Source organism: Artibeus jamaicensis, unplaced genomic scaffold (genome assembly GCF_021234435.1).
Source record: "Artibeus jamaicensis isolate MK-2021 breed Jamaican fruit bat unplaced genomic scaffold, CSHL_Jam_final contig_233, whole genome shotgun sequence".
In the NCBI taxonomy this organism is placed as follows: domain Eukaryota; kingdom Metazoa; phylum Chordata; class Mammalia; order Chiroptera; family Phyllostomidae; genus Artibeus; species Artibeus jamaicensis.
The window spans coordinates 26,907,524-27,051,702 of record NW_026521486.1 but is presented as its reverse complement, the minus strand read 5'-3'; the positions used below and the strand labels follow the sequence as shown (position 1 = coordinate 27,051,702).

At 39.2% G+C, this 144,179-nt stretch overlaps 7 protein-coding genes and 1 pseudogene across 12 annotated transcripts in view; 7 read left to right on the top strand and 1 right to left on the bottom strand.

Annotated features, from left to right (window-relative positions):
• The window catches only part of ARHGDIB (Rho GDP dissociation inhibitor beta), a 17,546-nt gene extending 10,165 nt beyond the window's left edge, over positions 1–7,381 (top strand). The window contains exons 4-6 of the mRNA XM_037136628.2: positions 1,391–1,467; positions 4,591–4,654; positions 6,683–7,381. Of these exons, the coding sequence (XP_036992523.2) occupies positions 1,391–1,467; positions 4,591–4,654; positions 6,683–6,882 (341 nt within the window). The 3' untranslated portion in view covers positions 6,883–7,381. The remainder of the gene's footprint in view (positions 1–1,390; positions 1,468–4,590; positions 4,655–6,682) is intronic.
• Positions 7,382–8,286: 905 nt separating this feature from the next.
• On the top strand, positions 8,287–26,619 carry ERP27 (endoplasmic reticulum protein 27). 2 transcript variants are annotated; one of them, XM_037136624.2, is made up of 7 exons: positions 8,287–8,504; positions 8,879–8,979; positions 10,578–10,715; positions 20,998–21,114; positions 24,074–24,199; positions 25,337–25,534; positions 25,954–26,619. In XM_037136624.2, the coding sequence occupies exons 1-7, from the start codon at positions 8,411–8,413 to the stop codon at positions 25,999–26,001; spliced, it is 822 nt and encodes a 273-aa protein (XP_036992519.2). In that variant the 5' UTR covers positions 8,287–8,410; the 3' UTR covers positions 26,002–26,619. The 2 variants fall into 2 exon arrangements, with proteins under 2 accessions (XP_036992519.2, XP_036992517.2); XM_037136622.2 differs by lacking the exons at positions 8,287–8,504; positions 8,879–8,979 and adding an exon at positions 9,836–10,183.
• Positions 26,620–57,017: 30,398 nt separating this feature from the next.
• Positions 57,018–57,739, top strand: LOC119042832 (40S ribosomal protein S2-like; annotated as a pseudogene).
• Positions 57,740–58,777: 1,038 nt separating this feature from the next.
• MGP (matrix Gla protein) lies at positions 58,778–62,118 on the top strand. The gene is made up of 4 exons (XM_037136555.2): positions 58,778–58,930; positions 60,308–60,340; positions 61,186–61,261; positions 61,738–62,118. Exons 1-4 carry the CDS (start codon positions 58,870–58,872, stop codon positions 61,877–61,879), a joined length of 312 nt encoding a protein of 103 aa, XP_036992450.1. The 5' UTR covers positions 58,778–58,869; the 3' UTR covers positions 61,880–62,118.
• Positions 62,119–64,741: 2,623 nt separating this feature from the next.
• ART4 (ADP-ribosyltransferase 4 (inactive) (Dombrock blood group)) lies at positions 64,742–103,217 on the top strand. 3 transcript variants are annotated; one of them, XM_053662095.1, is made up of 5 exons: positions 64,742–64,954; positions 68,550–68,723; positions 92,169–92,274; positions 94,076–94,781; positions 103,107–103,217. In XM_053662095.1, the coding sequence occupies exons 2-5, from the start codon at positions 68,620–68,622 to the stop codon at positions 103,196–103,198; spliced, it is 1,008 nt and encodes a 335-aa protein (XP_053518070.1). In that variant the 5' UTR covers positions 64,742–64,954; positions 68,550–68,619; the 3' UTR covers positions 103,199–103,217. The 3 variants fall into 3 exon arrangements, with proteins under 3 accessions (XP_053518070.1, XP_053518069.1, XP_053518071.1); XM_053662094.1 differs by lacking the exon at positions 68,550–68,723 and having other exon boundaries at positions 64,743–64,954; XM_053662096.1 differs by lacking the exons at positions 64,742–64,954; positions 68,550–68,723 and having other exon boundaries at positions 91,797–92,274.
• Positions 103,218–107,626: 4,409 nt separating this feature from the next.
• CUNH12orf60 (chromosome unknown C12orf60 homolog) lies at positions 107,627–108,372 on the bottom strand. The gene is given in 4 exon segments (XM_037136600.2): positions 107,627–107,787; positions 107,790–107,872; positions 107,874–108,099; positions 108,102–108,372. Coding segments are annotated over 4 exon segments (741 nt in total).
• A 3,698-nt stretch (positions 108,373–112,070) lies between these two features.
• On the top strand, positions 112,071–119,987 carry SMCO3 (single-pass membrane protein with coiled-coil domains 3). 2 transcript variants are annotated; one of them, XM_037136669.2, is made up of 3 exons: positions 112,071–112,215; positions 116,186–116,277; positions 119,269–119,987. In XM_037136669.2, exon 3 carries the CDS (start codon positions 119,285–119,287, stop codon positions 119,960–119,962), a length of 678 nt encoding a protein of 225 aa, XP_036992564.2. In that variant the 5' UTR covers positions 112,071–112,215; positions 116,186–116,277; positions 119,269–119,284; the 3' UTR covers positions 119,963–119,987. The 2 variants fall into 2 exon arrangements, with proteins under 2 accessions (XP_036992564.2, XP_036992563.2); XM_037136668.2 differs by lacking the exon at positions 116,186–116,277.
• Positions 119,988–122,254: 2,267 nt separating this feature from the next.
• On the top strand, positions 122,255–140,123 carry WBP11 (WW domain binding protein 11). Of its 2 annotated transcripts, none has more exons than XM_037136620.2 (12): positions 122,255–122,420; positions 123,898–124,024; positions 124,743–124,774; positions 125,927–126,020; positions 128,314–128,510; positions 129,381–129,514; positions 129,724–129,923; positions 130,440–130,631; positions 132,601–132,702; positions 133,110–133,400; positions 136,532–136,714; positions 138,160–140,123. In XM_037136620.2, the coding sequence occupies exons 2-12, from the start codon at positions 123,961–123,963 to the stop codon at positions 138,591–138,593; spliced, it is 1,923 nt and encodes a 640-aa protein (XP_036992515.1). In that variant the 5' UTR covers positions 122,255–122,420; positions 123,898–123,960; the 3' UTR covers positions 138,594–140,123. The 2 variants fall into 2 exon arrangements, with proteins under 2 accessions (XP_036992515.1, XP_053517856.1); XM_053661881.1 differs by lacking the exon at positions 122,255–122,420 and adding an exon at positions 122,641–122,659.
• Positions 140,124–144,179: the final 4,056 nt, after the last annotated feature.

Sequence of the window (144,179 nt, the reverse complement as noted above, 5' to 3'; positions counted from 1 at the left end):
CTGGGACTTAGGTTCTGAGGAGAAAAGAAGACACTGGGAAATGGGACCCAATGGAAGTAAGGGCCACAGAGCTAAGAGGTTGGGGGTAAAAGGCAGGCCTTTTGTGGAAAACACAAATTACCTGACTGAAAAAGTGAACCTTCAGACGAAGCACAGCATGACTAGAACAGCAGGCTTAGTTAGCAGCAAGGTAGTTCCCCTCTCACAAACGCATCCACTTTTACCTTATATGGCTTTTCTGTCAGAGGGAGGAAATCAGAGGCTGAGAAGGTGCTTCCTCTTCAACTGAAATCATTAGAACAGACACACAAATCCAACTGCCCCCACGGCCCAGCAACCCTCCAGGAGAGACCCACGCTCTCTCTCTCCCACCAGGACTCAGACCCTTCTTTTGGGAAACTGTGTAATATTACCACGTACAGATGTCATTTTGTAATGTAAGGTCCGAATTAGTGTGAAGGAAACTTGTACTTTTTTTGAAGGGCTTGATGTTATTGCAGAAAAAGCGTGGTCTCTGTCCCTTTTCCCAGCACCAGGACACCCAAATTTGGTTTTCTCTCACAAAGAAGCTACAGAGCTGAACTCCAGATATATATAGTATGCCGGTCCCAGCCCCGAGCATCAAGCCTCTGCACGCAGCTGGCACTCACTGCTGAGTGTCTGATTGTACGGGGTCACATCGGGGGAAGAACAGGGAATGACTGTCTCTCTAACCGGGCAACGGGAAAGGAGGGCGGGCCCCACTGTTATGGAGCCCAAAGCTTTTACAACTTAAGTGACATTTCTTAAGAAAAATGATATGAAACTGCAAATGCAAAATTAAGTACAAAAGTGAACATTTATTTAGAATGATAAAAAGGGAATCAAAACAAGTACATTGGTAAAAACTACAAAATGTCACAAATGCGACCAAATCTACAGAAACCAATAGCTGGTGCTCTTATGTAATATTTTCCCTATATTTCTTTATTTGAGGTATAGGGTGTATTCTTTAATTCTTTAGTCATCTTTTTGTTTGACCACATACATGTAATGCCGTTTTCAACGAATAGAAAGATAGTTCAGACTTTCCTCCAGGATGATTGATTAAAACTTGTTTTTATTGCTGACAATTAGGAAAGTCTTATTTTTTGTACATTAACTCGTTACTGGTAATGTTCTGTATATTCTTAGGGTTGTTGTCGAACTAAATCACATTTCCTCTCTATCTAGCTGTAAGATTTCAGGCACCTCAAGCCACCGGTTTTAAATGTTCTTAGAATGGAGGCCATGTGGGCCATGTCCCTCTGATGGGCCCAGCGAAAGGCTCTGGAGCTTAAACTTCATTCATCAACTTCTTACTGTATCTCTTTCTGAGGAGATTAAACTCTTTCAAAATTCACTTCTACAGGGGATCTTGAAGCCCTCAAAAAAGAAACTTTTGTTCTAAAGGAAGGTGTTGAATATAGAGTCAAAATTCACTTCAAAGTAAGTATCTTGCCCTATGTGTTTTATAAAATTTAAATTCTTCCTCTAATCAAAGAAAGAAAAAGAATCAGATTTCTTGCGTTACATTGTTGGCATACTTTTTTTTTCTTTTTTCCCCTGGAGCTGCACTGTCTTCTCCCCAACTCTGGGCTCCACCTGCTGAGTCACACCGTTGCCTTCTGCCTTTTCCCAACCAGGACCTCCCCCACTGGTCACTTAAGCCGGTGGGAATCATTCTCTGTGAACTAGTGATACTCCCACTGACGAGGCACATGCTGCTTTGGATGGCTCCACCTGTGCCATTGCTCCCTCTACAGCCTAAGCTGGTCCAGATCAGGAGGGAATATATATCCCTTCTTCCCAATAATTCACAAAGAACTTTGTAAATGGTAAATATTTAGTTAATACTTATTAAGAAATAGATGAATGGATGAATGATTAGGAAAAGAAAATAGAGTCGATAGAGCCTCAGCTCTAACTGCTCAATAATTATTATGTGAAGCCAAGGAGTGTGGTCTTTGGTAAATAACTGAAGATTACAATTTAGTTTGTGGAGCAGGTGAATAGGTAAGCACAAAGCTAAATAGGAGATAAATGGCTGTACAATGAATAGGCACACATCCCAGTGAGCAGCCAAAATCAAGGAGAAAAATAACCTTGAATTTGAAAACAAACAGATGAGAAATTCCTTGTTTGCTCCTACCTGCTTCTGTTTGCTGTGGTTGCACTCTTCCCACTCAATCATGTCCTCCAGGGCCTGGGCTCCTGAGAGGAAAGCCCCTCCCCCCTCTTATTTACACACCAGGCCCTTCTTTCCCTGGTGCAGAGTGGGATTGGGGGCCAGGAACAATCACTCTCCACCACATACAAATATGCCTCAAAATAATTTCACTCTGAAAATATTTGTCGATGCCTGCTCTATAACAGGCAGTGAGCTATGGTTCACGTCCTTGTTTCCAGTAGTACTATTTATTACTAACGCCCCTGAGAGTTCGGCAAAACATTATATCCAAACATGCCTAGCATAGGTCACACAGCGGTCAGTTTGTAATCATTAATATTATTGCCCTGATGTGTCACTTTAGTAAGCCAGATTTTATCAAATGGAATGTTTTTATCAAGTCAAATGAAACATGACAGGTAAATTTTATTGTGAATGAGATGAGAAAGAAAGGGTGTGGAGTCGGGGCTCCTGCTCCAGGTGAGGAGGCGGAGGAGGAGCGTGGTGGTGAGGGTCTTCCTCGGTCAGGGTGACACAGTAAGGTGATGGAGGAGGGGGGCCCGGAAAGGGGTTTCAAGTCTCATCCGCCTCAGAGGTTTGGCCTTGACTTTCACTGGAGAAACATCACTCACTCTCTAAGGGTAGCCCCAGTGAAGCTGAACCGCTCCGTGGCCGGTCCCAGCGCAAAGCTACCGTTAGAAGAAACAGCAGCTCAAAAGTCAAAGTAATTGAAAAGCAGTTTAACCCTACACTTGAAGAATATCCAAGAAAGTCTGCATGTCTAACACCAGCGGCGTGTCCTCAACCCCTCTTTCTTTGCCTCGCTTAGCTGCTCTCAGCGTTCTCTTTCTCCCTGAAACTTCACCACACTCTGACGGTCGGGCGTGAGACGGTCCTTTCTGCTTCTGCTTTTCTTATTTCTGTCTCCTAAGAAAACGGAGTGTCTCTGGCTTCCACGGGTCTTACTTCCATTCACATCGCCAAGGCTTCTTCCCCCTGGTGTAGGAGAGACAAAGGGAAAGGGCGCTCAGGCAGAGGAAGAGAATGCTAAGAATATTCAGACTTTTTTTATCCATCTCAAACATATTTATATTAAACGGACATTCTATGGAGTAGTCGAAAAACAGGAAACACTTTGTTTTAAAGTCCTTATCCCTACGGCACCATTATTCCTGTTGTTAGGTCTCATTCCCACCAGACCACACCTCCTACTAGGCCCAAAGGCCCACCTTAGAGACTTCTAGAAAGATCCATTTATTTTTCCCTATTTTTATGAAGCGCTTGTGGGAGTCAGAGTGATTAGAAAGTTTGGGGTTTGTTTTATCACAATGTCTTCAGTGTGTTTTTGTTTTGTCTGCTTTTGATGGGTTTATACTACCAAGTTTTCTGAGTGACAGAACCCCAGCCTGCAGCATTCACTGCAGTGCTACCTCATCACCAACCATGGAGCGCTGATGGGCTGCTTTAATTACTCTGTCCAAAATGAAAGGGGAGCCAGAATTATTGTGGAGGAGAAATTATTAGAAGAGGCTTAAATTCTTCATATTAGTGAACAATTAACCAAGTCTTCCAGCTAATGATGCAATGTCCACTTTAATCTGTTTGTATAAGCATGACCACCGTATAAAATTAACAGACAACCCAGTTCAGTCCTAGGTAAAATGACTAATGGAAAAACAAAGAGCTTGGACTGTCTCTATTTTCATTCTGCTTTAGTGCATTTTCTTTGAAAGGCTTGGGAAAGTATCATGACCTCAGACAACGTCTGCAAATGACAGACATCCAACATACTCGCCAAACACAAGTGGCTTTTACTCATTATTTACATATCGGAGGATGTTTTCCTGTGACCTATCTCCTCAACTCTCGACCTCCGATTATACCTACATTAGAGGCACAACCATCCTCTCGACCTGATTTTCCATTATGGCTTTTCTCCTTGTTGTTTGTCTTTCATTTACTGGGTGGGTCATTGCTCAGGCTGGGATTTTCAGATGTTTACATAACATTTCCCATCAGTGGCTTTGTAACCTGTCTGTCCTAAGACAAAAACAGTCTTCTGGCCAGTAGTGTCAGGCAGTGAGGGCTCAAGACCATTCTCTGGACCATTGAGGAAGGAGAAATGTAATGAAAAATACTGAGACAATGTTTTAATTAACCACACCTCCCCAAAATCACAGTATTCAATGATTAAAACCAGATTAGTGGCAGGGAGTCTTGTGAACACTTCTTTCCAATCTCTGCCCAACCACCACACTAAATGATAATAGTAACATTTATTCTAAACTGGATCTTGTCTTCTTATCCTCAGAGAAGACTCAGCTAGGTAGGGTCAGAATGAATCATGAGGAAAAATGAAAGACCTCTTTAATCTGAATCGTTCGTATCCTTCCCACCCCCAGGTGAACAGAGACATTGTGTCGGGCCTGAAATATGTCCAGCACACCTACCGGACTGGGGTGAAAGGTAAGGGACCTGCACCTCACACCGTCCCCCAATCTGCTTCTCACTAATACTTCCATTCTGGTTATTATCAAGTTTTTAGCATAGACTCATTTAAGAATCTGATTTTTTAAAAAGCTGTGGACACTCATCCTAGGTAAAGGCACACATATACTTCTGACCTAGAGGTTAATGGCAAGACCTACACTCAGGAGACTTAGTTTAGCCTGGGTCAGCCACTAACCTTAGGCATTCAGCTTCTGGAATTCAACTTTTTTACTCATTGAGGGGAAGAGCAACCAAGATAAGACTGAATAAAATAAAGTACACAAAAGTATTCCCAAAAGTAAAAAAGGAAAAGAAAAGCAGTTCACAGATGTGAACCCGAGAGTCAGAGAAATCGCAGACAGGGAAGACAGAAAGACCTATCCCCTGGCATGTGTGTTTATTGGGAATGAGAATCGGCAATGGGGATAGTGGGGGGCAGTGCTTAATTTCCTAAACAAAGAAAAAGAAAAAAACATCTTTCTGGAATTAAGAAAAGCTGCCTCATTGAAAAATAATATAACGTGACTTAATCGGCAGTCTTCCGGGCCTTGGGCACCTGTCCTCAGTTCTCTCCCATTGTGTGGGTGAGGAGAAATGAAAAGGGAAAAGCTGATGGGCGCACCCTGACCATTCCCCTTACCTTTGGTGCCCCCTCCCACAGAGGTGTGGAGCAGTAATGCCTCAGCTCCACCAAATCAAGAAACAAGGGACAGGGGAGAAATTGTCTAATACGTTTGCACAGCCCAGAGGACCACTCAGTTACTCGCATCCCACAGATGGTTGTTGACCTGAAAGAACTTAATTGGTCTTTCCAATACCTAGTCTCATGAAAAAAACAGTGCGGTTTCCTATTTTCCTTTGGACAGAGACTACGTTGCCTCACTTAGTGGAGAGGGTTATAATGTGTCTGTGGTTGTTCCTGCAGAATTATTCACAACACTTCACAGCTAACGACACATTGCCTGCTATCTACCTACCTGCCCGTATCTATACTTTATAATCCCCTACTTGTTCTTAATGTATATCCCAGTTATTCATCTATTAATAATTTTGGCTGGCTATTTTCACCATTTGTCCCAATTCTTACATTTAAAGCTAAATTATTGATTTTCCCCTTTAATCCAATTATTCTACCCATGAATTGTGTTCCCTTTGATCACCAACTGTAACCTTATCTCCCCCAATTGATGCCTTTATAGGGTGATAGTCTGTAGATGAAAGATCCTTAAAGTTCAATATGGAGGGAAAAAATGGAGGCCCCAAAATGTTATATGACCTAGGTAGCTGCAGAGTTGAGAAAAGAACTCAGGTCTCACCTGGCTTGAGGTTTTTTTGTTTGTTTGAGATATAATTGACATATAACATTGTATTCACTTTAGATATACAACATAATGATTTGATATGTATTGTAAAATGATTACCAAAATAAGTTTACTTAACATCTATCACCACACATAGTTACAATTTCTTTCTTGTGATGAGATCTTTTAAGATCTATTCTCTTAGCAACTTTCAAATATACAATATGATATTATTTACTATAGATACCAAGCTGTATATTACATCCCCAGGAGTTACATACCTTATAACTGGAATTTTATACCTTTTGAACACCTGGTATTTTTTATGGTATAATCTGCTACATCTCCACAAAGATGAAACATTTTTCACCCCACTGACTTAGGGCACTGAGTCCATAATTTTTCTGATATGCAGAATCAGCTGTGATGCTTTCCAAAAACACTGATTTGGTGGACTGACAGCAGGTTACTGAACCATGGCCTTTGGAAGCAGGTTAAAAGAAAGTATAGTACTAAAAGGCACTCAGATTTTTAAAAAACTAAAAAAGAAAAAGGTGGCCCCAGGAAATCTGATGCTTAGCCGAGCCTGGAAACTATCGCTCTTGGCCTTGATCACTATGAACTATGCTCCAGGTCTCCAGTCCACAGTGTTTGTTTTTTCTCTATCAGACTCTTACCCTGACGAACGTTTCTTTCTTCCCAGTGGATAAAGCCACATTTATGGTCGGCAGCTACGGGCCTCGGCCAGAAGAGTATGAGTTCCTGACTCCGATCGAGGAGGCTCCCAAAGGCATGCTGGCCCGAGGCACCTACCACAACAAGTCCTTCTTCACCGACGATGACAAGCACGACCACCTCACCTGGGAGTGGAACCTGTCCATTAAGAAGGAGTGGACAGAATGAGCACACTGCCCAACCCTGTCCCTGCCCCTGCCACCTGGAAGAACCCTCTCAGTTGTGTTCACCACCCTGGCCCTCCACCCTGATCATAGCTGGGCCCCTTCCCAACCCCCCTCACAGCCTCTTACTGATGCATCTTCTCCCACTCTCTCTCTCAGAGTCGCCCCTCGCACTGGACACTTAAAACCCAGGCTCTCATCCTGCCCATTTTTTCTGATCCCCCATCACGGCCAGATCTTCGAAGTTCTGTTCCTTAATAAGCAACCATTTAGTGTTGGCTCTCTTGTTCTCATTTGAGGAACTAGAGGCCAGGAAGTGGGCAAACAATCACTAGCCATCCTTTTGCCTGGGTTCCAGTGCTCATCCCACCCCTGGACTATGCTGTGGCTGCTGCTGGCTCAGTGACAGTCCCGAACCACATTCCTTGCCACTTGGGTTCTTCTTTCCTGGGAGACACTTAAACAGCACAAGAGAGTATGAATAAAACAATTGTATGACCTCACTGAGACCCTCATTTTCTTGCTTTCTCATTTGAACAAATATGGTAACTGGATGGTTCACAACTGTGACTTTCCTCCGAGTGGGTGGGGTAGTACAGGGGACATTTACACCACTGGGAACAGTCTGGTTCCCCTGCTCCTGCAACGGGCAATGAGCCTGCAGAGTATAAATGGAAGAAAATCTCAATTTGTTTCATTTATAGTATTATCATGCCGTGGTAGTTCCCAATCTTGAGACCTGTGCATCGTACCACCTATGGGAGCCTCTTGGAGATCCGCAGGGACCTGGGGGCCAAATCAGACATTGTTTCTCCTCTGCTTAAGATCTTTCAATGAATTCCCACCACCTACCAGATACAAGCGAAGCTCCTGTGTTTAGCTGATAGCCTGCCCTTCGATCCAGCCCCAGCATGCCTTCCTACCCATACTTACCATTGCCCTCCCTTTATAATACTCAGCTAATAATAATTCTCTCTCACGCTACATTTGCATCTCTGGCTCATTCCATGAAACTCCCTTTTCATCTTTGGTGCCTAGCAAAGTTATTTACTCAGGACTCTGTTCAGCCAAGCCCTATAGAAAAAAAAAACTTCACTGAACCCCATCACTGTCCTGAATGTCCTTACTCTGTACTCTCATAGCACCCTATGAGTCTCTAGTTTTTTTTTTCATTTTCCTTTTTATGTTTAAACAATCGGTTTATTTGTCCATTTTGCACATCAACAATCTAAGCTGGGAGAGGCTGGATCAGACCGAAGTCGTCTGTGTATGCCTACTGCTCAGGGCAAGGCCAGGCATGGAATTTTTTTTTCTTATTTTAATGAACTGACTTGACTTTCCTTGGGTTGGTTTGGCTCTGAGGCCCTGTCACTAAATTTGGCCTTTTATCTCGGAAGTTGAAGGTCCCCCTAGCGCCAGCTGCAAAGTTCCCAAAGCTCTGACAACACACAGTCCATCAACCACAGGGTGGGCTGCCCTGCACCCGTGTCCCGGAACACAGAGTCAGGGGTTGGATCAGGAGCAGAAGAGCAATGGAAGCGATGCTGCCCGGATGCGTGTTTCTATTATTTCTCTTCACGTGCAAGCTGTCCCCAGATGTTGTTGCAGAAATTCAAGAAGCCTCAGGTAAAACAAGCACACAAACAAACTTGGGTGACTGTGGGGTGAAAGTTGTTAAGAGAAGGGAAGGGAACAAGGTAACACTCCACATACTTGTCCTCCAGATCTTGGAGATTCCCCGGGACATGCTGGATAAGCACCTGTGCTGCCTGCCTAGTGGGGAGGGGAGAGGTCTGGCATTACCCTTCTGACAGCAGCCATACGGTGGGGTCACCCTCCATATGTTGGGAAAACAAATAAATAAATAAAGCCTTGGAAGAATAATAACTGCACCCCTAGAGCTCCTTGGCCTTCGAGGGAAGAGAAGCAGGATGGAGCTGCTTGCTCCCTACTCAGTGCCCTAATACCTTCTGCTTCCCTCTCACTGTCTCTCTGTGTAGATGATTCCCCTGCTCCCCAGGAACCTGTGCGGCTCACAGGTGTCCCAGAAGCCATGGAGTTCATTGCTGCTGCCGAAGTGGCTCTCATAGGCTTCTTCCAGGTTTGTCCATATGCCCTACTCATTATTCTCCCAAAGAACTGGAACTTGGCCTCAAAGGAGCCGTGACAGTCTCCATCTAGCCAGGATGACACTACATTAGAAACCAAGGGGCTCAGAGTTTGCTTTCAGCTTTTTCATTTGAGAACTCTCAGTTGTTTAGGCATTTCCTGTCTCTGAAGTATGTCTTTCTCAAAAGTTCTGAGGCTCCTGGCTGGGTCTCCTCATCTGTGGTTGCTTTGAAACTTAAGCCAGTATCTGATTGCTGGGTCAGCGGCCAGAGTAAGTCCAACTTCTGTCATCCAGACAGGTAGCCCTTCGGTCTTCTGTCTCTTGGTTCTGAAGTGTTAAAAAAGAATGATGGTTCATATATGGAAGGTATTAGCCTCCATCTTCCAGGTTGACTGTCTGGCTAATGAAAGCAGCCATAAAGGAGCGATCATTATTCTAGCACCTTTATCTTTCTCTGGAGGTTAACATCTGGTGATTCTCACAGCTGATCAAGCCCTTTCTCATTGCAGACCTTTTTGTCAGTTTCCATTCATTAATTCCAACTCATCATCACCCTGCCATTTTGTGTACACAGCTGGAAATAGCTGTGATGAGGTGTAAGTGGGGGAGGAAGAGAAGAGCGCACATTTTTCAGTGATGAGAGAGATCTGAGGTGTAGACCAAAACAGCCACCCTCAGAACGGCAGGGAGGGGCAAGGAGGTGGAAATGGAGCCATGTGCAATAACTTAAATCAGCCACCAGATGCCGACGTTTGATCTGTAAGCAATTCCATTTTTAAGAGCAGAATGAAAAATGGGAAGCTTAGATTAACAATTAGCCTCCGGTGACCTCCACGCGTATGTTCAGATAAGCAAGGTGCCGGGCCCCTCCGCTTGAGCTCAGAGGCAAGGCCAGCCTTCTTCCTTTCCATTTGCACATCTCCTTCAACCCAGAGAGGCATCAGAGCAGAATGTGTTCAGCCCTGATTGTTACCATTGCGCTGCTGTGGGCAATGGTCCTACGACACCAGGGAAAATTATGTCAGCTTGCGATATAATGAGGACTCATCACTCAAAAGTGGCTTCCCTGCCCCCTGCCGCTCCAGAGTTGGAACAAGTCACGAACAGGATCCTTCATGGGCAATGCCTCTCTGGCTTACACACAGTAGGAGGACTGTTCTTCCACATTTTGCACAACCTGTTGTTAACAAAACTAGTAAGTTTCCCTTTTAATTTCTTTTGGGGGGGGCCCTTTTGATAACACTTTCTTATTTTTGGCATTTCTTTTTGCCTACACAAATTGTTCCTAAAACATTTGCCTTCTTGGGTATGTCGTTGACAATGCCGCCCACAGTTGCAGGCCCTGTGATTTTGAGGCCCCTGTGGACTACAAACAAACTGCGAGTTCTATGGGAAGGCCAGAGAGGCGTCCCGGGCTTAGACACAGTTTTGTACTTGCCAATTAACCCACTCAGCCTGGAAATGACTCCCCTGGACACTAAACCAAGTCTCCGATTTTTAGTATGAGTGAGCACACTTCAATTCCCTATTCTGGTTCCATGTCACCTTTGAAATAGCCTTTGTGGGGTTTTCTTTCCCCTTGTTTTTAGGATTTAGAAATACCAACAGTGTCCATATTCCGTGATGCGGTACAAAAATTCCCAGACGTGGCATTTGGAATCAGCACCGACCCCCAGGTTCTGGCCCACTACAACCTCACAGGAAACACCATTTCCCTCTTTCGTCTGGTAAGTCGGGCAGGCAACTCGAGCCTTCTCCTAGTTTTTATTTACCTTATGTTGTAAACTCATAAACTTGTGAGACTAGGAAAGGTCTATGTCTTTACCACTAATGATGATGCCAGAGTTGGGAACAGTGACAATAAGAGTGATGGCTCAACTCAGGCTTCCCATACAGATGCTGTCATGAAATTGAGGGCAGTCTGGACTGAGAGTCGGGCAATGGGATTGGTTGCTGACCAGTCATGTGACTTAGGCAGGTCACTAACACTTCTTAGCTACAATTTTTTTCACCTATAAAGTAAAACGGTTTGCCCATATCATCTCTAAGATCCTTTTGAACTCTAAAATGAATATTTTCATCTCTTTGGGAGTTCACTAACATTTAAACATTATTAAACAACTGCTGTATGTCATATGCCATGTATTAATAATAAACCATGTTAAGCATATTCTCTTCTCTCCTAGATCTTAAAGTAAGTAGAGATCATAAACATAATATACAAGTATCTAGAATACAAAGACATCACAATGGATAAAGTGTTATATAGTTTCAAAGGGTAAAAGCAGTGTAGGTATTCTGACAAAAAATTTATTTAAAAAATAGCAACTGAACTTGGACTTAAAGGATAGAAAAAAAAATGGACAACGTGGAAGAGAATTTGTGGCTAAGGTAGAAAAAAATGTAACTTAGGAAAAAGTAACCAGGCCAATTTGACTGGATTTCATGGTTTTGGGGAAATGAACATAAGACAAAGAAGCTTGATTGGAATCACATTGTGAAGAAATTTGAATGGCAGCTTGATAGGTTTTCACTTCATTTGGTTGGCACAGGAAAGGCCCTAAATCCTTTAGATCAGGGGAGTGAGGTGAAAGAAATGTGTTATTGCAACACTATTTTGGCAGATGGGTAAGATGCATTGCCAAGTAAAAGGACAAGAGTGGAGAGAATTTTTGTCAGGCTAGCAAACCAGATCATGTGCTAAGGGTTACAGTAGAGAGGTTACAATAGAAAGTGAAGAAAAGACAGGTCTTGCAAGGATTAGATATCAAAATGATGGAAAGGAGGCAAAGCTTAAAGTTAGGGTGTCTAAGACTAGTGAGGGCCCATACAGAAACAGGGATGCTGTGGTGAGGAGTTAAGTCTGTATTATTGGTAGAGAATCTGGGTAAAGATGACCAGAGTCCACTGGGAAGGAGAAGCTGAGCCAAAGATAAAGTTTCAAGATTTCTGGTTTGAATGTCCTTCCCCTTCTGGCCTTCATCCTGTCAATCTGTTTCACTTCCTATCCAAACCTGTCTAAAATGTATTTCATATTCAGTATCTCCAGCTTTCTTTAAGCTCTAAGTGCACTGCTATCTAGTCTGTACCCTGCACTCCATCAAAACTGCCTTCCTCCAGGTCAGCACGTTTTGGGTCTCATTGCTCCGAACATCTCTGCCATGTTTGACAGGTTGGCCATGTTTTTTCTCTTCAGTCTCTCTTTCCTTGACTTCTAGGATCCTACTTCTCCTGGTCCTCCCCTCCTTTCTTAGTCCCCTTGAGACCTTCTGTTCCTCCATCTGCATTACTGCCTGCCCCAGTGCTCTTCCCATCCAGGTTACAGACTCCCAGCCTCACGAAGGCAGAGACTGTCTGGTTCACTGCTTCAACCACAGTGTCTGAAAAAGTGCCTGCTGGGTATCGGGTGCTCATTAAGTGTTCATTTAATTAATTAATTAGTTAGTTAGTTAATTAATTAATGTGTAACCCTCAGGTAACATGATTCTATCTCACGTTTGACTATGAAGTATTTGCTGAGGATTTGGAATGTTTTCACTCTGGCCTGGACCTCTACCATAATTCAAACGCTCGCTTGCTGATTGAAAACCCTCATAAGCTCTACAGTCTTAACACATTCTACACTGAGTTTATCATCAGCACCTGCTCAGTCATGTTTTTCCCTCTAAAATGCTTTTTTATTGAATGGCTATGTTCCGCCAGTCTCTCATTTTTTCTGACTGGACCTCCTAACTTACTGAACCTATGCGCTCTTTCCCTCTTTCTATTTCCTTCTATTAGACTCTTAGCACCAGCACAGACGATTCCATAACTTCTTAATTGGGCTCCCTTTACAACTTCACATGTAATTTTTAGATTGGTATCAAGATGATGAATTTAGATTGGAAATTTGATGATGGCACTCCCTTCTTAAAACTTTTTAACATTTCCCATTTCTTATAAGACCAAAATCAAGATGTTCAAACATGTAACCTATTATGGCCTGACCACCACCTGCTTCTCTATTCCCTTTTTCAGCACATTCCCGCCCTGGGATTTATCTCCTCCATTCCCAATGACACCCAGTACGATGGCACAATTCCACAGTTTCACACAGGCCATTCCTCCGCCTGCAACGCGCTGTCCCCGCGTCCCCCTTTCACTTAGCCTTACCCGGGTCATCCTCCTCACATTCCAGCGAGTCAGGCAGGCATCGTACCCTTCAAAAGTCTCCCTGGACTCTCCCAGTTGGCCTCACTACTCCTCCAGATCTGCGCATCTTCATCTTCATTTACCACTTTGTAGTGCAGGTCATGTACTTCTGCGCCGGTCCCACCTTATTCCCCGCTATTCAAGGGCAAAAACTGAGACATCCGCTTGTTGTACTCTAAAGGTCTACAATATGTCTCTAGTACCCAGAAGATGCTGGGGAAGTGTTTGGGGAACTAACTCACCTCTGAAGGCATGTCTGTGGGTGCACGTGTACCCTCAGCAGCCCTTCCCTCGCCTGGACAGCAGTGGTAGGTTTGGCTTTCATTATGGTGAGAAGGGATGAAATCGAGCTCCTCTGTGAAAAGCTTTGGTAAGAAAGATATGGAAGGTTAGGTAACGCCTTCCATGTTACTGTTGAACCATTGGTAGTGACACTTCAACACGAAGTTTCTAATCAGCTACAGCTCCATAGGTGCTTCATTCCCGGTTTGTTGTCTATACATCTTATGAAGGCCTGATTTTAGTCTTAGTGCTACCAAGACTTTCCTGGGGAAGAAAAACAAGTGCTGTTGCTTCCAATGTCCCTACAGAATTTTCAACCTCTAGTGGGTGTATTAGCTTTACTTGCAATTTATTCTTTATAAAGTCCTGGTGATGACTTCCCAGAGCCATTCGCTCTTCACATCTGTTTTTTGTTTACTGCTAGTGACAGACCTGCTCTGAATGAACCCTTGGGACCTCTGTGGACAGGATTATTTTGTGCCATACCCAAAATGAATGCACTGGTTCTTGTCCTACTCCATTAGCAGGTCCGGGAGAGATTCAACTTATGCCATGCCAGCTTTTAGATAAACAATTATTTCTCAGTTTATACTTTCCAAGTTGAATACATATTCTAACCGAATTGTTATTTAGGACTTTGGGATACCTCTTTTTTTTAAAGATAGTATCAACTAAAACTATTCTTTACATTGGGAAATGTGAACTTGTTGCAATTTTCTGGTACTTACCTTCCTCTTAAATTTGGTTTGTTGTTTGTTTGTTTGTTTCATGCCTGATTTATAATAGGCATTACACTAGGTGTTTTCATTGTTCTACCATCTAGTTTACACAGGAATTTGATGAAATAATTATTGTTAACCCTGCCTTATCAATAAGGAAACTCAAGTTCCATGAGGTTGATTGCGTTGTCCAAAGTCTCACAAGTATAATCCAACCGACATCTGACTCTTATCTTGTGTCGCTGATTCCAAAGCATACCTTGTCTATGATGCTACAGTGACTTTCTAAAGCACTTATTCCTGAGGAAAACCTTTGTTTTTACTCCTAGATTCTATCTGCTCTCGTGCCCGTCATTCTAAAGCCTACTGTTTAAAAGTACTTTCTCCTAAACCATTTCCCTATCCCCATTGTCTCTACTTAGCCAACCCTCGGGTTACTTCTCAAGATTTAATCTAGACATTACAAATTTTGTCAATAAAATTTCAGAATTTAAACATGTAGAGTTTTCAACTTTAAGGACATATCTAGAGATACAGTAAAATAATGATCCATGAAAACTTAATAAGACTATAAGGGTTAACATGACTGACCGGATGCTTGAAATACTGCAGCATAAATAGGAGACCAGCTAAAGCTGCATCTGTGGGATGCACCACTTTACAGAAATGGTGCAAGCAGGTTAGATAGTCATCATCAGGAAAAATGTGAGGAAAATGGGGCGATAGCAAGTTGTGTGTGATGGCCTGTCTGTTTTGGATGGCAGCTTGTCTCTCACGTGCATGACGGCAGGGAGACCCTTACAGCCACCCGCAGAACTCTTACTGCCCCCCCCCAACAGAGACACGGGCCTGGGCTGAATAAGCATGAGCCTGTCCTGAATGGAATTTCAGATGTTCCTTGAACATAACCCTGCTTTCGGTTTCCTCAATCATGTCTATTTTAAGAAACGAATTAGCCTAACTTTGATCCATTGGGATAGTAATGGAAATAGAGCAGAGTCACTCTGTCATTCCCTTCACAGTTATTTGGTGGGTACTTATTTTAAGAAATGCACCTTGCCAAATAATCAGAAGAGACCAGTACATGAAAATGAAGTGATAATCAATGCAAGAATAAGACATGTCAAATTATTAAATATTTTTCTAAAATACATATTTACCCAATGTAATGTAAGCTAAGCAGTTTATTAAAAATATTTTTAAAAGCCAGCAACATGAGGATATTTGCTTAACGAATGATTTCTCAGTGGCATGCAAGTACTTAACACTGTAACTGTGATGTAAACGAGGACGACTTTAATACCTTTTATGAAAAGCTGGGTTGTTAACTAAAAGAAATACATAGGAATTGAAAGGGATATTGCTAAAATACTACCATAATTAACAGAGAAAGAATGATTAAAGCTGTTGGTATAATATAAGTAGTGTCTAAAATATAAAATAATTCATTTCAGACACTCAGAGAACCTCAAAATTACACTTTCAAGTGGAAGTCCTCTGGCTTACTCTTTCTGCTTTTCATCTGATCCCTCTTTACTTGAAGAGAACAATACTATGCTATCTCCAGGAAAATTCTTTCCAAAAACTGGAAAAATACATAACATTTTCCCCCAAATCTTTGTTCTAGGGTCATATTTTCTTTCCCTTGCATTATGCAAATAATTTCCATTACAGAACAGAGATTTCCTGTTCAAATGCTGTTTCCAGAAACGCTCCACCTGAATCCTCCGAAGTGTATTCATTTAAGAAATAATGAAATAATCAGGCATGTTTCATGCAACGAAACATACAGGCTGGATAGACTTCAGGAGGGTGGTTTTTAACAAAGCTCCTGGCTTCCTAGAGAATGTTATCACGGAACATCTTCTACCTCCAGTGGGCTGCATTCCTTAAGCCCAGAAACACCTACAGTAACTGGTGTTTCCTGTTTTCCCTGTTCTGGGAAGAGTGAGGGACTGCCTGGAAAATAGAGCTGGAGGGCGGGGCTCCTGCCCAGAGCACAGCTGTGCAAGCTGAGGTGCAGGTACCCGCCTCCGAGTTTCCAGAAAAATAATCGGGAAGTGTTCAGACATATTAAGTATTTTAAAGACCCTAATTGTGATGATCATAATAGTGGTTTTGAAGGTAGAAATCAGCGAACACTTCAGTATGAAAGACACGCGCCAGCTGGCAAGCTAATCCTTACACAGCAAAAATCTGCGTGCTCATTTTGCTCCTCTCCTCACTCTCACCGACCTGGGGAGGGGAATGGTAGTGGGCTGGGCCAGGACTCCACCTGGAAAAACCTTTTCTCTTGCATTTATATTTCTGCTCAAGCTTTCTACCCAGAACTTCTGGAATTTTTAAACAATTAAATATACAAAGGGAGTTCACAGTTTAAAATATCCTATGGTTTTGATTAATTTTTTTCAAAATTCTTTTTTGAAATACAAACACTTTCTGTACCTCAGTACTTATTTGATAGATTTGAGTTGTGAAAACAGTCATCAAATAAAGTGGTAAAATTTGTATTTGAGTGAATATCAGCATGTCTGAGCCTCACATATAGAAAGCGCTCAACAAATAATTCATAAACAAATGAATGGATTATAAAAGAATGATTAGCTATGCCAAGAATTAATAAAACTAACCATAAAGAGTACACTGAGCTTCTGGAAGGTCCACACTGCTTCTCACTGACCTAGTGGGAGCCCACCTTGAACACCCTGAAAAATGGAGTCACTATAGTGGTGACAATAAAGAACAATCTTGGACTGGACTTCTATTGTTTAGTGACTTTGAGTCACCCTTGCCTGAATTCCATCATTCATAGACTAAAATGATACTTACCTTTGACTTTGCTGGGTAGACTGAAGGAGGTTTCTTGCAGTAAAGGATAGTTCAGATCCATGGCAAGATCTGATTGGGTAGAAACAATATAGTAGATGTAAGGGAAAGAGGTTAAAGAGAAGTAAAGGGTCAGTGGCCCAAGAATCTCAAAAGTGACCCAAACGATAATAATGATATTTTAGGAAACAGACTTATTCAGGACTAGCCCTGATAATTTTTATTCGTAGATATAGTTGCTATGGGTGATGGAAGCACTACCTTGTGTCTTTATGGGCACAAGTAGACTGGGAAAGATGAATGAGAAAAGCTGGGCACAGTGGCCATATGAAACCCTATCTTTTAATATATCTGAGTAAGGTGGAAAGGTAGTTCTAAAATGTGTATCTTGGATATTCAATCAGTTAACTAGACAATCCCTTCCACAAAAGGCAATTTTTTTAAAAGCTGGGCCCAAAATGAGGGCTTTCAAGAATTATTAAGAGGGGAAAATGGCTGGACTAAGATCTAGAAGATGGAAGGAACCCAAAAGGTAAACTCTGTGTATCAGTGTTACCGAACAAGAGGAGGTGGTCCGAGGGAGGGGCAATACAATATTTGGCCCACCTAGGGATGCCCAAAACTGCTATACAACAGGGGCCCCTCCCGAAAACCAAAATACTAAAATCTACTGGGCCCTTCTGTCCGCCGCCAATTGGAAACACATCTCTTAAAGCCAGAGATTTGTGAAAAGGAAACAAAATATTTATTTAATGCTATTCAGGCCTAATGCCACCACTAAAATATCAAAGTCCTTTAGGGTATACACCTACACCCACACAGCGCTCCCTTCTCCCACTGTCCCAATTCCGGGTACCGTAAATCAGGAAAAGAGCACACGTCCCTTTTTCAGGCCGCTGGCACCGTCAGCTGTGTCACTGTGCAGGCAGGATCTCCAGTTAATCCAAAGTACTGTGGTACCCTCTCATGGTCCACTGGCAAGAGTCCTTTGTACCCAGTTCCAGTCAAAGTCTCTGTTGCTTTTCAGGCCCCGCGGCCAGAGGGGGCACCCCAAAGCCGCGTGGGCCTCTTCTACCAAAGCTGCAGGAGTCCGCACTCCACCAAAACCATGTGGCTTTCTTCTTCACCTGGCTGCAGGGATCTCCATTCTGGCAAAGCTGCGTGGTTTTTCCCTTTCAACTGGGAAAGAGGGGGTCCGCACTCCGCCAAAACCACGTGGCTCCCTCTTTCACCTCACCAAGAGGGGGTCCTCACTCTGCTGAAACCGTGTGGCTCTCCCTCCATCTGGCCAAGCGGGGACCCTTCATGTCTCGGAGCCAGTCTTTTCCAAGCTCTCACACAGGCCTTCTCACTCAGGAGCGCAGCCCCTAGTTACATCCTCCTGAGTCCCAGTCTTTCTCACTCAGGAGTGCAGACTTTAGTTACATCCTCCTGAGTCCAAGCCTTTCTCACTCAGGAGAGCAGCCCTTAGTTACATTCTGAGTCTCTGCTAGTTCCTTCTCTCTCAGGAGCACAGCCCCTAGTTTCCATCCTGAGTCCCTGCTCAGTTCCTTCTCTCTGGCTCCCAACTTGGCCACTGCTATTTAACATATCTATGAAACCAGTTAAAGGTTATAGATATGTTAAATAACCATTCCTCCAGAGGTTAGCTCCAAAACTGTTGCTATGCAAAATAGCTCTCAATGGCCCTGGCTCCATTCTTTCTTCCCCCTGGGGGGGGGGGTGAGGACATCTTATATGTCTCTCCAATATTTCTATACACTTTGAATTCTGGACACCATTCCAAATCTTTTTTGGGGGGCCCCCCCTGGCTGCACCCTGTATCATCAGGAGTGCTTTTCATCCGGGAGGCTTTTGTGGGTTCTAGGAGAAGCAGCCAAAAAGCTAAGAGCTTTATTAGCATTTTTTGAATTAATAAATTTTTAATTAAAAAAATTTAATAAAGCATTTACTAGAAAACTTTAATAAAGAGCCAGAAAAGTAAATGTTGAAGTCTAGAGCCCAGAAGAGGAAGTACAAGGCAAATCTAGCAAAATACCCTTTGCTCTACTTTAGACCCCACAGAAAAATACTCTCAAAATAAGGATAAACCACAAGCTGCAGCATGGACTTAAATCATCTTAATTTCTGAAATTCGATTAGGTTTATCATATATGAATATAAAAATACATACATACATACACTTGTAGACATATTAATTATATATATAATCATATATATAATCTACTCTTAGCCATATCATATATAATAGCTGACCCTCAAAGAAAAAGAAAACAATCTTAAATCAGAAAAGAGAAATTACTCTCAAAGTAATCTCAAAGGAGTATTATTAAGATTCACAAATGACTTTTCAATAGAAAGAGTGGAATGCAGAATTTAAAGAATTGTATCTTGCAAAACTAAGAGATAATAACTATCAACTTAGAATTCTACCCCCAACAAAAATAACCTTCAAAAGTAAAGGTGAAACAAAAATATCTGACAAGCCCAACTGAGAGGATGTCACCCAGCAGAACTGATTCATGCTAAAGGAAATCCCAAAGGTTGTTCTAGGAGGAGTGAAAAAAATTCCAGAGAGAAGCTCAAAAATACAGCAAGAAATGAAAACAAACAAAATGTACGTGTAGGCATAAATGTAAATGTACGTTGACTCTGTAACAACAATAAGAATGTCTTGTGAGATTTAGAATTAAAACACACAGCAGTAATCATCTTTAAGTCTTAAGCGTAGGTGAGGGAATGGACTTGTGAGGAGGCAAACTGTATTAGAATGTTCTAATGTCTACAATGCCAAGAAGAAGTTAAAATGATCAATTCATGTTAGATTCTGATAAGTAAAGAATGCACGTTATATAATCCTAAAAAAATAATTAAAGCCTCTGTAATTTCTAAGTTCATAAAGGAAAAGAACAAATAATACAAAAGTATTCAATCAATTCAAAATAGGCTAGAAAAAAATTTAAAGGACTTCAGAACAGGCAGAGCCAATGGAAAATGAATATTTAATTAAGTATTACTAAGTACATTACAAAAATAACAGATTAAAAAACAGACTACCAGACTGGATTTAAAAATATAACAATGTGCTTTTCATAAGGGACACATTATTTTAAGACATAACCACACAGAGACACAAGTAAAATATGAAGATAAGAGGATAGAGATATATGGTGCAAACACGTCCAAAAGAAAGCTGGAATAAGTATATTAACACTAAGCAAAGCAGACTTTGAGGCAACAAGCATCCTTAGAGATAAAGAATGACACTTCTTAATGATAAACTTTCAGTCTGTCCAGAAGATTTAAGAATTCTAAACTTGCATTGATATCACCTGAGACAATAGAGCCAGAACAACTGACAGAACTCTAAGAAAAATGGTTCAATCTACAATCATACCAGAATATTTTAAGACTCCTCTCTTCATAGAATAAGCTGGTTTTAAAAGTCAATGAGAATGTAATAAAATTAACCATGTGACTGCATGTGCACATACGGAAGGAATGCTTCATTCAAAAACTGTGTAAACTATACGCAGTTTCAAGGACACAAATAACATATATAGAAGTTGACAAAAGATATAAAATGTAAAAATTAAGCTAGAAATTAATAACAAGAAAAGTTTAGAAAAGAAATAAGAACAGATATTTAAAAACACTTTGAACCGAATGATGAGGTAACCTACATGTAAAACTTATGGATGCATTTTCAACTTTCTAAGAGAGACACCGCTTTCTGAAGGCATTTCTGCTCTTCCTGAGATAACATTCGGGCCTGTGATGACACTTGCCACATCCTGTGGGTCATGTCTGTTCACTTCTCTGGGTCCCACAGGACAGTGTGTTCTTCAAGGGCAGGGAACATTTCCTATTTACCTTTCTGTGTTTGGAGTTCTAGTCAGTGCCTGACACAGGGTAGGTAGTTCAGAAACATTTGCCAATGAATGAATGAAGACAGAATGATGACAATTTCATTATTTTTTGTGCCTCTCAGGTGGATAACGGACAACTGAATTTAGAGAGTGAAGCCATTAAAAACATTGATGCCAACAAATTAAGCCGTTTCATTGAGATCAACAGTCTCCGCCTGGTGACAGAGTACAATCCTGTGGTAAACAACAGCCCCTGCCTCCAGCCCCTAAAGTCCCTGTGTCAGGGAGGATACTTGTCCTCATAGCAGAGATCTATGCCCCCAGGAGTTCTGATCCTTTGACCAATAGCAAGAGTATCTGCAGTTAATCCAACACCTTAGTTGTTTATGTTGTCATCCTTGCTGCAACCTTTAAGGTTGATGGACTTGCCCCTATTCAACAAAGAAACAGAATCAGAAAAGTTAAATGACCTATCACATGACTAATAAAAAAGAGCTGTAATGCAACGTTAAGGCGACTGATGCAAAAACTCCTGAGTTTTGCTGCCTGACAGTGATCCAGGAGGGCAGCCTGGTCCCAGCAACGCTCCAGACCACGCTTCTCAAACCACAGCACAATCGATGCTGAAGGCCCCTTGTTTCCCGAAAGCATCAGGAACCAATACTTCTTAAAAGTGCAGCAAAATACATCAATAGACAAAAAAATCTTTAAAAAATAAAGCCTACTGATCACATACTTGGATGTCGCAGTTACATAAAATTTCTACGAAAATTTTTAGGCACTTTTTCCCAGTGCTTCGTAATTAAAAATTCCAGGTCTGGCTCTACCCGCACATACCTAGACCCTCCAGGTGAGTCAGCTTTCTTTCCAGGTTTGTCTTCCTTTAGTGTTGCCTGCTGTATGCAGCCTGGATAAGCCATTGGTCTACTTGTCCTGATGATCTTCTGGCCTTCTGACACTCCATAGCTTATAGAGTTTAATAGCCCACCTTTTATTCTTCCTGGCAGAGATCATGGCGTGATGCGGTATTAATTTCTGGTGATCTACATCAGCTCAGAGCCACTATGCATTCTCTAAGAACAATATTTTATTTACATGCATGTCATGATTTTTAGAAATGACAACTCCCTTTCCTACCATATTCAAATTGAATCTTTGCATTGATTTTTTTTGAGGTAGAAGTAAATTATTATGCCCATTTTATAGAAACATTCAAGATCCAACTGACTCATTCAAGATCACACAATTAGTAGAAAAGGCTTGATTAAAGGCAGCACATTGAACTCATCATGCATTAGTTCGCACTGTCTATTTCCATGTGACAGGACAGGAAACGGAGTGCAGAAAAGCAAAGCAATTTCCTCAAAGTCATATGACTGGAAATGTGAGCTTCAGAGACAGCCCTTTCTGCACTTGTCCCTTCTTTTTTTCATGACTGGTCTCTCTGACTGAATCCTGTGGTTTTTCCATTGCCCTCCCAGCCTTCAATAGAAAACACCCCTTTTCCTGTTGACTAAATTCCTGTCCCCCCCCTCACACCATGTTTGTCTCCATGGAGTGGTGACTCCATTTCCACTTTTGCTAAGATTTCAAACACATGCATCCCGGGGGCATTGGCAGGAATCATTGAAAAGGCATTTTTTTCTCCTAGACCACCACCACTTCCATCACTGTGTCTATCAGGCATCCAGGAGTGCATGTGGAACCAGAAAGACTGATTTTATGGTCCCTGGGTTTATGGTCTCAGGGCCCTGGAGTTCTGAGGCTTAAGGCAGGGGCAAGAACTTGTCCAAGTTCTTATGTCCAGTCCATCTCTATCTTAGAGAACAATGACATTTTTTTAAAGTTTTATGTTAGTTGTGAAAGTAAGTCACCTCAAAAAGAATTAAATAAAAATTTCTTTAGAGAAGCAAGTTCAACTTTTATTGTGACTTCATTTCCCTAAAGTAATACCTTTCTCATTTGGAGACCTGCCCGCACTACAGAGCTATTTCTCAGGTGCCCAGGGGGCAGAGGTTTGCACCAGTAGCAACTGGGCAGAAACTCATAGGTGAGTATTTGGCCTGCTGTGCACTTTTAATGCACACACTCAATCCTTGGCTTCCAGACAAAGAATCAGGCTGTGTCTATTGGTATTAAACTAATCGCTTCTGATATGTCTAATCCCTTCCACTAAAACAAAGGTAACTTTTAACTTCTTAGCTTTGGCTTCTTGACTCTTCTGAAGAATCATCTCCCTGTCTACTTTAGGAGAGTAGATGCATGCTTTAAATTCAACTAGCAGAATCTAATCAAGCAAGAGACAATTATTTAACATCCAGCATCCTAAATTGAAAATCTAAAATCTAGTTTTAAACTACTGAGAAAAATTTGGGGGAAAGAACCCATTTTGGGTCCCCCTCTCCATTGGCCAAGAGAGTAAGAGGGTCTCTACAGAGCAATGTACACATCTTGATATGTGTACTGCATCCAATGGAGAGTACTTTGAAGGTGACCGAAGTTTGAACATGTAAGAATAAATACACAATTTTCTATAAATCAATTCCAGGTTTTTTGACTCCCCCCCCTTGTATTTGTTGTTTATTGCTACATAACAGGTTATTCCCAAATTTAGCAGCTTAAAACAGTAAAAATGGATTCCACACAGTTTCTGTGGGTCAGTAATTCAGAACTGGCTAGGTCAGCCAGGTGCTTCTGTTCTTGGCCTCTTGTGAGGTTACAGTCATTTGTCAGGGAGGCAATGTCATCTGCAGGTGTGACCGGGGCTGGAGAATCTGCTTCCAGCCTGGCTCAATCGCATGACTGGCAAGTAGTGCTGGCTGTTAATAGGAGGCCTAGTCCTTCACCATGTGAATCTTTCCAACTTTGGGACTAGTTTTCCCTGGAATGAGTGATGTGAGAGCAAGGCAGAAACCACAGTGCCTTTAACGACTGCACCTTGGACGTCGCACTCCATCATTTCCACCACATCTCACTGGTTACTCCACTGGTCCCTACTCAGTGTGGGGAAAAGAGATCAGCCCAGTGTGAAAACCAGAGGGTGAGCTTCACTGAAAGGATCTGAGAGGCTAGTTACCACCGTGTTACGGGTGAACAGCTCTCATTTTTGTTGCACTCTACCTAGTCACTGGGTTACCATTAATGGGCTTTTTTCTCCCTCTCTCTTTCACTCCGTTATAATCCATTTCAACTTGCCAGACTGTGATTGGCCTATTTAATAGCGTGATTCAGATTCATCTTCTTCTGATGATGAACAAGGCCTCTCCTGAGTATGAAGAAAGCATGCACAGCTACCAGAAGGCAGCTAAGCTCTTCCAAGGAAAGGTAAGTCTGGATTAGGAGACACCCTTTTGAAAACTCAGCACCAGCACAGTAGGAAAAGAAAAATGGGGCTAAGGGAGTGAGATAGATAAGGAAAACTAATATGGTTAAGAAATAAAGCGAGAACTGGGACATACTAAATCACATTACTCTGATTTAAAATTCAAGATATGTATTTTGTACTCTTCCAGGCCTGTGTACTTATGCCTTTCATTAGTGGTAAAGTCTGTTGCTCTTTCACTACATTGACAAGTGAAGACAAAACAGAGACTCAAAGATACTGAAAATAAAAATTACCTATTCGTTACAATGTTTTTCTTCTTACCCTAGTCTTTTAAAGTTTTAGACCTCAGGACTTATTTCTCATACCGAACACCTACCACATTCCTGGAGCCTAATGGACGTTCAGCACCTGGTGGCTAAGGGACAGTAAATACATAAACAATGTAGTTCCACTTGCTGTCACCAAACAGTAAAACTTCAACAACTTCAAGGTTACTGCATTGAACTAAATTACCTGTTTGATGATAACTACCTGATAATAAAATAAGCTAACTTTCTGATGGTTGTTTTCATAACACAATAAGTTGTCAGCGTTACTGAATTTAGATAATTCTCTAACCACAATATTATAAGATTTCTACTTTAGGTAGAAGGTTTGATCTAATAATATAGAATAGTTAACATTTGTCAAGCACTTACTGTATGCTAGAAATTGTACTAGAAATACTAAATGAATCCTCTCATTTAATCTCCAACAAAAGCCCATTTTGGCCATGAGAACACTTGAGTCTCAGAGAGGCTAAGTAATGTGCTCAGAGTCACACAGCTAAATAGTACCAGAGACAAAGTTTAAAATTTATTCTCTGCTTTTAACCAATAGGCTCTATTTACTTAATCACTAAAGGTAACCCCTAAAGTCTCTTTCAATCCCCTGTTCTTGAAATTAAATCAACACGATTGAAGGGATAACATACCTAAGCAATACAAAACAAACACACACTCATTCTGGTTCAACCGAGAGGTCATTTGTGCGGCACAAACCGTAAATCCAGTCTGAGTGAACTGCCACAATTACGAGATGCCTCCTTCCCCCCAGGACCTCAGACAGAGCTCTCTTTCCACCTTCCCCAACTGCAGATTCTTTTCATTCTGGTGGACAGTGGAATAAAGGAAAACGAGAAGGTGATATCATATTTTAAACTAAAGACGTCCGAACTGCCTGCTTTGGCGATTTACCGGAGTCCCGAGGAGGAGTGGGATACACGGCCCATGGCTGAAGTTTCAGTAGAGCTTGTGCAAAACTTTTGTGATGGATTCCTAAAAGGGAACTGGCCGGTGAGTGTGAGACTGCAGGGAAGGCAAGCGGAGTTTCTGCCTCTCTAGATCCCCGGTAGTTCCTTTTGAATAAAAATTCTTTGGCTCCACTGGATTTCATTAAGAGCAAAGGTATATGAGAACATGGTAGATGGAGCCTGGATGCTTGTGAGGATATAGTCCTCGGAATAGAACTACAAAAGCATGTTTGAAAAGGTCTTGTTTATTCAAAGGAGCTGAATTTGGGATCTCACCATACTGAGCACAATACCCATGGGAAACAAATCCAGTTCCATGTAAAGATTTCATGAGATAAAAATTGCAGGTAGATTTGGAACTTCCAGTGTTAACTAAACAGCTCAAACAACATTTTCTAATCTTATAGCTCAAAACACAAGAACAGACTCCAAATCTAAATAGCATGTCATGGTGTTTTTCAGAGAGAAGACAATGAATCAGAAGAAAAGACTCAAAAGGTGGAACTCTGAAATCTCTGGTACTTCTGCACGCCACCAAGTATCTACTTTATGCTGAAAACAGGGGCAACCCAAACCTCAGAGACACTAAGCAAGGAAATCATCTGACCCTGCACACACACACAGCTCCGTTTCGTTCCTTACAATCTCCTTTACTCTCCTTGTGCTTTCTTTTAATTTGCCTACACGCTCTCACTACCTATCCAACTTTCTCTTACACGTTCATACCACACAGACCCATACACTGCAGTACCACCATGATACCACTGGATGAAGGCTTTAAGAGAAGTATATGGTACCACTATGAAGAATAGACATGCCTCAAAGGAAATGTTCTGATTTATCATTTCGTATTGTATTTGGACACTGCAGGTGACTTACACATAACATAATTTCTTCTCTATTAGTGTTACTTAAGGGTTGAAACTCTAGTTTCTTCATAAGTACATATCCTGCTTCTGATTCTGGCCCAAAATCAAAAGGATGGTTTTAGACTCCTTTCTGGAATGGTCTTCTTGCCAGAAGTCAAATGATGTTCCTAAGGTTCTGAACTCAACAGAAACAGACCATGTAAAAACTCAATGCTTGTTTAGCATCCCTAACTCCACATGTACATCCACAACTGCACAATAAAAGGCAATAATGTTATAAGAAAAGACTGGCATCTCTCTGCAAACCTTTTGTAAATACCCAGCTGCCCAACTAAGTGGTAGGGACCTCACCATTTGGTGCCCACTGTCAGGCTACAAGCCACTAATTTGTTATTGTTCACTCCGTGGGTGGGATGGGAGGTGGGCAGAGACCATCCTCCGGGAGGATTCTTGTAAAGATAGCCAAATTGCTCAGACTCGAATCAGGTAACAGGTTAGGGAAGAGGTAGGAGGAGGGGAGCACTTTGGCGGTGGGGCCAGCTAGTGCTGACTCAGCCCAGATTATTGCAGGTGAGATGTGCCATCCAACCCTTCGTGGGAGGGAGGGTTTGGCCAAGTGTCTCTGGCTCATAGGCTGTTACTGTCAACACACAAATGCTACATTGTTCCCAGGAGGCCCTTGGCTCAGAAGAAAAGTACCTAAGTGCTCAAGAGCTGAAAAACCACAGCGTACACCTAAGGACTGGTCCAAGTGAGGAACAGAGTGTGAAAGACTTAGTTGTTCCCTTTAGCCTCTGAGCTGGGAGTCAGCAGCTGGCAAGTACACTGAAAGCAGCTGTGTACGGCCCACCTCTCTGCAACATGAGACGGGTGGATTCTGAGCAAACCGTCCAGTCTATCCACGGGGCTGCAGAAAACCACCCAAACAGTCTGCTGCTTGAGGCTGAAAAATACTCCAAGGACAGGCACATCCCAGAAGCCTCCCTTTGATCCTGTAAACCAGAGCTCTTGACATTTACAGTCAGGAAATCTTCCTGCTGTCCAGCTGAGGACCCCCAGCCACACAAGCTTGTTTCTTCTCACTCACACTCCGGGAAATTCTTACCAGCTGCCAGTCACCATCTCCAGGCAGTGACCTGGACACTTGGTCGGTTGCCCTCAAGCCCCCTTATCCAGGCTACTTTTCTCCATACTCACAACCCAGCACTTTAACCAACGTATTTATAATTTCCAAATTATTTGATTTACTTTATTATGTTTTTCTCTCCCCTCTTTCTCAACTTTTCCTCCTTTTTGCTTAAAACAGTGAAATTCCAAACTGTTGTACCAGTTTGGTAAATGCTAATGATTAAATTTCAATGATCTGCGTTTTGCTCAATATTGGGTTAATTTTTCCATTATTGTACTTGAAGGGTTCTCCCCAATAACTATGTCAACACTGACTACATGGGTTTTAACATGTTAACTGTGTATTTTGCTGCTTGGTGGCATTCAATAACAATTTTGTATGCTTACTTTTTATCTTTACAACACCGAATTTAAGTATTCCTTCTCAGTTCGTGTTTTACCAAAACCGCAAGGTATTTTGTTCCTGTCTCCTTCCCAGCCAGTCCTGTTCTTTGTAGCTCTGGAGCCTCATTAACAAAGAACGGAACTTCTTCAAAAAGAAGATTTGTGAAAGTTCCAATTCACTCATTAAAGATCAGGCTTAATATTATATGCTTGTCATGTATAGAATCTCTCTACCATTTGGTAGTATCTTCTTAAAACTCCACATTCATTTACCAAGGCTGTTTATTGTTGAAATATCTAGATATATCTCAGCTATGTTTTATTGTGGAATCATTTATTGGCCCTCGTTGAAAAGACTGCCATACTTTGTTTCCCAAGTATGAAGGAGATGGAGATGTTGTGCAAGAAAACTTTGTAAAAGATTTTGGAAGGCTTGGAAGGCCACGATAGGAGGAAGGAGCAGGGGCGGGGCACGAGTCAGAGGAGCGCCAGGAAAGCTTTTGCGTCTGAATCTCACCTCTTTGGTGATCTTGAGCAGATCGCTTTGTATCTTTGAATTCAGTCATTTCGAATAACACCGTAATTCATAGCTGGGTTTGTTGTTTTGTTTTTCGAGATCCCAGGGTAATAATACATATTAAATAAAGACCATCATTACGTTTTAAAAATTTAATACTAAACTGCTTTCTCTGAGTAGAAGTCATTTCTCCAAAGTGGAAAATTATGGAAAGGAGAGTCTTTCTTCAGGACCTTAACAGAATTAGCAGGGGAGACTTCACACTTGAGATTACAGAAGTATTTCAGGGAACTGTTTTAAAACATAAGTTTTATTATTATTATTATTATTATTATTATTATTATTATTATTATTCAGGTATGGTGAGGCCAACAGATCAGGAGACAATTGCCACTAAAAAGATTTGTTAGTTTGTTACAGGTCCCAAGAGGAGGGAAGCTGTTATGCCATGCAGGGGGACACATGAGGAAGCACCAGGGTTGGTCAGGAGGCAGGAGGAGCAAAGAGGAGACATGGAACTTTGTTGTGGTTTCCATAGAAAGAAGCAGGCAAGGCAGGGGAAGCAAGATTGGCTGGTTTGAATAATTTCAGCAGGTTCTGAGGCACAAGAGCTGTCCTGAGTTTTCTGGAACCTGACCCAGAGATGATTAGGACACATGGATGCTGGCCCAGGTGTGAGCCCTGTGAGAGTTTAGCAAAGGAGGTGGTTGGGATATGGGCTCCAGATTGGTGGGTTTGCATATGAAAGACACTCAAGCAGGTGAGTCGTTGACTCTCTGGGAATTAGCTAACTCTGGGAGGAGCAATCTCTCCAGCCTCATAAGGCCCCAATGTCAAAGCATCAGAAGGGCATAGTGAATAGAATATTCTAACAACAACCAGTCATAGGATTCCTCTCCCAACTCACTTAGTTTGGTTATGGTAGAAAGGAAGGTATGCTGTTTTTATCAGGCCTCTGTTAATATACATACACCTGGGGTAGGTGGAGGTAGGATAGGGAGCTACTCCTACCTCCCACTAGGAGGTAGTGTATTGAGAGAGCAGTTTATTTACTCACTCACTCATTTCAATATTTAGTAATCAGTTACATGTGTGCCAGGCCAAACTGCCTCGTAAGAGAGAAAAGCTGGCTTTGGGCGTGAACTGTAATACAACACGGAAGTTTCTGTTATAGTGACAATGGGCAGCATGGGAACCATCAGACTGATTCTGGGTCACGGAGAGAGAACAGCAGAACAGGGAAAGCTGGATAAAGAAGAAGGATGCTGGAGAGAGGGGCGGACAGGAAGCTGGTAGTGGGCTGAGGAGGCCTCAGACTTGGGGAAGAGAACCACAAAGGGAAACAGTCCACCACAGAACGCTAGAGGCTCGTCGTGAACAAACTTTGTTTCACAATCGAGTTTGGAACCAGCCCTATTTATTTCACCTTTCTGAAAGTGTGTGGAAGACGGTGGCCTAGTAAACATGGCTCACCCCCTCACACAGCCACATCGACACTGCAACTACACTACAGAACACCATTATTCAGAACCACCAGAAATCGATCTTAAAGAATGTGATTTTCTCAACAGAGAAAAATAAAATAGGAAGTAGAATGCATCAGGCTCACACTCGCAATGATGGTATTTTTACGTGGAGAAAGCTAGAGCATAGAAAAAAAGAGAAAGTTAAAAACTTCGTTTGAGTTTCAAACCTTTGAATAAAAGGTACTCTAGAAATCCAAGAAATGAATTAATTTTAAAAATCACATCTCTGTAAATATGAAGAAGCTTCACTCTCCTCCAAACCGTTTCTAAGAAAAGCTGGTGTGTCATTCTTTTCTTTCCATTCTGCAAGAAGAGGTCATGGTTTCTGCAGACTTAATGATGAAACACGGAGTCACACTAGCAGTGGAAGTAACAGAGAATGAAGTGTTGAAGGGCTAAGCTACTTGTACAGCTTAATCCCTATAGCTTGTTATGAAAAGTTGTGTGGAATCCAGACTTTAATTTTTTAATATCCAAAAAATGCGCTAAGCCATAATAGCAGGATTTAATTTCTACATTAGGCCCTGTGGTCTTAATATGGTAATGTGGTATTAGCTAAGTCTCAAGGAAGAAAAAAATAGATACGATTTGACATCATTCTAGTGGTGGTGAAGTAAGAGCTTTAAAATTGACAAACATGTTATGTGAGACATCGTGTGTCTCAGGAAGAGGACTCTGAGACCAAGTTTCCTTGCAGGAAGCTTCGTGGGGAGCACTCTCGGAACCTGTGGGGCGAGGAAGAAAGTAGCATGAAGCAGAAGGAAACGTTGGGCGGTGATGTAGTCACAACAAAAGTCAGATTTTCCCATGAGGATATTTGGTGCTGATGTGTCCTTGCACAGTTGTCCCAAACTGGAGCATGGCAGCCAGGGCTTTCTGTCTCCACACTGAACATCTGGTGCAGGCTGCACACAGCAAAGGTGTGTGATCCCCTCAGCAAAGGGCAACCTCCGGGGTGGAGGTTGGTGAGTGGGATTCAGCTAAGCGCTGTCATCTGTCCACACACCCAGCAGCAATGGTGTGTGTGGTCTGAATATGTTGGAGTGTCTCCAAAATTCACCTGTTAAATCCTAATGCTCATTATAATGGTATTAGGAGGTAGGGCCCCTGGGAGGGGATTAGGTCCTGAGAGTGGTGTCCTCATGACTCATGCATAGGATTAGTGCCGTTATAAAAGGACCCTCAGAGAGAGCCCTTCCCTTTCTACCACGTGAGAACACAATTAGAAGTCTGTAACCCAGAAGAGGCTTTGACCATGCTGGCCACCTGATCTCGAACTTCCAACCTACAAAACTGTGAGAAATAAATCTCTGTTGTGAATACGCCACTCAGTATGTGATATTTTTTATAGCAGCCCAAACATGTCTTCTTTCAGGCTACCATAATCACTGCATCAATTTTATGCAGAAGAATGAGGAAAGAATAAGTTCATTTTATCAAATGAAAACATGTAGCACCTTTATGGAATTGGGGTTAAAGGAGAAAATATGCCTATGTTAGCTTCACAGTAAGGTTTAGAGTAAGTTTCCATGGACAGTACCAGGCACTCATTCTCAGCCATTCACTCCTTCATTCCTTCATCAAGCATTTACTGAGTACCTCTACAATGAGATCGAGATGTATCAGGAAACAGAGCTGACCCTTCCCATCCTCAGTCATATGGTTCTCCAGTAAAGGAGAAATACGAAGTATGAAGTTCATCCAGACTTTGAGGAATGATAGGCAAACTTTGGAGTTCCCTGGGCAAAATATGAAATCAGCACCTGTACACCGAGGGCAAGAAGAGACTAAAAAAGAGAGACAGACGATTTCAGATTGGTAGGTAAGAGATTTACTAAGCAAGGAAACTTATATATGATAGTCTTTTTTTTTTAATTCTGAGAGTATGTTTATTAAAGCTGGAGACAGTGAAACAAGGAAGGGCTTAGGATAGAAGCAACAGAAATGAGCCAAGGAGGGGCTGCTGTCTGCTCACTGGAGACTCAGATAAAAGGGGACCTTGGAGACAGTTTCAGGATTTAGCCCAGGATGAGATGCCACTGCTCACTGTTCTGCTAGTTGCAAGTCTCTGGGGTATCTTAGAGTTTAGGAAATGCACACCTGTGGGGAAAGAAAAGGCAAAAGGGAAAGACATGGGTGTGCTCATGGAAGTGAGAGCATGCCCTGGGGACCTTCATTTTGAGTTTTTAAAGGCTGGGAGTTTCAGGGAGGTTCCTTGCCTTGGGTGGTCATAAGATGAGTAGATCTCTGCATCCGCCCACCACAATGTAAAAAGTTTATATAGAGGCCGTAACTAAGTTTAATCATGTATTCTTTCCAGATGGTCTCAACAAATACTTTACTCTCTCAAGGCTCTGTCCTTGAAACAGCTACTACTACAGGAAATTGTGGGCAGCAAGGACATCCTAAGGACAGGGAAGAGAGTGAGGAGGCTCTAATTGCCTGGGTCCAACTCACAGGTCATGTCCTCTCAATGAGCTCTTCCAACATTGTCTGAATTTCTAATGTACTTTGTAGATATTCAAGTACTTTAATGATGATGATGATGATGATGATGTGTAACCAATAAAGAAAAAGCAAAGACTTGAATAGTAATCTGTGAATGAGTAAAAACTGACGTTAGATTTAACTCTAAATTCTGATCATAATGCTTATTTATATCAACTAAATTTCATGGACCCCATCATATCTCTTGTCAAATGTCATTGCGTTTTATAGCCAGAGTGAACATTGCCTGCTATAGTTCTATTACTTTCCTGCCAATTCACAGTCTAGGTCTCTACTTCTTTCTCCATCTTCACCTCTTCTGAGGATGTCACCCCAGGTCACTACTCGGGGCAGAACTGAAGCAGGTTGAGCTATGGTATGAAGGCCAAGCATGAAGGGGTGTGGTCAGGGAAGGAAGTGGGAATTGACTATGTCCTAAATAGTGTATTAAAAGTTCTGGTCCTGACCTGCAACCTCTACCTTTCACCCCCAAAGGGCACTCTGCCACACTTGGGCAAACATGCCACAAAATAAAAATGGGAAAAGCCTATTTGTGATTTAACTCAGACCTGCAGCCTCCCTTGGACTGACTCATCCTGTGCACTCCACGTGCTCTTTTCCCTTCACACCACTAATGATATGCCAGGGTTGGAGAAGGGAAGGGGCTGAGTCAGTCAACAAGGGGACATGCTAGGTGTTCATATGCAGACATGTGGTTTGTGGGAAGGTATTTACATGATTGTGAAATGCAAGAATGGTACGTGCCAATAATGTGATGTTGACTTTCAAGGTGAGAGTTGAAGGACAGAGAATCATCGCTGTGCTGGGGCCAGCTGCTATTTGGAAAACAGTAGCCAGTGAGTTTAGAGCTGAATATAGTTATGGAATCCTGAGCAACTGCTAAAATACCAACTTACTAAGGACTACAGTTTTAGAACTGGCATCAGCTGATGACCCGCTAGCTCTTCTCCTACCTCCTCATTTTCCAATTTGCTAAATTATAGAATATTCAAGTTTATCAGAGTTTCCTCAAGGAGAAAGTCACGATTTTCCAATTTGTGTGATTCTAATTACCTCTTAGTATCTTAGCATAGCCATTTCCGAAAAGCTCAAGTCACAACACGCAATTTTCACATAGTTCTCAAAATGTCTAGTTTGAAGCACAATGTTTTCAAGTTCCAAGTACAGAGAGAAACTTTAACAATAAACTCAAAAGGACTTTGTTGCTAGATAACTGATGAATGACTGAGCAGAGCTGTGATAACCATTAAGTAGAACCTTAAAAGAGATGCCTCTGGAAGGGGACATATATTGGTTACAGTTCTTAGTCACCAAAAACAGGATAGAACCTAAAGCACAGCAAATGCTTTTCTGTTTTTAGGAATAATATTAACTTCTCCTGCACCACTACAAGTTCTTGACCATGTTTTTGTAAGAGATACACCCCTTGAATAAACAGACACTCAAAAATCCCTCAAGATAAAAGCTGAGTTTTCCTTCCCTGTGACGCGATGAAGCTTCTAGCATCTGTTCAAAGTGGTCACAGTTGTATAAAGGGAAGAACTCCAAGGAACTAGGAAATCTCCTAAAGAAAGTCGCTTCTCCAGGCAGCTCTCCCTTCCATGAGAGTTATTTCTCTGCTTAGCACATAAAAGACTGTCATACAGTTTCATTTATTTAAGAGAACTTATCTTTTGTGCTGTCATAGTAAAATGATTGTCCATTGGAAGAGTAAGGCACAGAGTACTGTTCATCACAAAAAAGTCATGACAAGATCTATCTCTTTAGACATGAAGAGTTAAATTTTAAAACAGTGGGACCCAGAAAAGAAATAACTCTTATAATTTCAAATGCCAAGCAGCACTTCAAACTTAACCCAGACAAATTAACTAGAAGCATCTTTTGTAAAAACAAAGATAGGAGCACGAGTACCTCCCAGTATTCATTCCTTGTACAACTTCTCTAATCCACGTGAATAGAAGGCAAAGGTAGGAGAGTATGGCCTGTTGTTTGGAAAACTGAAACAAGAGAGAGTATCGTCAGGTTCAGATCTGGTCTTTCCCATTACATTCATCATGTGACCTTGGGACCATCGCTGGGTCTCATTTTCCCTACGTGTGAAATGGAGTTCATTTTAGCTTTCTCCTCACAAATACATAGTAGGGATAAAATAAGAGGAGGAATAAAAAACATTCCAAAATGTAAAAATACACACTGACTTTGGCCTAGATTCAGAAACTCCCGTGCACTCCACAAACACGCACGCCCTTGGTCTAGAGGCTGAAGCACTGGAGAAGGCAGCCTGAAATGGCTGAGCGTGAACGGGGAGAACACTGGAGAGTCCTCAGACACAGACTCTGTCCATAAAAGAGTTGACTCTGCGAGTGTGTGCTCAGTGTATGTAAATTAAATTCTTCCCGCCTTATTTTTCCCAACCCAGAAGAGCCAACACTGAACCTCCCCTTGGGTGAGTGCCATGGGGTAACTTAGTGGTACTTTGTTTACTCCGACGCTGTGACTGGAAAAGGGGAACGTCTAACCTCTTCGGGTCTCCGTTCTCTCCACACAAAACAAGGTGATGGGGAAAATGACTGGAAGGGTTGTTTTCATCTGAAATTTTGAAAATTGTAGCAATAGGAAGGCAGAACTGATGAACTGACAAGTTCATGTCCTGGGCCCCAGGCCAGACATTTTGCCTTCCCATTGTCTCTTCATAATGAAAATAATTTTGGTTCAGTTAAGGCCAGTGCAGCCTGAATCTACCACTGGTTTGTAACTCGGCCATTAGACTCAACTCAAAAGCAGCTGATGCTATTTCTGTCTGACTTTTAATGCCAAAACTCAACCCCCAGTTTGTTTGGTTTTAATAAATTTATTCTGTTGTTGCGGACATTGTGTAAAATGGAAAAAAACAAGTCTAGACTGGTTTGAGTTCAGGAAGTTAGGGCAGGGTCTCTTTATTAAAAATAAACATCCTCCTCCTTGCTTCCTTTCCACTCTTTTCTCACAAATCCGCTCCCAAAAGCCCTTGGAATCCAAGGCTCCCGCATGCAATTATTGCCCCGGATCTGTGTTGACCACCTGACCCCTTTCTGAATAATAAAGCTGAGAATACAGGAAGTATTTTTAAGGCAGCGAATAGCAATACAAGCTGAATATGAGAAAAAATTAACTACCTGAACTCTTGAAGGTTCTTTTGTTTTTCTTCTATAAAAATTGGCACATTTATCTTGGGAATGAGACACATTTTTGTCTGAATCTTCGTTCCATGTTTTTTGGCACTCACCGCCCTTGTAGCTTAATTAAGGATGGTGGCCTGTATCGCTTCCTGTCCAGACAGGGTAATCAGATCTATGACTAACTCCAGGATTGTTCCTTTGTTGTGAGCCCTCTACCTTTCAGGGTTTTCCTTTCCTATTAGGCCTGCCTTTTCCTTTTCTCCTCAAGGGATTTTGTGAAGTGTTGTTAAAATATAGGGGTTTATGATTTATGAAATATGTCAGTGACCTGAAAAAGGAACCCCATCTATTTCCTGAGCAAACACGGGGAAGAGGCTGACAGAAGGCAATGGGACAAGGTGGTCAGGCACATGAGCACTGGGGCCAGACAGCCTGGGTCCACTGCTTGATCACTGCATTAACTCACACTGGTTGCCGCATTTCTCTGTGCCGCTGTTTCTACAGCGAAAATGGAAATAATAACAGAACTAATCTGCTAGGTTTATTGTGAAGATTAAATAACAAGGCACAGGTTAAGGACTTGGAACAACACTTTGCCCAGAGCAAACACCAATCACACAGTTGAGGAGCACCCCAAAGTGGGCAAGTTGTCACACATTTACAAGCTTTCTTCACTTTTCCTTTCCTCCCCACTTTAAAGTATTAGCTATTCATTCTACCTAGAATATCCACCCCCTGGTTGGAAGGCCCTCCTCAACCAGCAAGGGCCGTACTCCAGTGGGTCCCTCTGCAGCCTTCCTCAGGCCTCTGGGCTCTTCTAGCATGTGGCACAGGCCTCAAGTAATACAACATTAATCATATCTTATCATCACTATTAATTTATTTATACACACACACTCTTTAAGAGCATATAGCACACACTAAAGACTCAATACATAGTTTAAATATCTCTGGGATACATTAAAAAAAACTTGTTTTCAATAGTTTCTTTCCACCTGATGGTCTATGCTGATCTGAAATGGTATGAACACAGGACAGTGAGCAGTCAGAGAAGGCTCACTGGTCCTCCTGAGCCCCAGAGGTTTCTGAGCACAGCACGTAGCGCCTTAAGCCTCAGGGTCAGAGCTAAACAGTTCAAGCAACTCCACAGAGTTCTTCTTAGCTTAGAAAATCAGCTTGTTGGCCGCAGGAATGAACTTGGTGAAACCTATCAGTTTTCTCCTCTAAGAAACTGTAGGTCACAACCCAACACCACCTCCCCAGCCCACCCCTGCCCTTGCTGAAGTCACACAAATTAGCCGATGCTGATCAAATGAATGTTTTGGAATTTAGCTGGTTACCTAAAAAGTCTTTGGAAAATTGTAAGTACAGATCACACCTGACATTTATTGTGGGAAGATGACACCAGAGAGGCAGGAGAAAGGGTTGAAGTATGACATAAAAAACCTCATTCTAAAATAAATGAGTGTTTATGAATGAGGAAATGGACAAAGAATGGTGAAAGCAAAAGAGATGAAAACCAAAGACTAAAAAAACTGGAGCTTTTTTCATATAACATTAGAAGGCATAAAATGTGCTCTTCCCATTGGTTTCTGTGTAGACTGGCTTAGGAGATGGTCAAGAAGCCGAAGTAGGTGGAGGACATAAACCAAACATTCAGATTAATTGAATCAACAGATATTCCAAGGCAGCCTGGAACAGTGGAGAAAACTCAAATCTGAGTTCTCATCTCAACCTCAGAATCACTGGTTCAATCTTGGAAGAAGTTAACCTTTCTAAGTCCAAAATGGGGATAACATGCATACCTAGAAGAATTCTTGCGCAAATTAGAAATAATAAAATATAACTGACACTTAATGAACAATAGATACTATAATTATCAAGTATATAAAGCAATGTAAATAAAATATGAGCCTAACCTCAAGAATGTCTGTAAGTATAATTAAAATTTAAAATATGACTAAAACATCCTTAGTAATTATTTCCTGAAGATAGAAAACATTTTAAAGCAAAACAGGAGAAAATCTCTCCAAAAGTTCTCAGGAAAAGAAAGCAACATGCTATAAAAAGTTGCAAAATTTATCTCCTAAAACAAACATATTACAATGACTTGGCAGTTTTATTAAGTAATAGGTTTTCACCCAATTGTTCTCATACCAATTAAATATTATATCAGTGGTCATACAAGGCATAGGACTTGAGCTGCTCACAGCAAACAGAAAAGATTTAGACAGGTGAAGGGAGAGGAAAGAATTCCAAAAGAAAGGAGCAGCGATTCTGACCCTTTAAACACCCCACCCTCCCAGCCCACTGAAAGAAACTCCTTACACATTTGCTTTATCCAGAGCTACATTCTGGACCTTTGTTCATATTCTTGATCCTTGCTTCTCTGCACTATCTCAGAGATCCATTGCTGATCCCTTGACTTCTTGCCACATTTTCCCATCTACAACCTCAAACTCTACCCTAAAACCCAACATGTAACATTATTCTTCTGGTTTTATCCCTTGACCCTCTTTCTTTGATAATAATTTGAACTTGTTTCTTAAATAGTGTCTTTTCTGGTCCCTCCAGCTAATTATTCAGTCTGATCCTAGGAGGCTATTAGAGCTAAGGTTCATGCAGAATCCTTGGTCCCTAGAGAGGGAATGGAAAAAAGACATGGAAAATACAAGGTGGTTGTAAATGAATTCAACTGGGACAGGGTATTTGGGAAGGTGAGTGGTTAAAACACGGCAAAATCTTTTTCAAAATTACAGAGTTCTTTCCACATGGCCTGTCTCATAAAATACTTCCTGTTTGCCAAATTATATTAGCTAAGGCCCATGGCCCACCAAAGGTTAAGTGACAAACTCTGAGTGTGAGGTTATGCAAGGTCATGGAACTATGTAGCCAAAGTCAGCCTCTCCAGAATGGGAAGGGCTTTCTCTTGTCTTCTTAAGAGGAAGTCTAAAACTACCTTCGGTCACAGTCACGTTTCTTACAACAAACTCAATTATAAAAGTGATTTAGCAATATTCTTAGTGTGGCGTGTTCACACAACAAATATATATTGATCGCCTACTCTAAGCAAATTAACCCAATGAACTTAACATGGTTTAACCTCACTATATATAACTTCATTTTGTTGAGATGATGCAATATACTGTTTGCTTTTATTATTATTACTCATGAAGGAGTTAAAAAATAGAAAGCAAAATAAAATGACAGACACTCCTAAGGACTCATCCCCTTCATACAAAGCAGTTTAGTCTATGGAGAAGTACAGGTGGGAACCCATTTAGAGAAATGTGTCTTTGTATTTATTTTGAAAAATAAATGTGTTTTATTTGCATTGGCTGAAACCTCTCAGATTTTTATCGCCAGTTCCGATCAGACACTGATCAGACAACCCAACCACGGATTCTATATTTTTATCTAGATAATACAAAACATACTAACTCATTTTTACCTATTTTTATTTCTCCCTGCAAACTGTGAACTACTCTACATTAGTGCCAGTTGTGCAATGCAGAAGCAAAGGAGCCATTTTGGACACCACACCTTTACCTCTACGTTCATGGGTTCAGCATTACCTTCTAATATCCCTCCTCCTTTTTTTCTTTTCAAAGATCATCTTAGTTTAAGCTACCATCACCTAACACCAGGCTACCACAATGCCCAGCAACTGATCTTCTTGCATGAACTCTTGTCCCTTTCTAATCTAGTCTCCATACTGAATCCAGAGTCATTTTTTCAAAAATACATCAGATTATGTCTTTTCTCTTTCTTAAAGTTCTTCAATGGTTTTTAGTTAGCTTTAAGATTTTTTAAAAATTATATCTTTGGCATTTCCATATGGTCCTGCCTAACTCCCCAGCATTGCGTTGTATCTTTTCTCATTTTCTTGAGATATGATTGACTAATAATAATTGCATATATTTAGGTTGTACAACATGTATTCTAAAGTACACAATGTGGTGATTTAATACACTTTGTGTAGTGATTACCATAGTTAGGTTAATAACTCATTCATCACCTCACACAGCTACCTTTGCATGTATGTATGTGTGTAGTGTGAACATTTAAGATCTTGTGACTTAATACACAAAGCCTTATTCCACCTTACAACACATCATTACCTTTCATTCAGCCTGCAAGGCTCTTTCTTTTTCTGTTCTTACTTCCCTCTTTACACATTTAACTCTTATTTGTACCTCAAATTTCAGATCAAACTTTCTTCTTCCCAACCTCTAAACTAAGTCTAAATCCTCTGTCATGTACTTCCCTACCTGGAAGTATTTTTCTTTTGTGATATTTATAAAAATTTATAATCATGCATTTTCACACAACTGTGTGTTCCACAAAAGTAGAAATCTATCCATCTTGCTCATTAGCATAGCACAACATATTGATGAACTTGCGTTGGGGGTCCGTGGATGTAAGCTAATCCAAAGAAACATCCAAACAAGAGTGGACTACAGGTAATGTGGAATAGGTGCGGAGCCTCAAAGCCAGTCCTATAATCTTTTTGTTTCTTTTTAGCATTTACCACTCTTATATAAAATGATTTACTTCTTTTTATTAGTTTGTTGTTTATCTACAAGAATTCATCTTCATGAGATCAGTGTTTTTGCCTCCTTTGCTCAGTGCTGTGTTCTCAGTGCCTGGAATCATATTTGCATATATTAGGCACTTGATAAATAGATAGTTTGGAAGATGAATGTCACAAAATTTGTAAAAATTTTAATTAACCAATTCAAGAGAAACGACTTACACCAAAAATTGAATTTGTGCCCCAGGGAAGAAGAAAAGTATATCTATAATGAGAAATCAGTGTGAAAGTTGGGAGGCTGCTTAGTGTCTAAGAAGAATGAGTCTGACTGGAAGGTGGGGACCAGAACCTTGAAAGACAGTCATGAAAGAAAACACGAGGTGCAGGAAGTGTGTGTGAAGTGTTGGTTACACTATCACAGCTGAATGCATCTTTGTAAGCCTCACCCACCATCATCACCATCATCATCATTTTAACAAGTTGGGGTAAAACTAACAAGTAGCAGACAGTAGAAGAAAGTTGCTGATTAATCCTTTGTTATGTTCACCCTATTTAATCACTTCAGTGAAGAGTGAGCCTCTCATACCTGTGCCTCCATGTTTATACATGCTAAGCAGCCTAAGTTTAAAACCTCACTATGGTAGACCCGTGAACTAGAAACTTGCTCCCCAAGTTTATCAATAAATCCAATTTTTTTTAAAGAAACCCCCCCAAAATTTTAAATAATATTTAACTTTAAAAAATTTATGAAAAGTCAAAAAAGACAACATAATTTTCTTTAAAAAAGGGAAACTTGCCTTAATAAATAGGAAAATACCTAGATGTCTTGGGAAATTGGAATGTATGTTATTGACACTGGGGCAACATTAATGTCACAGAATACAGAACTGGAAACACATTCTCTTTTTTGGTAGTCCAAGGACATTGCATATTAGTGAGGAGAAGAGGCACCGTTACATACAAGGTGCTGAAACAAATAGCTAAACAACAAAACAAACAAGCAAGCAAAATAAAAACAATAACACTGAAATAGAGACCAGGGGGACAGCAACCAGAGGGGAGAGGGGAGGGAATTTCAGGGGAAAAAGGGGAAGAATTTACAGGAACTAGTACAAAGGACACCTGGACAACAACTAAGGCAGGTGGAAATGGGAGGGAGGTGGGGGGTAGGGGGGGGGGGTTGGGGATGGGAGTGAAAGACAGAATACTGTAGTTGAAAAATAATTAAATAAAAAAACAAATAGCTATCTATATGAAAAAAAATAAAATTAGTCTATACTTCCCATCATCTGAAAATATATCCAAATGGATTAAAGACCTAAATGTGAAAAATGAAAAATAAAGCTTTTAAAGAGATTATCTTTATGACATCTCAAAAACTGGAATTTTTATTGGGATTGCATTGAGTTTATAGATTAATTTCAGAGAAATTAATAGCTGTAAAATATAAAATCATCTTATCCACGGGCATGGAAGATATTTCCATCAATTCAGATTATCTTCTATCACTATTGTTGGAGTATTAGAGTTTTCTTCAGAGAGAGTATTCTGCATTAAACTAATTCAAAGACACAATAGTTTTTGTTGGTATTGTGAAATGTACTCTATTGTCATTATATTTTCCAGTCAGTTATTGCTGATGCAGAGAAATGGCATTGTTTGGTCAATTGACCTTGTATAGGCAAATTTGATAAATTCTTGCTGATTTTAATAGTTTGTTGATTGAAAGCTTATTTTTTATATTATTTAGATAATATTATCTCAAAAAGTGTTCCATTTCACTCATTACAGGTTTTCTCTCTTTTTATCCCCAGATAACATTGGCCAGCATTTCTGGTCTAATGATAACTAACACCTACCAAATGATACAGTGGTAACAACAACTATCTTTTTCTTATTCTTAGTTTTTAAGGAATTTCACCCTAATTTTCTCCATTAAGCAGAATGCTTACTGTAAGTTTTTGACATATAACCTTTACCAATTTAAGGAATATCCCATCCAACTCTAATTTAGTAAGATTTTATATATGTTATATCATATAGTTTATGGATGTATATATAATAAACAAATATAAAATAAATATTTTATAAATATATCTATTTGCATGCATATATTTTATATAAATATATGAAATCAATATAAAATCAAAAGATATACATCATCATAATGCAGATGCTTTTTCCCATCAATTAAGATAATTATATAATTTTTCTCTTTTGAGCTATTACTATGGTGAATAGCAATGACATATTTTCTGAGGATAAAATTATTTGCGTTCCTGTTATAAATCTACCTAATCAATATGTATAATTTTGAATATTTTTCAGATTATGTTAACTAATATCTATTTAGGATTTTAATATCCACAATTGTAATTTAAATAGGCCTGTAATTTTGTTTTCTTCAGTAGTTTTTTGGGGGGTTTTAAAATCAAGAACTCACTAGTTTCATAAAATGATCTAAAAATGTCTTAATTTGTTTTTAATTTTGTGGAACAACTTGTATAAAATAGAAACTATCTCTCAGAAGGTTTGTAGGACTGCACTGGAAGCCATCCAGGTAGGCTATAAGATTTTAGAGGGAGGCTATTGGCTGCCATTTTTGTTTCTTTTCCATTTGTTCATTTGCCCAAATTTTCTTTTTCTTCTGTGCCAGGTTTGGGTTTAATATATTTGTGCTTGTACTGATATCTCTTTCATTTATCTTTTAAATAATAAGTTACTATAAATGTCTTCTATATTACATTCTTTCTCTATTTTATTGATTTCTTACTGTATCCTAATTATTCCATTCTTGCTTTTTTTGAGTTGTTCTCTTCTTTTTACAAATTCTTGAGTTGTAAGCTTAGCTCGTTTGTTTTCAGCCTCTTCTGTTTTCTGACTAATGTACTCTCAGCACTAGTTTGATTGTCTCTCGCAAATTTTAATATGCAGTGCTTTCATTATTAGCACTCAGATCTAAGCATTCCTTTATTTCCTTTAGTCCTTTACTTCATTTTATCCTAGGGATTCTTTGGTCATATAGTTTTAAATTCCAAGTGTATGGCTTAGCTATCTTTTTGACATTAAATTCTAATTTCATTTCATTTCTTTTCTTCACTTTTTTTTTTTCTGGTCCACCAAAAGAAGCCTCTTATCTGTGCCAAACACCTTAACACAAAAGACATTTTTTCATTTGGAAAGCACAAATATGACTATCTTATCTATAACTAATGTACAGAAGTCTATGGAAAACAGAGCGTACGGCTATCTGAAACCTTCCCCTCTTTCCCTACATACAAATTTTTTACATGCCCTGAACATTTGCTGAATAGCAGAAAGGAAGAAAATTTTGTGGCATTTTCTTCTTTCCCAGAGGGTATGCTGTATCTGTCAGAATGAATTTCAGAACTTTCTTCCCATCTTCAAATGATGAAGACACGAACTTTCTCATGAGGTCAGTAGCCAGAGCTGGAGGGTTTGTGGGGATTCATGTTTTGAAGCCAGTCATTCTTGGAAAGGAAAAGAACTCAGATACCCTCATAGATACTGACTATTCTCTGCACTGTGGACACTCAAGGAAAGCAGTGGTTAAATACTTAATATTTTGGTGCCAGAAATAAAACAAATGGTCAATGGTACAAAAGGGAAAATGTTCCAGGAACAACTGGAGGTCAACTTTGTTTGACCTTTGCTAGTCTGGCAACCTTAACTTGGATTCCTTAGCCCCCACACTTTGTCTTCGCAGTGTGCTTTGTACCTGGACTCTTCCCATCTGGGGCCGGGCACAGTTCAGCTGGCTGGGAATTTTCCTGTGTATGCTAAAAGATAAGCACAAAAACAGACTCACTGCTCCTCTTGCCAGCGGCGTCTTTTTGTTGCACAAAAAGAAAGCAACAGAGGCTGCCACGGGTAGAACAGGCAAGGCTGAATTGTAGAAATGACTTCCATATGGTGCAAGATTAGAATCAATTACTCAGACACATGGCAGTTAAAGAGCCCTAAGGCATTTCGAGTGTCCTATGAGAGAATATCAAGAAAGAAAAGAGATACTGAAAAACTTCAGTGATTCTGTAAATAAATTTAAATAAGCCACATGGCATATAGCCTATTATAGGGGTGTCAGACTCATTTTCACGGGGGGCCACATCCCCCTGGCAGTTGCCTTCAAAGAGCCGAATGTAATTTCAGGGCTGCATAAACATAACTACCCCTTAACTGTTTAGTGAGAGCTTGGTGCTGCCGCCAGGTAGAGACAAGGTGCCGGGCTGGATAAAACAAGGTGGGGCCGGATTTGGCCCTCAGGCCTTGTGTTTGCCACCTGTGGCCTATTATATACACTATCTGGGGTTTAAATGATGCTGTAAGAAAAAAATCCCCACTGACAGCATGCACCAGAATTGAAAAAAACTAAAATACATGCATAAAAAGAGGCAATTTTTATTACTCTTCAAAGAAAACTAGAAATAAAAGATAGGTAAACAGCTGAAAAAATCTAGAATAAAATTTTTATATAATATGAATACAAAATATAGCCTCAAGTATTATGTTGCTATAGAGAATATAATTTATTTTGATAAGGTTCTGGTGGGCAAATAGAGGCTCAACCTTGTCAACTGACTTGTCCAAAAGGAAAACCCAGACTTGCAAGTCTTGGGTTTTACTGGACTTGGAATAGTCCTCTGTATATATATTAGGTTATACATATTTAAACAGTGAAGATTGTGTTCAACTCATATCTGTATTCTAATGTAACACATGGTACATTGCCTGGCAAATAGTAAGCACTTAATAATTATTTGGCAAATGCAATTTATAAAAACAAGTTATCATTAGTGACAGGGCAATTTTCAAGCACAATAATGATAATTCATTCTCTTGCTCATTTATTTTACAAACACTTATATACTGCCTACTCTATTCCAGATACTGTATTAGTTAAATTCATATTGATATTAAATAAACTGCTGTCTGTAGATGGATAAAAAGATATATAAATAGCCCTGGTTGGTGTAGCTCAGTGGATTGAGCACGGGCCTGTGAACCACACGATCGCCGTTTGACTCCCAGTCAGGGCACATGCCCGGGTCCTGGCAGGGGACTCACAAGAGGCAACCATACATTGATATTCTCTCCCTCTCTTCCCCTCTAAAGATAAATAAATAAAATCTTTAAAATATATTTTTAAAAAGAAATCTAATAATGCATAGTTTTTAAGTAACATAAGATAAAAGTTACAGAAAGGTTTAAAACAAAAGAATGAAAATATTACTTCAAGCAAGTTCAAACCAAAGGAAAGCTGGAACATCAATCTTAATGTCCGGCAAAATAGAAGTCAAGGGGAAATGTCAAAAGGGACAATGGAGTGTCTTTTATCCTGAGAAGAAAACCACCAATAGATCAGGAACACATGCCCGTCATCAACCATCATGGAGGGCACACTTAACACTTCCATACATGTGCAACCCCACCTTGCAACCTGGGAATTCATCAAGCAATAAGTTGTAGGGGACCAGTTTGTCTTGGCCTGGCAAATGTGACTCAGCTCTGTATGGAAAACCTACAGATGCAAAGTGGTGGGCAGGAGCCAGATCTTTGAACCAAGTTTTCCTGTGGGAATCAGGCCTAGAAAATGCATCCAGACTGTTATGGCTAAAACTTGCTAAAACTCCCTCACCCTGGTCTAAAACAACAAACGTGTATTATCTATCTTCAAGGTAATTTCCAAAGCCTATATGCGTTCTCCCAAGGACAGAGCTAATGAGCTCTTCGTCATTCCCCTTTGCATGTTATTTTTATTTCCTTGATTGTACCTAGAATGTAGACAAATAATATTCTATGTGATAGATAATAGATCTTTCTATGATGTAAGAACCCAGGAAAACAATAAAAGCCTGTCTAGGCAAGGGTCGGGGCACTCCCCTCTTGAGGGAGTGGCCAAAGCACCATAAACACTCTCCCCTTGAGAGAGTGGTCCTGCCTGTTCCCTTTTTCCACACAGGGTTGTTGTCGCCTGTGCATTGATTCTCGTCGTAAACCACAACGGGTGGACTCTGCTGGACTGGGTCTGCAACAATAAGTAAATTCTAAAACTGGTTATTTTAACATACTTTTCCTTGAAACTCAGAAACTGCTTACCAAAGAATATTCATTTTGCTACTATATTTCCAAGATACTCTATATTACACCAGAAAGGAAGCTTTAATAATTCCAAAGTATGAGTGTAATATAGGCTACATTTTTATCATAATGACACAGTTTAATTAATAAATATTAATTATTCACTTCAAATTTAATGGAACATTAATTAATTAATTCTGCCCTTTGGCAGTCTTTCAGATGCTCTTGTTTTCTTTGCCTTGAACTTATTATATACATAATCTGCAAACATTTGTGCTGTACGTAGAGTTAGTTTCTCTATAAGACCTCTGTGGCATACATGGGCCCACTCTGATGGATCGATGTATAAAAATCTAGAAGTAAAAACAAGTACACAAGGTGAGAATTTATGTCCCAAATACACTAAGAGAACATTTCTCGTTTTATTCTTCCAGAGGAATTCTTCCTATTCAAGAGATTTTCCTTGGAGAGAGAATATACTTCTTCATATATTTACACTACAATATAATTTTACAGTATTATTATCTGGAAACTTTGGGGGAATATTGCTATTTCACTAAGAGGATAATTAGCTAATTTAATAGTTGGATTGCTACATAAGCCAAAAATAGAAAAAAATACGAGTGAAATAGCATTTTTCCCTTTTTGAATCTACTGATGATTTCTAACTCCACAAGAAATTAAATTTATACTTCACTGAAAGGTCAGAGATATTTTAAGTGTGCTATGAGCCTGCTGGAGTGAGTTGTTAAGGGCAACTTCATTGAGGTCTGCGGTTTTCCAACATTGCACTAGGTTTGCAGATAAAATAATGAGTATGGAACCGGGGCTACAACAATGAATAGAGTGCAAGCCCTGACTTCCCTTGAGGAGCTTCAAGTTCAGTGTAAGACCCAGTCAAGTAAACAATTTCTGTATTCTGCAAGGAAATTAGATAAGATCTACGAAAGGATATTCTAGGGTTATAAAGACAACACTCTAGAGACAGTTAACTCAGTATGTGAATTCAGTGAGAGAATTCTTTCTTCCGGTACTTATCTCTAAGTCTTCTTAGAGATAAAAGTTTCCTGGATAATACAGTAAATCACAGTCTGGTAGATAAATGTATCTGGAATGAAGGAAGAGGAGGAAACCAGTGATTGTACCACTGATAACTGGGAAGAGGGTATGTGGCAAGATGGAGAACAGAAATGCCTGTAATGCAAAAAGAAAGAAGGTACATGCTAGCAAAGAATTAAAACGGAGTGCCATGGAAATGTTTAAACGAAGAAGAAATAACCCAGTTGGGAAGCTTACTGATGTAATGCATTATGAAGTAGGTAGTATTTGAGATAAACCTTCAGATGCCAAGGTTGCTACAGACAGAGGAAAGCAGGAAAAGAGCATATGCAATAAAATGAGCAAAGGTAATGGCAAACAGTTGCTCAGTTTGGCTTAATATTGGTTACCTGCTGGAAAATAGTGAAAACAAAGTATGGGAACGACAGCTGAGAACATAGGGACAGGAACTAACATTTAATAATCAACTAGAATCTCACAGACACTGCGTATTTTGCAAAGATTACTTCATTAAATCTTTATAACAATGTATGTAACAATTGCCATCCCTCACATTCTACAGTGAGAAAATGACTTATCAAAGGTCAGATCATTACAACAATAATAATAGTAATAATAATAATAGCTACTTTCATGGAATATTTACCCTACGCCAACACTGAGCCAGCTAGATGCCTACACGCATTATTTCATTTAATCCTCACTACAACTCTCCAAGCTACTTTCCATTATTACCCCTATGTTTTCAACTTAAAAAATAAGAATTAGAAAAACGGCAGAGATCATTAAATGACAGAGATGAATCCATGTTCAGTCCTGCTGACTCCAAAGTCCAAGCTCTTTTCCACTACCTGTGATGGCACCAGAGATCTGGGGTTGCAAATATGAAGGATGTTGGCTTACTTCAAACACTATTTGCATAGCTGTTGCATGTTTTTAAGACGCCTGTGGTCCAGAGGCTAACACCAAAGCCCTCACAGTCTGGTTGGAAGAGCAAAACAAACCAGCGTCCATGTTATTGTTACCAACTCCACACGCCAGCCCACATCCATTTCACTGGCCTTTCTACCGTTCTCTCAGAACAAAACAAAAAATTACATTATAGCTTGTTCCCCACAGTTTATCTTTCCTTCCACTTGATCCAATTCTTACACTCATTTTACCTTTTACCAAAAGCCAGAGAAGGAACGCCAATAAAAAACCCTTCTATTCCATCAACACAATAAAAGTCTAAATTCAAAATTCAATAGTGACAGGAAATAAATAATTGAGGATTATGAGAAAGACAGGAAACACAGAGAATGATAAATTGGCAGAGCCAGAGTTCAGGGTGTGGCCCCCAAGACTGAGACAAGCACTGGCTATGGGACTGCTTATATGAATGCCATTGAGCAGGGCCAAATTAAATTTCCACACACTGTCTCAACCCACATGTCACTGTGTCATTTCCCACTGCAACTCCATCGGGAGGAAATCAGATATGGACATAATCAATGTCACAGCCTGTTCACTTCGTAGCTTGATCAGCAAAGGCATCTTCTGTGCTACACTCTTTCTAATATTAGCTTAAAATGTTTTCCTTTGTCCTCTCTAAGCTTTTTTCCTCTAAAATTTCTCCTGTTTCCAGGCTTTACAATGACTAAATGATGGAACAGAGAGGACATGCACAGCTTCAGATGTCTTCCACTAGAGTTTTCTTTCACTGACCAAACCCTGGCTAAAAACAGTCTTTTTTCAACCAAAAGATTTCATAGCATAGCAACACCCAACTCAGATGAATGCAGTCATCTGACTAGACTGGGAAATAACAGCTGCCAGGGCCCCATCAGCAGGCAGTGAGTCGAGTGGATCCTTGCTCGTGGTCTTCAGGGCCAGCAGTGCACACTCAGACACCAGTCAACAGCCCTAGCCCTAAAAGTATCACTTGCAAAGTAGCTTTAAGAACAGAGTGTTCCTTCAAGCACTGGATTACATAATAATTTATCTTGCTTATCTATTTCAAGAATGAGATCATCTAGAACCACGAAATTATAGAAGTCTACTTAAACTCATGTTTAAAAGAGAATTAAATGATTTGTTCAAAAGTCAGAGAGGCATCGCCTAGCAATGTCAGAACTAAAGTGAGAGCTTTCAGTTCTCAAATTGGCTCCCCTTGTACGAGATCTTGCTGATTCAATTGCTCCCACTTCTTGCATTTTCTCCTCTGCTTAGGTCCCCCTCGGCAATCCATCATCCCTCTACTACTGGGGGAAAGTGGAAGTAACACCAAACCAATAGAGTTAAAGCAATTTGGGGAGGAATAACATTAGTTGTGTGTGTGTACTCCATGGCATTATGTGCCAGCTGTCAATTGCAGACTTCTACATCTGTTGTCTTAACCCATCCAACAGTTCTGAGTTGGGTTTAAAGTCACCCCTCACCCAGACGCAGCAGCTAGGCTCTGATGGATAAATGCCCAGCCTTTCCAACCTTCATCTCCAGTCAAGAAGGAAACAGAACCTAATCTCTGTTTTGCTTTGAGTTGAAGAATCATATTATATAGCGATCCTAGAGTTCCAAGTTTGCTCGGGGTCTAAGTAACTGTAGAAATTGACTGTGTAGACACCGTGGAGCCTATATTTTTATACCCAGCCACAGTTGGTGTCAGGTGACAGTCAGCAAACATGAGTGTTCATAGACTACAATGTATCTTGGTGATTTCTGAAGTTAACTGAAAGATTTGGGAAAGCAACCTATTTGAGTTGGAGCTGGGTTGGACAAGTAATTTGGGTAGAGAAAGGGAGACTCGGGTTCCAGCACTAAGTTCATCCCTTTCTCTAATTTTTAAGTCACTTAACCACATGGGCTTAAGAGGCAAAATGCTAATCTTTCACTGGTAATGTATTTTACAGGGTATTAAATATATTAATATTTAAAATATTTATATCTTTGTATAATTTCATGGTGGCTCCAAAACTGAGGACTTAAGAATCCTTATAGACACAATTACAGAAGTATGTAAACAGGTGTCAAAAACATGGGAAATACGGCATGATGTTATCAATGGTTAAAATCGTATTCTTTGAAATCAAAGAACACTGTATTTGAATCCTGCTTTTGCCACTTTGTTGGCAAAAAGCCAACAAAGCTTTGTGTGACCTATAAAATATACAAGTTCTTTGAGCTTAATTTTTCCTTATATAACATGTGGGTGATTATACTCAGTCTGTAGGATTATTATAAGAGTAAATATGGCTCAGTTGGTTGGATGTCCTTCTGCAAAGTGAAAGGTTGCCAGTTTGGATCCTGGTCAGGGCACATGCCTGGGTCATGGGTTCCCACCCCAGGTTCAGCTCTTATGAAAGGCAGCTGACTAATGTTTCTCTCTCACATCAATGTTTCTGTTTTGCATCAATGTGTCTCCCTCTCTCCTTCTCCCTCACTTCCTCCCTCTCTAAAAATAAAGAAGTAAAATCTTTTAAAAAAAGTGCTAGTGGCGGAAGAGGTTAGGGGGTAAAGGGATTGAGGAAAAAGGATCCGTGGACATAGACAACAGTGTGGTGGTTGCTGGGGGAACAGTGGTATAAATAGACTTAATGGTAATGGGAAAAATGCAATAAAGATTAAAAAAGTTTAAAAGTGATTACCATAGTACCTAGCAGATAGCATATGCTTGATATATAATATTATTTTTGATAGTTATATATATATATAGATATATATTTTTTATTTCATATCTGCTGTCTTATTTAAAATTTGAAGTTTTCAATGGGAAGGGAAAGGGAAGAAATTATCTATATGAGAAGAAAAGAAAAATTACAGCTGTTCCAAACTGGGAGCTCAGTTTATTTAATATCCAGGTCTTGCCACCATTCACTCCCCAGAGAAGCCCATGATTCCCTGATGCTCTTCCCGCACCATTGATTGTGACAAACATTTACTTTCACTTAGTTCAGCTAAGACAAATTAAAAAGAAAAAAAGACTGAGGGATTAGGTGCATGGGAATCTATGTCAATAAAGGAATCTAAGATGTAGAATCCATTCAAGGGGCTTCCCTTAAAAAAACAGAATGAAGAGAAGAAGTCAGCACTGTCCCATGAAGTTGGCTGGGTTTCAGTCTCTCACATCATCATTTTTAACGTCCTGTAAAGCGATTTCTGTTCTTGTTTTCTGGGTTGCTGCTTCCTAACTCTTCTCCTTTCCTTTTCTTTCTTCCTTTAAAGGCAAGAGTAAAGGTTTTAGTGTGCCAGTAAAATAATAATATGAACTCATAAAACCAACATTCTGTAAATAAAGCTGAATCTCATTGAACAGCAAAAAAGAAAAAAAAATATGACTGAGGCCAAGATATGCCTCAAAGAGACAAAATGCCCAGCAGTCTGAAAAAGAATAGAGGACAAATAAACAAGGGCAGAGAACAGGAAGTAGAATGGGTGAGGAAAGCCATTCACTTTTTTATCACTGTACCATTATTTCAGTCCAAGAAATAATATAGAAAAGGGATAACTTGGTATCTTCTCCAGCAAATATGCTTTGCTGAGAAGCTTCTCCCACAGTAATTCCTGTCAGTTCTGCCAATATTTCTTCTTTTCCACTCTCTCCCTGAATTCAAACTTATCCGAGTTTGTCTTCAGTGCTTTGTCCGATGTTCTGCGATGATGTATTTTGAGTGTCCATGAAAAGGTAAGCCGAGTGAGAATGCCTATCATTTGGTCTTCTCTAGGGCCACTTTGATGCTTAAATACATTTTTAAAGAACCACTAAAGAAATTTGTGATCTAACAGTACATTTGATTCATAGGCGCAGATTCCATATCTGTATTTTTTCCACTATATTTCTAGCTTACAATTGGCACAAATAGATGTTTAATACATTTGTTCAATGAGTAGATAAAGAAGGGCTAAAATCATGAGGCTACTTCTGGCTCTAAAAGGTGTGGTAAAGCTTCTCTTTTCCTACTAAGGGCTGGTGGAGTAAGTGATCTTGTATTACTCTGTGGCTTCTGTTGCCTGGATTACACCATATTGCCAATCTCACCTAAGATTCTGTATAATAAAAATAAATAAATAATTGGCAAAGAACTTATACATTCCACCCATGGACATCAACTAAAGCAGGGGAATGCAGGTAGAAGGGAATGTGCAGGGTGGAGGGGAATAAAAGAGGGGAAATGGGACAACTATAATAGCAAAATCAATAAAATATATTAAAAATGATAATAATAATTGGCAATCACATCATTGTCTCTCTCAGACCTTTGTCATCTCTTCTTGGACGGTCTTCAAATATACCCCCAACTGAAGAATAGTCCTCTTTTGTTAGGTAGATATATCTATGTAAATATCTTTTATAATTATCTAAAACTCAAATATAAGTTGGAGCTTCATGTGGTCTAGTCTTTACAGGACACCCCAATTAAGAAAATACAGAAAGTTTGGTCAAGATGGCATATAGGTAAATGCAGTAGTCACCTCCTCCCACACCCACATCAAAATTACAACTAAACTACAGAACAGCTGTCACTCAGAACCACCTAAAATCTAGCTGAATGGAAATACTACAACTAGGGAATTAGAGAAGAAGCCACATTGAGACTGGTAGGAGGGGTTGAGTTGTGGAATAGCCTGATTCCACACCCACATATGGTGTATAAAATGGTTGAATAAAAATTGGGAGGAATTTCTTAGCTGCAGAGGTCCCATGTGAGGAGCAAGGGGTCCCAGCTCTAAACCAGGCCTCACAGCCCAGGGTTCCATTGCCAAGAAGATAAGTCCCCATAACTTCTGACTGTAGAAACCAGGGGAGATTGTGGCTAAGTGAGACGGAGGGCTCCTGGAGTCTCAGGTAGTTCCTCTTAAAGGTCTTGCACACAGACTTGCTCAGACTCGCTTCCTCTGAGCTCCAGCACTAGAACAGCAGCTTGAAAGACACCAGAGACATACAGGGAGAAACTGAATTGTCCATCATCAGGGCCAGGGATGAGTGGTAGCTTTCTCCCAGACAGAAGTGCTTGCAGAGGCCATTGTTCCTCTCATGAGCCTTCTCTACACAGAGCTGGCAGGTGGGCACCACATCTGGGACTCCCTCAACCTGGCTATCACTGTTTACCTTGCCCTGGTGATTCCCTGAGGCCCCACCACCCAACTTTCAGGCCCGCCCAAGCAGTTTCCAGTAGCTTTTCCATACAAATGGCCTATCTTGGCTAGTGCTTCAGATTTTCTCAAAATCTCTCAAACAAGCAGCATCAGGTTTTAGCATATTCCATACCTCTTGCTAAGTGGACGCAGGCCTAGCACTAGCAGTAGCTGGCCTTAGTTTACAGCTTTGCCTCACCTGGGCACTGCCAAGCCCAGCACAAGTAGCCGCCATCAGCAGATCACTTTGTAGCTCATGACAGGTGGCCTGCAGCAGAACACAGTTGACAGCTGACATTGCCTGCACCTCTTGGGTGGCCCCAGAGCCAGCACACCCAGTGGAAAGCTTCAGACCATGTCAATACATCACCACCCAACTACCTCCACAAGTGTCACACTCAAAAGGCAAACTCAGCAGGCACCAGAGCCCCAGTGAAGTAAGTTCTGCTCTGTGGGGTAGGCCCCTACACAGATGATCCTCCATAGTTATCTGAGCTCACAGCCATTCCTTTCAGCTGATCAGCCTGGGAGTAAATCTTTCCCATTATGTGCCAACAACAATCAAGGCTCAACTACAAGAGGAAGGTGTACACAGTCCACACAAGTGATGTGCCTCAAGTGCCTAGCTTGGGTGATCAAGGAAGCTGTACCCTGGACCCTACAGAACACCTACTACATTAGGCCACCCTAGCAAGCCTAGGAGACATGGAAGCTCTACCTGATACATAAAAACAAACACAGGGAGTCTGCAAAAATAAGAAGACAAAGAAACATGTCCCAAATGAAAGAACAGAACAGAACTCTAGAAAAAGAACTAAACAAAATGGAAACAAGCAATCTACTAGGTACAGAGTTGAAAACACTAGTTATAGGGTAACTATAACATCAGTAAACTTAATGAGAACTTCAACAGCATAAAATAGGGTCAGTCAGAAATAAAGGTTACACTAACTGAAATGAAGAATAATTTACATGGAATCAACAGTAGAATAGATGAAGTTAAGAATCAAATCAGAAGTTTATAATATAAGAAAGCAAAAAACACCCAATCAGAACAGCAAGAAGAAAAAAGAACTTAAGAATTCAAATAAGTGAGGATAGTATAAGGAGCCTCTGGGACAACTTCAAGCATATCAACCTTCACATCATGGGGGTGCTATACGAAGAGAGAGAGAGAGCAAGGAATTGAAAATCCATTCGAAAAAATAATGACAGAAAACTTTCATAACTTGCTGAAGAAAGTAGACATACAAGTCTAGGAAGTTCAGACAATCCCAAACAAGATAAACTCAAAGAGACTCACACCAAGAAACATCATAATTAAAATGAAAAATGTTAAAGACGAAGAGAAAATTTTAAAAGCAACCAGGCAAAAGCAGTTAGTTACCTACAAGGGAGCTCCCATAAGACTATCAGCTAATTTCTCAACAGAAACTTTGCAAACCAGAAAGGATTGGCAACAAATATTCAAAGTGAGGAAAAGCAAGGATTAAAATCAAGATTACTTTACTCAGCAAAGCTACTATCATTTAGAATTCAAGAACAAAGAGCTCTCAAACCAAAAAATAAAAAGCTAAAAAAGTTCATCACTACCAAACCAGTATTATATGACATGTTAAAGGGGTTTCTGTAAAAGGAATAACAAAAAGATTAAAAAATATAAACAATAGAATTGCAATAAATACAAATCTATCAACAACTGATTCTAAAAAACAAAATAAACACAAGAGATACAGAGAACACTTTGATGGCTGCCAGATGAAAGAGAGGTTGAAGGGATGGGTGAAAATGGTGAAGGGATAAGAACTAAAAGTTGGTAGTTACAGGACAGTTATGGGGATGCAACATACAGCATGCAGAATATAGTCAATAATATTTAAAGAACTATGTATGGTGTCATATGGGTGTGGAATTTATCAGGATGATCACTTGGTAAGTCATGTAATATGTACACCTGAAACTAACACAATAATGTATGTCAACTGTAATTAAAAAATTAAAAATTATTTTTAAAAAGAAAACGCAAACTAGCAGTCAATATTAATTAAAAATAATTTAATTTTCAAATAATTTTTGGCAATTCTCAAATAATGTTTTACAACCTCAAAAAATCCCATTTAGAACCCAAGCAACTCTTACTGTCTTTCCCCATTTCTCACTTTTAATGTCTCACATCCGCCAGCTAGCAGCCTCTCTACAACTGAATCTCCACCCAAAACTCTCCCATTCAGCAAACCAAATACACAAGCCCATTCTCATTTCTTCCCCTCCCCTTTTTTTCTACCTCTGGTTTTTTTTACTCTTCATAAAAAAAAAAAAACTGGAGTTGGCACTCATAAAATTGTTTTGAGATAGGAAATGATAAGGAAGAAGAGAAAAAGAAAGGCTCTGAACTCTAATATATATTAATAATTTTTGTGAATTATATATAAATAAGATTTAGCATAGAAGGACCAAGCAATAAATGGAAAACAGTGTGAATAAAAGACAAGAGACTGGTGAGAGGCAGCTTCTAACAGAAAGTGTTAGCCTTGCTAAAAGCAAGATGATAAATAGAAATCCTTAAAAGTTTAGGAAGCTTATGAAAAGAGTTGAAAATTGGCCAGAGAAGTGTAGGACTTTCAAGCTCGGATTCAGACAGCATTAGAATGAACTGTGATGACAGGAGGCTCACAGGGCCCAGCTGCTGTTGAGCTAGGGAGTAGAGGAGACACCGGCAACCTGGCTGCAACAGGCTGAGTTAGTGCACATTACAAAGCACAGGTGTGTATCTAGGGAAAAAGGAATTCTCTTTAATTCTGGAGATGGGGTCTGAGGAGATGAGCAGTAGCCTACTCATTTTAGGGGAGCAGCATTGGGACTAAACTTGTTTCATATCATGTTAATTGGGGATTATTGACTGAACGCTCATAAAATGCTATGTGAACAAACCATGGCTAACTTGTTCCCCCAAAACCATGCAATGTAGTAAACTGATTTTTGCACTTTCAACTAATTGTTAACAGTATAACGATTTGATGATTTATCTTAAAATAAGAGCATAGAAGCCAACACTAAAAGCAAGTTTGTGATTTAATGACAGGAAAAACCACCAGTCTTGTGACTGGAAATCATGACGGTTAAATGTATCACTAATAAACATTCATTCGTTCTTTTTCAGGTCTTCTTTAAGATGTTTTTACAAAGAAAATATCTCTTAACATGAAAATACCTGCAGGGAATTCCTGGATTTTATTGGTCCCTCCAAACTCACTAATTCTTCAGATTGCAAATGAATTGCTTCTTTTAACAGGGAATCCTTTAGTGTTTATAAAAGTTTTCATAGGGTGGAAGGTGGCAGGGAAAATTCTTCCCAATAAGATAAAAGAATGAGGCTTCATCTAGCTGCTCATCACTGCTCCTTGCAATAAGTCATCACTGAAAAGTGTGCCCACCCCTCCCAGCCCAGACCTGTTGCTGTTCCAGTGCAAGAGTCAGAGGCCCTGCTCTTCTATAATCTTCTGCTCTGTCACTCAAGTCTATCTATGGGCTAAGAAGACTCTCAGATACGCAGGCAACAGAGATATATCTGATAGAAAAGTTTTACTAATTGTTTAAGAAGGTATAGCTTTTTTTCCCAAGGAACACCAAATGGCGGATGACGCCGGTGCTGTGGGAGGGCCCTGGAATGGGAGGCCGAGGAGGCTTCCGAGGAGGATTTGGCAGTGGCATCCAGGGTCGAGGTCGCGGCCGGGGTCAGGGTCGCGGTCGAGGCTGTGGAGCTCGCGGAGGCAAGGCCAAGGATAAGGAGTGGATCCCCGTCACCAAGTTGGGCCGCCTGGTCAAGGAAAATCAAGTCCCTGGAGGAAATTTATCTCTTTTCTCTGCCTATCAAGGAATCTGAAATCATTGGCTTTTTCTTGGGGGCATCCCTCAAGGACGAGGTTTTGAAGATTATGCCCGTGCAAAAGCAGACACGTGCAGGCCAGAGGACCCGATTCAAGGCATTTGTCGCCATTGGGGACTACAATGGACACGTTGGTCTGGGTGTTAAGTGCTCAAAGGAAGTAGCCACTGCCATCCGTGGGGCCATAATCTTGGCCAAGCTCTCCATTGTCCCTGTGCGGCGAGGCTACTGGTGGAACAAGATCGGCAAACCCCACACCATCCCTTGTAAGGTGACCCGGCGCTGTGGCTCTGTGCTTGTGCGCCTAATCCCTGCACCCAGGGGCACTGGCATTGTCTCGGCCCCTGTGCCCAAAAAGCTGCTGATGATGGCTGGTATTGACGACTGCTACACCTCAGCCAGGGGCTGCACTGCTACCCTGGGCAACTTTGCCAAGGCCACCTTCGATGCTATCTCTAAGACCTAAGCCTGTTAAAAAAAAAAAATGAAGGTATAAAAACAAATAAACCCAAAAAAACCCCACCTCATCCTACAGTATGACCAAAGGCATCAAATTGCAATTCTCTTTCTAAAAAAAAAAGAAACAGCACTTCTGGTACTGAAGGTATACTGGGTGTGTGTGTTTGTGGAAATCCGTGTCTGAGGATACCTGAGCTATAGAGCCAAGTGAGTAGTAAGTAGCTACTACTTACCTCCATAGGGACAGGTCTTATCTCTGGAAACCTCAGAGCTCTTAGCATGGTACCTTGCATTTTATCTGTCACTCACTAAAAGCATATTGAATTCGTTGATTATCAGGGCAACGCCTTCGGAAAATGGGAAATGGGTACCCTCTTATCCTTGCTGCACTCTCCATCAGTGATAGCCAGCCTGAGAGAGCATGAGGGCAACAGATTTAGGCTCAAAACTGGATGAGCAAGTTACAGTGGAGCCAATTAAGGAAACAGAACTCACTCACAGGATCACTGAATGTCTTTCCCTGCTGAGCACTTGAAAAATGCAGAAGGTGCATCTCACCCGGGGAACATTCAGTTGGTCCAGGCTGATAGATTGGCCTTACTGGAAACATAACTCTAAATTAAAACAGCTTACAAGTGAAGTCCTTTCTTCACCAGAACCTCTCATCCACCCATTAGGGGAACAAGCAGAACACTATGGCTCTGTGTGGGGACCAAACCTGAAAGGCCCACAGTCAGGGCCAGGAGGGTAGATCAGAGAAGAAATTAGGAAGGCAAACACGTGTTTGTGGCAACTCCCTTCTCTATGGACCTTTGCCCAGATCTGGCCCCAAACCTAGGGTGGCCACAACCTCTGTACCTCCTCTTGCCATAGCAGTCACATCCAGGAATGAGGGAAAACTGCCCACCCAGAGAAGATAATATCTGGAAGGAATGACTATTTGGGAAAAGTCCCAGTGCTAGTTTAGTGCCAACCAGTCCCCACCTTCTCCGGCCCCCTCCCACTGGTTCCTCCCCTTTCAGCTGCTCTAGTTCTTATAAAATCTGAACAGACTTTCACAAACAGCCTGTAGGAGCCTCTCCCTGCACTGCTGCCGCACAAGACAGCGAGACCAAGCCACAGGACCACAGAGAGACCATGAAGAGCCTGCTGCTTCTCTCCATTCTGGCTGCCCTGGCCATGGCCGCTTTGTGTTACGGTGAGAAATCCTTCTCTTGCCATTTCTCTGGGCTTTCTTTTCTGTGCCCGACTTCAGTTTACTTCCATTTTTCCTATCTCTTCTCCTCTCCTTGCCCCTTTCTCTACTGTAATCTTAAAGTACCACTAATTTAACATTTTCCAAGTCCCGAGCCCCATGTCTGTTCCATTCTTGTCTTTTTTTATATCCTGAATATCCAGATTCTTGTATGCAAATTATTAGGCAAGTCCTTTCCAGGGTAAGTCACACTTGGAAACTTTGCTATTTCCGAGAGAAGATAAATTCCCAGCCCCTGAATTTTCATTTTTAAGGATGTTTATTTAGACTTTGGTAACAATTGGTTAAAGATACTGGTTGAGCTACTTACTTTTAAAAACATCAGTTTTCATAGTGAAGTGTTAAGTACAGCCCTCTTTAGGGATAGGATAATCTCATGGATTTACTAAATGTGTTTGGTGAATTAATTTTAAAATGAAGTTTTATATTTAAAGAATCTCAGAGAAGAATAGATTTCATAATTTCTGTTGTCAAAAGATAAAATTTGCCTGGTTTCTGTATGTTCTTAAATATATATCTGTTTGGAGCTTGTGAAAGGAAATATGAAGCAAAATTATTTAGATTATTCAACTTTATGCTTCAATAAAATAGCTATTTCAATTCTTAAGCCTAAATATTAACAACCATGTATCTTTTGCTACTGACTGTTGAAATTATTCATCAAGTTTCTGTGTGAAAGGATTTGGCTTCTTTAGCTCCTTTTGAACTTTTCAAGCAAATTCACCTACTTACGTATCTAAGACTTATTGCCAAATTTACCTGTTGGGAAGGTAGAAAGAAGAAAACTTCTGCTTTGACATCATCTGAGTCTTTCTCTGAACTGGCATTGTGCCCAGTGCCAGCTATGGGCTGGGGCCAGTGGTTTCCGTGGCTGCCAATTTAATACACGTTCTTAAGACGCTTTTGGAACCTCCTAGAAGCCTGCAGGAAGAAACCAAGCTGTCTTCTAGAACTTTTTGTCTCTTCCTCAACCCTGCTTTCAGATGGGTCCCAGATTAATCAGACACGATGGCTCTCTGGAGACCTGCGGGGAGCACTTAACTCGTCTTATTTCACTAGCCTGAAAACCTCAGGGCCCTTGGGAAAGTGTAGCTGTGCTCACCAGCTTCCTGAACGTCAGAGAAACTGAAGTACAGACATATGCACGGCACAGACAGAGCTAGAGAAACAATTCATAAATGGTAAATGCCTGATCTTTGTAAGAACCGTATTGTTAAATATATTCCTCACATCCTTTGACTCTTGCTTCTCCTCCCTTCATTATGTTTAGACTATTGCAATGTATGGTAACAATAATGTGAATTTTTTTTTTAATTCCAGAATCTCACGAAAGCATGGAATCCTATGAAATCAGTAAGTGAATATTCGACTTCCTTATTTAAATCTCATGTATTGTAGAATCCCTCCTTGTCCTTAAAAAGACAAATGGTAAAACATATACCGAGGAGAAAAAAGAGGAGCCTCTTTTGAAAACCTCAAGTAAAATTTAAAATCCAATGACCACAAAAATCACCAGATAAGCAATTTTCTAAAGCTTGCAGTGGTGTAATATGGCATTTAAACGCCATTCCACATACTTCGGAGCCATAAAACCTCATTTGGAAGTTTTACGTTGGCACCACGTCAATCATGCCAATGGAAAGTGAGGAGTAATGACAACTGGCAAAGTACAGAATTGGAGGCCAAGTTGGTTGGGAGACCACAGACGTCAGCATTGTTAGAATGGCACTGAATTTCTAGATTTACAAAGACTGAGTATAGGAGAAAATAAGGTGTCACTCTCATTCCCAATTTATTTACTGTTTTTATCATGTTTAAGGTCTTCATTTACCAGTAATCTAAAAACATGCTTCCCAAGTCTTCAGGACAGAGAGAATTCCTCCTCAAAAAAATTCTTAAAACACTCTGAAATAGAAATACTGAAACTGAAAAACAGTTATTGTCCAAAGGCAAAACAAACAAGCAAAACTTTCAATGGCCAATGTGACAAGCCTCAAAGACAAATATAGGGGTTATTAATTTCTTTTGATCAGGCAGTGTATGATATATTATCTTCCTTTTTGATGTTTGCATAACCTCTAGTGACATGAAATGCATGCATTAATGAGCTTTCAAACACATTTGTGTTGGGAAATACTCACAGACACGTTTTCAGCTACTGTCTCCCTAAAACTGCAATTATTTATTTCTGTTTTAAGGTCCCTTCATTAACAGGAGATATGCTAACACCTTTATATCCCCGCAGCAGAGATGGAGAGCTAAAGTCCAAGAGAGGTGGGTAACAAAACTTGGTGAGGGAGTCATTTTTCCCAGTGTAGCATCCCAGAGCAGAATGGAGTGAGAAACTGGTTTTTTTAAAAGAGATATTATATGTAATTGTATCCCCAAATCAAAGAATTTTAAAACAATATACAGAAAACAACTGAATTTCTGGAAGACTATTTTGTTAAAGACTCACAAAGGAGAGGGAGAGAGGACCTAAAAGGGGACAGAAGGAAAAATTCTGTTTTCATTTATTAAAAAATTCCCCCTATTCAACCTCTCTTCCCTGTTCTTCAAGTGTCTCTTGTTAAGGGCCAGAAGGCAGCGGGGGAGGGGGGGCGGGGTAGGATGGGCATGGCGAGGATGGTGGTGGGGGATGGTGATTGGGAACTGCAATAGTTTTTTATATTCTTTTTACCTTTTTCTTATTTCTTCATTCTCTTTATGCTTCTTAATCTGTGCTTCATTTGCCCCCGCACACTTTCTAGGATCCGAGAACGCGCCAAGCCTGTCCACGAGTACAACAGAGAAGCCTGTGACGACGTTAGATTTTGCGGACCCTACGCCAGGGTTTTTGGCTACAACGCTGCCTACAATCGTTATCTCCGGCAGCCCCGAGGGGGAAAATAAGATTGAAAAAAGTCTCATTCTTTCCAGTGCCTGATGCCTGGTTTTGTATTCCCTTGCAGTAGCATCCTTGAACCATAAAGACATATACGAATTGCTTGTCTCCTAAATGTTCTCGTCCGGCGGTGCCCTTCTTCCCTGCTCCCAGATTGATAAATAATGAAAGCACAGTTTAGTGAAGGTGGAAGAAGAATTACGATGTACGATTATTATTATAATAAAGTTACAGTTGGATAATTTCATTTTGTGAGTCTGATTTCTTCTGAAAAAATGCTGAGATACTGAATCGTGGCCCATCTACTCCAGCACAGGAGGGTCTGTCGGTCATGTTCTGGTGTTGATTCACAGAGCTACACAGACAAAATAAACATTAGAAGACAGTCACTTAGCCATCATATGTCTAGATGCTCTCTCAAACACCACTGAGAGTTAATCATATAATTTTCCTGCTTTTTAACTTTAAATGGTCTCTAATTCCTTTTGTGTGGACTTCTGATTCTGTATTGTGGCTCATCACCCTCACTTGAATGTTATCATTTCCTAAGATGCCACAGTTTGGATTCTTACTTGAGCCAAGAAAATATGTGTTTACTTTCATACTCATCAGCAATGTTTTAATTTTTTTTATTTTTAAATTACAGATGATATACAATATTGTATTAGTTTCAGGTATGCAACACTACGATTAGACATTTATATAATTCACAAAGTGATCACTGGGTAGGACCCATCTGACACCATACATAGCTGTTACAAAATTATTGACTATATTCCTTATATTGTGCTTTACATCCCCATGACTATTCTGTAACTGCCAATTTGTACTTCGAAATCCCTTCACCCTTTTCACCCACCCCCCAACTCCCTCCTTCCTGGCAACCTTCAAAATGTTCCCTGTATCTATGAGTCTGTTCCTAATCACCAGAGATTTTCTAAATGATGCCCTCATGGAATTTTGGAGCCAGAAGATGCAAGAACTCCTTCAGGCCTGATTTGCTGAGGAGGAGATGAGGCTCCAGAGTCTCCCTGCATGATAGTTAGGGACAGAGGCCAGGGCTTCTGGAGCCCAATTGTGAGCCTGTTCTTCTCTGCTTAAGAACTTATTCATTCCTATCCACTTTTTACATCCATTCTTTCTGGTAGGCCCACAGCCTCAGTCTATTTTGTGGAGTATATCTTTCTGCTCCTTCAAAATTCTGCCCAAATCTCAAGCACTTCATGAAATCCTTGATGATTAAATCCACCCAGCTGCCGCCACACCACTCTAAGCCAGTACGCAGCAGTTCAAGAATTAATATAAAGAGTCAAGTGCAATGATATTATTCAATTATGTTTTGATTAAAGTTTCTTTTTTTATGTATTTGTTTGCATTACGGTGATTTCTTGGAAGGCAAACACTGTAAATGCATTATTTTTCTCCCTATAGCCTCAGAACTATGTTCTGTTCACAATGATTATTCAAGGAAAGCTAAATAAACAACAGACTAGTCATGCCTGGAAGTGATCCCCAGTTTTGAAACTGTTAGGTTCATATAATAATGTGGGTCATATAACTTAAACCCCTGTCATATTAATGAAATTATGAGTGTTTTATGATTTTTAAGCTTTTTGCATATTAAGTAGGTCTTACAACAACCCAGAAGATGGATAATATGTAATAGATGGTAAAATTGAGACCTGAGGAGGTACCTTTCTGAAAACACTGTAGCAGATGCAGAGGTCTGCACCTGTGACTGAGGAACCGTGCCCCTGGCCACCAGAAATACTGGCAGCTGATGGTTCTCCGCCAAAAATTTGAGTGCAACACATCCCCAGGGCTCTCTCTCTCTGCTCATCTTTCTCCTCACTGGTACCTTTCTCTATGGTGGCTACCACCTCTTTCAACTCTGAGCTCTGTCTCCTCAATTCAGGAAGGCCCTAGGGGTCTGCGAAGGTCCCATGTTCCGCCCCAGGGTCTGAACACCCTCTAGGAAGTAAGCTTGGCAGCTATAGGGTTCACCTTATTTGTTCCCCATTTCTTATGCATCAGTGTTGAATGATCTAAAAAGAAGGCAGATATGGAAGAAAAGGGGGAAAATAAAACAGAAAGGACAAATTAACAACAAATGGCAGACAGTTGTAAGGGACTTCCGGCCAAGATGGAGATGTAGGTACATACACTGTGCCTCCTTGCACAACCAAAAGAAAGACAACAAATTTAAAAACAAAAAAACAACCAGAACTGCCAGAAAATTTAACTGTATGGAAGTCGGATAACCAAAGAGTTAAAGAAACATTCATCCAGACCAGTAGGAGGGGCAGAGATGGGCATCTGGGGCAGAGAGGACACACTGGTGGAGTGGGCAGTCCCATGTTTGCATGAGGACAAACCAGGAGGAACAACCAGAGTGCAAGACAGGCCAAGCAACCCAGGGTTCCAGCTTAGGGAAATAAAGCCTCAAAACCTCTGACTGAAAAAAACTTGTGAGGTTTTTCAAAATCTGCATGGATTGAGGTAGTGGAAGAAATTCCCAGCCTCAAAGGAGAGATTGTTGGAAAGACCCACAGGGTCATAGAATGCACACAAACCCATCCACCTGGGAATCAGCTCTAGAAGGGCCCAGTTTGCTTATGGATAGCAGTAGAAGTGACTGAAATTCAGCCCAGAGCTGAGCAAGCAGCATTGTTCCCTCTCTGACCCCTCCCCCACATACAGTGCCACAAAACAGTGACCTGGGTTGCCCTGACCCGGCCAATACCTAAGGCTCCACCCCTTACTATGTAACACGCATGCTGAGACCAAAAAAAAAAAAAAAAAGCCCAAATGACAGAACAGATCAAAGCTCAAAAAAAGTAGAACTAAGCGATTAAGAGATAACTAACCTATCAGATGCTGAGTTTAAAACATGAGTTGAAAGGGTGAAGGCTTTGCCAAGTGAAATAAAGGAAAATGTACAGAGAATCAACAGTGAAGGGAAGGAATCTAGGACTCAAATCAGTGGTTTGGCCCAGAAGGAAGAAAGAAATATTCAACCAGAACAGAATGAAGCAAAGAATTCAAAAAAATGAAGAGAGGCTTAGGAACCTCGGGGACCTAAGGTTAGGAACTATAATGTGATAAATTTCACTTTTTGGACTGTTTTAGTGTTTCTCATAGATTTGGATTGTTGTGTTTACATTTACATTTGTCTCAAGATATCTTTTGATTCTTTTCTTGATTTCATTTTAACCCATTCATTGTTCAGTAGCATGTCATTTAGCTTCAATGTGTTCACATGTATGTGAGTTTTATTTTTGTAATTGATTTCTAGTTTTATACCATTGTGGTTGAAGAATATGCTTGATATAACTCCAATCTTCTTAAATTTACCAGGATTTGATTGGGCCTAACATATAGTCTATCCTGGGAAATGTCTCATGTGCACTTGAAAAAAATATATATTCTGCTTCTTTGGCTAAAATGCTCTAAAAATATCAATTAAATACTTTTGGTTTAGTGTGTCACTTAAAGCTACTACTTCCTTGCTGATTTTCTATCTGGACGATTTATCCATTAATGTAAATAGGGTGTTACAGTCCCCTACTATGACTGAATGAACTACTGTTGATTTCTCCCTTTATGTTTGTCAATATTAGCCTTATATATTTAGGTACTCCTCTGTTGGGTGCATAAATGTTTGCAAGGGTTATATCCTCTTATTGAACAGATCACTTTATCATTATGGATTATTCTCTTTTTTTGTCTCTTATTAGAGCCTTTAAAGCCTATTTTGTTTGATATAAGTATTGCTACCTCAGCTTTTAAAAAAAATTTCTATGTGCATGAAATATCTTTTTTCATCCCTTACTTTTAGTCTATGTGTATCTTTCATTCTGACGTGGGTATCTTGTAGACAGCATATGTATTTTCTTTTATTATTATTCATTCGTCTGCCTCATGCTTTTTGATTGGAGCATTTAATCCATTTACACTTAAAGTGGCTATTGATAAGTATTTATTGTCCCTTTATTTTTTATAATCATTGTCCTGAATTTTTTCTTTCTTCTTCTTAAAGAAGTCCTTTTAACATTTCTTGTAATACTGATTTGGTGAGACGAATTCCTTTAGCCTTATCTTGTCTGGGAAGCTCTTTACCTCTCCTTCCATTTTAAATGATACCTTGCTGGGTAAAGTATTCTTGGTTATATGAATTTGTTTTTCATTGCTTTCACTATTTCATACTAGTCCTTCTTTTGGCCTGCAAATTTCCTGTTGACAAATCTCCTGACAGTCTTATGGGAGAGTCCATGTAGGGAACTCTCTTGATGTTCTTAAGATTCTGTCTTTGTCTTTAACCTTGGCAATTTTAATTATGCTGTGCCTTGGCGTGGTCCCCTTTGAGTTAATTTTGTTTAAGACTCTGTGCTTCCTGGATTTGTATGTCTGCTTCTTTCACCAAGTTAGGGAAGTTTTCTGTCATTATTTCCTCAAATAGGTTCTCAATCTTTTACTCTCTCTTCTCCTTCTCGTAGCCCAAAGATGCAAATGTCATTATACTTGGTTTTGTTCCAGAGGTATTTTAAACTACCTTTTTAAAAAAATTCTTCTTTTTGTTGTTCTGAATGGGTGTTTTCTGCTACCTTGTTCATCAAATTGCTGATTCAGTCCACTGCTTCAACTAACCTACTGTTGCTTCCTCCTAATGCATTCTTCATTTCAGTTATTGTATTCTCGTATGAGTGATATTTTTATGTTTTCTATGTCTTTTTTTACATTTACTATCTCTTCACTAAAGTTCTTACTCAGTTTTTTGATCATCTGAATAACTAATGTTTTGAACTCTATATCTGGCAGATTGTGTGCTGTGGGGGACCGGTTTGTTTTAGTCTGGCAAATGTGACTCAACTCTGTATGGAAAACCTACAGAAGTGAAGTGGTGGACAGGAGCCAGACCTTCAAACTGAGTTTTCCCATGGGAATCAGGCCTAGAAAATGCATACAGACTGTTATGGTTTGCTCTTGCTAAAACTCCATTACCCTAGTCTAAAACAACAAATGTGTATTGTCTATCTTCAAGTTAATTTCCAAAGCCTGTATGAGTTCTCCCAAGGACAGAGCTAATGAGCTCATCACCATTCCCCTCTGCATGTTATTTCATTTCCTTGATTGCACCTAAAATGTAGACAATAATATTCTATGTAATAGATAATAAATCTTTCTCTGATGTAAGACCTGAGGAAAATAATAAAAGCTTGTCTAGGCAAGGGTTGAGGTGCTCTTCTCTTGAGAGAGTGGCCAAGGCATCCATAGACACTCACCCCTTGAGAGAGTAGCCGTGCTGTTCCCTTTTTCTCCACAGGATTGTTGTCGCCTGCGCATTTATTCTCATCATCACGCACAACAGGCGGACTCTGCTGGCTGGAGCCCGCCACAGTGTGCCTCCATTTTATTTAGCCCTTTTTCTGGAGAGTTCTCCCATTCTTTCATTTGGGGCATGTCTCTTTGTGTGCCCATTTTGGCTGCTTGTTTCTATGTATTAGGTAGATCTGCTATGTCTCTCAGTCTTGGCAGAGTGGGCTCATGTAGTAAGTATCCTATGGGGCCCAGTGGCAAAGTCTCCCTGATAACCTGAGCCAGGTGCTCCAGGAGTATCCCTTGTGTAGATTGTGTGTGCCTTCCTGTTGTAGCTTCAATTGCTGTTGGCACATCAGTGGGTGGGATTGACCCTCAGACTGACTGGCTGTGAGGACTGGCCATGACCACAGCATACTAGTTGCTGTACAGAGGCTGACCTCATGGAGCCAGATTCACTACAAGGAGATCTGGTGCCTGCCAAAAGACTGCCCTTTGGGTTACCACTTATGGAGCAAATCAGGGAGCTAATCTGGTGGTACTGACCAGACTTTTGTGGTCTGACTCCTACTTCTGGGTGTGTTGGTTCTGGGACCTCCTATGAAGGGTTCTGGTGCAGGTCAGTTTCAGATGCTGCCTGTGACCAGCCTGGAGCTGGCTACATGTTAGGAGCTACAAAGCAATTGAGGGTTGGTAGCTGCCTGTGCTGGGCCTCCATGCACATAAGAGAGACTGTGCTGCAAACTAAGGATGACCACCAATACTGACCCCGAGGCAGGTCACCAGAGGCCCAAGTCACCCCAAGATTTGGCAATACCTGCTGGCTGACTATTAGTCTCAGCCTCTAAAAGAACTTTGGGCAGTATGCAAGTTGGATGCTGTAGGGTCTTGGGGGTCATCAGGGTGGGGCAAGCAGTGTTTATCCAGTTAATACAGATTCACATTTGGTGTCAGTGCTAAACATGAGGACATTCAGCAAAATTCTCAGGGTATACTGAGGCCAGCTACCACCTGCTTGGGGCCTACAGACCTTTTCAGTGGGTTGGGTTCTCAGGGAATAATCACGTCGGAGGTAGTAGACTTCACCAGACTAATGCAGATTCAGGGAAGGCGGAACACAGGGACAATGGTGACCATCGCTTCAGCCCTCACCCTGTAGCCACACAACTCAGCTGCTCCATGTATGTCTCTGGCATCACGTAAGCTTGATTGGAATTCTTTGAGAATTTTTTAAGACTGCAATGCAGGCCCAGGCTTGCTGCTGCCAAAGTGCATGACGTGTGCAAGGTGGAGTCTCAGGGAGTCACAGGAGTGGAGCAAGTGGAGTTCACTAGGCTAACGTAGATTGAAATTTGGTCACAGGGCAAAAAGACTCAATGTAAGAAAGACGGCACCTGTCAGCTGTGCATGAAGAGAGCTCAACACAGGGACAATGGCAGCCATCCCTCCAGCCCTTACCCAAAAGCCAAACAACTCAGTTTCTCCCTGTATGTCTCGGAAACCTCCTGAGCCACTGTCTGTCCTCCGGAGCCCAAGGTGAGTGCCTACAAGCGAGAGTTTGCACATAGGTCTTTTAAGAGGACATTCAGGTTTCCAGCAGCCTTTTGTCTTAACCAGACAGGCAGAATCCCCTCTGATTTTACAGCTAGATGTTATGTGGGCTCCTCTTCTTAGCACTGGTGTTTCAGGCTGAGGGGGACGAAGACCCCTCCCTCCTCAGGGGGGACTTTTGCAGCTGTAATATCAACCACTACATGTAGGTGTGGGGCCAGCTGTTTTGCATCTCTGCCCCTCCTACCAATCTTGACATGGCTTCTTCTTTATATTCTTAGTTATATCCTGTTCAGCTAGTCTTCAGGTTGATTGTTCCATAATTTAGTTGAAATTTTGATGTAGTCATGGCAGGAGGTGAGTTGAGTATGGTGTCCACCTACTTTACCATCTCGTGAAAAATGATGTACAAAGAATTCTATGTTGTCAAGTTTTATTTTCTTTTAATTCTTTTAAGGTGTTTTTCCACTGTCTTCTAGCTTACTTTTTTATATATATAAAATCTATTATAATTAATTTTTTACTCCTATATACATATACTGTGTCTTTTATCTCTGGCTGCTTCTAAGGCTTTTATCATTGTTTTTGACCACACTGATTATGATATACCTTCACCAATATCCAGAGACCCCTTTCTCTATAGCTATCCCTTCTTTAGTATTTTGCTATGTGAACTATGGCCAACACATTCGCTCAAGACTTCAACTCCATCTCAACTGAAAACAACCACTGGATTCCATCTGGATTCCTCCTCCCAGAGCCATAGATTGGAAACATTCTTAAGGCAATAACCTGGAGCAATCATAGGACTCACTTGGCTGCTTCCCATCTCTTAGGGGATGGGAAAGTGACTTGATGTCCAGTGCCTTGAAAATCATGTTGGCTAAAAGCCCATTAAATCAGGTAGGACTACTCTGAATTGTCATCTCAGCCTCAGTGTTGCCCCATAGAATTGAGTGAGGCATTTATTTCAACTGCATAAATGCACATGCTCACTTTGCCTACTTCTACTTTCCTTATCCTTCTCATAGGTCGTACCCAAGGGTACTCTCCAATAAACCACCAGCACACAAATCTTTGGATCTTAAAGTCTATTTCCTAGAGAACCAGATCTATGACAGTCATTCAGGTGGCAAATAGTAGGACCAGGATCTTCTAGCTCCAGACTTCTTGTTTTATTCATCACGCAACCCTAGATTCATAGTTGTTTTTTGGTTTGGGGGGGGGGGGTGAGCTAGCAAGAAGGTCAATGATGACCTAATTCAACCCCCTCATTTTACTGTAGGAAATTTGTGAGCTTAGGGACTATATGACTGTTCTAAGGCAGGTAATTCTATTCTCTTGGGAAATTCATTTATACTAACCTCATTAAATCTAATTTTTTAAGCCAAATTTTAAAGAGGGTTATGTACAGTCCTGGCTGGTGTGGCTCAGCTGGGCATCATCCCATAAACTGAAAGGTCACAGACTGATTTCTGGTAAGGGCATATGCTGGTGCTGTAGGTTCAGTCCCCACTCAGGGCACATGCAGGGGCAACAGACTGATGTTTCTCTCCTTCCCTTTCCCCCTCCCTCCCCCCTCTCTAAAATCAATAAAAGAAAAAAAGGTGTTATGTACATACATAGTCCATATATTTCTACCACCTTCTCATTGTGAATAATCACACTTCCCAATCTGATAAATCAATGTTTAATGTAGTTTCTACCTTAGTAAAAATGTTAAGCTAGCACCTTTTCAGTTCTTTTAATTTTTTGATATATTCTGGTTTTTCAAATCTAAGACACAGGAAGTGATAGGTCACTGTTCTTATTTTTTTCCTCTTGTATCATCTTGGTAAGGCTTTTCACAGAGTAGTGCATCTTAGAAACCAAAGAGTATTTAAACACAGACAGAATGATCTGCTGCCATGTCATAAAAGAAATTTAGCCTTTCAGCATAGTGTTTGAGATTCAAGACTTTGTAAATAGGTCTCCCAGCAACACCACTTAGAACTGTGTCATTCTCGGGCAAGTTAATTAATCTCACTAGGCCTCAGTTTCCTTATCTGTAAAATAAGATGATTCTAGCACAAATCTTAGAGTTACTGTAAATATTAAATAAATGAATATATGTAAACTACACAAAACACTGTGTGGCATACAGTGTTTAGTAAATGTTAGCTATCTCTAGTGTTATTTTCAATTGTATTGTTAATATTATTTTAATATACTATATTCTGGATTTTAATAAATGGTGAGACAATCCCCTCCATGGAGATTCCCCCTTATGCCTTGACAGCAGCCAGCAGGACATAGGGCTAAAAACTATTAATAGCATGAGCCAACTTGTACTGACTCCACTCTTCCTCTTTGCCCCACCCTGCCACACCAACTTATGCTAATGAAGCATGAAGTTTCAGAAGACTATGCCAGGGAAGTACATGTGGTTTAAGGAAAATTCATGATTTTAACTTTCATGTTCTACTGGTTTAGAATTCATGCATACATATTTTTATGGAGTCACAGACATTATATACTTATATAGAAGTGATGTATTCAAGCACCATTTTCACCCCTACTTCTACCTTTTGAATAAAGGAAATCTGCAAGTAATCCATTGTTCTATATCTAGGTTCTTCAGTAACCTGATTACCCATCATTAACAGCCTTTTCATCAATTCTTCAATGTTAATGTTTCAGGCCCACTTCTTTGTCATAATACAGAACTTTAATAATTCTGTACTGAACCCATTTTGATTTGGAACCCTGAATCTTTGCCTAGATTACCTCTATTTTTCTTTCAATGAACCAGAGTTCTACTTTATCTTAGACGGCTCTCCTCTGGAACCCAGGCGTTGGTACCCAACAGACTACTGCCAGATACGCCTTCTGCCACGCCCCCTCTACCAGAAGGAACCCCTGGCAGTTGATGTTAACTCAGAACAGAACCTATTATTCCACCCTGCTTTTCCTATGAGAATAAGGTAGCTACCTATGCTGTGTTACATACCCTAAACTATCAAGCGTTACACAGTATTATATTCCTTATAAGTAGATTACCTGGGTCTGAAAACTAAGGCATGGAAGCCAGAGTGGCTCCATATTTTGTAACCACGTGAAGAATTTACCGTATTGTTTAGACAATAAGATGCACCTAGGTTTTAGAGGAGGAAAATAGGAAAAAAATTTTTGAAGCAAAAAATGTGGTAAAATATTTAATAACATAAATAACCTAATATTTCACCAACGTAAATGTAAACAGAACCCAACAGCAGCATTAACAACCATTACACCTCCCAAATTGTGTGTGTGGGGGGTTGTCTTATAGTCCAAAAATACAGTACATTTTTCATTGCTAAAATTATAATGTCTGTTGCCCTGGAAATCCTGGTTCATAGAAAGAGAACACTTTCACCAGGGGACATTGGAAGAGTCCCATTTAAGCTCTCGATGTTGCCTGACCACTTTGAATGCTTGCTTATCAAATTTTTTTAAATGTTCCTCATAAGAGCAAGGCTCTTCATACTGAGACTACTTAACAAGTAAAGGAGTCATCTTTCCTAGTGGGGGTAACTGAACATGATAATCAGGAGAAGAAAGGGCTTCTGATTCTAAGGGAGGAAACATGCACTTGATATTTAGGTAAGCCATTGGAATAGCTCTCGAAATTCCTCTGCCCTGTCATGGTAGTGACTGGACAGGCATGTTAGTCATGAGAAGGTCTGAGAAGTTCTGTGGTGACCAGGAGCTAACCAGGTTAGACACCTAGACCACCAGATGTGCAAGAGTGACAGAATCCAGAATGAGTTGTTGAAGAGAAAGACAATGAGGGTTAATAGCAAACTCACAGCCTACTGCAGCAGCAGGGGCTGTAGTTTGTCCCACTGACCCTTCATAAATATTCTGACCTGCCCCCAGGAGCAAACTGGACTTCACACAGAATACACCAAAGGAGAGATTATAGAGCTGGGAAAGAGAAGATACGTGTTTTATAGAAATACATGTCTAAAAAACAGCCACAGCATCCAGGAAAATGTGACTAGAACCTATCTGGTACTGTAATTTTTCCTGGAAAAGAGACCAATCCAATTCTAAAGAAGCTGTTTCTGACATATTTTATTAAGTAAGTGGATGTCACACTACAAGGGTGGACAGCAATGGATGCTCTGCTGCTTTGGCCAGATCCTTCCTTTCTCCCATTCCTTTGGATGTTGGCAGGTGATGGCTTCCAAATGGCTGAGTTTCTCTCCTGAGTGCCTTTAGCTGAAGAGAGCAACTAGTCTTGTGATTGCTTCTTTTTCATCTTCCCTTTTCTTGCCTGCACAGTATTTAAAAGCCAGAATGTGTCATGACTAAATTGCTCAGTTTATGAATACACACACACACACACACACACACACACACACACACACACACACAAAGCAGAGGTGGGAAGATAGGATACAGGAACCTCATAGTGGTCTCTCACTTCATCCTAGGACTGAAATTGGGCCCAGTTTTTCTCATTTAAAAATGCAACCCGCAACTATCCTCAAGTGAGCCCATGCTAGAAACTACATTATGAGATTCATTGGTGAATTTCTTTAGAGAAATGAACTGGGTGACCTATTGGGGTTTTTTTCCATGTTTCATTTCTCTGAATTTAGGCATTGAAAGCTAACCAACAAAGAAAGCCAGGAACATAAGTCATCTGGGGTTGTTAAAACATGAGGTTAAGCCTTAAAAAATACTGTTCAAGAAATGTGTTCTTTTCTCAGTTAATGCAGGAGGTTTTTATGGTGTTTGCCTAGAAACACTTTGACTCCTTTACTTTGGAGAGAGCAATACACAAAATTTGTCTCTGTCCATTTCATCTAAGGATAATAACCACTGCTTCAACCACAAACCTACAATAAAGTAGGAAAGTACTCTGCATACATTTGGGTACATGTTTTTAAACATTCTTAGAGAGAATTTTGCTTCTTACAAAGAGTCTTGGAAAGGTTGTAAAGGATAATGATTTTGTATTATAAATATATTCTAAGAAAGTCCTAAATGCTGTGACTTAATTCTAGGAGTGAATTATACCTCAAACATGAGAGTATTCCAGAGAAGACATTATCAAGCTAAGAAATAGGAGTTAGAGTTTCACTCAACTGGCAAATGCATTTTTATAAAACAGCACAGTATCCAGAAAAAGGTGACTAGAACTACAGAACTTAGTTGGACAAAAAAAAAAAATCATCTTTTTGAAAACATATTTTCTGAGTATTAAGTAACCAACATCTCTCATTTTTAATCTGAATATCCACATGACAAAACAACAAGGGTCAAAAATTCAAATTTGTTGTTAAAGATTAGACACCTTCGATTCTTCGGTTTACACATATGTGTTGTACATCTTCTTTGTTTTAGAATTTCCTAAATTCTTTGCTTCTAAGACCTTAAGTTAAAATAGAATTCTCTTGAAATCACATGGGCCCACCCAGAATGCAGACATTAAAAATATAATTAGAGATAGAAATACAGATAATAAAATTTTTAAGTGTTGCATTTTTTTCCCTGAAATAAAATTTTATGGCTTAGTGTCTTAGAGGAGACTCATGTTAAAAGAGGTCACCTTTTATGTTTGGTAGGATAAAGCCATTGTCATTTAATACCATAGTTTATGGAAATAATATTTAATGAAGTTATCATGTATTTAACACTTCACAAATATTTAACAGGCACCTATTCTTTGCCATACAGTGTGGCCTAGAAGGTCTTTGAGTTTGCTCTTAAAACTGCAGTGTTATGAAGTTCTCCAAGTCACATGATATCCCAGTTCACTTGGATAACTAGTTGTTAGGACAGAAGTTTTTCTTAGATTGAATCAATTTAAACATTTGGCCTTAATATTTATCTCTAGAAAAAAGAACAGCAGAATTAATGTATTCTATTGCCTCAGTTCTGTTCTTTTAAAACTTCCGCACTTGATATGTTGCATAGACACCTTCACACTCCCGAGTGTCCTCTCTCTCTCTCCACAGCAAGCAGAGACACAAACTCTGTTTACTTGTAAAATTAACTTTTGTTCGATGGGCGTGGGGCCTGGTATATGAGCCGTAGTCTGAGAGCCGTGGTCGGAGAAGGGCATGGTGACCAGGAGCTCACAACTCTCAGTAGTGTACACTTAAAAAAAGTTAAGTGGCTAGATCTTATGTTAAGTGTTCTTACCAGCATAAAGTTTTAAAAGTTATAAGTAGAACCTAATCAACAAAACAAACAACCGAGCAAAATAGAACCAGAGACATGGGTGGAGATAAAGAACAAACTGACAGCAACCAGAGGGGAGGGAGAAAGGGATAACAAGAGAAAGAAGGGGAAGGGTTGTTAAAGAAAATATGTAAAGGATCCATGGACAAAGCCAACCAATGGGGGGGGGAGTGGGGAGGGCGGGATTAAATGTAGGAGGTGGGGGTGGGGAGAGCAGGGGGAGAGTAGTGGGGAGAAATGGGGACAACAGTAATTGAACAACAATAAAAAAGTTTTAATTAAAAAATAGTGTAGCTCTGCTGTCTTAGAATCATGACAAGTGAAACATGGTATTAGGTCATTTTTTCGCATAGACATGAAAAGAAAATTTTAGTTTCTGGATTTTTCACAAAGGGAATTTGTCTGCAAATTGTTGCTGAATTGATGTGTTTGTGGGGATAGGGAGAGTCCAGGGCTTTGCTATCTGGTTTCCGCCACCCTCCCCATCATTTTCTGAATATATTCTAGTCCATCAGCATCTGTCCCGAGGGACCCAGTGTAAGCACAGCACACAGTCTGCTGAACTCAGCGCACCACTAGTTGTGCCTGCTCACGATCCAGACCTAGATCTGTGTCTACGGGGAGTCTAAGCCTGCGTTTGTCTATCTCATGGGTGCCTCTCATGGCCTAGTAACACCTGGAAATACTCTTTACGTAAACTGCTAGCAAGTCACAGCCTCCTTCTATCCTGTCTTTGTGAGCACACGTTATCATCCAAGTGCAGAGTATGTCTTGTCCCTTTTTAAATGTCAATAGTTGATATAAATTTGTCATTGACTTTATTATCTCTTTCTTGGAGATTTGACCCACCTGAAATTTGATGAGAATGTGTTCATCTATGCCTTTGCACAAAATATGTTGACCAAACAAAATCAGAAACAGATTTATCAGGAAAAAAAGATCCAAAAAGGGAAAGTGAGGTAAGGTCTAGGAAGGCAGCCCTAAAAAGGAGTGTTTGGCATTTAAATTCACTTCAAAGCTAATTGTATCACCTGATGTGGTGCAATACATGTAGTCTAGCTCACTATATTAGAGATCTTGAAGCACACTTAGAGAGCCAGTAAGATTATTACATGTGTTATCCCTGGTGAGGAATATGGTACAGCTTGCTTCACTCCCTTATCATTCAAAATGCCCGAGTTATCAGTTGCTACATAATCATCAGCTCCATTTTGGTGTAACCCAGCTAACTGGGCCAAGAGGACAGAAGGCAAACAATGCTCATTAAAAATTTAACATTGAAATTAAGAACAATCTGACAGTAACCAGAGGGGAGGTAGAAGGGGATAATGGGGGGTGGGTGGGGACGGGTTTCAGGAATTATTATAAAGGACACATGGACAAAACCAAGGAGGGGTGGAATCAGGGGAGGGAGGTGAGGATGGCTGGGGTAGGGGCAGAAAGGTGGAGGGTAAATGCAGACAACTGTACTTAAACAACGATAAAATAATTTTAAAAATAAAAAAAGTTTTAAGTGTTACAATGAGTCAGATGAAGTCTCCTGGAGGAAGTGCTATTTAGAGGATTTCCCAGGTCAGGCCTTACTCATTTCTCCCCACCCCAGAGCTCTGGGTCCACATTTGGCAGGTACTGACGTGGGCTTTGGCACAGAAAGTCCTCAGACCTGGGCTGCCTGAGATAGAACCACAACCAAAAAGAAAAATATTGTCTTAAGCATCCACACTTTTCCCTTCTAGTTCCTCTTTTTTATCTACTCCCTCCCCCCTACTGGTGGAAACAAGTTTGCCTTTGTTTTCCCAAAGAGATGTCTTCATTCTAAAAACAGAATTTGGAGAGGACTATGTTGACACACAAAAAATATTAGTCTCAAATAGTGACCTTAAAGGAAGCAAGATAAGCTCCTGAACAAGAGGGTGGAGCTCTGGCTCCCACAGTACCTCTCAAATCGTATTATAAAGGAGCAGCCTCCTCTGACAACAAGCAAAAAGACCCTTCTCTGCCAGCTGAACATCTAGGCAAGTTTCTTGAGCTGTGAACCGAGTATAAGGGAAAAGAGGCCCGAGAAACCCTGTGCCAGAGAGAGTCTCTACCTGAGGAGGAACCTGAAGAGTATTTGGACTTCTGGGAATTACTAGTTCCTGAAGCCCCCTGCCTGTTTCCAGTATCTATAAAAAGTCAAGATTGTTTTGAAAGAAAAGAATGCTCGACCTAACCTTTAGAGTACCAGCTGTGGATGCAGACTTAGAACAGCGATTATATTTGCACTCATGTATCCATGTGGGTGTAATGAGAGGGAGAGGACCAGCAAGCTCAGTACAGATAACCCTCCTCCACCCCAGCCCAATGCAAACCCAATTCTAGATCTTCTCCACAGAAGCTCTGTGCTTACTTCTACCCTAGGGGCCCTGGATGCATGGTATTAATGTTTTGTTTTCATAAATGGACTTATTATAAATGCTTTCACATACACACATTATTTCCACTTGTGCTAAGAAGATCTATGGGTTGTAGACAAAGCAAGCATCATCATTCATAATCAAGAGTTGCGAAAACTGAACATGAGCTAGGTTACAGTCTTGAGTAAGATAAAAGCAAAACCAGCACTGGAACTCAGTTTTCTGTATCTGGATATCCCCTTTCCCCTACAAGTAAGAAGCTCAGGACCTTTTTTAGCAAAGGCCAAACTGGGGATGGAAAATGCTTGCAAGCCAACCAAACTTTCAACAGCATGGAAGAGAGAAGGCCCAACCCTAATGCTAGAAAAAAGGTTGAGAATGAAACATCCTCACAGTCATCTTTTACTTTCTAATAAGAATTATTTGGGAATCATAAAGTCACATGCTTGAAATCAGTCTAAAAATCATTTTTTAAATGAGAAAGAGTTGGTTTGCTCTCTTGGAACAATTTAGATCCCTTGGATAAAGTCAAATAATTCAATTTTATTTTTGCAATAGGGAAAAATAGACCTTTGCTTCAAAAATATTTACAGTGCTTTTTTTTTCCCCTTTGCACTCAGTGACCTGGGAGATGAAAAGAAGGCTCCAGGCCAAACCAAAATATGTCCATGGTTTTCACAAGCTGAACTGGGTTCATAAATGTTGCAGTTAGAAAGCTTCAAAGTCGTAATTCAAGTCTGTGCCTGCCTGGTGTACACATACCTTACAATTTTAAACAATGATATGATTTATTTCCTTCATATTAAAAGTAAACAGATACGACTTGCAAAGCTAAATAAGATCTTGACAGGATTAACTAGATATTTAAGATATTTAAGTATTCGGGTTCTAAAACTAGCCTTATGCATGCTACACAGTTTTTCCAAAGTTCTACAGTATCCACATTTATAAGCCACTAGGTTTCCAAGAGCTTTTGTGAGAGTCCACTCCATAGCATAGTTTATCTACCAAAGAAGCTTTCCTAGCTCTGCTAACCCTGGTACGCATGAACCTGGGCTTTCAAAGAGAATTGACAACATACCTTTACCTGGCTTCAACTGCCAAATGGAATGCAACTTAACTCAAGAGATAAGCAGATGTACTAAAATGAAGGCTTCTGGATATTCCCGATTTGGTGGTGACACTCTGCTTTGTTTCTGCAACTCAGCATTGGCTGATGTTTTCCGGGGCATGTTACTCTTTGGGAGGAGTGAGTTGGAAAGCTTAGTCCTTTCTGAGAGAGCATGAAATGTGAAATGTAAGTGACCTTCACCCCACCTGTATCTCTGTATCTACTGGGGCTGGTTTTCAGTACCCTTCTCCCTGTCTAATTGTGTCCCTATTACTAGACCCAAATAGCCCGGATCAGAAGAGTAGGCCCTTCTTTGTTTGACCTCCCCTCATGTTGTAAGTTCACATGACCCACCCCCCCCCTTTAGAGAGCTCAAATGTATGTGTCCCTTAAATCCAAATGGCTGTCTTTATCCCGACTCATTTTATGGCTCTATCGTTCAGCCCATAGGTGGACGCTGAAGATCCTGGGCACTCTGTCTAGAGAGGAATAAGCATGAAAAAGGAAAGGGACTAAAAATGAAGCTTTATAAGCAATGGTTGAAGAAATGAGCAGTTTGGTTTGGAGCAAGGATGTATATAAACCTCTGGGTACACACACACAAAGGTATAAAGTGAAAATAAGAAAAAAAGACTTAGGGGTTATCCTAAAGGTAAGACTATGAACCAAGGGTAAAAAACACAGGGAGAAAATTTTGTTTCAATGAATACAATGTCTAAGAGATGAGTTCACATTGGGAGAGTGCTGTGGAGTAAGCTCCTCATTGTGGAATATTTAAACAGGGGGATAACACTACCCGACAGGGACAAAGAAAAGGGGACCCCTGGACTGGACTCTCAGACAGATGAAACTTCAAACCTTAAAATCCTATTATTTTTATTTATGCTCAAAGGGAGAAGACATATGAAGCCAATACAAATCTGTGAAACCAGCTATTAGCCCCTATTTCATTCAGAACAAGGAGAGAATTATAAAGTATAAAATACAAAAACAAAAACATTAAACAAAGTGAGTTGCTTCAGGACAAGTAAAATGAGCATGCTTGGATAGGCAAATAAGGATTTGGTTATAACTGATCTATGTTAGATTGGTGAATTGTCACAGAAATAAAACTAGTAACTATTCGACATTTTAGGCCCAAATCTTGGCTCTTCATTAATATGCACAGATAACATATATTTAAGGTGACAATATTTGGAGACTGTATTTTTTTAGATAACTGATACAACTCTTTAGGTCTCATTGTAACCATAGGCCTAGGTTGTAAATTAAATATGGTCAAATGTAGGTAACAAGAGTTTCGCAAGGAAGGGAAAAAAGAAAGAATTTCTATTACTCTTTAAGCAGTTAATGTCTCATATCTTAAATAGAATTAAACTGATATAAATATATATCACACATTTTATTTTGCTATGGTCCATGTGATATAGTATAAGTGATTTGGGGCTTAAAAACAGTAGATAGTAGTACTAATACATACTAGTTATGTCTTACTTAAGAAAGTCACTTAACTTTTTGGACCCACGGTTTTCTCACCTAGAAAATTAGGCTAATAATATCTGTTCTACCTACTTTATGGATGATTGTGGGGATTAAATTGGAAAATGAGAATTCCTAAACTGCTAAGTGCATATTTAATATATGAAGAAGAGAACATACAGAAAAAGAATCCTTGACCCTGGTTGGATATTTTTATCTGCACTATTACATACTTCTATATATAGAACTTGCAAAAATATACACTAGTCAACCACTTTTTGCAGATCAGAAGTCACTTCTCTAAAAAAAATTCTAATGTTAACCTTTAAAGTAGGAGCTTCCTATATGCTATACACAAAAATGTAAAAGTATATACTAATTTATGCACCTCTTGGTGTTCCTAGAATTTAGTACTTCTAACCTAAACATGAAAATGAAAGACTGTTCATCATATAAAAGACCAACTCAAGTGAAAATCCTAAGATGGGTTTGTTGTTCTGCAGTATCTCCTATTTCCCTTTGTTCACCCTGCTTTCCACCACCACCCTTTCCTTTTAGGTTAGGGTCTCTTCAACCCATAACCCAATTCAAAATCTCCCCTTAGGAAAAAGTCTGTAGCCAGTCCTCTGTAGCCTGATACATGAAAGTCAGTGTACCATCCTTTCCATAGATAATTGCCTTTACAGATTTATCCCCACCTATAGCCTGCCAGCCTATCCCCTATTTAACTTAAGGAAGGTCAGGTATAAGTGAGCAAGTAGAGAAGTTCATGTGCTTAGTTACCCGCTTCTTCTGCCCCAGCTGGCTCCAGAAACTCACAATTCAAATTGTTAAGAAAATCATACTAAGTTGTTCTACTAGGCCAATATGAGAATAACACTAACCCTGAGCTTTTGGTGTGACAGTTTTCCTAGTCATTAATCACAAAATGTCAATGTTTATGTAACTGCAGTCAAAATCCAGAGGTAACAGCTTGACCAAAACTTTCCTTCTCAATATTACAGTACGGTTCTGTTTTGTACACAATTCACATGTGTGGTTATATTAAGCTGCCTGGAAAATTATGTTTTCCTTGACAGAAATTAGGGTCTTACCTAAGATCTTTCAGGCTGAAACAATATTTAAAGGCACATTTTTTTAATTAAGTGAAAAAGTGCTGTTAATTAAGCAATGAATCTGCATACCAGGTCCAGAAAACCTATATGACATATTCAGTTAAGATATTCTTATTATGTTCTACATTTGAACAATAATGTGGTATCTATCGATTAACAGTTTTACAATTAAATACATTAAATATACATTGAAATTACAAAACATCTATATGTCAAATATACAGATATTTTATTCTATGAGAGAAAAAATAATCCTTACAACATTCATAACTGTTTTAAAAAAAGAAATATGAACAATAATAAAGTGTTGAACAGTTCCAACTTGAAGAGTTAAACATTAAAAAGAACACTAAAAAGCCCTCATTTGATACTTTAATCTCTTTTCCTTCCTCTCCAAGTTATTTGCTAAGTAGTCAACTGATTGAACACAACTGAAAATATAGATATATGAAAAGTGAGATCCATTGGTCAGAAAACTATTGTGTATACAGATGACTTTGACTGGCTTGATCTGATAATTAGTCTATAGTGCTAAAAACAATGAAGATATTAATTTGGATCTAGCCAAGTTCCTTCTAAACAATAATAATCCTAGTAATAAAAACTAAAGTAGTAATTTCCATCTATTGAGCCCTTCTTGTATAATATGTACTGTCCTAAACACTTTACAAAATTGTTCCTTCAGTCCTAATAATGACCTTCTGAATTAACTCCATTTTCCAAAAATGGTGAGACTCCAAGATGGTAAATAATATGCTTAGTTTTATCAGACTAGAGAGTAGAATCAGGAGTGAAGCCCATGTCTGTGTCCTTTGATCATGCAGGGATTTCAAAAGAGATAATACCACTGAGAACTTAAACATCAAGATGACAAGTCTGGCCAAGGGATGTTAAAACTGCACCTAGAATCCATCTAGGTTGAATCAAAATCACAAACCCTGCACATCAAGTTCAGAGAAATATGCCTAGTGAGAAAGGACCCTCTACATACGATAGTTTCATATGGACAAGAGTCAAATATAGAAAAATTTCTTCCAGATAAGAAAAAAATCAGGCTTGTGCAACCCCTTCCAAGTAGATTCAGAGAGCAAGGGTTCAAAAACACAAGTCAGTCAGGAGATGGAGAACTAAAGGACCAAACACACCTCCACTCCCTTCAACCCAATGAGAGATCTCGAGGACAAAAGGTGAAATAGGAAGGAAGGTGAAATATTACTTTCATTGCTTTAAACCAGTCTGTCAGGAAATTGGGAGTAATGATAACACTATTACCAACAATGATGGCTGGGGGAATTTAGTGAAATTAAATATATATGGTACTTATATGTTTACAAGGTCTGTCCAGAAAAAGTCCAGCCATTGCTAACATAACAAGAATGGTTTGCGTGACATCAATGTAAACTGGCAGCCGAGGAGAGTGGACTGGAATGTGCATGTGTGAACAATGATGACTTCACTGTACTAGTCAGTGGAGATCACAGACACTGTTGAGTGTGCAAGTGTACTATGTGACCGTCACATTCAAAATGACTAAATGAGTAGAGCAATGAATTTGCATCATATTTTGCATTAAGCTTGAATGTTTCTCCGTGGAAACTATTCAGATGATTCAGAAGGCTTTCGGGAATGACCCAACAAGTGCAGCACAAATAAAAGTGTGGCACAAATGTTGCAAAGATGGTTGAGGATCTGTTGAAAGTGATCCACATTCTGGAAGGCCTGCAATAAGCAGAACACCTGCGAATGTTAAATGTGTACAGGCTGCAATCCACAAAGATCAGCAACTGACAGTGTGAGAACTAGAAGCTGATCTGGGGATTCTGAAAACTACTGTGTCCAAGATTTTGATGCAGGATCTTGGCATGAAACATGTCATGACAAAATTTAGTCCATGGCTTCTGCTGCCAGAACTGAAGGAACATGACACTGCAGTTGCTAATGACTTGATTCAAACCTCTACCAATGAATCAAAGTTCCTCAAGAAGATCATAACTGGAGATGATTCATGGATGTACGACTGTGATCCAGAAACAAAGGCCAAGTAGTCCCAATGGAAGTCACCTGCTTCTCCACACCCGAACAAGGTGCAGCAAAGTCTCAGCAAGATCAATACCATGTTAACTGTGGTTTTTTATTGGAAAGGTGATGTCCATCATGAGTATGCCCCTTCAGGCCAAACAACTAATAAGGAGCCCTGCCTCAATATTCTTAGTAGAGATGCAGTACGACAAAAATGGCTGTGGCTATGGACAACTGGTGATTGGCAGCTTCATTGCCAAACACACCTGCTCATGCATCATCTCCTGTAGTTTTTTGGTAAAACATCAAATCACTCAGGTGACTCAGACTGCCTACAGCTGGGATTTGGTGCCCTGTGACTTCTGGCTTTTCCCAGAACTAAAATCAGCTTTGAAAGGGAAGAGATTTCAGACCATTGATGAGATTCAGGAAAATACAATGGGGCAGCTGATGGCTATTCCAACAAAGAATTTTGCAGTGTTTTTAACAGTGGAAAAGATGCTGGGAGAACTGTGTGAGGTCCCAAGGTGCCTACTTTGAAGGGGACCGAGGTGTCATTGTTCTATATATAATGTTTTTTATATCTTGTAACTTCTTCAATAAATGTCTCTATTTTTCATATTCCATTGCTGGATACCTTCTGGACAGACCTCAATACATCTGGCATCTAGAAAGTATTCGGTAAATATTGGTGGTAGTTTCTGTTGGTTTAGAGATTCAACTTTCCAATATAGTTCAGTTTAGTGCAAATGTTTATTGACTGGGAGTCAAAGAAAGACCTGGTTTAAATCTTTTGTTTGTTTTTCACTAACTGAGCAATTTTGAACAAGGCACATTGCCTGAGTATTAGTGTGCTCAAAAATAAAAAAGGACAATAATGTCTACTCACAAATTATTGGGAAGATTCAGTGAAAATATATTAGAAGATGCTCAGCATAGTATTTGGCAAAAATAGATTTATTCATGCACACAAAAATGTATTCAAATAAAACATATTGAGGGCCTATTTCAGCGACAGGCACTATTATAAATGCAGGTGATAGAGCAGTGAACAAAAGATATGGCTTCTGCCCTCACAAAGATTACATTCTAAAAATGCTATTTAAGAATTGGTTTGACGGGAGCTGCAAATTCATAACACTGTGTAGCAGAATCAAGATTCATGAAGTCGTTAACAGGTTAAAATAAAGAGGTTAAGTATGCATAAATGTAAGGTCCTAAAACCAAGCTTACTAAATCCATTTCAAATTCACAGGTGCATATGACTGGTGATACCGACTTAATAACAGAAATTCATGGGGGAGTGACCGATGATTTATAATACATGCAAATTCAGTGAGTCAAAAAAATGACACAATTGCCAAAAAAAAACCCTGCTTCACCTTAACTTACATTCAGAACAAAAGAAGCCTTTAGTCCCACTGATTAGACACATGTGTGCTGTCCTGTTGCCACAGTTCATGGGGATCATTGACTTACAAGAATTCAGAGGGAGGAAGATGGCCAGGGTGATGGAGAGTCTGAGGAAGAGTTGAGTCAGAATGTTGAGTCTGGAAAGGAAAAAATTGAACCAACAGAACAACATCTTTATTTTCTAATGTTTTATAAAGTTTTTACTTATTTATTTTGAGAGAGAAGGAAAGGGAAGGAGAAAGAGAGGGAAAAAAACATAGGTTGCCTATAGCACACTCCCAACCAGGAACCTGGCCACAAAACAGACATGCTCCTTGGCAGAGAATTGAACCTGCAACCCTTCAGTCTGAGTATGATGCCCAGCCCACTGAGCCACACCAGTCAGGACCAGTAGAGCATCTTTAAATATTAGAAAAAAACAGTGGGAGATGAGGGAGATTTTGCCACAACAGATCAGAGATTATTCAAAACAATAGTGAATAAATTAGGATTAGGTGAGCTAATGTAATAATATGTGTTATTTAGTGAGTTATTATATTTGGAATAAAATAGACTGAAACATTTTCCCCTTTGGCGGAAAATGGAAAACAAAATAAAGTAACAGAAATTGTTGATTTGTTTGCACCATGCATTGTTAGTTAGAATAAAAAGATTTGTGACATGTCTCAGGGCAAAGGAAGAGTGAAGATTTTGTACAAGGCCATAAAACCCTAGCACAAGGCCAGGGTTTTGAATGTTATAGAATAAGACTAATATTATATTTATGAGTAAAATATTAATTTTTCAAAGAAGAATTTTTCAGAGGAAATTAATCTTTAAGTTGGTAAAATGGATTTGACTTCACATATTCTCAGAACCTAGGAGAACAATGACTGCAGCATGGATTACTCTCTCTGCTCACCACCACCAGTGAAAAAAAGAGAGCTCACTCTTCCCAGCTCTAAGGGAACAGCGGTGGACAGTGAACTTTACCTCGATTCTCAGAGAGGCAGTACCTGGATGGAGAAGAAAGGCCATCAATTTTTAGTAGAGGACAGAAGCTAAAAATTTTTCAAGACACAGTCAGGACTGAGGTTAATAGAAGTTAATATTTTATTTTTAGGGAGTAGTTTGTGGTCCCAAAGAAACAGGCGGTGGGATAAAATCTGATGCTATTGGTGGGGTAATAAGTGAAAAGAAAGCATCAAGAGGTAGACATCTGAGCCACAGGAAACATGACATCATTATGACAAGCAGGAGAAAAGTAAGGGTCACCCTCCCTAATTACATCCTTCTGAGGAGCAGAGACACATCATGTAGGAATAAATGGAAAGAGTCAACCATACAGAGAACAGACACAAACCTGATAAAGAGCCCTCTAGCTCATTGTACCTTAATAAGCAAAATGCGAATGTGTAAAGTAATGAGAGTTGAATGGAAAACTATCACACGAAAACAGACGTGCCTTGATTGCAATGGAGTCTGGGAGCTAACACAAGCATGGCACTGAATTCACAACTGCTAATCCATGGAGCAGAGAGGGTTGCTATTGTGGGTTGGAAACCTCAGTTTAATTAGCAAGCTCAATGCACATGAGGAAAAACCAAGACTTTGAGCCAAACACCGGCCAAAGTGGGACAGTACAGAAAATTAAGTAACACCATTTCATAGAAAACTGGCCCCCCAAATATTATATTATCACACATATCATACATGTACATATTTAAAACTCCAAAACAAAAATGCCAGAAAACGCTAGAATGAAACTGCCAGGCTGCTCTTATCATAATGCTGCTCTTTTCTTGCTTCCTCGCCTGTTTCTGCCATCATCCTCTTCCCACCTCTGAAAAGCCCTGTTCTGCTCATTTCCAGAAGGCCGCATACGTAACTGGCACCTCGGAGGGACCTGGGGCCCAGGGTCCAGGACACAGGTCCTCCCCCCATCCAGCAACTTGCTCTAGGACTTAAGTGGAATCACAGACCTCTCCTTGGAAATATAATTAACTTGTAATACTCTCAATTCTGGTTGGTTCCCCATCGTTAGGGGCTTCTAAACATCACCATATAAACATAAACTCAGGTATGCTCGAAAGGTGCTTGTTACAAATAACAAAAGACACCCATTTCGCCTTTATGGCTCTGGTGTTATTTGAGGAACTAGGGACAAAGGGTGCCCCTGTAGTACTTATGACTTGGGAAATTACAAAATTTTAGGAGTTGTCTGCCAGGACCCAGGGACAAGACCAAATAGATACTTACTATAAGTCACAATATCACAGAAATGTACACAGCAGCAGTTGCTCTGCTAAGAATGTCAAGAAGTTTCACGGTGGGTGAAAGATGATGAAAACAAACCTTTTTCACAACATTAAGGTCCTATGCTAAGGAAAAAAAAAGAAGAAGAAAGGTTAGACCTTTCATATAGAAGCAACGGATGCAAAGTGCCTCCTGGGAATTGTACAACATCCCTTCTGTGATTTTCCTGCTGAAGCTACAGAACCTGAATCTAATCATCAGAAAATAATAGAGCACCCCCAATTATTCTATAAAATACCTGGCTGATAATTTCCAAAAAGGTCAAGGTCAAAAAGCAAAATAAGTCCTGAGGAAATGTTCTCATTTGAAGACTAAAGACACTGGACAACTAAATGCAAACTGCAATCCCAGAAAAGAGCTATATAAGGACATCGCAAGAACAGTTGGTGAAATTTGCATATGGACTATAGATTAGATAATAGTGTGTAAATGTTAGATTGTATTGTGGTTGTGTAAGAAAATGTCCTTGCTTTTAGAAAATAAATTCTGAGGTATATAAGGGTAAAGAGTGTGAAGGGGAGCAGCTTACACCACCCCAAAATGTGCCACCTTGACATCAGGGTTATTTTGAGCTGAAGGCAAATGAGACCCAGCAGACTCAGGAAAAACTTCACCTCTCCCTTATCTGCCTGAAGTAATTTAGCTTGGAAGCCCATATCAGAAAAAAACCTATATTACCAGAGATAACTTTTTTAATGTGAAAGACTTACCTGCTAAAAAAAACTAAAAGAAAAAATTTCCCCCCCCTACAGGTGTTAAATGAATTAAATAAGAAGTCCACTAGACTGAAGTAGTTCTAATGCCTGTAAGCCTACAAAAGCAAACCAGAATATAAGCCTATGAAGGTCTCAAGGTTAAGAAATCAAAACCTAAGGACAACCAATCACAAGCAGCCAAGTAGGCTTTTCCAAATAAGGTGAATGCTTAATCTATAGCCCATCAAATAAGTTCACCCTTGACCAACACAAATTTGAACTGCATGGGTCCACTTACATGAAGACTTTTCCAATAAATATGTTAGAAAATTGTTCAGAGATGTCCCTCTTACCAGGAAGCAATCATATAAATTATGCTAGGCTACCACAAAGCAATCATGTTGCTGCTTCTTCATTATCAATGCATGAATCCAATGAATATTAATGCCCTGCTCAATTTGAATTGATTTTTGCTCAAATAAACTCTTAAAATTTTTCATACGGCCCATTTTACCTTTTAACAAGGGGCATGATGTCTGCATCTTACTCTCAAGTGGTTTAGAAAAAAAGAGACTGAATGGGAGAACAACTGAGGAAGTATAAGCAATTGCTGAACGTGGATAGGGCTTATGTGAGCTTCTCAGATATATATGTGTTCCTTTTACGAAACTTGCAATGTTTTTATAAGTTTAAAATTTTATCTAAATTAAAAAGTCATAAAAATATGACATAGTTGAGGTAGTTTTGCTCCTTCTATAAGGGCATTAAGGGTAAAAGAGAACTGACCAGTTAAAATGTTAAAATTATTCTATCAAAAGTCGGGGCCTCTATCAAACTGTTTTCCTTTGGATTACCAGAACTTCTAGCAGTAAAATACCCCCATTAAACTGACATAAGTCCAAAGAGGTTCAACAAGAACTAAACAGCAAATCACAAGAACCATTTCCAAAAGGTGAGGCTAGTGGAAAAGGTACAGTTCTCCCCTGGGCAAGGCCCTTTAGTGACTTCTCCAACTCATGCTCTGAATGCAGCTTTAGAAAGACTCATGAGTATCACAATTTATTCTACAAAACTAGCAAGATCTTTCCTTAAACAGCTGTTTTTTCAATTAATACAAATTAACTTTCACTCTGTTGGACTCCCTATGAATTGTTGGTCTTCAAATATCTGAGTTGTGTGTAAAGAAAACTAACAAGCTCTGAGCACCAGCTAAGTGTCCATGGCATTAGGAAACTTAGGAACAGAGGGGTTATTCATTTGACCAAGGCCAAACATTAAGGAAGTTATAAAACTAGAAATTGGACAACAGTGTCTTTCTCAAGAGCCCACATTCTATTCATTAATCAATCCGCTTCTGAGACGGTGTAGTTCCTAGACCCAGTCCATGATATTGTATGAATTCTTTCAGTTTCATTGTCAACACAGCCCTGCAAGACTGGTGTTATCGTCTTCACTTTTACATATAGAGAAAATTAGATGGAGAACTAACATGACTTGCTCACATTCTCAAGAGCTGGACAGTCATGGAGGCAGACTGTCAACATAGTATAAACGGCTTTAAAACCCATGCCCATGAATGGAAACCAAGGGGGGCTGCTCATGTGTGAGGGGGCAAGGGTCCTAAAAGGAAATGGGTAGTTGATTATTTACAGTGTTTGTTTTTTGTGTTCTTTGGTTCAATCTGTCATTCTATAAAATGTGGTGGTATTCTGCATGCAGAAGTAGCAACCCTGATTGTGAAAATAAAAAGTAAAAAACATTACAAATATTTATTTTGGTATTTCAGAAGAACACTGGTCATGTGTATTGTTTCCACATAAGAAAATAAGACAGCTTTATCCTTACATAGTATTTATAAGGATAAATCCTTTATCCTTGTATTCATAGTGAAATACAGTAACATTTAAATAAACATTTTTTCAATTTCTATGTTAAAAAAAAAAACCCATGCCCTTGGACCCATCAAGACAACACAAGTAGATTGCATTGTGAAAAACTGGGTATCATCAAGAAAATAATAGCCAAGTAAACCCCAAGCTCTAAATTAACTATTAAATTATCTCATGAGAACTTTAATAAAATAGTCCTCAAGGCAAAAGATGATTTTTAATGGCTCTGAATATTGTCAAAAAAACCCCTTTTTTTAATTTTAATTTTAAAATGTATGCATACTCACACATGAGATCTCTGGCCTTTTCTTACCCTACTTTATTATTGGTATTCTCTCTCTTTCCCTCCCTCCCTCCTTCTTTCCCTTTTCTCTCTCACCTACAATGAAAAGGTCACAGAGGTTTCTACTGTCCCCTAGTGGTCTTAGCCTGGGAATGGCAGTCACATTAGGAAAATTAACAAAATCTTTGTAGACAATAATAAAACAGCACAGAATTCTTTGGCATTCTTGGAGGCAGTGGGCGACAGGGTGAGAGGAAGGGTTATCACTGACAGGTTATTTAATCTCACAGGGCCTCAGCAAGTGCACCCCTACACTGAGGGTTAAAATAGTGCCTTTTGACAGTTGCTCGTGGGTTGTGATAACACAGTAAAAAGTCTAGAGACACAGTACACTCTCAGTAAAAGGTAATTACTATTTACTTTGGACAAATCTATAAAGTTAAATAAACTGAGGCTCAGCACAGCTTACTCATTTTTTAAGTCAGCCAGCAAGCTATAAAACTAGACCCATAATTCAAGTTTTTAGACTCTAATTCTAGTTCTCTTCATACCTCAGTATCTCAGAATAACAGTTGATAATGAGAAATGTTAAGAATTTTTAGCCTTTAAGAGATATTGTCATACATTTGTGTTTTCCATTAAGTTAAAAAAACATATTTCATTGGTCAGTGGTCTAGCTCTAGAATGTGTCTTACAATTTCAAGAAGCTCACAAAAATTTGTGTCCAAAATATGTCCATAAATCATTATTTACAGTTGTACTAAGTTGAAATAAATGGGTAAGAATTGATCATTGTTTGTACTTATTGAACAATCTCTTGGTGCCAAGTTCTAAGGGTTATGAATATATCAAAGCATTCAATGAGATAGATAGCATTATTATCTCCACTTAACACATGAGGAATCTGAGGAACACAGAGGTTAAAGACCTTGCCCAAGGTCAAACATTCAGGAGTAGTAGAGCCAGGAATTGAACTGAGGTCTTTCTCAAGAGTCCACGTTCTATTCACTACTCAGTCTGCTTCCGAGACGGCACCATCCATGGATCCACCCCATAGTCCATCACATGGCAGCATCTATGGTGGAATATTGTGCAAGCATAAAAATTATGTTTTTAGTAAGTATTAAATTATACAGGAATGTGCATACATTAAAATGTTAGGGAAAAAGCAGTATGTAAAATTGCATACTATATCATTTCAGTCCTAGAATAATGTGGGTGTATGTGTGTATAAAGCCAAATCTTATTCTAAATAGTACCTTTCTCTGAGCTATGGGTTATGAGTAATTTTGTTTCCTCCTTTATATTTTTCTAGATATTCCAAATTTTTGTAATGAGGTAGAGCTGCTGGAATATTTGGAAAACTTAGATAAAAAAAAATTTTAGTCCTAACTGATGTGGCTCAAAGGACTGGGTGCTGGCCTACCAAGCAAAGGGCTGCCAGTTCAATTCCCAATCAGGACACATACCTGGGTTGTGGGCCAGGTCCCCAGTAAGGGGGGCATGCAAGAGGCAACCACAAAGTGATGTTTCTCTCCCTCTCTTTCTCCTTCCCTTCCCATCTCTCTAAAAACAAACAAATAAAATCCTTTTTAAAAATATTTTAAAGTGCTTTACAGAGTACCAGTATTACCAAGAACAGAATTCAGTTTCCCTTCACAGTAAAATAATGAATCGGGAGCTGTGCCTGGAAAATATTTTCAAGAAAAACAAGGACTGGGAATAGAGGGAGGATGTTCAGACTGCAAAGGGCAGTGTCTATGAGGGAGTGTTTATTAGAACACCAGGGCTGGGTTAACTTGGCACTGCAGCCTGCTTTTGATTGATGTTAGCTGTTCAGAGGCTCTCTTCTGACAGCAGAAACTGAAGTAGTATGGATGGAGGATCCAATGCCTTCCCTGATGGGAGGAGCTAAGACCCCAACGGGTACAATTTCTGGTTTGGAGAGTTTCAAAGATTCTGCAAAAAAGCAGCAAAGACAGCTTTTTTTTTACCTAAAAGGTTCTCTGCATTATGAAAGCCCCTTCTGGCCAAGCCCTATCAGCAGCAGCAGATGGGGCTGACACAGGCCCATCTTGAGGTGGCATCTTTCCAGCAACACTCACGAGCCAATCACATCACTCACAGTGAGAGCCTGCTGCTCAAGATAATACCACTTGGCTCCAGCACTGTACAGTGTGTGCTGCCTCCTGCCTTCCTAATTTGAGGCTGAGCCTGACCCTAAACAGGACTTCGGAATTCCTCCACATACAGATTAGGGATTTTTTTAAATTGGAAACTAACTTCAGTTCACTTTAGAATTCCTTGTTTGGTGCACACATCTGGCTATTTCAGAGATTTCAGCTTTGCAGTGAAGGTGGTGGTAGTCAACAGAAGTCTTGACATGGACATTAGCAAGGAAGGTTCTTGTTGAGACTCACACATAGAAAAACCCACGGGAGAACTGTGAGAGCTCACTTCAGGATGAAGCTGCAAGAGCTAAGTACATTTAACACCAGCAAATGCTGTCCATTGACCAACAGATGCAGGAAGGTTCTTCCAACGGCTACAGCTCCTGTGATGGGAACCTGGCTACTTGGAGCACAGCTTCCTCTCCTGCTGCTGTTGGCTGGCCTGCAGAGACCCACGGTAAGTTCCCAGGTAGGGTGCGATGGAAGAGGTGAGTGCTAGGTGCCTAAAGCTCCAATAGAGCCTTCTCTTGGTGACAACCTTTCAATAAACTCTAGGCACTTGGGATCTAATTTCATTCAGACATCTTAAGTTATGCTAGTGAAGAGTGTGGAAAATAATTATTTACAACAGTGGAATTCTTCACAGTTTGTAAATTTGACATAATGGAAGCTAGTGGCATGCCATTATTTTCTGGATTCTTCATAAAATATAAGTAAAACACTGCTTGTGTGGGACAAATAGTGCAAAATTAACCAAGTCTATTTGGCTTTAGACTGTATCACATGAATCAACTCAAAAGAAGTATTATAATTTACAGTTGCACATAAGGGAAAGTAACCTAATATTGAAAGATAATAGACTACACATTTGACATTAGTAATATAATGAAGTTTCAGTTTATCGTAATGAGATTTGACAAATGTGATGTTACTGATTTTGTATTTTGGCTTATATAGATTCTCTAGATTTACTGGTAAACTTGCTGTGTAAAGTTATTAGTTAAGCTTATTTAAGCAGTCTTCTAATTACAAACTTGTTCTAATTTACACACAACCAGATGATTGAACATAAATAACAGTATAAATACCAAATGGTGTTTTTATTTTAGTTTCAGCCTCAACATCTTTGACATTGACTAGATGGAACTTTACCTTTTAATATATTACTTAATGAGTACTGCTTATTAGAAAAGTATTATTAATTTTTTTGTCAAGCAGGAAGCATCTTGGGATTTAGGTCATTGAAATATGGCTGTGCATGATGGACTGATGGTACTTAGTGAACTTGTATTCAGACTTTACCTTCAGCTTCATACGTACTAAGTATCAGTAAGTAATATTCAATTGGCTACCCATTAGACAATGTATTTTTCCCACTCTTGATTTCCAAGAAAAGTGATTTTTCCAGGCACAGTCCCAACACTGTCCAAATCTTTACAAACTCTGCTACCCTGGAGGTGGGGAAATTCGCCTGATTGGTAACATAAGGAAGAATAACTGGGTATGCTGAGTTTAGCTCTGCTTTTCTTCTTCCTGGGAGCTAGCCTGAGGGCAAAGGCTAGGAGGTCTGGGATCCTCCATGACAAGAATCTTACCTGGGTGGGCTGCAAGTCAGTAGCGCCTGGAGCTGAGCGGGCAAGGCTGCCTCATTCTGAGGTTTATTTCCAACAAGCCCACTCGCCATCAGACCAAAAGATGTGTGCCCCAACACGACATTATTCATTAATAAAAATGATATTTTAGCCCTCGTCTTTGCTCTTTGTTTTTCAATTTTTTTAGAGCCTGAACAGAAGAGAGGGGATGCCTTTGAAGCACCCAACATCATTCATCACTTAAGTTTTTTCTTAAAGTTCAAAGGCTCAATATAGCTTTCAGGTATTTTTTTAAAAAGTCCTTAAAACACCCATAAGGAAATGCAAAGGGAGTCAATAAAGGAAATAGGAAGTAAAACAAATCTTTAAGGTTATTAACTGTTTTCTTCAACATACCCAATATGCACAAAAAATGTGATACAAAAATGGTCACTTCCTCTCTGAGGCGATGAGCATTTCTGAGCTTTCAGTGATATTTATCAAATCAAATTCCACCTCTAACATAGGTTATTGATACAAGAAGGACTGAGTAGTGGAATGATTATGAGTGAAATTTACTTCAGCAAAGGCTGGTCTTGAGGAGAAGACGGTGTCAAAAAGCACAGAAAATCTGCAAATTCACCATCTGATTTGAAAACATTATAATCGATATTTTTTTTCTTATAGGCTGCTATTAAAATCAACTTTGACTTGGCACCAAATTCCTTTGATGATCAATACCAAGGCTGCAGCCAACAGGTCATAGAGGAGCTAAGTCAAGGGGATTATTTCACAAAAGAACTAAAAGCCCGAAGGAATTATTCCAGGGTCTGGCATAATGCTCACCTAACCTGGCTGAGCCAAGATAAAGCCCTCCCTGAGAACATGACTATCACACACGCTGTGGTCATCTTGGTTTACACATTGAACAACAATGTTCGCTCTGACTTCGCCAGAGCCATGGCCAGTGCTGCCAGGTCTCCGTGGCAGTATAAACATTCATTCCGTTTCAAGTATCTACACTACTACCTGACCTCAGCAATCCAGCTGCTGAGGGAAAGGATTATAATGAAGAATGACTCTCTGTGTTATGAGGTGTATCATGAGGCTGATTTCTACTTGGAAGCCTATATAGGTGCCATCCTTCGATTTGGCCAATTCCTCTCCACTTCCCTCTTAAGAAAAGAGGCACAGAAGTTTGGAAACCATACTCTATTTACCATATTGACCTGCCTGGGTGCACCTATACAAGACTTCTCTCTCAAGGAGGAGGTCCTGGTCCCTCCCTATGAGTTGTTTGAAGTTGTAAAAATGAGCAACCACTCTAGAGGAAACTGGTTACAACTGCGGTCAACTGGGAATCTGAGCACATATAACTGTCAGCTGCTAAAAGGTATGAATTCACTCTTATCAGGATCAAAGACTATTATTCTCTTATAAAATATATTTTTCTGAGTGAGCTTGGCAGGAAAAGGCAAAAAAATTAAAAGTGGCCTTCAATAACAGTGGAACTGATAGGTTGGCAGTGGGGGGTAACTGCCTTATTTCTTGGTTTCCCTCTCTTCTTTCTCCTTACCTACCTCTATGAAAATGTATTTCTATAGTCACATAATATACTAGCTAGTTTAGATGAGAAAGTAAATCTCATAAGCAATTGTGCATAAAATATAGCATCTTTACCTTCTCCCTCACACTAATTTTTTGTTATGGCTATTTCATGAATAAAGAGTGCTAAAGGTAAATCAGGAGGCGTGATTCATTCATTCACTCTTATCTATTAAGCATCGTCTTTGTTTGAGGAACTGGCATAGAAGGCCCAAAGCAAAATAAAAGGAATAAAGCAAAACTACTCTCCTAGAAGGATTTTTAGTCTAATGAAAAATAGAAATATGAACAAATATCTACACACAAAAGTACAAAGTAACACACTCAATGTTTAAGCAACGGTTGTGGCTGCTCAGTGTAGGAAGCTACTCACCCTCTCGGGAAAGTGAGGAAGACTTCAGGGTGGAGGACCACATGGGACTTGAAGTAGGAATGGGGGTTTTTAGCGAGAGAAGAGAGGAAAAGCCATCTCAAGCAGGAAACAGTGTACTGAATCACAGAAATTTCAGAGAGCCTACTGACTTCAGGGACTCTCCAAAATTCTGGATGGCAGCAGTGTAGGATGTGCAGGAAGCAGGCAGGGGCTAGGACTAGAAAGAGAGTCGGAGAGTGGTCGGGTCTGGAAGGTTCTGATGGGGCTCGACTGTAAAAACTCATGCATTCCATGCTCAGGACTTTTGAACTTCGTGCTATATGTACATAATAAGGAGTCACTGGAAGTTGTTAAGGAAAGGAGGAGCATCAGTTAGATCAATATTTTTGCAAGAACTCTGATGATATCATGAAAAATAAATTGAAGCAGGAGAAATTAGAGATATCACAAAGCTCTTTTTTTTTTTAAGAAAAACTGATTCCATTTTATTCCTGTGTGTTGCCAGCCACGGTCATTTCTTAAGGCAATAGTTCTATAGCAAATGCTGTGCCCTATTTGATTCAGAGAGAGGGAGAATGTCATTGTCCATAAGTATAGTAGTTTACTCTCAACCCAGCTACAAAGATCACTACTTGGGGTGGGAGGGTCCACCTTTGAAATGTCCTCTGCTCCATCATTATTGCTGCTGTTGATGACCCAGGCTATCAGCACCCTTCAGCCTTTCAGAGCTACAGTGTTGCAAAGAGCCTTAAACTGGCATCACACGGACGTCGAGGGCCCACCCACTTTGGGCCTAGATTAAGGGAAAGGTGACCTACCACACCTTTTATCCTCACCCTTCTCTCCTTGTCAGTGTGGCAGGAACAATGCCAGTGAAATGTGTATCTGCCCCACAGATCCAACAGATTCGTGTTTACAGAGGACAATGAACAACTTAGAGTAGAATCTGAAGAAAACTGAGGTTTTGATAATGAGAACATTTATAGCCAGGTTCCAAGATTCTTTGGAACTACACCTGACTAGGATACTGTTGCTTCAATTTTCATCATGAATTTGAGACAAATAACTATTGTACTAGGTTAACTAGCAGAGTAAAATATATCAAGTGAAAAATCGTAGAACATTGATGTCAAGGAGTCAAAAACTGAGGGAGAGGAATATGCAATAGAAACTATTATCCATGTTCTGCTACGGCTGTCTCAAAGAAAAAATATTTCGACACCCTCCCACCCAAACTAATGATCTTTGCTTTCCTGTGGTAAAACTACTCAAACACAACTTTAACTTGGCTTTGAGTTAAGGCTTAGCTGAGGTAAGCCATGCATATTACTAGGTTCTGGAAGCTTGGCTGGTCTTGACTGGATATTTGAAATCATGAATCATGCTTAAAGGAGTCAATAATCTTGCATTGCTCTGTGAGTTCTTTGTGGGCAGTAAGTTGACTACACAGTATTTCAGAGTTTGGTGTGGAATCCAGGCAGTTCGATCCTAAGTCTGCCCCTTCCGTGTTCATATGCAGCCTGTGCCACTTTTTGGCTGTGTTCTAAGTCAAGTTGCTTAAACACTAAGCTTCTTCGGGTACATAATGAGCATCGTAATAGAACCCTACACGGCTCTTATGAAAATAAAATAAAATGCTAAATTATTCCTACACTCTCTAGTATACAATAAATGATAAATAAGTATTAACAACTATTAACTTTAGTCCCCTGGCACATATTTGTTGAATAAGTGAATTAATAAATAAAGCATTCTCTTTCATGCCTCTGAGTGAGCTGGGCCTTGGGTCAGATGACCTATAACTCAATTAACTAAAAACAATTCACTACTTTTTAGAAAAAGAAACTGTTCTAGAAAGTTCAACCCCTAATTTAAGACTAAGGAGCTGTAGCCATAACGTAAATGACTTGGAATGTGACCTCTTCCGATGTGGCTTACCATATCTATCTTTTCCTTAGAAATTTGCCAATTAGGAGCTTGGGCAGACTTGGGAAAAAAGAAACTGTAAATGGCAGGAGAAAAATGCCACTGGTCTTAGAAAGTTTTATGTTGTTTGAAGACATTGTACCATAGACGAAACTCTGGAATCAGAGCGTCTTCCCAGGCAGCACAGTTCTAAAACGATTTGGGAGAGCCCCAGACGGAAAGGACAACCTTGAGCTACACAGATGACATCTGCCCTTTGACTCCGCTCCGACTAAAAGTGGCAGAAACCTTACATAACCCTCATCTGCCATTGGTTTGTTGTTAGCAGTCACTTTAGCTGAGGACAAAAAGACTATAGGCTTGAAATGAACACTACAAATATCCACCTAGCTCTACTAATGTTTTTGAAACATTTTTAATTGGCTTCAGAATACTCTCAGCTATTAACTTCACTGTTTTTTCCTCAATAAGTAAGCTATGTCTGAAACTTTCTTTAAGTCATTTCTGTTAACTGATAAATAATACTCTACCCAAACTGGTGAAGCAGTATTGGATTGACATATACATGAACAACGGAAGGAGGGAAGTAATGTATTTTCTTATCTGAGAGTCCTTCACTGGAAGGAACTAAGATCAATGTACAGTAAGGGGAGAAAAATAATTTTTCCTCTGCCCTTCTATGTTCCTGGCTGAGACTCCCCCCATTGTAATGAGACAGATTAACAAGAAAAATTATAATTTTATACACACAGAGCCCCATAAAGATATGAAATTCAAAGATAGCCAGATGAGTAAAGCTTATAATGTTCCTGAGCTAAGGAAAGGGACAGGGATCTGAGGTTTTAAAGAAGAGGAAGATGATTCATAGGAAGATGAGAAGGTCAAATGTTTGGTAAACAAGTATGTTTGCCCAGCAATTCAGGTACGTCTCTCTGATACAAAAACTTAACTTGGTAGTAGCTCTCTTCTTGGTACAAGACCCCTTTTTAAATTCTTTTAGGCAGTTAAGGGGGACGTAAAAAGTTTTTCTTGAGTTTGCTGGGCTTCGATAGCTTTTGGCTCAAAATAGTCATTATGCCAAAGAGGCGTGTTTTAGGATGATGTATTCTGCTCCCCTTTAGTCTCCTCATCAGATGTGATTTTCTGTGTAACTACTACTACCCAGTTCACTTCTCCCAGTCACCTGGATTACACAATTCACCTGAGCCGAGGGAATTCACAGAGGGTGCTCTGGAGTTTGGATATCCAATTTCTCATGAAAGTACAATCTTCTCAGTAGGCTGTTTCCTTTTCATTTCTTTACTAGCAGAAGCTGTAAGCTATTCTATGTCCCAGAAAGTCCCTATGAGCCAGTGACTTATGTTTCCTCTCCCATTACCTCTTGATGTAGCAGGCATGATATTTGAAAGCCAACATAAACACATTTAAAAACTGTCCAGCCAGGATACTGTAATTCTCCCAGAGAAGAGACAGTAGATTTAAGACCATTCCAGTCTTTCAATTTATTTTAAAGTTGGTTTTGTTAACTTGCAACTTCAGTTCTCAAGTTCAAAGACTTCCCAGGAATTTGTCACCTTCAGAGAGTTGAGAAGTCAACTTAATAGCATAATATACAGGGTCCAGCAGACATAAGACTTGCTTGAGTATGGTTGGTAGGATACATGAATGTCTCATGTACCCTACCAGCAATTTGAACATTTCACCTAAAATAGCATACGGTATGCTTGAGTGTGATATTGTTACATTACAGAATGATATACTTATGATTTTGTAATAAAAATTTTTGTATTTAAAAAGGAGTACTATTTGTCCTGGACCCTGTGTTTAAGGGAGTAAATTAATAAAAGAAAAATTGTTTATAAGACATTCTAAAACAGTTTTCCCTTCTAATTTTTCTCTTGGCCCTCACATGACCTATACTGGTTACCATAGAAACAGACGTTTTCAGGCCCATCAAAAGACTCAAAGTATGTTATGTTAGTTATTTGCCCTTAAATGTTGTTTGTTCAGCAAAATAATCTGTGCCAAAAATCTGTAGACACACAAATACATGCTCTGTTTTGTATCATTGAATTCACAAAGAAGGATTTATTTGTTAAAATGTTTAACATAATCAAAATTCTTAAGCATGTTTCTAGAAAAAAATGTAGCCAGTGGTTTGTACTGAGCCTCTTTACATGTTAACCTTGCCCATTATTAGCAGTGAAAACATGAGCAAATGGCTTAGTCTCTCTGTGCCTGGTTTTTTTTAAATAAAATAGAAATAATTTTTTAAATGAAACCTACCTTATATGATTCTGGGAGGTAAAAGCATTTAGAACAGTATCTGGCCCATGTAAGTAAGCACTCAAAACTTTTTAACTACTATTACCATTATTATTATTCACCGTATTAACTTCCTGTTCTATTTTATTCTGGGCTTCAATTTCCTTTTTTTTTAAGGATTTTATTTATTTATAGAGAGGGGAAGTGAAGGGGAGAGGGAAAGAAACATCTATTGGTTGCCTCTTGCATGACCCCAACTGGGGACCTGGCCTGCAACCCAGGCATGTGCCCTGACTGGGAATCGAACCAGTGCCCTTTCAGTTTGCAGGATAATGCTCAGTCCACTGAGCCACCAGCCAGGGCTGGGCTACAATTTTCTCGCATTAGTTTTCCCTATTTGTGGCATCACATTCACCTCAAAGTGAAGTGTCTGTCTCAGAAAGTGGAAGAAAGAATGAGCATGTAATTGAATGAATCTAGGAGGTCACAGGGCACAGTGGAAAGAGAATAGACTCCAAACCAGTAAGATCTGGGCATATGTTAGTTACATGGCCTTTTGAGTAAATAACAACCTCTGAGACTGTTCCTTCATCTATAAAATGGGGGCAATACTTGCCTGGAGGGCATGTTGTGATAGCAAGCAGTATCCAGCTTCTCAAACACAACTGAAAAACTCCTAGAAAGTACTTTGCACATGGAAGTGGAATAATAGTTTGATGGAGCAAATGGGCACTTCAGTAATATCAACAATAAGAATAAGAGCAAAGGAAGAGACAGAAGAAATAATGCTTATCGCTTTTGAGGACCAAATTTTTCCTAGATAACATTCTCAAAGATTAGTGCTTATTACTCTCTGTACTTTGACAGAAAGAAGCTATAGACAGCATTCGTCTCCACATAATAGATTAACTAGACATACTGCATGTCAGTTTTACCTTTTTTGCTTTTTTTCAAGCGTTTGAATGTTTCTTTCTGAATCATTGATATAATTCACAAATTCAGACTTGAGGAAATAAAAGGTATAATAATTACATATTTCTCCCCAGACCGTATACCCTAAGGCAGATATGACCGAAATCAGATTATAATACACCAATAGAATTACAGTTGGGTAGCAATTAGTTCACAAAAGACTTCACACACATTATGTGTTTAAGTCTCACAACAACCCTGGATATTGGGCTGTTGACCCCACTATGCTAATGTGAGTATGAGGTTTAGAGAGGTCAAAAGATTCGTGTGTGAGATTTTCCAAACGGTTTATACATGACAACAGTAGGACTCTTTCCCATGTTTTTAGACAAAAAGTCCAGAACAATTTTCTCTATAAATTGCTTTTAGGAGATTTATTTGTCCATTCAAAAATGTTACTGAGAACCTACCACTAGTTTCTATCTTCTGTGAGTGAGACTATTTACATTATAACTCACTTTGCATGCGTATAAATACATGAAAGCACATGTAACAAAGCAGTAGTTTATTATTACATGGGCCATGTAAGTCTATAGGGTTTTTTATTCTAACCTATTACATTATTAGAGAATGGTGGTCATGACCTACAAAACTGATGTGACAAACCATTAATGGATCACAATCTCCAATTTGAAAAATATTGTACTAGAGTACAGAGGAAATAAAAAGTATTAAATAGATAGTCTAACAGAAAAGACAAGTACAAAAGTAAAAGTACCATGAGGTATTCTCCAATGACTTTATAGATCATAACTAATGTAATTCAGATGTTTTTCATTTTTCTTTCTAAATATATTGTCTGCATTAAAAAAATAACATAAGGTAAAAATGATAATGACCATAAGAAAGGTAAAGAAAAAGTAACAAGAGAGTTAGAAAAGTTACTGTAACCTGAGAAAATCAAATTAACGTATGACATTTTTAACATCCTAGTTATTATGAAACAAGGCTTAGGAGGTGCTTGTGAAAGATGAGTGTGATCACAACACAGTAATGTTTGTATGTGTGTCTCTTGTTTGAGCCTCATCATAATAGCAGTGAAGGAAAGTAAAGAATAGTGATAGTGATCATAGAACCAAAAAGCTTGAGAGGCTGTCGTTTGACAGATCAGAAACCTGAGGCTTCCTGAAAGTAACCAACATGGTCCAGTCAGATGGCTAGGTGCAGGGCTTCAGTGCCAAAGCTAATCACTTCCCAAAACCATAACCTTTCTCCGCTATGTTGTTTCATTATCAATATTTTCTGGTAACTACTCAGTAGAACCATATCCCATTAAAGAGTGAGAAAGGTAGGAGGCTGGGGGTCATTGTGATCTCTTGCCTCAGGGAAGAAAAAACAAAACAAAAATATTTGAGAATTGTTCAATAAGTGACCTGCTAATGTGGTATTAATAGTTCCTAGGTCCCTATGAGAGTTCAGATAATACCATTTTAACACAAACTTCGGCGAAATATTAGAAATATGTATGTATATAATTTTCCTTGTCTGTGCTTATTAAAAATTAGAGGTTTAAAAATTACTGCTGGCATATATAGAATTCCAAATAAAAATTGCAGGAAACTCAATAGATATTTTAGATATTACATGAAAATATGGGAAAATATTTCTCCATCATCTGCTCATTCTATCAAACAATATGGTTAAATATTAAGGCAATAACAGTTGAATATTTTTCTGCCTCAGTTATGTTTTCCACCTTAGTAACCAGTGAAGTCTGGTGGAAGTGATTTCACTCTTAATTTAGACCATTTTAAAAGGTTTCCATTTCCCTCTATGTTCTCACCCTATTGTACTCTCTGATAATAATTATTCTGTATTCAAGTTTTGCTTTCATCAGCCACACCTAACCGACTGCTAACTTTTCCCTGCTTCCTGTGAAGGGCATATCTGTGCAGGCAGTACACAGACACACACACCAAACAGAAGTGTGAATACTTTCTGCCCACATTACAATAAGAAAATTCTATGAGGACATGCAACGTATGGAGAAAAAAGTGCAATGGTTAAAAATACAGAGTTGAGCCAGACGGCTTGAGTTTGAATGTTGTCTGCACTACTTAGTAGGTGTACGATGTTTGACAAATTTCTTCACATCTCCATGTCACAGTTTTATTAACTAAAAAATGAGGATAATGAGAATAACTACTTCGAAGGTTTGTTGTGAGGATTAAATGAGTTAATTTATAGCAGGTGCTTAAAACAGATTCTAGCACAGAATAGACTACGTAATGTTAGCTTTAATAATGGTGATGAAGATAATGATAATTAAGGTGGGGATACTGGTGATAGTGATAATGCTGATGATAATAATAAAAATTGAAAATCAGGAGATCTCTACCACAAGCTAGTCCGGTAACCTGAAATAAGTCTCTTATTTTCTTGGTGCCTATTTCATCATCTGCAAAATATGCAAGCTGAGTTCTATTAGAAATACCCGAGAATACTTTTTTCAAGTAGCTAACTTCAAATAGTTTTATTAGAAATTTTCTGTTAGAAAAGTGACTCAAAATAGAAATTACACAGATTTTTTTTAAAATCTCTGCTACCTAAAACATCTCTGTTTGTTTGTTTTTACAGCTTCCAGCAAAAAATGCACCCCTGCTCCTACAGTTACTGTTGTTCTCTCCATTTTGATCAACGTCATCATCTCTTCCAAAAGTGGAATATAAAGGAACCTTGCCATCTTGATTTTCCTGAACCTGTTTGCTTTATTTCAGACAGGACACCAAGAATATCCTTGGGGAGTCACCCCTCCCCCACAATCAATTGATGCACAGTAGCCTTAGCCCATTGCCTATGAGTGGGCCTGTGACTCAGTATGTTTCTTCTCCATGGACACAGAGATCCACGCTAGAGTAGAAAATAACCCAATCAGAGTCTGTGAGATAAATTCAGGGTACTATTTTGGCACTGGGATTAGGATTGGGGTGGGTTTTTTTTTTAATGGAGATGACCAAAAACAGAGTATGAGCCTAGAGCTGGTAGCAGCTATCATGTCCTCAAGAGGGGAGACCTTATCTCCCTGAGAATGGAGTTAACACAGTAAAGGAAGAGTGAAAAAATGAAAAAAACTAGGTCCACATGAGTGTGTATGAGCCCCTAGATCCAACTGTGCCTGAAACTGGATACTGTGGGCTTTTTCATTACATGAATCCATAAATTATATTTTTGCTTAAAATTTTTATCTCAAGCAGCTGGAGGAGTTATGATGAACATAAGGACACCCCCTCAATTTTTATTTAGTAGTCCTAAATAAGAACAAATCAAATATTGAGTTAGAAAGCAAAAGACAACTTCATCAAATAGAAAAACTTTGAGCCCCAGAGACATAATTAAGGAGTGAGTTTTCTTCAGAGATTTTTATTAGTATTCAAGACCAGATTAGTGTAGCTTCAGATGGGAGGACAAGTAAAAACTTGAGGAATACAAAGGGGAGATGTTAGTGAAATCACTCTCACTGCCAGTAATGGCGCATTGCATACATGTTTCTAAACTATTACAAAAATTATAATTTAGACTCATATATTAATTTATAAATAACTTAGCGAAAATTGGGTTTTAAGTATTCATCATTAATTCACACATTTTAAGAACATGTATAGAGGACCCATGGTAATGTACAACAAGGTGGGGGTTCACTGAGGGAGCAGGGGGTGAGGGACAGCACCAGGAGAAAAATTGGGACAACTGTAATAAAACAAAAATTTTTTTAAAGGAAAGCATGTAGATGTGTGTGAAGATAAAGTCAAAGATATGGGAGAAGAAAAACATCTAATTACAAGCAAATATCAATGATATATTGAGTCCCCATTATATGCAAACAATTAGATAAAAAGAAGGCTAAATCTCCAAATTTCACAGTTGGGAATGTTTCCCCCCTCTTCTTCCAGTAATACACCACATAGATGGAGTGATGGGAGGTTACTTGACCTCATCTCCAAAGACCCTCGTATTGGCCTAAATGGAGTGATAGAGAGAGCTAGCTCCATACCTTTGAATTCTGAAAGTCCATGCTACTTAGAGATTTGGACTGAGTGAAAATCAATTCATGTAGCCCAAGTAGGACTTCCTGAAGGGTCTGTGTCACAGTAGAAGAAACTCAGTGGGAAATTAGAGGTATAAAATCACCTGGTAGAGAATTCAGCCATCTAGTACTATGATTGTTTACATTGGAATTTTGAGAATATCAGGGCCAAGGACACTTCTGTCATGTAGCTTGCAATGGACTCTGCACCCAATAAAGCTAGCATAGAATTTCCATAAAAATAATTTCTAAGTTCACTGCACAGGGACTTTGGCAGGTTAGTGGCTACCTAGGATCCAGGAAAGTTTTGGAGTAAGCTTTTGTTAGTGAGGCAGTGATGAAATGTATCAGGAGTAGCCTCCTAACATCTTGGATATTCTTTTTCTGGGCCATATAAAGGCGTTTGTTTTTTCAGACATACTATGCACAAAGCATTTTTGGGATTAAACATTGAATACACTAAGCCAGATCTTCCATGAATTTATGAGCTCTTGGGAGAAATTAAGAAAAGAACACAACCAAATCACAAAAGAAATACAAAAAAAAGAGGAAAATCAAGTTTCCCACTCATGAAAATTCAGAAGACAGAGTCCTTCTAACTGAGGCAACATGAGAAGCTTCACACAGAAGACAGCATTTGAGTGAAGTCTTGAGACACTGAAGCGGGATCAAGGGGTGAGAGAAAGGAAGAAAAACAGTAAGGACAAGTGTGTATCAAGTGTTTAGTGCTGAAAGTAAGTACAAATAATAAGTTTTGGGAGTTTAGAGAAAAAATGAGATTCCTCTGGCCTGAGGCTGGATATGGCTTTCTATCACAGCAGAGGCTTAGGGGAGGAGCTTCAGATTGGTATGGGGGAAAAGCTGAGTAGAAAAAAGAGGTGAGATGAGGAATGATCAATGCATATAAGGGTCAGAAAACAGACAGGTCTGCCACAGTGGAGGAGTAATGTAGACCGGAGAGGAAAGTTGAAGCCTCTCAGTTAAGCTCAAAAGCCATCCTAAAGCATTTGATCTCTATAAGAAATAAGTCTTCCAGGTAAGAAACTTCTCCTAGATCAGTTACTCTTAAAGCATGCTCCCAGTATCAGCAGCCACAGCATCCCTGAAGAACCTGTTAGATATGTGAATTCCAGGACCTGCACCCAAATCTATGGAATCAGCAGCCGAAATCCTGTTTAATAAACCCTCCTGGCTTGTAATTTATGTGATTATAATCCTGAAGGAATAATGAAGTTTTTTAAAAGATAACTCTGTTCTTCCTTTTCTTGCCACTGTTTTACTGAATTGATTGCTGGAGACAGAAATGATTCTCTTGAATCAAGTAGATTGGTGGGTTTAGTTAAGGGGGAATGCACATGGCTTGCATTCTCTTGATCTCTGCCTGCAGTCTCAATTTTTTGAGCAAGGAGTCTGTAAAGTGCACCATAGATTTAACTTGATTCAAAGCCTAAGTTGATGAAACCTTAGAAGACCGGTTTCAAAAAATTCTCTGTAATTTCTGCACTTAGTTAGGCTGGGATATCTTCTAAAGATAAAGGGACCTTCAAATGTGCATTAATTCACATGCATTGTTAACAGAGACTACACTGTAAGAGTGTGCAGTAGCATCTACTATTGTCCTATTAAAGTAACACATGCATCACTCTTTTGTAGATACAGAAACATTGTGGACTCATTTATTAATTTTATCCTTATAACACAGTGTCCTAATATGCGTATCTGCTTGTCCTGATATTGTCTATTTGCTCTTACTTAAAAAAAAACCATCCACTAAAAGAAAATTTTAGTAGAGTTCAGTTTGATTGGGGAATGAGGATTCTAAGCCTGAATTGTCTAATGGTCTGGATCAAATGGACTTACACTGAGTTGATTGGTTCTTGATTTGGTAAAATTCAACATTTATTTAGCTAGATGTTCTCAGACATACCAAGATGTGCTAAACATTGTCTATTGATAGAAAGTGTGTGGGGGAAGGGAGCTATTATAAGTATTATGGGACTTTTCTTTCTATCTTCCTGTTGTTATTTTTTTAGTAACTAAGAAGGTTATCTTGGTGGAAGTGATTGCAAGAAGGCTAAAAAGCACGTAGAATACCTTCTTCCTCTTCATCAAATGCCCACACGTAATTTCTTTCCCTTTCATGGTTCAGACTTTTTTGAACAAAGTATAGAGAAAATCTCTTTCTAAAGGAAAAAGTAAGATTTAAAATTTTAAATGAGGAAAACAACTTAGGCATTTTCAGAAAGAAAATTCCAATAAAAAACTAGAATGAGTAATTGTTTTTTCAACAAAGGTCCTAGCAGGTGTCATGTGAAATACGACAGTCTCAAGAGCATACATTTACAATACACGAGAGCCAAAGACTTTGTGGTAGGCAAATGAACTCATCTGACTTTTCTTCCCCAATACAAGCACGTCTCAGACATCCTACTTCTACAAGTATTATATGGTCTTTTCACTGTGAGCGATTAGATCACCTCCATTTTCCATCCCCTAATGTCTCCTAATCATAAGACCTCAGTAGGACACAAGTGAGAATAAATCATCTACTTTAATCTCACTTATGTAAGAAAATTTTATTCTCATCCATTGTTCTTATTTACATCTAGATAAATCTTATCAAAAGTGCTGAGTGATTGCTTATGATAGGCAAGGCCCTGAGATCTACAGCAACCGGTGTATGAGTGACAAAAACGCAGAGGGTTGTTTCCTAACCCTCCACAGCTGTTTCTGCCAGATTATCTAGTGGTAATGTTTACATTTGCCTGGACTTTGCACTGTAGTAACTAGAAATGTAGTTACTGACTGGAAATTCATTTAAAGGTATTTCTTAAGATGAAATACAGTATTTAGAAACATCCTCAAATGTAATATTATCTCGATTTTTTAACAATAAATTATTTTTAGTAACTACTATTTTAAGCAGTTTTTTTTCTTTTTGATAGAACAAAACTTGAAGCAAATGGTTTTGCCAGGTGACTATTCTTTGCATCAGTGTCCCAACTGATGACATGTCTGGCATCAAAGGTCTTAGAACATGCAAACATGAAAACTCACGAGATCTGAACTGGTTTTATGACAGAAATGAGCACTTCTGTTGCACTCCTACCGGCCTGGCTTTCATAACCCCAGAAATACTCATTTCCACAGTTTTTAGGGCTTTTTGGAGGATCTCTCAGATTGGTCCCACAGTTTCGATAACTTGCTCTAACTGCTCTGTGGCTAACTCAATATATTCTTAGTAGTCTTGGTTTTTAATGCATCCCGCAACTTTTTCACGGTGTCTACTATAATGGCTTTGGACAGGCCTGCCGTTTGGGCTTTTCTCAGATGTGGTAGTATCTGATCACTCATTGGTGTCTTTTCTATAGAAGTCACTTAACTGAAGATTCATAATGGGATACTTCATCAAGAGTGAAAGAGAAGATTCCAAACTCACAGGGATGTTACCACTATTCATCCGATAGACAGTAGTTGGGACATGGACATTTTTGAATCCTTCTTTACCTGACTCATGCAACTCCTTTTCATTGGCACTCTTCTCACCCACATAGCTGTCCCAATCCTGAAAAATAGAGGTTCCTTTTGCATTTTGTCATCCTCTGCATCCACTACAGATTGCATCTCCTTAAAAATTATGAGCATTTGCTTAAAGACATCCTTAATATAACCATCTTCTTTCATAGCAGAATTGTTCATACTGCTGTTACACAATTCGGTGAGTGTGTTTGTAAAGGAAGCAAAAGCTTGCATGTGAAAAAAGAATGTTTTGGCAGCTTGAACCAGCCTTTCTTTGTCCTTTCCTGACTCTGAAGACATTTCTCCAGCAAAAATGTTTCAGCACTGCAAAACAAAGCAGCAATCCAAATGAAAACTAAAAGTACATCTGTTAACCATAAAAAAAAGACTCAAAGCATTATTTGAATGTGAAGATACTTGCTGTCAAGGATTGGAAAACTACACAAGCTTTAAAGAAGAATGATCCTGTGCTTTAATAAAAAATAATAACAAAACTATTAAAACAGGGTAGAATAGGGGTGATTCACTGAATTTAAACCACATATTAAATATTGTGTGCTGGATTCTGAATTGGATATGTTTACATACAAAGTGACACTGTTCTCAATAACTATTTGATATAGTTATTTCCAAAAACTAATGGAAAATACTGAATAAAGTATTAAAAAGTATACAGAAAGGCTCTGGATTCTAGTCAAGATAGAGCAAACATACTCTATACAACCTTTCCTACTGATTAAAACTAAAAATCTTTCACAAAATATATAAAGTAACTATCATGTAACTCTGAAGTTGGATAATAGCAGAGTAAGGAAGCAGAAAATGCAGCATTTCACCGAAGTGCAATGCCATTTGATGCAAATTCCCCAAATGTCTGTCCTGTCTAAAAATGTTTCCGCACTTTCATTACAAACTTCCTGTTCTGCTGCGGAGAGGAGTGTTGTTGTCACTAACCACCATTCGTGATCCTACAATACTTTGTGTATCTGCTCTAGAACCTTGCTCTATCAGTCATCCTCTCTTTCTCTTGTGCTGTGGACTAAATACTCCTCCCCCCCCCCAAATTCAAATGTTGAAGCCCTAAGCCTCAGTATGGCTATATTTGGAGATAGGGCATATGAAAAAATAATTAATGTTAAACGGAGCCATAGGGGCAGAGTTTTGATGTGACAGGATGTGTGTTCTTGGGAAAGGAAACATCAGAGACCTTGCTCACTTACTCCCTCAGCCATGCGAGGGCACAATGAGAAGGCAACTGCCTGCCATTAAGTAGGGGAGAGCCCTCGCCAAAACCTGAATGGGCCAGCACCTTGATCTAAGATCTCGCAACCTCCAGCACTTTGAGAAAATAAACTTCTGTTTTTTATGCCACACAGTCTATAGTATTTTGTTACGGCAGCCACCTGGCATACTCCATCTCGCTCTTCACTTTTCCTTCTCCTTTACACACACACACAGTTTCCTCCTCAGTTAAAAAAAAAAAGTTTGACCTTGACTTCCCTTCTGGTAATAACACCATTTCATTCCTTTCTTTCTCAAATTTCTCAAAAGTAAAATTGCAATTAATTCTGTCCCCCTTATTTCCCTATAAGGCACCAATAACTTCTAATTATCAAATCTGCTGGCTTATTTCCAGGCTGTAGCCATTTTGAGTTTTCATTATTTAAAATTGCTGATTACCTCTTCCTACTCCAAGATTTTCTCTTCCTGAGGCCTCCACGATGTGCAGCTCTGGTCCCTCTGTATCCTCTCTGAGCATTTATATTTTTCACAGCTTCTCCTCCTCCTTCTATCACCAATAGCTCTCCAGTCTCCTAAACTCAGCACAGCTGTGTCTTTAACCTTTGTTATATTCTATACTTTCTCCCTTCGAGATCACAAATGTCCCCATCAATACAAATGTCATCTGTACACAGAAGACTCCTAAGCCTTGTCACGTAGCCTCAGTAATTCTCCTGACCTTCAGACCTGCATTTTCAATGACCTTCCGGCCATCTCTATAGGTGGCTGCACCAGTATATTCCACACAATGTATCCAAAAACTGCACTTGTCTCCTTGAAAATCACTTTTCCTCTCAAACTTTACCTTATTATTGAGGCTCAAAATCCATTATCATTTTCTCTTTCCCGTATCAAATCCACCCCTAACATTTGTGAATTCTCTCTGAACTTATTTCTACCTATCCCCTCTCTGAGAGTCTCATAACTCCTGCTCCAGTTACCTCTCGTCTCAACAATGAATGTTAATGGTCTCACATTTGGTCTCAATACTTTTAGTCTACAGGTTACAATGCAGCCCACAGGAAAAATCCAGGCAGCGGGGGCATTTTATTAGACCACTAGAATGTACTTAAAAATTTAAATCAGTGACCAAATTTAAAAACTGGAAGACAGCAATTGATTTCTGTTGATTATTGAGAAAGATGAGGTTAACTGGCAGCATTAAGCCCAGGTTCCGAGTTGGAAAAATTACCCAGAGCTGAAGTTGTCGTCTTTAGGCTAGACATTCACCTCTGTACCTTCTGTCTTTCACTGAGTGTTTCAACTACATGTTTTGTCCAGTTGCTGTAAGCATTTGAGTTGCTGCCCCACGTTTATTGTTCAGACCAACTAATGCAGTTTATATAAAGTGACCATTCTGAAATCTAAACTCCTGGTATTACCCCACAATCAAAACCTTTAATGGTTCAACATTGCCAAGAGAATGAAATAAATTCCCTAGCATGGCATTTAAGACCTACTGCAAACTGCTCTCAGTGGTTCATTACTCGCCTTCCCTCTCATGTGCACCTGCCCCACCAGCAGGGTGGATTTTTTCCCCCTGAAAATGCTCTACAATTTTTTGTGCAGCTCCTGTGTATTTTCTGTACCCATACTATCTCCTCCATACCCCAGCTCCTACACATTTGTGGAAATCTTACCCATCCACCCCTAGTTCATATGCACTGACTACCTTGCTTTTTTTCCCTCCCATGTCCCTATTTGGTGGGGCCCCAGGTTACATTGATTACCAACTGACCCACTGGACAAAAATAAAATAATCCCCTACTTAGCCCTTCTTTAGGACTATAGCAAGCAGTGCCCTTAGATTTTATGTATTCTAGCTGGCATCTTGGTTCTATATCCTCTATCTATCCAACACCAACAGAAATTGTTGTTTATGTAAAAAAGAAGAGTTTTCATTTAGTAAGTTTTCACCAGACACCATGCCAAGTGCCTTATGTGCATTATCTCATTTAATCCTTATAACAATCCATAAATTATGTACTTATACCATATTGCACCAATGAAAATAATTAGAGAGCTCTATTACATGATTTTCCCAAGGTTGCATGGCCAGTAAGTGGTACTCTGAGTACACAAAATCAGGACTATCTCATGCTGCAGCCTGTGGTCTCTCACCGAAACTACAATGGCTGAGTGACTGTCCTGCTTTGGACTGTCCTGTCTTTGTTGTAGAGAAATCAAGGGAGATTAGGACAGAATCCAGAGGAAGAAGCATGCAAGACTCTGATCTAAACTTTCAAGGAAATGAGTCAACTTGGTCTTTAAGGTTTTTATATTAAGACAATTCACTAAGATAACAAAAAAGAGATAACTGTCAGAGGAATTAATAGCATACTAAAAAAAATTCACATTGGACTGGAGATATATTTGGGTTTACATCTCGTGAGGACCTAAATAAAGCAATCAGCAACAGATGGAGGTACAAATGCAACAGAAAGTAAAGGCAACTTAATATCTAGAACAGCTGACGTGATGAAATCCCAAAATCTGAGAGCTGCAATTAAAGAGCCGTCTTCTCCACTGAACTGAATTAACTCAGTTATATAGCACTTTTCAACAATTAAAAGTCCATGAAAGAGCAGAAAATTAAATGTTTTGACACGTTAATAATCTTTCAAATTACTTTACTTAATAAATACTACTTTTATATTAATATAGTAAATAGAGGAATTCTGAGAACTAAGCCATGCAGACATTGTCCATAAACCAGACAGGCAGAGGGACCCAGCAGAGACTTAGCAAAGCCTGTAAGTCATCACATTCCATCAGAAACGTCCAGATGAAAACACATGAGAGGGCACTCCAACAATACTGCCGCACCACTGCTGGGACTGCCAAAGTCGGAAACGCCGCAAGGTAAGCAATGTGGGTATTTCTATTAGCGTTGATATAATACTGTTCTTCGTTACAGGCAATTTGAAATAACATGTCAGACTTAAATCCTAGCCATAAATATAATAGAGTAACAAAACAACTTGGTTAAGAGGATCCCATGGCATGTTCCTTGTGATGAGTTATTTCTCTGAAGACACCAGAGAAAGAAGAAAGTTAAGTCAGAGAAGAGAAAGCAGTAAAGACATAAATTTTAGGAAGAATTAAGGGTGAAATGACACTGGTATGACTGTGTCTTGTTTCCATGGACTGTTAAATTTCCTTTTAGGTCTTTATTGTTAATACCAGCATTTAGTAGCTGTAAGATAATGAATGTGCAATCCAGTACTAGTTAATGTACGCTGCTTATGCTTCTCCATAAATTGTCACATTTAAATACCATGGGGAATTCATTGTGTGTCTCCAAACAGACTACCATCTTCTTCAGAGCAAGAAAGATTGGCTTTTTTTTTTTAATGCCTTAAAGTATATAGTAGATACTCCTCAGTAAGAACTTGGTAAATGCTGATGAATTATGCTGATATTCTGCTCTCTAACAAGGAATATTCTTCAGAAAAATTTACATCAGAAAGTGTCTTCACATCATGGTCAACTTGTTTCTTTTTCCAGGTAAAGGCCACGGTCTTGTGTTAAAGGCCAGGGTCTTGTATTAAAGGAGGAGGCTCAGAGCTAATTAATAACTTCTTTTCTCCTGAAAAACTTCTGACTTTGCTACCTAGACTTTATTCCCACACTCCCAAATAAAGGAACCTTGCATGACAGCAGGACCTATGGTGAATGGGGAGGAGAAGAACACTAAACACTAAACATCAGAGGTTAAGCAGGATCACATTCTTTTTTTTTTCTTTAACTGTTATTATGGGAAAAGTTAAAACATACACAGAAGTGAAGACATTAATAGGATAAACTCCCATGTCCCTATGACCCAGCTTCAAAAATTATCACAAAGCCCATCTTATTCCCTCTGTAACCCTATTTCACTGTCCCTTCTGCATCATTTGGAAGCAGATCTCAGAGACTGCATCATTTCATCACTAATATTTCAGTACGTACTCCTACAAAGGCAAGAATTCTTCTTGAAATTTAACTTTTGCTACCGAAATTAAAATATTTAACAGAACCATCTATGACTTTGAAACACACTCAATATACTGCTATAAAAATTTATTTTTGTGGTATTGTAGAAGTTTGAAATGCAATTTGCATTATATATCAAAAGCAAAAACAATTATTTACTTAATTACATGATTATTCTGTAAATTTATCTCGAGAAAATAACCCAGATACCAGAAAGGGAGGGGGAACTATGAGTGTTGAAGTGCTCACTGGAATATTATGATAATGAGACAGTTGTAAACTTATTAAATTTCGGTAAAGATATTTTATGGAATAGTTCATATAACCAATGAAATAATTTTAAAATGACACATATGGGTGTTAAACTAAATCAATATAAGATGAAAATTTTATTTATATTATTATTACAACTTTGCAAAAATACTTATGCATTTAAACAAATGGGAAAATAACAAAACAACTCAAGGTGAAAGGTTTATGGGTGTTTTTCCTCCTCGATTTAAAAACATTTTTATATTAATGCTATTTACTTTATATTTTTAAATATTTTATCAATTTTTTATTTTTAATTTTTTCATGTCACAATTCTACAGTCTCTCAAAGCACATATCACATGTCACTTGCTGCATGATGCCTCCGCTAATCACCTCAATATTAATTTCTTTCTTTAAATTTCTATACGCTTGACAGTCACTGAACTACAGTTATTTGCAAAAGTATTCTGAGGACTTTATATCTGAATATGTGATAATTGGTATTTTCATTTCATTTTATAAGGTGATTCCTAGAAAACTAAAACAAGTGTATAATATCACTAAATAAACCTTAACTTTCAGATATAATTATCAATATACTTCTACCACTTCTTATATGCTCTTCTAATCTTGAATGTTTTCTATTCAATTCAACAAAATCGATATGAACTCCATAAGAATCTATCTGAATAAAACTAGTCTTTGTTTCCATTCCAACATCCTAGAGAGGCTGATCACTGGCATTACTGATTTTGTTTACTGCTTTTTAAATGAAATAACAAATTAAAATGCACATAATTTCCAAACTCTGTTTTAGCAACAGGGTATTCATGCAGCACGAAAAAGCACAGTAGCTGAGTGGATAAACAACAACGGGGCATTTACACAATGGAATACTATTTGGCCATAAAAGAAAAAAAAATTTTACCCTTTGCCAAAGTATAGATGGATCTGGAGAACATTCTACTATGTGAAATAAGCCAGTCAGAAAAAGACAAATACCATATGATTTCATTCATGTGTCCAATCTAATGAACAAACTGAACAAACAAGCAAAATTGACAGACTCACAGCTGGATGACAGCAAAGAGGCAAGGGGTGGGGGGTTGGTTAGGGAGTAGAGGGAGTGAGCAAAAAGGAAAAAGGACTCAGGGACATGGACAAATGTGGTGATTGCAGGGGGTGTGTATAATGGGACTAAATGGTAATGGGGAAAAAACACAATAAAAATAAAAATTAAAAACACAGCTGCTTCAGCATACACTGGGGTGAAATAAGCAGCAAGAGACCATGAGCGCCACCTCCTGGCTAGTGATTCCCCATCAGGTTCCCCAGGGCGCCTTACAACCTATTTCGGGAGCCACTTTAATAAAATACACACAGAACAGAACAAACGCTGCTGCACAGTAGAGAGTAATAGTCCATAGTAAAATTTTCACTGACAGGGAGCACTATCATGTGAAAACAAATAATGTAAAAGTTTACATTTACCATACAAAAGGTGCAGGTAATCAGAGCTGAATTAAGTAGACCACTTAGTTACCTGCTGGTACCAATCTTTAAAAGTCATTTTTATTTTTTTAGAGGTTTTATTTATTTATTTTTAGAGAGAGGGGAAAGGAGTGAGAAAGAGAGGGAGAGAAACATCAATACGTGGTTGCCTGTCACGGCCCCCCTACTGGGGACCTGGCTTGCAACTCAGGCCTGTGCCCTGACTGGGAATCCAACTGCAACCCTTTGGTTCACAGGCCCATAGTTGATCTGCCGAGCTACACCAGCCAGAGCAAAAGTCATTTTTAAAGTGACTTTGAAATGATTTTTAAAAGATTAAATATTAAAGTCAATATTGAAAAGGTCATGACTGAAAAGTTAATAAGATAGAGGAAAGTAGACTGTCCAGAACTCCTTTTAGCTACAGTACTATATATTCTCCGTGAGGCATCACTTAGTCATGCCTAAATAATACCTACGATCTTTAAGAAGGGTGACTTCAATTCATTGAAGGGCTTTTGTTTTGCTGAGTGAAGCAAGCAATTTGAGAGTCGAAACTAAATTGTCACGAGCTATATAGTGAAAACGCTGTTACCAACTATCGTTCTCTCCTCTAAATGTCAAGCACGTATTTAAGAGTAACAAATTGAAAGGGTACAAGTTGTTAATCTTCCCTGGATGACTGAATGTCTGCATACTGACCCAGTGTCAATATATACTACAGTGTGACTTGTTTAAAATTTGAATTTGCACAAGTCAAGCACCAGCTTTAACTATAATTTCAAATGGCATATTACCTTCAAGTTGACATGTAATTTTAGCATCTCAACTTTTTACCTAGATTAGAAATTCTGTGAAAGCAGGGACCATGTCTTTTTTTCATTTTGGGATGCTCTACAGAGCTTAGCATATTACCTTATACATTGTAAGGTGCTGCTCCATTAGATAGATTGTTACTGAATTATTAAATTGCTGCCTTCACTAGGCTATTCAAATTTCACCTGTCCAAGAAATAATTCATTAGTTTCACCTTCAAAACCCACCTCTTCTCCACCTACTTCTCTAGCATTTATCTCACAGTGGGGATAGAAATAATCTTGAACTGTGTTCAGTACTGGAGCAGGTGTGGTAGCAGGCCTTGCTGAAGATACTTGCATGAAGAACCCTCCCAAAGCCCTTCCCTAAGGAGAAAAGAGCTAGGACGGTAAGCCAGACTCAGAAGAATGAGTCCTTCTTTATTAGATGTGAAAAATAATTCTGAGCACATCTTGATGTCTCTTACTCAAACTTTTTATTGGCGCTGAATTATAAACTGATGCCTGGACTGTCTAGGTATGAAAATGCACATGCAAGATTTTCAGTGTGTAAAAAAAGAAACTACTTTTGTAGTTGGAAAAGTACAGTATCTTTGATTTCTAATAAGATTGAACTTTTTTCTTCAATGAGCTAGCTATTCCTTCTTTCACTGTCTGTTCAGAGTTGTTTGCTTATTTAGGTATTGGATTGCTGTTTTCCTTATTAACATTAACATTCTTTCAAACTTCATAGTTCTTCATTTTTCTTATATTTTTTCCCATTTTGTTTTTAGTTCCTTTACGTAGTCCTCTTGGTTAGTCACATTTTTGTATGACTTCAATGGTTTTAAGCTTATAAAGTCCTCTTTTACACAGAAATTTGAAAATTATTCATTTTCTTCTATTTTATTAGTTGATTTTTTGCATATATTATGCTAATAACATTTTAAATTAACTTTTAACACCTAAAACTACCCCATTATCCCAGGATCATTTATGAAATAATAATTTCAATTAACATCTATTTGAGATTCTACATTTACTATATATTAAATCAAATATATAGAAGGGTTTGCTTTGAGGATTCTTTTCTTCCATAATTCCATCTACTCTTTCCCCTGTACAATACTGGTTAATACTGTGTTTTGATAGTGTTTTAATATTTGAAAAGGAAAAAGTATCATTATTACTTTTCCTGAAAAAGACAGTCATACCTATTCAGACTTTCAGATGTATTTTATGCTTAATTTGTTAAGTTGTGTTAAAATAATTATTTTTTTATTTTAAAGAGTTTTATTTATTTATCTTTAGAGAGGAAGGGAAGGAGAGAGGGAGAGAAACATCAGTGTATGGTTGCCTCCTGTGAGTCCCCAGCCGAGAACTGGCCCTCAACCCAGGCATGTGCCCTGACTGGGAATCGAACCACGATGCTTTGGTTTGCAGGCCCGTGCTCAATCCATTGAGCTATACCAGTCAGGGATAAAATAATTATTTTTTAGAAGGAATTGATCACTTGGAAGCATTCAACCTTCCACAGGGAGCAGATTCGTTTTTTCATTGGTTTGTCTTAAGGTAAATAGCACCACACGCCTTTTCTGGAAGTCACACCTTCAGATAATGGCATATGGTAGTTGCTAGAGATGTTTTTCACTTTTTCAAGGTAAGAAAGACTCCTCTCACATAATTAACTGAATAGGAATGTAGTTGGTGATTTTCTGAATTCAAAGTCAGAAACAGGTTTGTTTGTTTGTTTGTTTGTTTGTTTGTTTGTTTTTTTACAACATCTGACAACTAGGAGCCAAAAAAGGGGAAAAGTATGGAAAATTTCTAGAAAAAAAAGAAAAATCAAAGTCTAAATTTGTGGTTTTCAAATTTCAGTTTGCAACCAGATGTTGAGTTTGGGGACTTATTTAATAGACCATCAACAAAAAAATTCTTTAAATGGAACTGAGATATTTTCTCAGTACTGCCTTGAGAAATTCTTGTCTGTCATGCATGCGCATGCATGTGTGTGGGTTGTACTGGATCTGAATCAAAGATAAAAATGAATTTCTGGCCACATTGAAGTTTATTCCACCAGGAGTACCAGTACATTTTTCTAAATTTAACAGCATAGATGATTATGTTCCTAATCCATTTGTTTTAAATCTTCCTCTCTTCATTTCCAACTTATATCTTTATGACTTGGGGGACAGGTTATTTTCATGTTTCCTTTTTTGAGAGATAAACTCCTTCACTCCTTCCTCCCTTGCTTCTCAGATTCCTCTATCTAAGCTAAGAACCATGGTCTTAAAACAGGGCCCTAAGTAATCAAGATAGTATTTATTCAAAGAGAGAGTGTGTCAGACTCCATACAGATACACAGAACTCCATTTTTTCTCCTTCCTCCCAAGAGTGTAAATGAAAAACAAAGATGCCAGGCACAAAGAAATCCTACTCAATGCATGCATATTAACATTTTTTTTTAAATTAGGCTCAAGCTTTTACACAAGAAGGCTCCTAGCAGGCTTGTTTTATTCATTCTATGGTGTACTTTGCTACTTATTCCTTATTACTTCTGTGAAACAGCATTTTCTTCTTCCCAAGGCTAACTCTAACTTATCTTAATATGGGCAAGTACAATACAGATCATTCTAAATAATTTAATTTATAAGTTTTGCAAATGGGAAATCAGAGAGACAGTCATAACTGCACTGTCCCCTGCACCACAGTGACTTTCTCTTCAAGTGAGATTTTAGTCCAAGGAATTTTGGATACTGTCATCACAAAGATTTTTTTGTAAAGAATCTGTTATATTTGTCTTTCAATATCCCTTAAGTTTAGAAAATTTGTCTGTAAACATATATATAACATGATTTGAATATTGAAAATTAAGATAAGATAGTATATAAACAAAATTATATATTAATCGTCCTGTAAACTCAGAGATCTTAGTAGTCTTTAGTCTTACTAATTTAACTCCAAATATTGTAGAAATCAAGCTGGTAGGTCTATTCAATGTGGTGATTAGAGGTTAGATTTCTGTCAGTCTGTTTCAAGTATGTTATCAACATTACTTGGAAATAATCACCTCTACCTTACACATTCTTGATTTGGTTTTAGACTGACACTTATCTATGATCAGATGCTTCATAAACACAAATATTTCCTACCTAGGACTTCCCCTCTTCACAAAACACAATCCCTTTTCTAATGCATTGACAGGGTGCCACCCACATTTTCACACACGGGCTTCAAGTTTCATAAAAAAATTCTTTGGAAGAACCTGTTTTCTGAGGAATTCCTTACATAGCATATTGCTACTTTGCTATCAGGAAGTAAAAGATTTCCTGGTCAAATCTAAGCAGACAGCAGATATTTTTAAAGATTTTTTCATGAAAATTTACCATTTTATTTTTCAGAGATCATATCTGAAATATGGCTCAGAGTGACTTCCTCTACCCAGAGAACCCAAGGAGGCGGGAAGAAGTCAACCATCTTCACCAACAGCTCCTTGATTGTTTATCTGACAGCTTCCAGGCCACCAATAAGCTGATTGGAGTCTTAAATACTCATTTGGGGTGCAAGCTGGCCTCCATTGAGTTGAAAAGAAATGGGACCATCAAAGAAAATTGTGATATCATCATCCAAGCTGTGATGAAAATCCAAAAGGAATTGCAAAAGGTTGACGAAGCACTCAGAGATAAACTAGAGCCAACCCTTTACAGAAAACTTCAGGATATTAAGGAAAGGGAAACAGAGAAAATCGCAATAGTACAAAAGGTTATTTCAGTCATCCTGGGAGAAGCTACTTCTGCAGCCAGTGCAGTGGCTGTTAAACTCGTGGGCTCAAATGTCACAACTGGCATAATTAACAAGTTGGTCACTGTGTTAGCTCAAATTGGTGCTTCTCTCCTTGGTAGCATAGGAGTTGCTGTTCTTGGCCTTGGCATAGATATGGTCTTCCGCGCCATCCTGGGAGCAGTGGAAAAAACGCAGCTACAAACAGCCATCAAGAGTTATGAGAAGCATCTGGTGGAATTCAAGTCAGCCTCAGAAAAATATCATCATGCCATTACTGAGGTCACCAACACAGTGAAACAACAAATGAAATAAACAGCCACCTTATTTGCCACTGGAATATTTTCTGCTTCTCTCTCAATAATAGTGTTTGGTTTCTTGGATTAGGTTCATTTTCCATAAGCTTTCATCATAGACGTAAATACAATAAACAAATTGGGAGAAGGAATTAGATGCTAAAACCAGATGACTCTGAGTTTTTCAACTATAAATGCCTGGATCAGTTGGTGCTAGACCCTGTGAATGAAAAGACTGTATCCCAGGATGTCTTCTCACTCTACTCTACCAGATCAATGTCAGGGTAAATGCTACTATAGAATAGGTGTAGAGGTTGCCTTTTCCTTTCTAATTTCCACTCAAAATCTTTAAATGTACATTGATTGCTGAGGCTTTCATTTCTACCACTGCAGACATCATCTAGCTTTAAGAGGACATACTTAGTAATTTCTTCCTGGACCAAACCCTGGGCCTTTGAATAGAATAGAAATACTACCATAATTTCAATCATTACTTTAAATCCAGGTTTCTGTAAACTGGGAAAGACTGAAATATGATTTGTAACAATTAACTTCAATGATAGGTCTGTAAATTTCTAATTATACACTATAATCTGAATCTATTTTTAACAGATAAAAGTTTAAACTAAAAAGATAAAGGTTTTGTTTCTATAATTGCAATCAACCCTGACCAATGTAGTATGAAAACTAAAAAGCCCTCAAGTAAATGTTCAAACACGCTGGAATTTTTTTTTAAGGCAAATCCCAGATATATACCATAAAATGCATTTAGAATGCAAGAGATAAAGCCACTCTCTCAAGGATTTGTCATTCAAAGGAAAGTCATCGTTTATTACCTTACGAGTTTTTAGGAAAATAAATAAATTTCACTCTCAATACTAGCAAAAATTAGGAAGTTGCCCTGGCTATATAAACCTTTAGGTTGCCTATTTCATTAATTACCTAATTTCAGAAAAATCCAGAGGCTAAGGCGGTCTAGTAGTTCAGTTAAATTTGTGCAGATGGAAGTGTGTTTTCTAAGTACTTCACCAACTAATAACTCTGTTGAGATTTTTAAATTAAACTCACAAAATTATTAATAAGCTGTGATGCAAGAATGTGTTTGTTATAGTTGACACTTGAATCCAAGTTCAGGAAAAGTCTTGACATTTAATAAGCTCAACATATCTCAAAAATTAAAAGCTAGATAAAACACTTAATTTCCTAAATGTACTAATTTTCTCCTATCATTATTTTTAGTTGCAAAACATCGCAATTTAGTTCACCTTCAATATTAAATGTTTTTGTTATTACCTGATTTATAAATTTGAAACTACAAGATCTTTTTACTATTCTGACTCAACAATCAGTCTAAAATCAATTCAAAAATTTCCAAAAACAAAGGTTAGGACCAATCTTGACGGTTAATGGCACATTTAAATATTCTGCTAATATTTATAATTCATTGTAGGAATTGGCCTACAACAACGTATTTCCTATAAGGGATATTCCAATTAAGATGAGAAATAAACAAGTATGTCCTTTAAGGACAGAATTTTAAAATACTTAAAATTACCTATAACGGGAAAACATAGGGTAGGACTCTTGGGGGAAAAGTGAATACAAGAGAAAGAATCTTCGAAGACTAAATCTGAGGGTATAATCCCGTACGTACAGTGACATCATATGAGACGTTTTGGCTGGTGAAGAGACCACAACCAATATAACAACCTCACCTGTCGTAAAATTAAAATAGACAGGTGTATTCCCACACTTCCTCTCCAAAAAAGTAATCCTGTAGATTAGCAATCTGGAAATCTAATATGAGCACCATCAGGTCTACACGTGTGTTATCTATAAATTACTGAATTTACAGACGTATATCATGCTGGCAAAACACACCAAACACAGTAGCACATATTATTTGGGGATTCATTCCCAAACAGACACTCCGAAAAGACCGTACTAGCTTACATCATGAGAAAAAAAATCCCCAAACTAATACAACTCCGGAAGGCAAAAACTGCACCCACACTCTCCCCTTCCTAGACAATATACCGTGGCGCAATAGAGTAAGCACCCGGAATTAGGTCAGAATACCTGTCCCAAGAGGCAGGGCCGTTTTTTCACCAGCCAATCATATATCCGAGCTGCTTCTTTTTCTGATTTCTATTGGTCAACAAAAGTGTCGACCAATGTCGTTTTTGTATGCGTACTATTAGGGCGGGCTTTTAGCAGATCGTCGACCAATTCAGTACTGTATTGGTGCGGAAGAGAATCCGGTCTTTGTTACTTTCTACATTTCCAGCGGGTAGAAGTGCAAGGATCTTGAGCCCGCAGGGACAGGAAGTGACGTAGGAAAAGTGGAGGGGCGCGAGGTTTCAAGATGGCGGTTGTTGAGTAGCCGACTGGGGGCAGAGGTGAAGGCCCCTGCTAAATAAAAGAGGCCGAGAGTCGTCCCCTCCCGGCTTCTCGCAGTCCCAGAGTCCGGCGGAAGTGTAAGTGTGCGAGTTTGTCCCAATCGGATTATTCATCTTTTCGGTTCCTCCCTTGGGCTCGCGCTGTTGCCTCGGGACTGTAGGCCCCCAAGCCCCGCTCTTTCTCTGTGTGTTAGGGGGTCTGCCGGGGGAAGCAGACTTGGGGGACCCCCGAGCCTGGGGCCGAGCGGCGACCACCGGTTAAGCGGCTGACTTCGCCCGGTTGGCTAGCGCCGCCTCATGTCTGTCCACGCTGATTGGTAGGTAGCCTTAGATTTGATGGTCAGGGTCAACCGTCGCTATGGTTTCGGCAGTTGCTGCTGCTGTTGCCTCGGGTGGAGATGGGCCCCGACTCCTTGGAGCCTCTTTGGCTGTTTTGAGTTCCCTCATGGTTCTGTGGCCCAATTTCCCTATCGCCCCTGCTTTGAGACAGTAAAGTAGTTTGCGCAGGCTAAGGCTCCAGCGTCCTCTGTAAAAAAAATCTGTAATTCGTATTCTGGTTCAGTTTGGGAAAGATGAGTCAAAACAAGAGCCTGAGGGTAATTGAGCGAGGAAAGCAAAAAAGGTACGGATCATCAAAGGTATGAGAGCTTGTATTTATACTAAATTTGCATGCTTCTGCCTTCCATAGCCCCCATTCACAGTTTTTCTGAGAAGGAAACCCTTAACAGGCTAAATTAGTTACATTGGAACAGCTTTGAAGCATTCAGCACAAGTGTAGGCAACTGAACACTTGCTGAGAGAGTTAGCGACTTGATAATGTCTGATAAAATCTTCATAAAGAAGGAAAGGTGTCATTCTCTGACCTAAAAATTTTGCCCGGGGCCCATAACTTCCATAGTAAAAGGTTTAACTTTTCCCTAGGCAAACCATGTCCATTGTATTTGTGCACCTAGGTTAACACATTTTGAAATGCTTCTTTTTCAGGCCCCTCAGAGGCTTAAGGACCTTCAAGGGGCACATAATCTTATTAACCGTATTTTGCCATGTATAATGTGCATCCGTATATGTGGCACACCCACATTTTTGGCCCATACTTTCAGGGGGGGAAAACCCTTTCATTTTAATTTTTTAATTCAATTGTTTGTTTATTTATATTTATATACTTGTTTTTTGTATTACAAAAATTTAGCATTTTTAACATGTTTTGGTACAAGAAATTTTACATAACAAATAATTACAAAACTCAAAAACAAGTTATTTCAGGTACTACCCATGTGTAATGTACATCCTTATTTTTCCTTCAAAAATTTGGGCGAAAAGTGTGTGTTATACATGGCAAAATACAGTATACTATAACCCAGTCATAGATATTTTCCCCCTTGCTTTCTCCCACCTTACTGTAATCATTCATTCTTACATTCCCCCCACCCCCACCCCCTATGAAAGAGACTGCAAAACTGTCATCATCCAGAGCATTTTTGAGACCTTGCTGCCAGGAAGGTCATCAGTTTGGCTCAAATAAGCTCTAATATATTCTTATACAAATTTTCTACAGGTTTGGACATTCTTAGGTTGAAACTTTTTTTTAATGAACAAGTGAACCACACAGATTATCAACATGGGACGAAGATCTACATCATCCACCAAGAGTGGAAAATTTATGAACCCCACCGACCAAGCCCGTAAGTATCCATTAATGTGGATGATGAAGAAGAGAAGTAGTGAAAAGTGCAAGCACTGGGGAATCTGTTTCATGATGCCCTAATTACCAGACCAGCAGTGCCAGGAGTCAGTTGTATGAAGTTAACTAGAGTTCTTGTGGGCACATGATTAAAACTTCAAAACATGCAACCAGACCCACATGGCAAAGGCTCACCAGTTTGATTTGCCAGTCAGGTCACAGCGTGGGTTATGGGTCCAGTCTCCGGTCAGGGTGGTACGAGAGGCAACCAATGGATATTTCTCATATCGATGTTTCTCTCCTTCCCTTTCTCTCTCTAAAAATAAATAAAATCTTTAAAAAATTTTTTAAATAAAACTTTAAGTCATTCAAAAAAAATCAGACATATTTTTAATTTGATTGGCTTGCAAAGTAGAATTGGCTTTCTTTTTGTATATGGGATTTTGAATAAATTAGTTTGTCGGCCTCTTGTTTAATATTCTGTGGCATCATTTTTTCTTTGGGGTTTCTAATTATTTCTTAAGAAAACAAAAAATTGTTGACATTTTTAGTTGACAAAATTAGAACGGTGCTAGTGACATCCAGTAGGGAGAGGCCAGGGATGCTGCTGCACACCCTGCAATGGGCAGGGCGGGCCCACAGTTCACGTTTTCTGTGTTGAGAAGATGCTTTAACAGTGGTCATAGTTTTAAAGGTTTATGTTCTTTCTCTCCCTCAAGGAAAAGAAGCCCGGAAGAGAGAATTAAAAAAGGTATGGTTTCAGATGCATCAAATTAGTTATCCATGTTGTTTGGCACATCTTATCATTTGGGATTAGTGCTTTTCAAAATAACATTTCCAATTATTTGTCAGAAAATATACTTTACACTTCTTACAACAAGCCATAAAATTTCAAAATACCATATAGATGCTCCTTGACTTAAGATGAGGTTACTATTATGTCCCAATATATCCATCATAAATTGAAAGTATCTTAATTCAGAATGCTTTTAATATACCTGATCTAAGACAGCACAGTGTAGCCCACCTCACCTTGAACATGCTCAGAATTTTTATATTAGGCCACAGTTAGGCAAAATTAGCTTGCCTGCTGCCTGGTATCATAAGAGACTATTGTGTTACACATGGCCAGCCCAGGTAAAGATCAAAATTTAAAGTACAGTTTTTACTGAATTGGTATCACTTTGGCACCATCGTAAAGTCAAGTCAAAAGTCAAATGATGGTTGGGGACCGTCTGCACTTAGGGACCATCTGTACTTGGAAACTGAACGGCAGATAAGCTCACAGTGAGTCATTGGTTAACTTTCCCAGTGAGTTAAATAACTGCTTTTGAAGGCAACTCATTTTTGGTAATTATTAAAACATCCTACTTTGTTAATAGCTACTGAATTAGTGCATGAAAAATAAATGTGATCCTAATAGCTTTGTGCGTTCATTTTCCTAGTTATGTAGCTATTGAGCTTGTCACAAAGTGCTTCCTAGAATAGGGAAGAATTTACTTTTTAGCATCGTGCCATAATACATTGAGAAAACTTAGGTTTTTAATTGTGTGTTCTTGTTATATTACTTAACATTAAATCCTGCAAAACTTTTCTCTGGTATATAATTTTAGAATGTAGCTGAAACCTTTGTTTATTAAGAAAAATGTTTTCAGTAACTGCTTTAGATCTCACAAATACTCCCCTCAGAGAGCACATCTAAAAATAAATAACATTTACTTACCTTTCTGTATAAAGATGAAACAGTTTTGAGTAAAAAGTTATATAATTTCTCGCGAATGAAACAAGTGATCAGAAACCAAAAAGTTCAACCTCAGTTTAAATAGATTCTTGAAGCAAATTGAAATAAAAACTACTCATCAGTGTCCAGCCTCTTGACATACTGCTGTTTCCTTTTTCTAAGAACAAAAAACAGCGCATGATGGTACGAGCTGCAGTTTTGAAGATGAAGGATCCCAAACAGATTATCCGGGACATGGAGAAATTGGATGAAATGGGTAACAATTTTGTTAAATGGCCAAATTTTATAATGGATACAATAGTCTGATACACAGAGGTAGGCAGATAATGAGTGAGGCAACAGAGGCGTAAGAAAAACTAAAGCATGGTGGTGTTTGACACTTTAATGTCAGAAAGACAAACTGCAATGGTGGGGAGTCATTGTAATCCGAAGATGTCATTTGGAGTAAGAGTGAAGCCATTATTCAGCTTGAGCTAATTGTTAGGAGGTAATGAACACCCACTTTGGCCAGCTCACTTTTTGAGAGAAGAGAGAAATCTGGCTTCTGAAATTACTTTGGGGTTTTTTATTTATCTTGTTTTGTAATGCTAACAACTACCACATAAATCTGTTAGACCACCATGAGTATACCAGTTTTCCACATTTTCCAGTGAGAAGATCCAAAGATGCTTGACTACTTAGTAAGGATGTAGCCGAAATCATCAAATAAATACCAATATCAAATATTAGGATCCCCCTTTTCACAATTCATAGAATAATTTTTTTATTCAGTCCCTTTATCTACATCTTCACACTTGATCTTAGCCAAAAGGCTGAGAAGTGCTATCTACATCTTCAGTATCCCTGCGTTGTCATAACTAGAACCACATGAGGTAACTGCATCTTACCTTACCTTGCATCTAAGGTATTTAGAGAGAATCGTGTGTGTGATGCTGCCCCTGGAAATTTTATCCCAACACACAAATACCTATTTTCTTAACATTAGAACATAGGGGTTTTTTTAAATAGAAGTTTTCTAAGATGCAAAAATAAAGTCAAATCAACTGTGTGCTTTTCAGCAGTCAGGTTTTTGCCGGTTCTGTCTTCTGCCCCTTGCCACTTTTTTAAGTTATATATTAAAGGAATCTTTATAAGTTTCATTTACAAAGGTTCCCAAAAAGTTTCAGTGGTTTGCCAAAAAACAGTAAGTGAAAATGTTACAGTGGATCTCTTCACTGATGCATTAAATGGGGTTCAAAAAAATCCAGATATGTGAGGGTGCAGAATTACAAGCTCTCTAACATGATGTGGCTGAGCCTGTGCACTAAGAGTTCTGGGCCAGACTGTGTTGCCAAGTCCTTCCCAGTCCTTTATTGATTTATCTGACTTAATCACAGGAGGAGTACTGTGGTGTAAGACCATACCTTCTGGTTTTGAATAAATCGCCAAGGTTAATAGTTAATGGGGTTTAGGGAAAAGGATAATTAAATTTATTATTCTTTAAGAAAAGGGAGAAGGGAACATTGTTTATCAATATATAAAACTCAGTACAAACTACTTTATATACATATATATGTTTACAATATAAAAGTATATATATTTATAAATATATAAAACTCAGTATAAACTAAGAAAAAGGCATACATTAACTCCTATAACTTGGAAATTCTGGCCATTATCAAGCCTGTCCATCTCTGGTCTTCTCTCTGTTAGCTTTGTTCAGCATACTGTAATGAATTTCTTGGGATGGGAGATAAAATATGTATGTGGAATGTAGTGGGGGTTGGGAGACAAGACCCCAGATAGCTCTCCATTTATTTCATTCCTGCTCGTGAGAGCGTCTCTCCCCCACATCTACATGTAAAAGCCTCAGACAAGGATCTGGCCCCAGTCTGGATCCTGTACCATTTATCTCTGAGTCAGTCACTGGAAGGGTGATGGGGGCGGGGCAGGTGTGACTAACCAGGCAGGCCTGGGAGTGCTAATCCCTCTTGGGACAGAGGACCTGAAATTAAGGCCCAGGGTGAACACATGGGTTATATGGTAGCTAGACAAAGAGCACCAGTCCTTTATAAAAATAATAAGTGATAAGCCAGATACCACTGGGTATTTAGTTTGTGATCCCCGTTAATCATCAGGCCTTTGTTGTGAAGTACTTGATGTCCACGTTTTGCAGATGAAGAAGCTGAAAATAGGAGAATTCAAATGACATGCCCAAGATCTCAGAATTAAATGACAGAGCCAGTGTAGTGTGTAAACCCAAGTCTGTCTGGCTGAACCTTAACTGTACTAGCATAGAGGAGTGAAAATTGATTTTTTATTGCAAAGATGATGAAAAATAATTGTATGACATTTCTTAGAAAGGAAAGTAAAATTAGTGGCCATCGTAAAGGGATGGAATTTTCATAAGTATGTATTACAGTTCTTTAGAAATGAAAGGATATGTCTGATGGTAGCCCCCTTTTAAAAATTTTAGCATATAAGTTTTTGATGAAATGGTATAGTCTATTGACAACCTAAATAAAATTACCTTTTTGTATTTAATTCCATAATCTACTCTTTTCTCTCAGAGTTTAACCCAGTGCAACAGCCACAGTTAAATGAGAAGGTGCTGAAAGACAAACGTAAAAAGCTGCGTGAAACCTTTGAACGAATTCTTCGGCTCTACGAGAAAGAGAATCCAGATATTTACAAAGAACTGAGGAAGCTAGAAGTGGAATATGAACAGAAGAGGGCTCAGCTTAGCCAATATTTTGATGCTGTCAAGGTAATCAGGTTTCCTTAGAAAGAGAAACTCAAGTGTTATGTTTAGATTTGCTCTTCAACTTATTAATGGGAGAATTGATTGTTGAGCCTCTTCATCTTGGCAGTTTCTTGTCAAACTGAACATGTACAAGAGAAGTTAATTCATCTGCCAACAGTAATAGCCAAAAACTGGGAATGGCTCAGATATTCTTAAATCTCAAAAACATACTGAACCTCTGGGTTTGGTTCCATTTCTGTCAAATTCTTGAACAGGCAAAAAATTTGTAGCAGCAATTATCCTGGGATAGTGTTAGGACTGACTGGGAATGAGTATGAAATACTATATGCCTTTGTCAGAACTCACTGATTTTATACATGTCACTTTAAATTTACCTCAAAATAAAAATGTAAAAAACCTGAATGCTATAGTTTTTGTAAAGTAGGTAATACGGGTCCCATTTACAGAAGGAAACTAAGAACTTGCTTAGTCATGCAGCTAGTATGTGGCAGAAATTCATCAAAGGCAGACTAATTTTAGAGCCCAACCTCGCCACTGGAAACATGCTGAGCTAATTGATATGTGTATTTATCATCCAGAATATTAAATAGAACAACTCTGGTACTGGAGACTTTAACAAGTGGACTTCTCTAAACAGCAGTTATTTCAAACCAAAACCAAAAAAAAATTGATACCAGGAGGAGAAAAAAACTGAGTTTGGTTCTTTTAGAGAAGATAGATTGTTTTCAATATTGAAGAGGCTTGTTCTTATTTTTATTTTTTGAGATGTTCATGTTAGGTGAAAAGCAAATCCGGGTTATAAAACAGCTGACTGAATTCCTCATGTTGAGTTAATAGATTTATTGTATTACTGAAAGTTTCTCTCTGTTTCAGAATGCTCAGCATGTGGAAGTGGATAGTATTCCTTTGCCCGATATGCCGCATGCTCCTTCTAACATTTTGATCCAGGATATTCCACTACCTGGTGCCCAGCCTCCCTCCATCCTTAAGAAGACCTCAGCCTACGGGTACGTGAGAGCATAACCAAATAGCATGTATTAAAAGCACCTCTTGACTCTCTAGCGCCAAAATTAATGCAGTGGGAAATAAAAGACAAAGTGAATGAATATAAGCAGTGCCTCATTTGATTAAAGATGAAATTTTAAAATTCCTTGAAAGTTGTTTAGAAAAAGTAAATACCACTGTTAACACACTTACTGTGAAATTTTCTTTGCAGACCTCCAACTCGGGCAGTTTCTATTCTTCCTCTTCTTGGACATGGTGTTCCCCGTTTGCCCCCTGGCAGAAAACCTCCAGGTCCACCCCCTGGTCCACCTCCTCCTCAAGTCTTGCAAATGTATGGCCGTAAAGTGGGCTTTGCCCTTGATCTTCCCTCTCGTCGGCGAGATGAAGACATGTTATATAGTCCTGAACTTGGTAAGGAGTGACTGTTCCTTTTGCTCTTAAAAGCTGCCCAGTTTTTACGTTGGCCCTGTTTTACAGCTTGTTCACCACCCTCAGAATTGGGAAATAAATGAGAATACCATATGGATAAATCATAGGATCTACCTAAATAAAAGCATCCCACATAGCAAAGTATAGAAATGTTTGTTGTATTTTAAATTAGGCTGTTCTTAGAAATATCCCTTAACCAGTGCCCTGAGACTCAGATACCTGTTTCCCTTCAGCTTCATTGTCATCAGACTAGAGTTTTGCCGTGTGCACAGTGATTGTGTATATGTAACTTCTACGTGTAATTTGTTTTCAAATCTGAATTTTTTAAATTGCCAAATGAAAATATTGTCAGACTATCTGAATAGCCGAGATCTGCACAGAAATTTTTTAAACAATTAGATTATTGTCACATAATGAGCATAATTCTCTGTATTTTGGGGGTACCATGTAGTGGAGGAGCCAATCACATTACCTGTTCCCTGCTCCCTCCCTTTTCAGCTCAGCGGGGTCATGACGATGATGTCTCCAGCACCAGTGAAGATGATGGCTATCCTGAGGACATGGATCAAGATAAGCATGATGACAGTACTGATGACAGCGACACTGACAGATCAGATGGAGAAAGTGAAGGGGATGAATTTGTGCACCGAGATGATAATGAAAGAAACAACAATGAAGAAAAGAAATCAGGTATGTGCAGGTGGAAGTTGCATGGTATTGATCAGTAAATGGGACACAGGTGGAAGGTCCTGGCTTCTTAATGCATATGTGAAAGTAACTGAGCTCCTTGAAAGGGACGGTCGAGCTGCATTCATTTTTGTGCCTTAGTAATCTCAAAGTTCCTGACTAAGTAAGTTCTAATGGGTTTTTTTTAAAGCATTGTATATAATAAAAATGTCTATGTATTAAAGTTTACTTTTGAGGGAAATGATAATAGCTCTTCAACAGCATAAAGATGATGGGTACTCTCATGGGTATGTATAGGAAAGAAAGCATAACCACATAACTATTGAGAAAACCATATTCACATTGTTGTTTTTTAATAAGTCTATTTAAATACCTACAATGAAGCCCCTTAAATTGTATGTGATTGGGGTATATTACTTGAACCAGAGCCAGAATTATAATGCAGGTATGCCTTTCAGTAGAGTCATGACTTAATGGAAACATATCCATAATGTATGTGTTTGATTATTATAAATTCAGACTGAGTTACATGTACTTTTAAAGTAGTTAAGACATTCAAGAAAATTTGAACCATCGTAATAATTATTGAGCAATACAAAATGTATAATGTGTCACATCTCAATAGTCTTAGAGCTTCTTTTGGAACTGTTTTAGTAGCCAGCAACTCCATATTTATGTATTAGCTAACACTGAAAATATTAGCATATATAATAATGACACCTATTCTTCCTATTTCTTAAGAATTATGGTTGCAAATCAAAAAGCTAGTTGAACAGAGTGGTAGACAGAGCCAGTAATGAAAAATTATGGAGGGCCCTCAACGTAGGAACAAGTACTGGGAAGTAGAAGCCGTTAGAGCCACAGCAGCTGCGTTTCTTCTGGGACCGTGCGGTCTGCCTCGTCTTCCTCTTTCTGACAACTGGTGTTTTTAAAAAACATGGACTCATCGGTGCCCTCTTGCTGCAAATGGCTGTCCTGTGATTCAGCTAATATGTATTGAGTTTTTACTGTATGCAAGGCATTTTTGTAGGAACTAAGGATATAAACAAAACTGAAGTCCTGCCCACATGGAACTCCTATCCTTCTGTGTTTACCAAGTAAGAATGCTTCTAACATTGAATCGTCTATAGTATGACATTGAAAAGCATCCAATGAATAACTTTTTTTCCCCCAGTTAAGACGTTCCCTTCTAGTTTGCTAAGAGCTTCTGTCATAAATGCTTTCTAAGCATCTGTTGGGGTATTGTTACGGTTTTTTCTTAAGTTGTTTATTGTAATGAATTGCATTAAAAAGTTTTCTAGGGTAAAAGGTGAAATATTTACATTATAGCTTATCTAATGTTAAACTGTCCTACATTTCTGGGACCAATCTTACGTGTTTACAGTTTTCTTCCTTTTTGTAAAACATTATCTGATTAAATTTGCTTATATTTTATGTTGGCCAGTAGGTTAGTTTTGATATCAGCATTATGCTAACTTCATGACTTCTGGATAGCATTCCATCTTTTCCTATGCTCTTTGGCAGAAGTTTCTGTAGTGTAATCTTTGGCTGAATTTCCTTCTAAAATTATTTCATCCAGGTGCCTTTCAGTGAACAGATCTTTGGTTCATTTCTGTTTCTTCCGGTCTTACCACTTCTTTGACCAATTTTAGTAACTTATATTCTTCTTAAAAATGTCTATTATTTTTATCTGGGTATTCAATTTTATTGGCAAAAAGATGTTATTATTCTTGAAGTTTTTTGTTTTTCTTTTTTTAATTTATAACTTTTAAATGACTACAGCACATACTACCAGTTGGCACTTTATTTACTACCTTTAATATGTCTGTCTCTTTCTGTGCGTATCTTCTGCCAGGTTTTACAACAGATTTGCAGGCAGCATTCATGTCTAGTAATTTACAGTATTCTATAGTAAGCAGTTACCGAATTATGTTAATGCCAATTCCTCTCCCACCCCCCTCTGGCACCTTAGGTCTGAGTGTGCGGTTTGCAGATATGCCTGGGAAATCAAGGAAGAAAAAGAAGAACATTAAGGAGCTGACCCCTCTTCAAGCCATGATGCTTCGAATGGCAGGTAAGGCACCAAAAGACTAGTGAATCACCCTTTGGTATTTCCTCGTGCCAAGTGCTTACATATGTTTTTCTATTTAGTATCCCAACAACCCTGAAATAAGTTATAACTCCTTGTTTTACAAAAGGTCAGGTTTGGAGGCATTAAGGTGCCCAAAGTTATATGTAATTAGTACGTGGTTGAACTGACATTTAAATCCAGGTCTGTCTTATTCTAAAGCCTGTTCCACTGTGCTACGCTAGCATAGGTGAGTGGAATGGTATTTGATTCTTCCATATCTTAAGTATTTTATACAAGAAGACTGTTTGATTGTTTATTTTCAGAAAGCATTTACTGAGCATGTGTCTTCAGGCAGCACTCTTTTACAAGCTATAAAAAATTAACTCCATTTACCTGGTTTAAAATTTCAGGTCAGGAAATCCCTGAGGAGGGTCGGGAAGTAGAGGAATTTTCAGAGGACGATGATGAAGGTGATTCTGATGATTCTGAAGCAGAAAACCAGTCACAAAAACAGCATAAAGAGGAATCTCTTTCTGATGGCACATCTACTTCTTCACAGCAACAAGCTCCCCCACAGTCTGTCCCCCCTTCTCAGATTCAGGCACCTCCCATGCCAGGACCACCTCCTCTTGGACCACCTCCTGCTCCACCTTTACGGCCCCCTGGACCGCCTACTGGTCTTCCTCCTGGACCACCTCCAGGTAAGCATTTACATATTATAAATAAGTTACATATTTATTAAGTCTACATGTGGTTAGGGTGAAGTCATTCCAAAAAATACATATCATTAGTAGTGTTTTCTTTTCCTCCTCATGCAGTTACCTAAAAATCAAGAATTCTTGAGGGACAGGTGCGACTGGTTTATTCTTACAACATTGTGTGCAGCTCGTATTTCTGACTGCTGTGTTTTTCTCCCAAGCTTTTCCTTTTTCAGCATTCTTCGATTATGGTGCTGTTAGGCAGAAACTGAGTGTACAGCTGAGAGTTTCTTTTGATACTATTTTTTAATAGGACGGGTTGACGCTATTCAGAATTGGTAGCCAGTGAGACTAGGACACAGTAAATGCTGTCTCCTGTCCCTTGGTTTGGGGAATTAGTGGATGTCAGTGTAATCTTTATAGTTGGAGACAAAAGTGATAGGTGTTAATCACATCTTCAGCTTAAAAATATAAAATGTTTATTTACAGTATGAAATAACATATACAACTTCTTGGCTCTTTATGATTTTATTCCTTCTCTATAGCCAATCTGTTTCTCTTCAGTTGACTTCATCCTTTTCCTGTTAGTTCAAAGCAAAATGCCCTATCTTAAGGACATTTCTCTGTGGTCCTCGTCTTTATCATAATGAGTTTCAGGAGATCACTGAAGCACTTGATTTTATAGTCCATTTTCAGCTCGTGGTGGAACCATTGAAGAATTCCTTTTGCCCTGGCTGGTGTGGTTCAGTGGGTTGAGTACCAGCCTGCAAACCAAAGGGTCACCAGTTCGATTTCCAGTCAGGGCACATGCCTGTGTTGTGGGTCAGAGCCCCAGTTGGGAGCATGTGAGAGGCTGCCAGTAGAAGTTTCTCTCCTCCTTTTTCTCCCTCCCTCCCCTCTTTCTAAAAATAACTAACTAAATAAAATCTTTTAAAAAACAAAATTTTTAAGAATATGTTATTGATTATGCTATTATAATTGTCCCATTTTTCTCTCCCCTTTATCCCCCTCCACGCTGCACTTCCCCTCCCACCAGCATTCCCCCTGCCCCAGGTCCATGGGTCATACATATCAGTTCTTTGGCTTCCCCGTTTCCCATACTATTCTTAGCTCCCCCTGTCTATTTTGTACTTACCATTTATGCTTTTATTCCTTATACCTTTTCCCCTATTCTCCCCGCTCCCCTCCTCCACTGATAATCCTCCATGTGATTACCATTTCTGTGATTTTGTTCCTGTCCTAGTTGTTTGCGTAGTTTTCATTACTGTTTTTATAGGTTCTGTTGTTGATACTTATGAGTTGTCACCATGCTGTTAATACTTTTTATCTTCTTTTTCTTAGATAAGTCCCTTTAACATTTTATATAATAATGGCTTGGAGATGATGAACTCCTTTAACTTGACCTTATCTGAGAAGCACTTTATCTGCCCTTCCATTCTAAAGGAAAGTTTTGCTGGATAGAGTAATCTTGGATGTAGGTCTTTGCCTTTCTTGATGTGGAATACTTCTTTCCAGCCCCTTCTTGCCTTCAAGGTTTCTTTTGAGAAATCAGCTGACAGTCTTATGGGAACTCCTTTGTAGGTAACCGTCTCCTTTTCTTTTGCTGCTTTTAAGATTCTCTCCTTATCTTTAATGTTGGCTAATGTAATGATGAGATTCCTTGGTGTGTGTTTCCTTCGGTCCAACTTCTTTGGGACTGTGAGCTTCCTGGAATTCCTGGAAGTCTATTTTGCTAGATTGGGGAATTTGTCCATCATTTTATTTTCAAATAAATTTTCAATTTCTTGCACTTCTCCTTCTGGCACTTCTGTGATTCAGATGTTGGAACGTTTAAAGTTGTCCCTGAGATAAAGCCTCTCCTCCTTTTTTTTCATTCTTATTTCTTCATTCTGTTCTGGTTGAATTTTTATTTCTTTCTTCTGGTCCACACCATTGATCTGAGTCCCAGTTTCCTTCTTGTCACTGTTGATTCCCTGTATATTTTCCTTTATTTCACTTTGCATAGCTTTCATTTCTTCTCCCTTTATTTTGAGACCATACTTAGTCATTTCTGTGAGCATCCTGTTCTGAACAGTTCAGTGTTCTGAACTCTGCATCTGATAGGTTGCAGTCAGTCACTATCTCCCAGTCACTTAGTTCTCTCTCTGGAGTTTTGTCTGTTCTTTCATTTGGGCTATATTTCTTTGTTTTGGCACACCTGTTATGTTGTAAGGGGCGGAGTCTTAGGTATTCACTAGGGTGGGGCAACTCACATTGCTGCATTGTGGCAGTGTATGTGGAGGAGGGGTCTGAGAGGGAACAGTACCACTTGCTAGCTTGTTCGGCTCTCGCTCCACTTTCTGTCACTTCCCACAAGAGGATTTTTTCCTTTCAGGTGCTGCTTCCAGAGTGGGTGGGCTTGTGTACATTCTAGGACCCTATAGGTCTCTCCAACAAACTCTCCTGTGAGGCTGGGTGTTTCTCACTTCACCGCAACCCCTATAGATTTTTATAGCCAGAGGTTTTGAGGCTTTAGTTTCCCACGCTGGAACTTTGGGTTGTGCAGTTTGTCTTGCTCCCCAGTTGTTCCTCCCAGGTTAACCTCATGTGTATGTGGGACCAGCAGTCCACTGGCTGCCACCTGCCTGGGTCTGCCACTTTGTTGTGTATCCTTTCCACCCCCACTCCCTGTCTCCACCTGTCCTACCAGTCTAGATGAGTGTTTCTTTTAAGTCCTTAGTTGTTGGGCTTCCATATAGTTTGATTTTATGACAGTTGTGGTGGTTCTTTTGTTTTTAACTTGGTTGTGTGAAGAAGCAAAGCATGTCTACCTATACCTCCATCTTAGCTGGAACTTAAAGTTAAAAGAAGTAAGTTAAAAAATGTTTTTCTCATCTTCATAATGTTTCCAGCCCAACAGAGCTGTCATTGAGTATGCTTGTTGTCAGTGCTGGGTAACAAAGAGGTGATCCGTAAGAAGTTCAGTACTACTCTCTCTCTCTGGTGCTCAAATATTGTTGGATGAATTCTGCTTCTACACATTTCAGTCAGTTTTTGAAGTACCGGATTTTAGGTCAAAGTGGTACATCAAACCACATCTGAGTTACCTTTATATAAATACGTTTGACATTAATTTACCATTTTTCTCTTTTCAGGAGCTCCTCCATTCCTGAGACCACCTGGAATGCCAGGACTGCGAGGGCCTTTACCCCGACTTTTACCTCCAGGACCACCACCTGGCCGACCCCCTGGCCCTCCCCCAGGTCCACCTCCAGGTCTGCCTCCTGGCCCTCCTCCTCGGGGACCCCCACCAAGGCTACCTCCCCCGGCACCTCCAGGTAAAGCTTTTGATCCATAACAAACGTGTGTCTCCTATACTGTGTGGGGAATAATAGGTTTACAGTTGCGAGTGCATGAAACACAGTTTATTCTTGTATTGTTATTAATTATTGCATTATTTTCTGTACAAACAGCAACTGTAAACCTGTTTTTGCCCCACCCTGTGTATTTCATTTGCTGTAGGACATATTTTTACATTTTAGTATCCTGAAATAAAGGAGTATCTTAAAATAGTGTTTTTTAATTGTTGTTAACCTGGATTGAACTTGCGTTCTTCCGTAGAGTATTTGCATTGATTCCACCTATTACTGAAATTCTCCATTTGAGCCCTGACCAGCATGGCTCAGTGGGTTGGGTGTCATCCTAGAAGTCAGAAAGGTCACCAGTTTGATTCCTGGTCAAGGCACATACATACCTGGGTTGTGGTTTAGGTTCTGGGTTTGGGGCGTGCCAGAGGCAACCAGTTCATGCTTCTCTCCCTCTTTTTCTCCCTCCCTTCCCTATCTAAAAATAAATAAAATCTGTTTTAAACATAACTTCAAGTTTTTTAGATCTTATAATTGTAGTGATTCCATACATCTGCATAAGTACCAATTAAAGTTCAAAATCACAAGAGAGATTTTTTTTCCTCAACCCAGTATCAATGCTAGGTATGCAGATTTCCTTGTCTTTTTATGTGTGGCAAGTATCTCTGGTTTACTACACTAACTGTCACAGTTTAATGTAAAGATCTTTTATATTAAAAAATCTTTACATTAAAGATCTCCAAACTGGGACATTTTTTTCCCTCTCTCTCAATTGTATGTGGAATATTTATGAGTTTGTATAAGCTGTAGCATCATAGATTTGGTAAAATTGGATGTTTGATATTCAGTCTTGAAAGTGGCATTTGAAGAAAATTAAACCTGCTGTTCTTGATAAAATGATGATATGTCTAAACCATCAATGAAACCTGAATTATTTTCCAGGAATGGTGACATAGTTTTGATTAGTTGCAGTATCTCATTTCCCGCTCATGGAGTTAGCATTTTGGGGAGACGTGATGTGGACATCACTAAATAATGCATGGGAATCAAACCCAACTTTGTCTGTACTATACAGCTGGGACAGACTCTTGGACTGTCAAGTTTGAAATTTAACCATTTTGAAATCATACTTGAAGCCAGTTGGTGATTTCAGTTTTACTTTATATTTTAAAGTAGTGCATTGTATAGAGGAAGAAAACACAACTATAAATACAAAATACAGACTGAAGATGAATCTTGTTTTATAATAAAATATTATCAATATTTTTGAGTTTTAAATAGCAAGCAGCATAATTTCAGCTTACTTTATGTAAATTGTCCATTTTTTAAAAGTTGTCAGCCTATGTTTTTAACACCCTTAATCACAGCTATATTCTGGTCCCTGCGTTGTTTATCAGCTTGTTTTCTCCTTCATTTAGGTATCCCTCCACCACGCCCTGGCATGATGCGTCCACCTTTGGTGCCTCCACTTGGACCTGCCCCACCTGGGCTTTTCCCACCGGCTCCCTTGCCAAACCCAGGAGTTTTAAGTGCTCCACCCAACTTGATTCAGCGACCCAAGGCGGATGACACAAGCGCAGCCACCATTGAGAAGAAAGCCACAGCAACCATCAGTGCCAAGCCACAGATCACTAATCCCAAGGCCGAGATTACTCGATTTGTGCCCACTGCACTGAGGGTCCGTCGCGAGAATAAAGGGGCTACTGCTGCTCCCCAAAGAAAGTCAGAGGATGATTCTTCTGTGCCTCTTGCCAAAGCAGCTCCCAAATCTGGTCCATCTGTTCCCATCTCAGTACAAACTAAGGATGATGTGTATGAAGCATTTATGAAGGAGATGGAAGGGTTACTGTGACAACTTCGATGCCCAAACACTCCTGTTTCACATCATTTGTTCAGAGAGAAAGAGGCTCTTAGGAAACTTAGGCAGAAGAGCCACTTTCGCTGTCAGGGTATTTTCTAATTTCAGTTGAAAGAGTATCTTAAAGTTTAGCCTTGTTCGGAATTCGCTGCATATCAGAGAGCATTTCACTCAGAATAGGTTGGTTACTGAAGCAGTTCTGCCGACATCCATTCCCTTTCATGCCACCGTTTTCATCCTGTTTCTTCTCTCCAATTCTTTGGAAACGTGATCAGGGGAATCTTTGTTACTCACTTGTTCTGATTCTCTTGTGTGCCGTGGGCACTGGAGTAGATATTTTGAGGGGGAAACGGTTTATTTCACCCCATCTTGCCTTTTTTGTTTATTTTTAATATTTTCCTGTAAATATTTTGTAATATTGTAGTGAAATGGATCACAACATCACTTCCTAATAGAAAGCGAGATGTGTGGGAAGCAAATGTATAATTCTTTGATTAAAATTATTTCCCACTAACCTAAACTTTGAGTGTTTCATGAAATAAATATAAATAAATGTTCTACTGCAAGATCTTCTGAGTTCCTGATAATGTATAAACATGATATCTTTTTATGGTCAGAAAAGTATTTAAAACTTGGGTGTAAAGGTACTACCATTTATGGCACAGACTGAGAATCTTACTGAAAATGTGGTTAAGCTAAGTTTTAAACATAAGGGATAAAGAATTCCTTCAGGATTACCATGTTGACTTGAGAAAAATTGAGAGGTGTTATTTATTGCTAAGAACATACTCAGTCTTATTCTCAAAGATCACTTGCTTCCCCCAGAGCTTTTGGAACTGACACTGATTGAATGGCAAACCTTTTAAAACATTTCAAAACTATTAGAAAGTCAGAAAAGGTTACTCTGTTTCAAATGTGTTAGTTTTAAAAGCAAATAAATTGAATAAGAATGCTTAATTACATTGGTACTATTTTCTTTACAAAGTACTTTAATCACTAAATAATCTACCATATAATTTTAGGACATGACTTTAACAATATTTTCCCCATTTTACAGATGAGAATAAGCTAAAGGGCTTATGTGGTTTATCCAGTGGCCCAATAGTGTATTTCATGTGCAAGGACACACAAATACACATGCACACAACACATAATGAGACAGCCTATGCTTTGCATTCAGGCTAGGCAGACCTATTCTTTCCTTTATATCTTAAATGCCTTTCATGTGAATCCTATACAGTGCTGAAGTGCACCTCGGTTCTCCAACTTAAACTGGTGCTGGAAGGCTGTTCGAGAAGCAATTTGTTCAAAAACAAAATCATACCTGAGATGTGTGACTGATCATATAGGTATCAGTATGAAAGGGTTGTTAGGTTGAGAACCAAAGTTCAACAACAGATGGTTTTTTCCATGAACAACATGGTCAAGAATCTATTCAAGATGGGAAATGTTCAAGAACCAAAGTTTGTACCATAAAAAATAGGATTATTGAGTAAATTGTATATGAAAGGGAGAAGTCATTGAATGTATATATAATAAATCTTTAGTATTGTAAAATTCTCAGAATAGTTTTTGGTGCAATGTGTTTGTTAGAATAATATTTGCACTTCATAATGAGACCTGTGGCTATAGGGATAGATTGACTCAAGGGTGAAAGACTGGTAGGAAGGCAAATTAGGAGACCACTGCATGCAGAAGATGAAGAGTACCCAGACTAGCACAGGAACAGAAATTCGAACCTAGGTAACAGACTGGGAGAGGAGTTGTGGAATGAAGGGAATGGGCCCAGTTTGGAACAGGCTGCATTTCAGATTGTTGTGCAATAACCTGTAGGAATTGTGCAATAACCTATGGAAATTGTAAGTAGGCTGGTGAAGTATGAAGCTCAGGAGGCAGGTAGAAGGTATTACCATAAACGCTGAATGAGACAATATCAAAGGGAGAGAAAAGTGAAGCACAAATTAAATAATCACAGTGATAGTCATTTATTGAGCTCTTAACCATACACTAGTCACTAACTGCTCTATAATAAGGGATTAATATCCTTATATGAATGAGAAAACCAAGGCTTAAGTATATAAATAAATGCCTACATTTTTATTGGGTAGATTGTTTTTTTTGACTAGTACAAATTAGGATTACATCTTTTTATTCGAGCTAGGCAAATGGGAAGCTGGGTATTGGAAGAAAGGAGGAAAGCAAAGTCACTATTTACTTAACATATACATGTAAATATATAAAATATATAGGTAAAATTAATAATTCAAAAAGGTTAGAAATACAAGGATTATCATGTTAAAGAAACCATAAACAACCTATATGGAGACAAAAAAGATAAATATAAAAAGTTCCTTGAACATGAAAACAAGGGGACATTACAGGATTTGGATAAAGTGCATAAGTATGGGACTGAAATACCCGCAGCCAGTACTCTCTTGCATGGTGCTTGCACCCTGCAGCATTTGCTTTGAGATGTCTTTGTGCTTCCACTGCTCCGTGAGCCCTCTTCTCAGTATCACGTTTTGTCTTTAGCTAATGAGGAAGGAAAAAGCAGCTCATAACAGCTCAGAACTGGCCTGAATTGTCGGCCAGGCCCTGGTGTTGCTAGGAGCTAGCCTGACACAGCCCCACAGTGGTTTGTTGTGGAAAATTTCACAGAACACCAACACCAACAAGGCCATTCTGTGGCTGTGAAAAATCAAAACAAACAAGTAGTACTCTGTAATTGCTGTCTGAACACAAAAACACAAGAATGGTCCAAATCAAAATGACCAAATAGACCCCTATATTGGCCAGTATGCATTGGCTTGTTTACCAATTACAGCTTTAGCCTCACTCCATTCCTTGTGCCTTATTAGCTGTATTAATCTACCCAAACCATAGACTTACCTCTATTCCCAAAAGCATGCAATCCTGGGCAAAGCCCCAAAGTCAACGATATTACCATAACCTATAAGATGTGCTTTCCAATACCCTCTTAGTGAGACACACAAAATCTCCCCATAGTATGTCTTCTCCCTTGCTGAAAAGAGCAATAAACACAAATTATTCAACTATCAGTATGTTCACAATGCTATTTGGCCAGAGGGCATAGACAAAAATAGAGATTCATGAAAGTACTCATTGCTGGGACTAGGACTCTCACCTCCATAACAGTGTGAACATTTAAAACCCCTTGTGATTCCCACCATGTGAGGCACCAGTTGCTCAAGGCTGAGAAGTAAGTCCATGTTGAATTGACTTCCTGTATTTTGCTGAAGCCCATGTATTGAGTTTATTATGTTTCTCTAGGAACAATATCTCTTGGAATTTTTTGTCTAATCAAATTGGTATTCTTTGATAAAATTGTTTTTAGTCTTCTATTCCATGTTTTCATTGCTTGTTGGCTTGCTTAATATTTAGTATTGTCTGTAAGAAGCCAAGCCTAAAGGGAGAGGATGGACAGAGGCCTGAAATGTGTTTTTGACCTGACCTCCAAGGGCTGAGTTCTGGAGTACTCCAACCAGCGACCTGAGAACACACTTTACTTCAGGTCACCATTTCTAAATCTAATAAAGACTTCTTTCTCACTCTTGTCTTCATGTCCCTGAGAACTGGTTTGTTTAGTTTTGTCTGCCTGGACCCATGGGTGATGACTGGCCATTGGCCATGTTCCCAGGATCAGAAATTACACATCTTTATAAAACACTATTAGTCTTAGTTATAATAATCTAAAACTGTACCTCTTCCAGGCCAAACACCTGCTTCCTTCCTGTCTACTCATTATAACAGTAACTCGTACACCTACCTCTTTAATAGGCACAATTTCCCTAGGGATCTTTTGGAACTGCAATGGCCACTTAGACTTTTGATGTGAACAAGATAGTTCATTTGAAAAGTACTTTACAACAGAAAGCAAATAAGCCCTCATGAGCACATCGCTTGTCTGGTTTGTGTAAAATGAAAGATAATTGTGTTCATTGTAGGGCTTAGCCCTCCATTTCCATAATTTGGAGTTAAGCAGTGCTGGCCTCTTAATTGCATGGTTTGATAAAATTATCAAGGGCCCAAGTTACTAGCCAAATGTGTTGTCATTCTCTTTTATTACTGTATATGTTAAAACCTGGTTTTCAACCTAGACTTTTCTTTCTCTCCTTGGAGAAAAACACAAAATAAAGCTTTACAGTGACAATTTTGTATCTGCCTAAAGCCAGCTGGCTTCCTAATACTATCTTTTTTATTTTTTTTGGTTCCTCTTACTCTCTATTTCCCTCTTTTGGGGAAATAAGCATTTCTGACATAAAAATATATGTTTTAAGCATCCCAAAATACCTATATTGCTTTTACAATTTAATGAGTTACCACTACTTAAGTTACCACAACTTTTTCAAAATTAAACCATTAAAATATATTTATAAATTATAATCAATGTATTGGAATGATAATAAAGAATATAATTTAAACTGGGTCTTACCAATATTCTTCTCATCTTTTTTTTTTAAGTTTCAGTTGTCACCCTATATACCTTGAATTTCTCTATGTACAAGGCAAAAGTGCATACCCACTCCAGCACCATTAGTAAAGTGAGCTAGCTTGTTGGCACTTGCTGTATGCGGAGAATATAATCAACTTTAAAGAATGTTTTCTAGTTATATATAAAAGTATAAAAGTATAAGCAAATCGGGGGGCATCCAGAAGTGCAGCAGTTTCCATTGTGAAAAAATCTTTATCCCTTTACGTTCTGTCTCCTGATGTCTTTCAGGTCATATCCCCTCATTTCCTTAGTGGCTCCTCTTTCTCTGCCAGACAAATTGGATCTCACAGATCCTCATATCCCCTGTGAGCTGTGGCTGTTTTCTATACATTCACTAATATATCTATGTACATTCTATACACATATTTTCCCTCTGGGTGATTTTGTCCACTCTGACCATTTTTAGTCATGACTCCCAAAATCTTATCTCCAGGCCACACCTTTTCCCCTGGACTCATTCACACGCAGCTGCAGGTGTTGTCTTCTGACTCCTGTGCCTTTGTGTATGCTACTCCTCTGCCCAGAACACCTGTCGTGTCAGTTCGACTCTTACACCCAGACTTACTTGCCACAGGTGCCACTCTTCCTAGCAGGCTGAGGGGCACGGGTGCCTCTATTCCATTACTGTAACAGCCTGGGCACCTCCCTTTCTTTACATGTAGCCTGCCAAATTATAATCGTCTTTTTTTATTACATTACAACCATTTTTGTTAATGGCAATTATCAATCATGATTTACAACATAACATTTACACAGTAAGTTGCTGAACAAACAGGCTCCATTTTTAATCTGCACGGTGCACTTAATAAACCATTAATTCCAAACTAGATTGTCTTGTGGGGGGGGATGCAAATTAAGTTTCATAAGCATTAGCCATTTATTATGCCTTTTCCTGTTAAAGACTGAGTTACATATATCCTGTAATTAGTAAAATAGCCATTAAACTTACAACTTTCTACCAGCAAAGTCACAGGATTGTTAGAATGGTATGTTTACCTATTTCAATAGGTCCCATAACTACTGCTACTCACTTTAAATCCATTGTCCTATAGAGACAAGAATTGTTG

Bases quoted from the DNA above. Each gene is read 5' to 3' on its own strand.
- ERP27 (XM_037136624.2), top strand. From the start codon at position 8,411: ATGGAAGCGATGCTGCCCGGATGCGTGTTTCTATTATTTCTCTTCACG. The intron at 8,980-10,577 runs GTTTGTCCATAT...CCTTGTTTTTAG, and splicing joins CTCTCATAGGCTTCTTCCAG to GATTTAGAAATACCAACAGT. The intron at 24,200-25,336 runs GTAAGTCTGGAT...CCCCAACTGCAG, and splicing joins CTAAGCTCTTCCAAGGAAAG to ATTCTTTTCATTCTGGTGGA.
- MGP (XM_037136555.2), top strand. From the start codon at position 58,870: ATGAAGAGCCTGCTGCTTCTCTCCATTCTGGCTGCCCTGGCCATGGCC. The intron at 58,931-60,307 runs GTGAGAAATCCT...TTTTAATTCCAG, and splicing joins CATGGCCGCTTTGTGTTACG to AATCTCACGAAAGCATGGAA. The intron at 61,262-61,737 runs GTGGGTAACAAA...CACACTTTCTAG, and splicing joins AGAGCTAAAGTCCAAGAGAG to GATCCGAGAACGCGCCAAGC.
- ART4 (XM_053662094.1), top strand. From the start codon at position 64,806: ATGTACAGAGAATCAACAGTGAAGGGAAGGAATCTAGGACTCAAATCA. The intron at 64,955-92,168 runs GTTAGGAACTAT...ATTGACCAACAG, and splicing joins AGGAACCTCGGGGACCTAAG to ATGCAGGAAGGTTCTTCCAA. The intron at 92,275-94,075 runs GTAAGTTCCCAG...TTTTTCTTATAG, and splicing joins CTGGCCTGCAGAGACCCACG to GCTGCTATTAAAATCAACTT.
- SMCO3 (XM_037136668.2), top strand. From the start codon at position 119,285: ATGGCTCAGAGTGACTTCCTCTACCCAGAGAACCCAAGGAGGCGGGAA.
- WBP11 (XM_037136620.2), top strand. From the start codon at position 123,961: ATGGGACGAAGATCTACATCATCCACCAAGAGTGGAAAATTTATGAAC. The intron at 126,021-128,313 runs GTAACAATTTTG...CTTTTCTCTCAG, and splicing joins GGAGAAATTGGATGAAATGG to AGTTTAACCCAGTGCAACAG. The intron at 130,632-132,600 runs GTATGTGCAGGT...CTGGCACCTTAG, and splicing joins CAATGAAGAAAAGAAATCAG to GTCTGAGTGTGCGGTTTGCA.